We start from the raw sequence: 110,571 nt of genomic DNA on the forward strand, positions 1-110,571 counted from the left end.
AATGATCAGTGCTGGAATTGGCTATGATACAAGGGGCACCAGTTAAAATCTTGCCTAGGGCACCAAATTGGTCAGGGCCCTTCTCAACAGTTCCCTGTAACTTTTTCAATTTCAATTTCAAACATTAAAAGAAGTGAAATGAAACCCAGTTTAGCCTACAAACAGGTGAAAGTTCCTTTAAATCTATCAGGGATGTTTACGATAAGACACCATTATATAGTTAAATAATAATAATAATAATAATCATGTTAAATTTATATAGCGCCTTATCAGAGGTAGCACAGTTTAAAGAAGAAGAAGAGGAATATTCAGAATAGATGAAAACTCTATTATTAACTTTTTTCAGAATAAATTCTTGACCAGATAATTTCCTTAATTGCTGATGTGAATATAAATGTGGTCAACAATAAGAGACCCTTGCCACCAGTTCTGAAATCACAGAAATATTTTTTACATTATTCATTTTAATCCGTTATTCATTTTGAAGTAATTATTTGTGCCTTTCGAATAAGGTGTTTGACTTCAGGCACATCCATAGTATCGGCCTATTGGCCTACCTGCTCTCTGGATATCAGCACCAGCCATTAAAAAAACCCATATCGGCCGATCCCTAATAAACCCCACATAAAACGTGTGCTTTAAAGGAGGATTGATCTTAGTTTTTCTGCAGCGGATTTCACATAATGCTGCCAATCATGAACAATATGCCAATAAATAACTCTCATTTGTGTGTTCCTCATCTCTACATTATTCATTTAGATCAACATCATTGGTGGAAAAAAAAAAACATGGATAAATGAGCATTGTTGAAAGCAACTTTGTAGTAATGGTTGATTAGACTCTCTGACTGGCGGCCTGTTACATAAGGGTTGTTTCGGCTCATGAAACTCACCTGTGATTGGCTGGATGGTCGCTCAGTCGGTCCAAAGTAACAAAACGCAGTTGGAAGAATACATAGAAAAATCCACCATTTGGACTTGGTATGGGTTTAGCTTGGAAAACCTTTTAAAGTGTGTATGTTTTGGGGGGGTTGCCCCTATGTCCCCGTTGGCTGCTACGTCCTTGGCCTAGGGGACCCTCTCATGTAGTAATAAAACAGCTTTTATAAGGTAACTGATATGACTGGAGTACTCATCTCATGACTGTGGTCATTATTTTGTTTCATAATTACTATTAATTTCTTAAGGGGTAAAACTTTTTTAATGTGGAAGAAAGTGAGTGCAACTTTAAGTTAGCATTTCTGTCTGAAAGGCTACCAACAATAATAGTTACTCATGCAAGGCTGTTAATCTTTGCACAAGAATGCTTCTAAATACTTTATTGCACATTGTTGAGGCCTAATAGTATTTATTTTCCCTCACTATATTTTGTATTAATACGTTTACCTATAATTTGAGCATATATATTTACTTCTTAATGCTTCAAATTCCCCTAGTGGATTCATTTCCAAGCAATTTATTTTCCAAATAAAAAACAAAACTGGAATACATAAAATATTAAATTACATTTATTTTTGATGCAATCATTTCTTTGCTGATAAGCAAATTTTCATGTTTTTTTTTTTTTTTTTACTTTACAATATAAAGAAACATACAAAGGACATATTTACCTACACAAGACACCTAAAGCCCTAGGAAAAAGATCCGAGCTACCCTACAATGAAATACAAAGCAAACTCAATGGGACAGACTGCTTCATATTGAATAATGTCATGTAGCAAGAAAGGACAATGAAAATTACTGAATTTCTGCCACACCCTCCCTGCTCCAAAATACACATTTCCCTCTCAAAACGTCTTCCTAATGTTACAATATAATACATAAAAACAGAAGTGCAGAGATGGCCAACAAATGTCAAATAAAGAACTGAAAGAGGATCATTAAGAAACTAAGCAATTCAATTTGAATAGCAAGCAGACACATTCTCCTGAAAATAATTAATTCAGGTCGCTTGATTTTATGTAAAATTAATTTTATGAATTGGGAACCATACTTTTTGATAGCTTCGTTGCTATCCATACTATGGATAGTATGGTTGGTGTGACTGTAAAATGTAACTTGCAAGAAAAAACTCATAAAGCTCTTTAATCACATCTGTTATCTCTTTCTGTACTGTTCAGAAATCACAAAATTATGTGAGTAGCAACTTACAACCACACAAGCCATTTTTTTTTCGAAACAACAAAACTTGAGTAACTTGCATAATTTACACTACAGGTGACCATCCATCTGCATTTCTATAGCAATAGCATCTCTTTAAGATACAAAAACAATCATTCTTTTATAACTTACTTTCAGCTGTACTGATTGGTTGTGACTGACATATCAAAACATGTCAATGATATCAAAATGCTTTTTACAATATTTACAGTAAATCAGAAGGGGTGGAGGGGTGGGGGGGCAGGTCAAAGGGTGGGGTTAGTGGTGGCTTCGTACCAGTCAAACTGAAGATAGCATCTGAATAGGACTCCACAGCCCTCTAAAGCTTGACAGGAAACTGATCCTAGTTCTTTCCTATGGCCAAACTCACAGCATGCTTTTAATACAGTCATTGGACTAAAGTATTTTAGTCCGGTAAATATAGAAACCTTGAAAAGGACTTTGAGTGTTTGATTTAACCACCCAAAAATTAGCAATTTTGAGTGTCTCACGATGACTGATGACCCTGCGATGAAAGTAATTGTACATATGAAATGGCTGTTTTAATGAGGTTACAAATATTTCAATGAGATTTGTACATCTTTGAATTCCAGTCAATATGAATCTTGTGAAACCTGTCAAGGACAAGTCCAGGCCATATTCTACCCCAAAATCAAGAGAGAGCATATGTAGTTATGAGGCCTATTTTAAGACCATTAAGATTTGTTTTGCAATGTGACAGTATTTTCGTGACAATCAGGCACCCAATTATTTTACCATAATGCAAAACAAAAAGATACATTATTTAATTTGTAATGTATTTACACATAATTGTAGTATTTGTTGTACTGCCTTTACATGCATATTTTAATTTAACAAATTGCTTTAAACTATTTCTTTTTACTATGATACAACACTGTAAAACATTACATTATTAGAAGCGTCAACATCTAATAATGTCACAATGCAAAACAGAAGAAAAACTGGTGCTGTAAGGAATATTCAGAGTTCAATACAAGTTTTGTTTAATCAGCAGCATTTTAGGCATAATGTTATTTGCCACAAACATTTATTTTTCGACTCGTCCCTCGTTTCCTTAAAAAAAAAAAAGGGACATTGAGGCACTTACAATGGAAGTGAATAGGGCCAATTTTTCGAGGGTTAAAATGGCAAAAATGTGAAGCTCGTAATTTTATTAGCACTCACATGAATTATTCTGTTTAAACGTGCATATTATTTGAGCAGTAAAGTTGTTTAGGTTTTTACAGACATTTTATGGGTTTCAGGTTTACAGTATTTCATTGTCATGGCAACAAAGTTGTAAAATTGGCTATAACTTTACACAGAAAAGGTTAGTATGTGACTATCACACTTAAATGATGTTAACATTCATATTGTTTGTCTTTTGGCTATAATTTTAAAACAATTAGTATCATAATGGTCAAAGATTGGCCCCCATTCACTTCCATTGTAAGTGTCTCACTGTAACCCAGATTTTTGCTTTTTTTAAAAGAAAAGGAGGGACGAATCAAAATTATTTTTTATGGTAATCAACATTATGCCACAAATGCTGTCGATTGATCTTAACTTTTATTGAACCCAGGCCAGAATCTTCCTTTAATGGTCCAAAAAACAGACTTGAAAATGAAAAATATTTTGAGCTTAAAAGTGATCCAGACATGTTTTCGTATGATTCACCCTCTATCATTTTTTACATGTTATCATGTAAAGAGAGACTGCAATCTCAGCGTTTGGCAGCTGAACGGAACCTCATTTGAAGAAAGACATGGGACCACACATGAGCTTCACAGACAGGTAGTGTATTGAAAATACCAATAAGGTCCATGACCAAAAAGTTATATTTACAGACATGGGACTATAGAGCACAAAGAAACTTGTGCTTGTAAGAGCAGTCTGCTTATTCCAACTACTTTTACAAACACATGGGTAATAATCTAAAAGACTCGCAAATCAACATGGTGGCAAACACGTAGTGGCAAAAATCACAATGGCCACGAATGATATCTTGCAACTATAGGCAGTAAATGATCTAGAATGGATGGTAAAATGTATTTATTATGAATGACCATTTGTGACCAAGGCAAGAACGGATCAATATGCTATTCTGAAATGGATCAATGGCAGTTAATGCAATGTAACCCTTGAACGCTACACGCTAAGGCCCAAATGAGGATGACATATCAAAAGATAACAATCTGCATTATGAGCAGGGCTTCCTAGATTTGGAAAAAATGCATAACTATACTCCAATTATTTAAAGGAATAGTTCACCCCAAAACAGAAATTCTGTCTTTGTCTTTCCAAACCCAATTTACTAGTGTTCCAATGAAGAAATAAATTCATATGGGTTTGGAACAGTAAATGTCATTTTTGGGCGAACTATAACAGTGCCAACTAGCTGTATTATACCAGTGATTGTAATCGTATTAGAAGCCACTTCTTTGACAGACAGAATTGAGATTGTACCTCTCAGTATTGTACTCTGGTAGTGATGACATCAGTTCAATGTAGAACAAAGGAAGAGGTATATGTAAATAGACATTTGACAAAACAAGTAAAACAAAAGAGACAAACAAATACCTAAAATCATGTAAACAGAAGTGTCATTGTGCATTTCTGAATATGTGCTTATTATGTAATCGATGTTGTTGAAATACAAATGTGCCCTTTACAGGAAAATCCATAAAATTATGAGTACATCATCATCATAGCAATATCAATTATGAAAATTATAACAATAATATTATCAATAATATACAAATATATTGTAATGAGACCATTGCTGCCCCCCGCGTATCACCAGTTTAGCTTTTTACGTTTGAAAATGTACACAGCAATCGAACATCGGACTGCCACTAGCCTCAGTCTCTAATTGCCAATAAAAAAAGACGAAGAAAAAAATATAACGATAAAACAGGACTGAAATACAGCCACCAGTCTTAATGCTGATGAGCAGCTTGTAATGAAAAGTCTTCCTGGCACAGTCCCACATACACGAAAACAAACACACACACGCATGGTGGTTCTATCGGGGGCCCTTATTGTCCCGACCCAGTGACGAAGTCCGATAGGCAGGGCGGGTCCGAAGCCTGCATCCGTCCATTCCACATCACTGCACCAGCCTCTGGTAACCGATTCTAGTCCTTCGTTCTGCGGCCATGCCAACCGGCTAGAGGGCGTCACCACACCAGCCCAGAGTGTTGTGGAGGAAAAGGGGTCAAGATTGAGCAAATAAACATGCCGGACGCAGCACAGGGGGGAGGGGGGGTGGTGGGAAGGAGGAGTTTGGGGAGGGGTTAAAAAGAAGAAAAAAAAAGAAGAAAAAATAATAAATCACACACTCATTGTCATGTTGGGTGAATACTGCAACGAGAAAAGAGAAAGGGGCAAGGGGATGGTGGAGGGACAAAGATGAGTCACTGAAAATGCTCCTGAAATATTGAAAATTCCCCACAAATTAAGTGTAATAACAGTTCATGGCAATCCAACAACATCATTACAGAAACTCTGAAAACAAGGGGTAACTGGTGAGAAAGATCTCAAACATCTACAATCGGCTATCATCGTTTGTTAAGCTATAAACATACAATTATGACTATCACCATATAGTCTGCTCTAATTTGCAGATTATTATTCTGACCAAGAACCGCCCACTTAAGACAGGATGTGGCCATCTGGTGTGAAACGGCCAACCACAGCTTGTTTTTTTACGTGATATTAAGTACGTACAAAACTTATAGCAAAAAATTATTGTGTAAAGTCGGATCAGATTAAAGCCAGATATTTTGAGGAAATCTGTGAATGATCAGGGGGCATGATATCTGTAATATTCTATAAATTCTACGCAATTACGTAAAAGCAAACACCTCTAGCTATTCAATCTCAATTCACATGATGTTGCGTTCCGAAATGTGTCAGAACGCAATTCATAATGTAGCGCAAGTATGTGTTGCTTTCTCAGCGTCACCACAAGGGGCACTATAGTGGCCATTACTGAAGAATGTAGAATTTCTCTAGTCTTAGGTTAACTACTGCCATTGAGGAACAACAGCTTGAATATAATCTTGCAGGGAGTTTAAGTTAGCCAATGACATTTGGTTGACGTTCGATCGACTATCGACATTCAGTTCGGAACGCGCGTTATGTGCAACAGGAACATGCGCTTACAATGCGTTGGCCAAGCATTTGCATACTTGCGTAGAGTTTGTATCTGAACTAACTTGAAATGTTCTGACCAGAAACAACAATTTTCTGAACTAAGTGAGGTGGTTTCAGGTGTCGAGAGGCAGGAGAGAAATACAGTGGGTTGGTGTGATGTATACTTACACTTTCACTTTGGAATGGGTTTAAGAAGTTGCCTGCCAACTCCCCGTCATCCCGCGGAGTCCCTGGGGGGTTGTTCATCCCTGCCATGTTGTTCGGAGAGTTCTAGAAGCCCAGAGACAGGAGCAAGCGATGATCATTAGTGATTTCCGCAGGAAATATTTATGAAATAAGTGAATTGCTTTTTTTATTATTATTTTAAATGAAAATGTGAAATTCACGCAAATGCAAGTTGTCACCTTTGGCAACCCGTCCATATCACCCGAGCCTGGAATTACAGCAAACAACAATGATTATTGTTTCCACAGGCACTTAGGACATTTCTGTCATTTCAAACTTGTACAAATTAGCTACTTGTATAATAAAGTCTCACCTAAAGAACCGTTCATATGGTGTGGCTCCATCGATCCCATTCCACCCATTGGACCATCGGGCCCCGGACCCATTGGGAACTACAAATATAGACAACAAATTAGTCTCATCCAGGACAGTGATAATACACCCCAGGGGCAAGATTAATGAAACATCCTTAAGAATAAAACGATTCTTCTACTATAACTTTATAAATATTTTAAATGAATATAAAATCTTTATCAAAAATATTCTATTACAATTTTTAAAATAATATATTTTAATGTTTTTAAGAATATTTTGTATTCCTGAATGACTTAAGAATGTTCTTAACTTATTTGATTTACCGTAATTTCCGGACTATTGAGCGCACCTGAATATAAGCCGCACCCACTGATTTTTAAATAAAATATTATTTTGAACATAAATAATCGGTACATTGAAACAAATGAACTTTACTCAGGCTTTAACGAAACACGGTGTGGCAGCGGGGGCGTGGTCAAGCGCCCGTCCGGGAGAGAAAAGCGGTAAGGGCGCTTACACCTGCGCTAAATTATGTCTAACACCGGTGTCTAATTTCAGTAAGCGTGGGGAGAGCGGCATAAAAGGCAGCAGCCACAGAGCTGAGAAAGTGACACAAGTCAGTCTAGTGTTGGCGCATAGAAGAATTGAGAAAGTTTATAAAATTGATTGTAAACATTGCTGTGGCCATTAAAAGCCTTACCTGGAACGTCAAGTGCCCTGCTGAAAACTGTCACACTGGTGCCCGTGTAACAGTTTTCCCAAGAAGGACACGTGAAGCAGGGCACTTGAAATTAGACACCGGTGTTAGACATAATTTAGCGCAGGTGTAAGCGCCTTACAGCTTTTCTCTCCGGACGGGCACTTGACCACGCCCGCTGCCACACACGGCTTGTAATAAAACATTTGCAGTAAACAGTAGCCTACCAATAAAGTCATTGGTCACTATCTTCCTCGCCCTGTGCACTGAAACCACTGAAGTCATCTCCTTCGGTGTCGGAGTTGAATAGCCTCAGATTTAGTTGTCTTTTGCACTGAGTCAATTCCTCACGCTGCTGTTTCCAACGTCTTATCGTCGACTCATTAAGACCAAGCTCCCTGCAGCAGCCAGATCAATCGCCTTCAACTTGAAAGCTGCATCATATGCGTTTCTCCATGTCTTTGCCATGGTGAGGGTGACAAAATTACTACCGTAATCAGAATGATGGGAAGTTTGAGCCGTCGATTTAATCTAAACAGTAAACAAAAAAGTTGTTTTGACCTTAACCCGCTCGGCAATTTCATTGGTCTAATGAAAGCTTCACGCCGCCAAAAAACTGAGCACGTCACAGAATGTTTTTTTTTAAATTTTTTATAACATTTGAAAGCGGGAAAAATCCATATATTAGCCGCGTCATTGTATAAGCCGCGAGGTTCAAAGCGTGGGAAAAAAGTTGCGGCTTATAGTCCGGAAATTATGGTACTGTCAAATTTATAGCTAGATACCCTCCTACAAATTTCATATAATTTATCCTAAAACCTGAAATTTTATACTTAAGAAAATTTGTGTGAATCAGATACTCATTTTATATGAAAAGTGATGACGGTCAACTTACATTCGGTCTGTTGCCACCAGGGCCAATTGGATTCATCATCGTGTAGATGTTTTCACTAGAATTTGTTGAGTCTACAAGAAAACGGATTACGTTTCAAGAAGAGCAAGAGAAATTTTGCTCAGCAAATTGCACTGACAAGCAAAATTGAGCTGATATATTAACACAGTGTTTTCCAAAACAAAACTTAACATTTGAAAGGGTTAGTCCACACAAAAATAAAAATTTGCTCATTATATACTCACCCTCATGCCATCCCAGATGTGTATGAGTTTCTTTCATCTGCTAAACTAATATGAAGATTTTTAGAAGAATATCTCAGCTCTGTAGGTCCATACAATGCAAGTGAATGGGTGCCAAAAGTGAAGTCATTTTCACTTTCTCCTTCTATTTTGATGAATCACATTCTTTGTGCATATCGCCCCCTACTGGGCAGTTTCTCACTCACATTTAACCACTAGAATCATATGGATTACTTTCATGGTCCCTTTATTTTGGAGCTTTAAAATTTTGGCACCCATTCACTTGCATTGTATGGACCTACAGAGCTAAAAATATTCTTAATAATTAAAAGAATCTTCATTAGTGTTCTGCTGTTCTAATTTTCATATTTGGCTGAACTATCCCTTTAAGCTAATCTTATGTCACTTCTGTAATTTCTCAGCTATGGTTATGAAGTAAAAAAAAGGCTGAAATGAAATTCTGGATATGAATCCAGTAAAGTTCAATGGTTTAAGTGAAACCAAACTGACCTCCTGGGCTTGGCATGATGGGGGTTCCTGGGGGTCCGCCGCCACCTGGAGGCCCCTGCAAGACGCGAATAGCAAATGATTACTCTCATTTTTTAAAATGTTTGGAAGAGCAGAAAGTGTTAGTTGGACAAACTCTTGTGCGTACAACTCACCACATAGTTTCCTGGTGATGAGGATGAGTATGCTATCTGAAGAGAGAGAAAGTAGAAGCTTTTGGACCAATTTCAGATGTTTCTTTGATATGATACAACTGTGGTTTTTGCAATTCTTTAACTATTTTGAAAGGGGCACTAACCGAGTTTGCGTTAGGGTTAGGCCAAGGCCCTCGACCTCCCGGACCCCTGACAAAGAGAGAGAAAGTGTTGAGCATCAATGTATATGTGTGGGATTACTTCACTAAATCTGACAAAACCTACCTTTAGGATGGCCCAAAGGTAAAAATGATTAATAAATAATATCCCCCCCTAAATTACTAAGAATGCAAATGTTAAATTTGAGAGAAATGGTTGGGGATATGATTAGTTAACTATAACCAGCCTTTAATATAAAGTCTACAGTATGTCCTAATTTAGATAGTTAAGTAAACGTGTGAAGTGTGGCATTGACAGTGGGTGTGTTTACGCTGTGGCAGAGACTCACATGTTCATGCCAGGCATTCCAGGTCCGCCGAGAGAGTTCAAAGGGGGCCTCATTCCACCTCCATAGTTCTACAAACACAGAGATATGTTTCGGTTTTAACACTATAACTAATATGTACCTACAAATATAAATGAGCTCATACACATAATAATTCAGCAGCTGCACTCAATCTATAATAAAGCATTTGCACCATTATCTGCATATAATCAACATTGGACTATGTACAGTATCTAAGTATGACTGAGTTTGATTGACAAGAATGCCAGCCAACCTGTGGGCCCATGCCTCCCATTCCTCTGGGGGGGTTCATCCTCATAGGGCCGCCCATGTTTGGATGTCCTGATGTGGTAGAGGAATTATAGTCATTTAAATTGTCCTTTAGCAATACAGAGAGCTCTTTAATAGGAACAGAAAAGTCTCCAGGTTTTAAATGCTATTGCACCTTGCGTTCTGTTTGGGTCCAAACTGTTTGGCAGGAGTGGCTGTGATCCTGGGACTCCAACAGGAGGCTGGGAGAGAGAAAGTGTTATAAAACCAAGGCATAGATCTATGAAAAAAGGAAAAGCAATTCCTAAAACTGAAGAACTGCAAAAAACCATTTGGTTGAGGGGGGCAGGGTCAATACCTGATTTGGCATACGGAGTGAAGGGCGAGGTCCACCTGGGTACCGTGGAGACATGAAAGGCTATGAGGAGAGAACAGAAAAGACAGTGTAAAGCGGCACCACTGTAAACCTTTGCAAAGCATATACAGGCAGTCAAATATATGTTTTTAGTACTACAAAAATTTTAATTTCATTTCTTTTCACTGCATTTTTGTTTTTAAATATTTTCAGCAACATTTATAAAGAGTTAGTTATCCAAAACCTGAATAACTCTAGTGCTTTGCAAAGCATTACGATAAATTTGCTGACCCAACAGACTTTCAGCAAATGGAGATGAACTCTGATATATCTAAAATAAATTGTCTGTTGATGATTGTATGTAACGCTGCAAAAGTGCCTTAAGATGTCTTATGAACAGAAACGTTTTTGTTCGACAGGAAATGCTCTATTGAAGATTGCATTAAAGATTGTTAGAAGACCAGTACTAATTAGTCTAGAGGCAATTTACAAATGTGAACTGGGAGAAAAGGAAGCACAGGATGTGTAGTGTTTATGATGCGTGGCACAAAAGCAACCAGCAGGGGGCGAAATTACACTACAGAAAAGGCCCTCTGCATTTGCTGTCCACATAAATACCATAAGTTGATGGAAATGTGCTGTATTTTAAACAAGAATAAACAGAAAGAGAAACCAGATGGAAAGAGAGGGGTTGTGAAAGAGACAAATTAATAGATGGTAACCCCATTATTTAACCAGGCACAATGTGATGAGCAAAGGAACAGCAAAGGTTCCGGTGACAAGTAATTTGGCAAAAATCTAAATAAAAAATGCCACGCAAAGCCACACATTCACAGCCAATTGTTTAATAGAGTGCAACAGTGCCAGTACACTTTTCAGTCGTTTTGGTTCCGGAAGTATTTTTTCCCCCATTCATTTTTTTCATTGGAATTTCATAAAAATCCTTTATAAAAGGAGTTTTATGCCATGAACCAAACCACAGGCTCCAAAGTGAACCACAACATTACAAACTTTAATTTGTAGTGTAGTTTTTCCATAAGGATTTCCGCTTTTAAACGTAATAAAAATTGAAGATGAGATAACGTGGACTGATTTCTTCATTGCCATCGATTAACAACATCAGTGCTCACGGTAGATCTGTCTTTTAAGGTTAGTGAGTTATTGTTAAAAATTATTTCCACAATGGAAAAAATGTATGTGTATTTTGGAACCCGACTGTTACGCTTAATAACACATAAGTGGTGGCTTTCAGAACTTGTTGCTTTACTGCCTGGTTAGGGCACAGTGTATACACATTGTAAATACTGTAGCTCAACCTTTTGGTTATTAGCCTACATTTTCAACCAGTATACCACACTATCCCTTCGATTCTTAGATTACACGCAAGTGTGAATACAAGGAATGGACCTGTAAAATGCAAGACAACAACAAACATGCTTCAGTACACAATTAGAGCCACTATTTGGAGGATGGGTACAGTAGTTGTAAATGTGGTGGAGAAGTGATTCCACAATAGTCCAATCCAGCTATGTCGGTCTTTGTTCAGTCCAAGTTGCAGCACGTTTGTGTACACGGAAGGGTGTGTTGCTGTTTGCGTATTTGTGTTTGCGTGCTTGCCTGTGTTTATGCCTGGATGTGTACATGCAAGTGTGAGCATGTTTGTGTGTGTTTATCTGTGTGTGCCTATGTTGCATTATTAATAGGATATTGATGGACTATGAAAGACTGAGTGCAGGGAGGGACCGGGTCTGTTGAGTCCAGGAGAGATGAACCTCCACTCCTCACAGGCTGGGCCGCAGCCTGCATTATTTATCCGGGAACATAGTCCCTGTCTGTTAGGAAGGTGTGTGTGTGTTTGTGTGTCTAGAGAGAACAGATGAGGTAATGTACTGTTTTGTGCTCTAGCTAGGAAGGACACTGGAAAAACCATGAAGAAGATCAAGAAGCAAATTAAGAGGATATGTTCAGAATAGAATACCACCATGATAAACTAGCCTTTTGATAAAATGTGCAGTATACAACAGAGCACACTACATGGAATACTGTTTGACCTGAACTGATGATTGAAGCGGATGTAATATCGGCCTAATTATAATTATCTCACTTTTCAATACTCTCTTGACACATTACTTGATATGACTGCCAAAAAATTTGACTAGATTAAAAGTTCAAAGATAACCATTATTGTTTCCAAGATGATAACTGGACACCACTCTGCAATTTAAACATGACAATTTCATGTGACAATTGAAGTGAGGTCATGTGATAACAATGCAAAATCCTACTGTTTGAAAAGGTCATCGTTGCATAATACATTTAAAAAAAATAGTGGGCAGAAAACAGTACAAACAGCAAAGTATTCGATAAGCAGTACAAAATAAGTGCGAAAGAAAGTGCAAGAGTTTGAATGAAAGTGAGAAAGTGAAAAACTCAAAAAGAAAACAAAAGAAAATGCTCAAAGTGTGAAAGGAGGTGCGAAAGAAAGTGCAAAAGTGCGTGGAAGAGCAAACAAAAAGTGAAAGACGTGAAAAAATTGTGAACGAAATGTTAAATAAGGTGTGAAAGAAAACGTGAAGTGTGATAAAGTGTGCATGAAAGCAAACGTGAAAGTGCAAGAGGCAAAGAAAGAATGAAAGTGAAAAAGTGTGTGGAGTGCAAACAAAAAAGTGAAAACGAAATGTAAAATAAGGTGAGAACGTGCGAAGAAAATGTGATGTGTGACTGAAGGTGTGCAAGAAAGAAAACGTGAAAGGCGGTGCAGGAAAGTTTGAAAGAATGTGAATGAGAGTGCGAAAGGAAGAACACAAGAAAGAAAGAAAGAAAGAAAGAATGAGGGATAAGGAGAGAAAGGGTGAGTGAGGTACAGGTTTGCCAGATGTATGCCACAGGTGCTCCTGTGATGTAAACTTTAATATCCTGTCTTATAACCAGCACATGGTGCATAGCCAAAAAAACAACAACATGTGTCTATTCCAAAAGTGTGATGACAAAGAAGATAGAGCAGGAAAACAAGGGGCTGTGGTCTTACCTGGCCATGTGGACCCATCATGGGGTTGTTGGGGTTGTGTGGAGGAGGCTGTGCATGTGGGGATGGTTGTGATCCAGGCGGGCCCTGAAAAAGACCGGACAATGAGACACTACTCTAAAATGTTTTTTACAGAAGCAGGTAAATTAGTCACGCACATCAGGATGCAATGTTCAATGTACATGTACTACATGGACCCTACATTTATTTAGTACTGAACTGTGCAATCACATTACTTCATACTGTTAACCAAGAACAGCTGATAGTCTTTGATAATGTTCATGCCATTTCGACATCTCCCCCCAAAGGCTTCTCATCCTCTGCTAGGCAGCTGCTTCAGCATCTGAATTACTACCCTATAACAAAGCGCCACCATGAGTCCTCCCTCTATTTCTCTCAATGAAACCCATTATGGGTAAGTGGGAGAGGCATATGGCCTTTACAGAGAAGCATGTTCCCGCTCTGCATCCCTTTAGAGGGATGGAGGAAAAACTTGGGGAGGATTGTGTGTGTGTGTGTGTCTTGGGTAAGGGGGGTGTTAAATGAAGCAATTAATTAAATAATTTTCTACCCAGCTAAGGAGATAACAGCTTGGCACAGAACTACAAGCCCATCAAGAGAAGCCCCTCCTACCGAGAAAGGGAACAGAACATAATATTCCTAGCGGGACAGTGGCATGGAGGACAGCAAAATCACGGAGTCCAAGTGTTGCAAGGATGCAATGCTGCTTCCCAACCAAAAGGGGGCAGTGTGTAGCTGCTGCCAACAGACTGCAGGGACACAAAGCACCAAGCAAAACAAAGCATGGAGAATGGAGCAGCAACACAATGCATATTTCATTGTTATGTCTGATTACATTAAACAATTTCGACCACTTCTTTGGCAAATGGCACAGACATTGAGAAATACATTTTATTGAAGGTGAAGGGTGAAGGGATGTTTTTTCTTAGTTTTGGAAGTAATTATTCAGAGTTTTGTGCAAAAGTGCTGTTGTCACAATATTTGTCACTCATAAGGCTAAATCCTACAAGACATACCGAACAGGATCTAGATTTCATCAAAAAATATCTAAATGTGTCATAATTAGATTACTTTTTTTTTTTTATTGCCGAAGAAATCTCAACATACTTGAAGGGATAGCTCACCCAAAAATTTAATGAAAGTGAATGGTGGTTGTCATTCCCCTTTACAGCTTCTTTCGTGTTCCACGTTAGACAGAAAGTCATGTTTGGTGAATTTGCGAATTTTTTGGTGAACTACCCCTTTAATGTACAGCTAAGCTTGTGTGACCGCAAATGGTACTTTTTTACCATTTGTTTCCTTAACGCATTTTTGCGCTAGTGTAGGGCACTTTGGGAAGGGGACGCCCCTTGAAGTGTCATCCCAACGAGAAGTTCGAAAATATTTTTTTTATGAAGGGACCTTTCACAAGTCTGTTAGCGAAGGATACATCCATACTGTAATGCCATGCTTCCTTCAGAGTGCCCACATCAACACCTTTGTCCTTCAGAGTGAGTAGGGCATAGGGATGATCACTTTTTATTGGTATTCGCCCCAAATGATGCAAACAAGGAAGTCACACTAAACCAAATCCTTTCATGTAGCTATTTCCTGTAGAATTGCATGTTGTAATGGAGTGAGTTTTCAAAATACTCCATTTTCGGTGGAGCAAAACACGGTTCCATTGTGGATGACAGATGTAAACGTAGTGAACTTAGTGCATTTTCAAACGAAAAAGTATAAGTGTGGACATGGCCCATAATAACTTTGCAGGAGTTTGGCGCAAGCCTCTGCTGACAGCGCACGCATCAGAGCGCTTGAGTACCATGTCACGCACTTCCATACAGGAGCTGGTTGACATACGTGGTGTGGCTCAGTGATGCTCGGACTCGGAGTTCAACTGAATGACACACAAACGCGCATTTATAAAGTATATTCGCTTAAAATTCCATTATTTGGGCATTAAAATGTGATTGGAATTAGATGGCTAATAATCGTGGTTATCTCAAATATCCAACTGTGATCAGACAGTTATTTAATAATCGCGACAGGCTTAGTTATGAGCGTTTGCCATAGAAACTATAATTTCTCAGTCCGAGGGTGTTAACAGCACATAGTTGTCATCTCGTAAATACAGTAATTTCGAAACAACGTGAATGCAGCATAAAGGAATATAATGATTCAAGTTCAGATTGGAATTCCATTTACCGGTTCCAGTTCTTTAAAAAATTCGACAAACAACTTTTTTTTTTTTAAAAGTACAATAATGTTTTTGGTTAGAAACTTAAATATATTATTTGATTGAAGTATAATTTATTTACTCTAAACTCTGATGTATCTTAACCAATCAGTAAAGTCTCATGAGCCTGAAGTACTCATAACAAAGTAACAGATCTCGGTTTATTTGACCTTGTGAGATCAAGTTTGATTCGCAGGTCTTTTTGATTGACTCGTTACAAAGAACCAGCTAATATGAGTAATTTGTTCACAAATAAGACTTGACCAGTTACATGTTGTATATTTGTGTTAACATGTGCCAACACTAAATAGTGTTGCAACATGCAGCGTCATTAAAATAGATCCAAGAATATTTTCGTATGGCGTTCCATTCGCAGAGGTAGAAGAACGCTAATGTTCAAGAACTGTGAACAAAACTGAACGTCTCACAAATCATACAGATCCGGTATTTTTTTTTAAAATCAAATTCTAAACAAGACCTGGTTAATCCAAACCATGGCTACTGTTACGTTAACATAAAAAACTAAATTGAAATTTACTTGGGTTAAGGCTGTCCATGGAGACATGTCTACATCAACAGGAATACAACACTGTACAGTGTTGGACACCTTTATGTCCCAAGACTCCTGTACCTCACAAGTCCGAACAACATCCTCCAGTTCCTTTAACCTTGATGGAACTCTCACTCTCTGGAGTCTCTGCCAGTGTTTCAGTTCTCTACGAATTCAGTTGGCTTTCAAGAGGTTTTTGAGGAAGAACAGCTGATGAAATTCTCCCACCTTCTTCCCTCAAAACAAACCCATCCATTTCAGATGTTCCCAGCCAAACTTGAAACTTTTTTCTCACTCCTCGACTTTGCTCCCTCACTTTTGTGTCCTCCCAAGAAGAGCTGGTGCGGTGGAGTTTGCGTGAAAATAATTGAACAAGTTGACCCATGCAATGGGAGAATTGAAAATATAATAATACAAATATTTGCAGATCCGGGCCAGACGCCAGCACACAAGCTTTGTGTTTCTCTCCCTAAACTCTCCTCCTCCTCTCTCTGCAGAAGGTGGCTGGGCGTCTGGGCGTCTGGGCCTCTGAGGTACAGCTTAGGAGTGCCTGGAGGGAGGGGGGTGTACGGGAAGGTTTAGCCCTCTTCACCTCTGTCACTCTCTCGCAGGACCGCACCTATCACACGGCAGCTACCAAGTGCTAATTATCACCTGCATCTGTGCACTGGAGACACAAACAGATGCACAAGCAAGCGGGATTGGGTTTCACTACCTTATTTTTATTTTTTTCCTCTCTCAAGTCAACTGCCGCAACAGTGATCGCTGAATAGCTATAATGCACTGCTCACTTTGCTACGCTTTTTTAACCAAGACGTAATCATAGCAAACCACGAAAAAGGAATAAAAACACAAAAGAGAAACAAATGTCAAAAGGAGACATATGGAAAGAACCAAACAATCGCCTATGTACAAATATTCGCTTTCAAAATCTGCACAGATCATAACCTGTTCCAACTGCAATCTCCACTTGTATTAAAAACAGATACAAATAGAGCAGCTCCCAATTATAAGCACAACTGTGTCCAGCAGCCGCGGCCGGCACGAGTAGGAGGGAGCGGTAGTTAGCTCTAGAGGGGTGTGAAAGAGTGATATAGAGGCCACTATGATATATGCCAAGATATAATTGGTGTCACCAGACCAGAGAATCGGGGAGTGTACATGCAAGGGATGTGGGCCTGGAGGAGCCAGTCTTTTTGCAATTGTTGCCTCATTGCCATCCCTCTCTTCCTTCCTCTTCCATTTTTTCATTTTCTTTCCTCATTCTCTCCATGCCTCTCTTCTGCCATGCCCTGGGCTGCTACCATGAAGGAATTACTGCAGTGGAGCACAAAGTCCTCCCTCTTCCTCCCTTTCTTAGTTCTCTCTCTCTTTCTCTCGCTCTTATGCACACAGGAGCTATTTATAGAACGCGATGTCACTCATGCAACAGTCAGATTGCTCCCTGCTCTGAACACAGCTCATGCAACATTAACACTCTCCTCCATGACTCGGAGACCACGTCTCCGTTCTATGTGCCAATCTATGTGACGCTCTACCTGATGCTTATTTCAGAGTCTGCTACTTTATCGGACGCTTAACTGATGCTCTATGTGTCATTTTATCAGATGCTACATCTGATAATCCACTACATTCTGAGTCTATTATTTTTTACTGCTACACTACCTGATCTTTTATCTGATGATCTACAAGATCCACTACTCTGATGCTCTACTAAATGTTCTGATACTCTATCTGATCTGATGCTCTATCTGCTGCTCTACTAAAATATCTATCTGCTCTGTTACACTGCAATCCTATTTGAAATTTTTACAATCTGATGTTTTGTTATATGTTCATTCTACTTTGATGCTCTATGTGCTAATGTTCCATCGACTTTTCTGATGTTATACTACATGTTCATTTAAGTCTGATGTTCTAAGTGCCACTCTATTTGATGTTGTACTAAATGTTCTATTTGCTGTCTGCCACCGTATCTGAAATTTAATAAGATGTTCTGTCTAGTCTGATGCTCTATCGGATCTTGTACTACATGTTCTACCTGCTCTGATGCTCTGCCACCTATTTGAAATTCAACTAATGTTCTATCTACTCTATCTGATGTTTGAGTATATGTTAATTCTAGTCTGATGCTGTATATGCCACTCTATCTAATGTTCTATCTGCTCTATCGGATACTCTGTCTGCCACCCTATCTGCAATCCTACTAAATGTTCAATCTAATATTCTGTCCTAAGCTAGTTTGACAAAAGATGATTATGATTATATATATATATATTCTTTCATTAAAAACAGAAAATCATTGTTTTTATACACTAGTGTAGCAAGTAGCCTATTGAATTTCAACCCAAGGTTATGCAAAAGTAATGTGTGACAATTAAGCTGAATTTGTCTTTCAGTGTTTGTTTGTTTGTTTATTTAGAAAGGTGACTAGCTTTCATCTGCCAGTAATTAGCTCAATAAATATCACTATAGCAGAGGAACTCCCAGTGGCACCTTGACTTTAGGAACTGTGCCCCAAGCATTCCCCCAAATCCCAGCCCTGAATGAAAATTACACAGATATGTTGCTAGATTGTGTTGCCAAAGAACTACCTGATCTGAGATCAGGGACCACAACTCTCCATTTGTGTCAGTGAGCATTGCTACTACACTGAACTACTAATTTAGACACACAACATTGAAATGAATGGAAATACGGAGAGGGAGAGATATCGGGGAAGAAACATCTGGACGGGGATTACAAAAACTAAAGGGGGATAGAGAAATGAGGGGAGGGGTGAGGGACAGAAAATGGTAAAAGCTTAACACACATGGTTTAAGGAGGAGGTTGAACAGGAAGGTGGGGGAGAAAAGAGAGAGCAGCTCATACTTGAAAGAAGCCGGGAGGCATGGGTCCACCTGGCATGCCGTCGTTGGGCGGCATGTTGCCCATCACAGGACTGGGAGCTGCTGCTGCGCTCTAAAAGAGAAACAGACAGAACCTGGTCAAAAACATTCCACATTCAAACAAGAAATTCCACCTTTTTACCATTCTGATATTTCCTTTTGGAAGTTTTTAAGTAAAACATTATATGTTAGGTAATTTCAAACATAATAAAAACATTTTTTTGGTGAATATATTCAAATTTCAAATCATTTAAATTTTAGACATTTTTGTCCAATCTTTGTCCATATATTTGATACATCATTGACCGGTCAAGCAAACAAACACCTTGCATCTTTAGCAAATGCCTTCTGAGCACAAGTCCAAGTGAAGTTCGAAGCAACATTTGAGTTAAAATACACACAGGTAGAATGTCTAGTCATAGATGTGAGCAGTTGTTTAGGTTGAAAGCTGGGGCCCCTTCACCCCAGACAAAGCCAGACTCAGTCGTGTCTTTCCCATGCTAGTAAAGAAGGGGGAGACAGGGATTACACACGACCCAACACCCCTCCCCAGAACTGTAATCAGATCCTACCTTCCATCCCTCACATCTTGGTGGAGGGAAAAAAAAAAAAAAAAAAAAAAAAAAAAAAATCGCCTCAGTGTAGCTGACCTTAACTGCCCAGACACTCTCTATTGACCCAGAGAGGGCAAAGGGCAGTGCCACATACTCCAACATACACACGGACATAGGTACACGAATTCTCTCTATCATTAGCTCACACACAAAGACATATGTAGTAACAATTCAAGAACATAAACCATGTATAAACATGCTAGGATCTGGCACAACTACCCAAGTACTCAGAAGTGATGGCAATGATCATGACAACAAAATAATATGAATGTTGAAGTCCAGAAAACTTCTGAACTATATGGAAAAGTTCCAAAACGGTGCTTAATATTTTACTTTGTGATTTGTTATGATGGAATTTTGAGTGACTTCTTGCTGCCCTGGTTAGAGAGGGATGTCGACTTGTGCATGTGCACGCACACACACACACCGGGGAGAAAGTGTCAGACAAAGACGAAGAGACAAAACTCCCCCCAACATACATGCATTTACATTAACCCGTCTTGTTCAGTTACAATATTTGTGATAACCAATGGCTATTGGCATAAACATTCTTCAAATTAATCTTTTTTTGTGTTTATGATTTTGAAATTAGAGGTAGGCCGATCGGTTTTACCGATTAATTGGTGCCGATAGTTGCTTTTTGGAACTATTGTTATCAGGAAAAATAGTTTTTTCATAATTACGTAATTTCAAAATAAGAGTCCCAAGTGTGTTTTGGGCTTGTTTATACTTTAAAGTTCTGCGTTATAAATCAATCAAATTTGAATATTAAAAAATTCTGCGTAATGCACCAAAACTTTATTTAATTTTTTTCTGGTTATTTCTGGAATTTTGTTTGAACTGAATCTGGGATTTTATTCATTTAGGACTCTTTGTATGTACCCGGCATAGTAAGGAAAGAAAAATAAATGTTTGACATTCTTTAAATCAATTTTAAAAACTATCGGCCACTTAATTAGTTATCTGACTTTCCTACCACCTTAGTTATCAGTATCGGCAAAATCCACTATCGGTTGACATCTATTTGAAATGCCATTAGAGAGTGAGTAAATGATGAGTAAATTTAATTGTGGGTGAACTATTCATTTAACACAATTCCACAAACAAATCACAAGAAAGGAACTCCCATAGATTTAAAAGTAACCTGTATACAAGGACGCACTATCACAGATGAGAAAAACAAGGCCGTATGCTGGGGCTGGGTAGATAACAGGTGAGGTACAGCCAGTCTTGGTGTTTGCATGCAGTGGAACGATTGGAGAGTATGTTTGGTTAAGGGGAGGAAGGGGCTGAGTGACAGATCGGGCCAGTGAGATTTTGTTTACACAGTGGCTGGTGTAGGTTTAACCAGCACAATGGCTCCAGCTCTATTGTCACAGCATATGCGCATGTGGAAATACATAAGGCGGGCAGAGGAGAACTTCCATTAAAACACAGACAAATAACCTATACGAATATCACTGGGCACAATGACCAGTGGCCAATCACTAAGAACGTATTGTTTTAGGAGTTATTGTTAGCAAACACACACAAACAGAGCAAGCCAGCGCAACTCTACTGCACTCAGGTAGAGCGGCAGAGGGCCCAATCGGCTTGTTGCCATGACAACACAGACCTTGGCTCTCCTGCTCTCTGGTGCCCATTAAAACCCTCAGGCTGTCAATCACTCGCCTGTTCGGGAAGCGAAAAAGAGAGAGCGCTAGAGAAACGGAGAGAGGAGAATGAAGACAGTTTAAAGGAGCCTGTGGCTTTTGATAGGCCTGGCTGTTTGCTACCGCTATCTCTTTCTCTCTCTCTCTCAACTGTTTATCCTATATTTCCTCCCTTAAAGCTGCACTACAGAACATTATTGGTGTTAAAAATGGACAAAATTTTTAGCGAGTACAAAAAAGGATTTAGATATATATATTACACACACAGTTAGGGAAAAAAGTATTTGATCCCCTGCTGATTTTGTACGTTTGCCCACTGACAAAGAAATTATCAGTCTATAATTTTAATGGTAGGTTAATTTGAACAGTGAGAGACAGAATAACAACAACAAAAATCCAGAAAAACACATGTCAAAATTTTTATAAATTAAATAGCATTTTAATGAGGGAAATAATTATTCAACCCCCTCTCAATCAGAGATTACTGGCTCCCAGGTGTCTTTTATACAGGTAACGAGCTGAGATTAGGAGCACACTCTTAAAGGGACTGCTCTTAATCTCAGTTTGTTACCTGTATAAAAGACACCTGTTCACAGAAGCAATCAATCAATCAGATTCCAAACTCTCCACCATGGCCAAGACCAAAGAGCTGTCCAAGGATGTCAGGGACAAGATTGTAGATCTACACAAGGCTGGAATGGGCTACAAGACCATCACCAAGCAGCTAGGTGAGAAGGTGACAACAGTTGGTTCAATTATTTGCAAATGGAAGAAACAGAAAAGAACTGTCAATCTCCCTCGGTCTGGGGCTCCATGCAAGATTTCACCACGTGGAGTTGCAATGGTCATGAGAACTGTGAGGAATCAGCCCAGAACTGCACGGGAGGATCTTGTCAATGATCTCAAGGCAGCTGGGACCATAGTCGCCAAGAAAACAATTGGTAACACACTACGCCGTGAAAGACTGAAATCCTGCAGAGCCAGCAAGGTCCCCCTGCTCAAGAAAGCACATGTACAGGCCCGTCTGAAGTTTGCCAATGAACATCTGAATGATTCAGAGGAGAACTGGGTGAAAGTGTTGTGGTCAGATGAAACCAAAATTGAGCTCTTTGGCATGAACTCAACTCACTGTGTTTGGAGGTGAAGGAATGCTGCCTATGACCCCAAGAACACCATCCCCACTGTCAAACATGGAGGTGGAAACATTATGCTTTGGGGGTGTTTTTCCGCTAAGGGGAGAGGACAACTTCATCGCATCAAAGGGACGATGGACGGGGCCATGTACCGTCAAATCTTGGGTGAGAACCTCCTTCCCTCAGCCAGGGCATTGAAAATGGGTCGTGGATGGGTATTCCAGCATGACAATGACCCAAAACACACGGCCAAGGCAACAAAGGAGTGGCTCAAGAAGAAGCACATTAAGGTCCTGGAGTGGCCTAGCCAGTCTCCAGACCTTAATCCCATAAAAAATCTGTGGAGGGAGCTGAAGGTTCAAGATGCCAAACGTCAGCCTCGAAACCTTAATGACTTGGAGAATATCTGCAAAAAGGAGTGGGACATAATCCCTCCTGGGATGTGTGCAAACCTGGTGGCCAACTACAATAAACATCTGATATCTGTGATTGCCAACAAGGGTAAAGTCATATTTTGCAGAGGGGTCGAGTACTTATTTCCCTCATTAAAATGCAATTCAATTTATAACATTTTTGACATGCGTTTTTCTGGATTTTTTTGTTGTTAATTCTGTCGCTCACTGTTCAAATTAACCTACCATTAAAATTATAGACTGCTCATTTCTTTGTCAGTGGGTAAACGTACAATATCAGCAGGGGATCAAAAACTTTTTTCCCTCACAATATATATATATATATATATATATATATATATATATATATATATATATATATATATATATATATATATATATATATATATATCTATATACACACACACACACCCCCAGGTGGGGTCTTCTGCTGTTGTAGCCCATCTGCCTCAAGGTGGCTTCACGTGTTGTGGCTTCACAAATGCTTTGCTGCATACCTCGGTTGTAACGAGTGGTTATTTCAGGCAAAGTGAATTACACCCCTAAATGCATTGAAGCAACTGCCATGTGATTGGTTGATTAGATAATTGCATTAATGAGAAATTGAACAGGGGTTCCTAATAATCCTTTAGGTGAGTGTATATATATACAGGTCTCCCCATTTACAGCTTTTCAACAGAATCATTGGCCCCCACAGCTCATCTCCCTCTCTCTCTCTCCTACTCTGTTCTTCATTTCCCAACATCCCCTGTTTCCAATAACTCTGTCAGTAGAGTTGACTCCATAAAGATTAGCAAGTGAGTCAGCCATAATCAGCAGTGCTGGCTGACAGATGTGCCTTTTAATCAATGGGGCACTGGAACTGCAATCTACACAATGCAACATGGGGAAGCCACTATGACGAGGGGTCACTCTCTCTCTCTGTCTTTGTCTTTCCCATTAGTCTCTTACCCTCCCATGGGGTCAACAGCTGTTGTATCAATCAGGTGAATTAATTAACAGTAAACAAATCTGCTGAGGAAACCCCTCATGTACACACCCCCACCCTACAAATACACAAACTCGCACACACACTGTATTCCCACAACCCTCTAGCTTACATAATCTCATATATAATTTATATAATAAATAATATTATAATTTCTGAAGGGTCTCATCATAAACCATGCATGTGTGTGTGTTGTGTGTGTGCAGGTAGAGAGACATTTCTTCTAAACTGCATAAGCTGTCTAATTGTGAAACAAGAAAAAAAAATGTGTCATTGGATGGACAGTCATAAAGGAAACTCAACATCTAAGATACACATTTAGTCAAAATTGCATTATGAACAAAATCGTCTCTTAGAATATGATCTGTCCTGTGACTGTTTCAGTTTTGCCGTATTTACAGTGTTTTTCATTTGAAGTCAAGTATGTGAAAATAAAATTTTCACCACTGACCCAAAAGTTAGCTCTAATTTAGTAGATGACAGAGCAACTAGGTGCAATTTTTGTAGCCATGCAAAGTCATACTATGAATTCTCTGTGATACTTGAGTTACAGAAATGGAAAATGTAATTCTATTTGTTTCTGATAACTAGATAGGTAAAGTTAGTCTAGATATATTTTGATGCTGGATTGACAAAGCTTTGCCTGAAATTTAAAGTAAAGTCTTGGCCCACTGGAACATTACATCAATATAAGTTTATGGGATTTTTCAGATGTGTTATTGTCTGCTGTACGAAATCCCTAAGTTAGATAAATTCCAGAACAGTCTGAAGGTCTGTGCCAAGTTTAGTGAATGTAGCTTGAAAGCTCTAAGAGTCTGTACTAGAAATTTTGGTGTCGGTTTTTAGGGATTTTGAACAAAACCAAGTTAGTAGAATAAAAGTATGTTGGCATTATAAAGCCAACATCATAACGACTGCCAAACTTGAAAGTAGGACTTTACAAGGTGCACTTCATGGCAGCATTAATCAGTTAGCAATATTTAGCAAAATGCTAATAAAGTTTTAACTACACCAAAGAAGTATACCAATCAATATCAACTTAATAATTCCGAAATATGGCAAAAGTTAACACAAAGAGCACACATTTTAATTAAAATTAATTGAGACGAAACCAGCAGCCCAGCGTTGACAAAAAGTTCCATGCGCTGTTGGGCTAGACCATGCTCACCACCTCATTGGCAGTGTCGGGTGTCTCTCTATTTTTCTCAGAGATACCACACACAAGCACACACACATATACTCGCACTCTGTACCCTATGTGCTATAATTACAGAAGTACGTGCTGTAACATTAATATACCACACAAATCTGATGGGAGTGACTGAAATTTTAAATTCTGAGCTTTGACACAAAGCTTTTATCCATGCATCCACAATGAAAACGAACATAAATCAACATCATGCCTTCTTATAAAATCATGCAAATGTTAAGAGTTGACATCCTAAGACCCTTATAACAAGTTGTATCTGGCATTATGAGGCGAGACGTTTTAGTCAAAGTATACCCAAGGACTGAAGACTTAAAAATGGACCATTGAAGAAAGCAAACAGATTTCCAAGTATTTCAATTAGCTTTTGTGACGAATGTTACATATATTTCATTTTATGCGAAAGACCTCCCATGGGACTTCTTTATAGTAACAAGCTTTAGCCAACACTCTTTCATCTTACTAGATTTAATTTTTTTTAATGGAGATGGAGGGCAAAAGAACTAACCAATAGATAAGTGTATAAGGGAAAAATGGGGTGTACTTCTGTATAGTGTGTATATATATATATATATATATATATATATATATATACACACATACACACACACACACATATACATACACATACACTCACCTAAAGGATTATTAGGAACACCTGTTCAATTTCTCATTAATGCAATTATCTAATCAACCAATCACATGGCAGTTGCTTCAATGCATTTAGGGGTGTGGCCTGGTCAAGACAATCTCCTGAACTCCAAACTGAATGTCAGAATGGGAAAGAAAGGTGATTTAAGCAATTTTGAGCGTGGCATGGTTGTTGGTGCCAGACGGGCCGGTCTGAGTATTTCACAATCTGCTCAGTTACTGGGATTTTCACACACAACCATTTCTAGGGTTTACAAAGAATGGTGTGAAAAGGAAAAACATCCAGTATGCGGCAGTCCTGTGGGCTAAAAATGCCTTGTTGATGCTAGAGGTCAGAGGAGAAAGGGCCGACTGATTCAAGCTGATAGAAGAGCAACTTTGCCTGAAATAACCACTCGTTACAACCGAGGTATGCAGCAAAGCATTTGTGAAGCCACAACACGCACAACCTTGAGGCGGATGGGCTACAACAGCAGAAGACCCCACCGGGTACCACTCATCTCCACTACAAATAGGAAAAAGAGGCTACAATTTGCAAGAGCTCACCAAAATTGGACAGTTGAAGACTGGAAAAATGTTGCCTGGTCTGATGAGTCTCGATTTCTGTTGAGACATTCAGATGGTAGAGTCAGAATTTGGCATAAACAGAATGAGAACATGGATCCATCATGCCTTGTTACCACTGTGCAGGCTGGTGGTGGTGGTGTAATGGTGTGGGGGATGTTTTCTTGGCACACTTTAGGCCCCTTAGTGCCAATTGGGCATCGTTTAAATGCCACGGTCTACCTGAGCATTGTTTCTGACCATGTCCATCCCTTTATGGCCACCATGTACCCATCCTCTGATGGCTACTTCCAGCAGGATAATGCACCATGTCACAAAGCTCGAATCATTTCAAATTGGTTTCTTGAACATGACAATGAGTTCAATGTACTAAAATGGCCCCCACAGTCACCAGAACTCCACCCAATAGAGCATCTTTGGGATGTGGTGGAACGGGAGCTTCGTGCCCTGGATGTGCATCCCACAAATCTCCATCAACTGCAAGATGCTATCCCATCAATATGGGCCAACATTTCTAAACAATGCTTTCAGCACCTTGTTGAATCAATGCCACGTAGAATTAAGGCAGTTCTGAAGGCGAAATGGGGTCAAACACAGTATTAGTATGGTGTTCCTAATAATCCTTTAGGTGAGTGTATATTATATATATATATATATTTTTTTTATTTTTAAATAAATCATCCTCAACTACAAAAATCACATTACGGTTATTTCAAGACTGGGATTAACATCCATCTGAGAACTTGAGACCAATTAGCAGACTAAATGCAGGTCTAAAAAGGTCTAAATGTGAGGGATTCATAGTAAGATGCAAGTAAGATGTGAAGGGTGGGTTAGGATTGACGTAGTGAGGTTTGAAGCCAGTGCAGCCATTCTATTTCCGATGTGAAATGTAATGTGGTCTTATTACAATATAAACATAGCAAGAATGGTTAGAGGGAAGGGAGTTCCCATTGGGGCCATTGATGTTGTCTGCCGAACAGTGGAGTTTCCCTGTCTCACACCCTTTCTCTGCTTTCCTTTCTCTTAAGTACTGTACATCCTCCAAGTATGCAGAAATCATTCCTCTTTGGAAAGGGTCTCTGGAGTTCCCACAACTGGGTTAAGGAGCGTAGCGTACTATAGTTAACATTCACAAAGAATGCTGGAAAAGAGTAAGAAAACCTAGTGGGCTGTCGGTACACAAGAGCGACTGGAAGCACAACGAGAAGAGGGCCTAGTTCCTACCAGAGACAGGGGCTTGGAGAGGGGAAAACATATTCTACATTTCTTAGACAATGAAGGGTCTGTGGCACTGGACCTCTGCACTTGGGGCACCATCATAAAAAGAAAGAAACACAGAAAGTGAAAAAACAATGAGCAGGTTGAACTCCTAGAGGCACTTTGGTATGCAAACTGATAAAAATAAGCAAAAAATAAGTTGTTCCAGTGAAAATAACCTAGTTAAACAAAACACCAAGTCTAGGTGAAGAAAAGCAGGACTGTTTTCAAATTGAGAAAAAGCAGACATCAACAAGAGGTCCCACCCCAAAGAAGTCTCTCAATCGACCTCCGCTTCAAGCTCAGTTTTTCAAATTTCAGCCTAGTAAAAGTGGATTTAGGTTTGCCTCAGATGTCCAAATCCACAATCCCTTCATGTAGATCATGAGTGAAACCACTAAAACGGAGTCAGCCAACTCTTAACCAACTGCGGCTAACAGTGGTCAGCCCACCCAATGGCCAAATCCGTCTCCCATCTACAACGAGTTCACTTCCACAAAAAGTTATTACACTGTCAATATATGCGGTAACATTAATGCGAATCTAGCATCATATTTGTATGAAATTGGTCCTGTTAAGCCAACAATTAACTTAATATATTACAGGCACCAGAAGCCTTACAATCACAGCTGCAGGAGAAGTAGGGGCAGTCAGAGCTTCAGAATGCACTTTACCTGTCTCCTAACAGCAGCATACAGCGGTGTGCATGTCATGCTAACCTGTGCTAGCATTCCCATCAATAAGTAAATAGGCTGACAGAAATATCTCTACCCAGCCAAATGGCCTAGCACACACTAGAAAGTCTTTATCTTTTTTTCCCCCTAGGAGAACCAAACAATGAAGTCATGTTTCTTTAATATGAAATTAAGTGGTCTCATCACTCAGTTTGTACGAGAGGAACTACAATACATGCCCAAAATCAGCAGAATTACCAAATCTTTTTTGTTGGAGGTCATTTTAATTGCATTAGGTGTGTGGGAAGTATGGACGGAATTCAACTACACTTGAGTTTTAATGCGATTAGAGTGACATTAGAAACCAAATATTTGGTGTTCCTCATAGAAAGGTGATAAATGGAGTGGGTTTGATTAGACGTGTGAATCTTCACTGACCTCACAATTTGATTATGATTGAAAGAGTAACAATTCGATTATAAAACAATTCTCAATGAATCACGATGCATCTTGTCCACTAATTTATTTTCTTTTTTCCAGTTTCTTCACAATTTCTATTTTACTCTATTTTTTCCCTTCAGCTTTTTATTTAACAGCTGTTTTAAAAAATCAGAACAAGTCACATTACATAAACTGGCCTTTTACATTCAGAATAAGCTATGAAACAAAAACATGGAATATCCACAAGATTAATAAACGGTTCTATATTTTAATTCTATAATTTTTCAGTTCCTTTCTTTAGAACCTTATAAAAAAATCTCTTAAAATCACAAGAAAAAAATATTGGTTCTCAAGACTGAATACTATTACTTCAACTGATTATATTCTTTTTTTAAAGCATTGTAAATTATTTATTAGTATTTAATTATTATTTATAATGAATCTATGCCATGCCTTTAATTTAATTTTTAACTATAACCACACAACTGGAAGTTGCTGGTCCAGGAAGAATTGCTTCTGTGAGAGTGCAGCTGTCATCTTCTCCTCTCCTCACCTGCACAGGTGATAGTAAAGCGGTTTAAATAGCGCAGTTGATGCTACAAAAATGTATCAAGCATCTCGTATGCACTTTTCATCTGTTTTTTCTGTGAGTAGAAGATCACACAACCCTGTTACAAATGCTACGATGGATTTCAAACCCATATAATCAGGTTTGTGAACTGTTCTGACAAGTGAGTGACCGGCAATAAGCAAAAGCCAATGAAATGGAGAGCGCGCTAGAGTAGAGAAAGGCATCGGGAAAAGAAAAAGAATTAAATGAAAACATCACCCACGTCTCACGAACTGCTGACTCATAATTTTCTTTTGTGTTTACCCCATTCTGTGCAAATCAGTGCAATAATGGTTGCGAGCTTGTGTTTTATGTTGTTTGTTGGCATGTTATCATGAATAAACTCTCCCATTGCTGTGTGTGGGTTTGTGAAAGAATTTCAGGATCACAGTTTCATTTGGGCACAACTGGTCATGTTTTTAATACACCTAATCTGCAAAAAGTCGTGTTTGTGTGCCTGACATTAGTATATGCACTTAAAGTGCGTCTATGTTTCTATATCTGTCTTTGGTGCACACCACTGCACTGCCGCGGTTTAAACTGAACTCAGAATCGATTCTGATTCTTTTGCGAATCGATTCAGAATTGCGATGCATCGCTGAAACTATTTTTCCCCCATCCCTAGGTTTAATGCTGATTTCAAACAGTAAGGGGCATTAAGACATGTGTACAGCTAACTCCCAGCACACATTGTCTTTCTCTCTCTTGATAAAGCATGTTCTCTCTTTTACATTCTGTCTTTATGATAATTCTACATATGAACATGAGCAAACCACAAAGTCCCAGAGGGAAAAATGGGGTTGTCTGCTCCCACACCCTCTCTCTCGGTCTCACTCTCTCTCTCGGTCTCTCCATTTTTTCTCTCTATAGGTCCCCCCCACCCCAATAGAGTCTGAGTGTCAGGGAGCTCACAGAAGCCGTTGTCATGGTGACAGGTCCTGTCTATGTTCCATCCCTCAGGCATCTGGGATCCAAAAACCATTGCATTTTTTTTTAGAAGAACAAGCGATGGAGAGAGAAGAAGAACATACTTACATTTTGGTGAACTGGGTCTATATTGGGGTCTACATATAAGTATTTGGGGAGGTGGCAGGAGGTTGAATGAAGAATGGAGGGGAATGAAGTACAAAGGGGGAGGTGAAAAGCATTACCCTAATTTGGCCCTACATTGTTCATCTGAAATGCGACCAAGAGATCAGGGGTGGCATGGACTGGCTGACTGTATGCCCAGCCCACTGTGTCCATCGCAGAGCCAGCAGACAGAGCAGGCATCTCACACCCCTATTCCTGGCACCCTCTGGCCTACACCTGACTTTTCAGACACTCTTCACCAGTCTTCTCCAATCCATTTTCCCCAGCATCCTGGCCTATCTCAGTCCAGGGCTATGTGCAGATACCCCAATGCATTCGCTCTGTATCATATAACACAGCAAAAAAAAAAAAGAAACCTGGTGCCGGCTAAAATAAGGACTACTGCAGGGGCTATGTCAAGAAGAATCCACTAACCCTTCTAAAATTATGTCCACCAGACTTAAATCATGAAGTAAAACTAATACAATACAAAATCTGGATATTACATCTTGCCCCACTGCAAACAAACAATTTAGACCAGCTTGAATACCCATGCTGGACTGGTTTATGCTGGCATAGCTGGTGGATCAACATAGACATGCTATTCACCGAAAAACTTTTCAACATGCATCGTCTGTCTGGTTTAGCTGGTTGACCTAGGAAGGCTTGCTAAGCTTAAGAGACCTGGTATGTAAACCAGCATCCCACGCAGCCAAAACATAACATGGTGACCTAGTCTTCCGAGTAGTGTGTAACTCACTATGCCTTCTGCAGCACACTTCATCCATAGGTGCATTTGTATTAAGTCTTGTTTCTTACTTATTAGAGCACTTGAGCCCCCTCCAACATGTTAATTGCAAGGCAAACAATCCAAGAGCCCATATTAACCTCCAGAAGTCTCCCATGAGTGGAGGTTAGTTAAGCCCTTTTGAAAAATCTCAACGGCACTGGACGACTACCGGTTTGAAGCTAATCCCATTGGAGAAGGGAGCCCTTCCCTCTAAATTTGCACAGCAGGGGAGGGCTGATGAAAGTACCAGTGATATGAGCCACATCAAAGAAAATGCAGAGTGAAACAAGCGCTACCACTTTGCAGGGGTGTAAAAGACCGAATTTCAAATACCCTCGCTCCTGCAATTAAGTAGTTTATCTCAGGAATTGTACTTTAAGTAGTTTTTTAAAAAATTATACTTTTACTTGAATGCAGTTTCTGTACTTTTACTGGACTATTTTCCCACCGTCTGTGTTCGCAACTTCCCTGTTCTGAATTCATTTTCATCCATCAACGTGATTGGCTAGGGAGAGTCTCGTGACTCCCGTCAAATCAAAACACACATAGAAAATTTGAAGGTAGAGTGGCGCCAACTGCTATCATGAGCCCGTTGTATAAAAGGTACCTCAGTTTGTTCCTGGGAGACAGCAGATGTCCTAACCCCGCCTCCACGCTAATCCTCACCATATGGAGCCTGTAAGGCAGAGTAGCCTGCCGGGAACAACGCATGGCACATTTCACCCATCGCGCTATCATGATGAATGTAGAGGATGCCTCAAGCAACACTTCAACACCTGAACATCTACGGCCAAAACTAAAAGGGCATTTCACAATGAAGAAGGCCAATTGCTTGATCGTGTCATGTGACTTTAGCTTGCCCAAGCTAGTCGAGATATCAGCATTAATACTATGTTTAATTTGAAGAAGCATATTGAGGTAAATTTCATATTTCGGTTTACTAGATTTTCTGTATCTATAATGCCTGTAAATTATCTTGATATTTTTCTGGGAAAAAATCCTTGATATCGATGATACACTTGAGCAATTTTCTATATTTAGCTTACATCTAGACCAGGGGTACTCATTACATCGATCGCGATAGCAAAACAACCATTAGTTGATCTTGATATAATCTAATTGACATTTTATTTCCTCACTTCTGTAGCTGTGTGCCATTTGAATGACAGGCAGCCTGTGTGTGTGTGTGTGTGCAAAAGCTTTACATGCGTGTGTTCAGAGGGCACTAATGCGGCTACGCACCTAAACAGTCAAATACTTTTCATAATTCCACCAACATGCCCGTCTTGGCGAGGTATTAATGTAAACACAGTCAGTTATGTCTAAAGTAAATGTAAACAGAGGGACAAAAAGAGGATTTGTATCAATGTCAGACTTGAAGAGTACATGTAACCGAATAGATTACTGTCTAAGTGTCTTTATAAGGCTATTAATCAAACAACAATAACAAGAAAACCACTCACTGCATTTGACTAAATAAATTGAGTACCTTTAAAAGGTATTAATGTAATATAATAAAACAGGGACATTTTAATAATAACTTTTTTATAATATTGTTTTTTTTTTTTTATAATACCAACCCCAGATGTAGAAAGTGAGTTAATTTGAATAATAAATTACCAGGGAAATAGAGATGGTAAGATAATTTATAGATATGCTCAGCCGTTATCAAGTTTTTCTAATGCCTGATAGAAAAGTATCAACCTTTGTAGAGCAATACTTCAGGCAGAATATTATACAATTAAATACACTTCAGAAAATTGCATGCATTAGAATGAGAACACAACTATTTTTAGTCTTAAAGGCTAAATATACATATAAGTTATTAGTATGTATACATTTAATGAACAATTTAATGAACTGTATTTATACAGTTATTAGTATACATTTAAGTTATTAGTATGTTCACCCAAAAGTGAAAGTTCTCTTATCATGTACTCACCCTCATGTCATCACATATATGTATGACTTCCTTTCAGCAGGAGAACACAACCAAAGATTTTTAGAAGAATTTCTCGGCTCTTTAGGTCAATACAATGCAAGTGAATGGTGATCAGACTTTTGTAGCTCCAAAATTCACAAAGAAACATAGAAGTTATCCATAAATATCTTCAGAAGCTATATAAAAGGTATGGGTGAGAAACGGAACAATATTTAAGTCCATTTTATACTCTAAATCTCCACTTTAACTTTTACTTTCAGATGTGAAAGTTAAGCCAAACATGTGACTTTTAGATGTGAAATCTAAATATTTAAATTTTGATCGGTTTCTCACCCTATTATATCACTTCTGAAGATAAGGCTTTAAACAATGGAGTCTAATGGATTCAATCTCGGTTTCCTTTATATGATTTTTGGAGCTATAAAGATCTGATCACCATTCACTTGCATTGTATGGGCCTACAGAGCTGAGATATTCTTCTAAAAATCTTTAAATTCTGCAGAAGAAATGTAGTCATGCACATCTGGGTTGGCATGAGGATGGTAAATGATGAGTGAACTTTCATTTTTGGGTGAACTATCTTTTTAAAAGATACAACAATGTAATGAATGCAGAATATTGCATCTCCAAACTAGTGATCGACCAATATGGGTTTTTTAATGACCGGTGCAATATACAGAGAGCAGGGTGGCCGATACAATGCCAATATATCACACAATTTAATATAGTAAATAAAATAAGTTGCTAAAAAAATTATATAAACTGTTATTTATCACTATATTTACTCAATTTCACACAACACTTAATTTTAGTAATTTATTTGCACATAAATAAATTGTTAATACACCAACTCACCACAATTGTACAGAGTGGTTATCAAAGTTAACATAGAATTAACCTCTCTATTGTGCGGGATGTGACATTCCAGCTGCCAAGTGACAGTCTTTTTATGTTTTTTTTAGTTGTTTTTGCATTGTTTTGAACATTTTTATGTGCAACAATAACTCTCTCTGTCAGCATTAAGGAAATTTAGACTCTCCACAAGAACTAATTTTAATGTAATCGTTTCATACATTACGATTTAAAAAGGTGATCAGTGTTCTGAAAATAAATTTTTGATCTTTAATCTCTGTAATCATGCCGCCCTTTTATCTTTTGGAATCACATTCACGTAGTGTTTATCAAAGATAAGTGATGCATTTGAAAAGTTAGAAGTCAAAAATGCTTACATTTTTAATTCTTTCTGGCAAACAGCCATAAATTACGGTATGTACGCTACATTTTTAAATGGCTGCATACGGAATTTATTATAAAAGATTTCGCAACCCAATACTCAAAACTCACTACTCATGGATACTTTTAAATTAGCTACTATTTTACACTTACTAAAGTAGTTTTTAGGATTTTTTGAGAACCGTATTTTTACTCGAGTATGAGCACGAGTACCCTTTCCACCCCTGCCGCTTTGTTTGACCACTGTTGGTGACTGTTTGCAAGCTGGATAGATTTGTCAGTGGAACAATATGGATTCACTCATTGTGTTGAAATGGTCCTTGTGTATATTAAATTCCCATGGCATTCTTTGAGTGCTGTAATGCTACAAAACAAGCATTTCATGACAGTTCATGGACACTTTTGAGTAGATTGGAAGGATTCATACCATTGTAAAGGTTGTAAAATCTTGTAATTAGTAGGGTGGGATTGTGCCGCCATTAATCATATTTGCATCATTTGGTAAATTAAAAACTATCAAAGCTGGAACCAATGTATATTAAGTGATAGACTGAGCTGTCCAAAGTCTCAGAATTGAGTAGATTCATTTTCATATTTAATAAACTCACAAGAAATTATGTGTTTCAACCATTTAAAACTTTTCCTCTCCAATCAAGATCCAACAGTTCTTCTTACTGGTACTCTGGGAATACGCAGTCACATATGCAATATTACTTGAAAGATGGAAACAAATTAATGACAAAGTAGCATTAACATCCTTTTGCTTGCTCACCCACAGTCTACTGTCACCCCCACTTACCCACCCTTGATTTCTGGCAAAAGTTTAGGGTTGGTCTGGACTCCTGGGCCAATGATGTCCTCAGAATATAAACTGTTCCGTTCCGAACTCTTCAGTCCCCTTGCCCCCCACCCTTTCAGCCTTACTGTCTCATAAGCTTGTAGAAAAGTGCAGAAAAAAAAAATCCTTTGGTAGGTAGGGAAGATTAAACTGCCACTGTAATCCGCTTGGCCTTCACCTCCTTGTCCTCAACCACGAGAGGGAGAGATGAAGAGAGAGTGAGAGCAACAAGGAAAAGGATTGTTAGGTAATAAAAAAACAAGGTCAAAGAGAGCATTAGAAAATAAACACCATGAGTGAAGTAAAAAAATTAAGCCAATACGCTTGAAAAGAGACACAGAGAGTAACTTATAAAGCTAATGGGAAAATGTACTGAAGGGAATAGGAAAACAAGCTAATGTGAAACTTAGAAATAGGTTTTGCGTGAAGGAAAGAAGGCAGAAAGATAGGAAGGCAAACATGAAGGAAGGAATAATCTATTTTGATGCACCCTTCCAGAGGTATATCACTTCACCAGACCACAAATATCAACCAAGGGTCCACTAAAACACATGTGATAAAGATATCATGGGTAAAGACTTGTGTGGGTTTATGAAAGTGTGTTTGAGTGTTACTGGATAAACAGAGTGCACATGAATCCCAGAATAGGAATACCCATCATTCATAAATTTCGGCACATCCCTCATCCCTTGCATGGTTGCTATTTTTATTTTGGATAATTTGATAATACATTTAGCTACCAATAAGTGTGTAGTGGTCTCAGCTCAGTGTAACACATCTGATCATGCTTAAATCTGAGGAATGCATCAGAATTCCAAAGTTTCCCTAAAATAATCAGTGCAGAAAACGTCTGAAGATTCTGTCAGGTCCTGGTTCACTTAAACTAGGGATGTGCAAAACTATGTTTTTCAAAATATTTCAAGTTTGTTGCCCAGTTAAGAACTAATCATTCTTAAGGAAGCCCTGTATAAACAGCCAAGTTTCAGGTTCACTTTACTCAATTCAGATGTACATGATTAGGGGGCGATTACGTAAGACACATTCTGGCATTCAAAAACAGCTAGAGGGAGTGTAATGCAATGGAACAGAATGTAGGGGTCTCAAGACACCTTTTTAAATGTTGGATTATTCTTATTGGGGATGCAACGATACCACTTTCTCTCTACCGATCCGATTCCAATACCTGAACTCTAGGTATTGGCCGATACCAATCCCGATTCAATCTAATTTTTTTCCCTTTATCAGTTTATATGAATATCTATACCTCATAGTGTGGAACGAATTGGAGTTACTCATATATATGAGTTTCATTATTTCAATATAATAGTGTAGCTTATTATGAAAAACTTGTTAACTAGTCTACTGGATCATGCACCAGCAAAATTAGTACACAGTACACTTCTTGTTCATAATTTGATGAAATGCTCCTCCGGTGCCGTTCTCGATGGATGTTATAGGCAAACTGAACTACTGAGCATCTACATATGAGATGTTGTTCATGTATAGCACATACATATTGTGCGCTGCTCTGAGAGGTGAAAATAGGAGCCCATTGTCATGTGCGCAGCCTCTTGTGATTCACCAAAAACTAAAAACATCCAGTGAGCAGCAGTTCTATGGACAGAAATGCCTTGTTGATGAGAGAGTTCAACAGAGAATGACCAGACTGGTTAGAACTGACAAAGTCTACGGTAAATCGGATAACCGCTCTGTACAATTGTGGTGAGAAGAATAGCACTGTGGGCTTGTTCTGTTTTGGAGGCACGAGGGAGACCTACACAATATTAGGCAGGTGATTTTCATGTTGTGGCTGATCGGTGTATAACGTTCCATACGTTATACATTGTTTTTCACGCCAAGCAGCAGACTATATCAGTCGACATAAGCAAGGAGACTGACAGCTAACATCATTAGCTAACATCAACGTTACCTAACTTAGCTAACGTTAGATTAACGTTATCAATGACAACTTCTGCAGTAATGTTATCTTTTCGTTGATAGTGACAAAATTGTGTTTGGACTAGTGGATAACTGCAGTGGATCCTGTAAAGTTAATGTTTGGGATAGGCATTTTGGTCATTTATTCTACTCGTAGAGTACTCAAGGGGCAATGACATGTACATTACTGTATATATATAATAACATGTCTGACAAACATCTTTGGCTACTGCATTGTGTCGTTGTTCCAGTGTATCGTCTATTCATTAGTATAGGCTGTTATAAAATAATGTTACAAAAGATTGCATAAATCAAAATATAATGCTCAATATTTTGTCGTTATGTGAAGATTCGTTGCCCAACTCTGCCTGTTCTTCCTTCAGGTAATCTGTGGCAGGGCGGAGGGCGGGGCCGGGGTCGTGATTCTACACACATGGTCCCTTATCAGGCTAATCAAGCCTCCGAGAGGGATAAAGGCTGACTGCGGAGGATTGTGCGGAAGAGAGAGATCGTTTACGGACATGTCCGTCATATGCGTGTTTGTGTCTGTTTAAGTTTATTATTAAAATATTATTTGCATCGTCAAGCCGGTTCTCGCCACCTCCTATCCATTGATTGCTTTACATAACCGTAGTAATCTTAGTAAGTGTGCACCAGTTTTTTTTTGTGACTGTCTGAATCTTCTTTTTTCAAATAACAGGAGATGCCATAATCATTGCATTTTAATATGTGTGTTAAGTTGAAGTTCCGTTTTGAAGGCGCTTCATTGTTGCATTTAACAGCGCTCTGTCTAGCTGTTTCAAACACTCGCCTGCTGTGCGCTGCCACACACGCCTGGTGTGTATGTGTAAGTGTGTGTGTGTCCAAATGTTCGCTCTTTTGAGCAATGCTCCGTATGCTGTGATTCATGAAGCGTTCCATTCAACTCGGAGAGTCTGATTTTCCACCTTTCATCTGAGGAGAGTGCAACGGAATGACACTTTACATTGGATATCTAGCTTGGAAACTCAAGCAGAAATCTTCATTCATTTCGTCGAGATGCAGATGTGCGTTGCATCACGCAGGGCAGGGAGGTTCAGTCAGTGAGAACCAATCACTTTTATTAAAACAAAATCCATTAACGAGTCAAAGTTCTTACATTAAATTATAATAAAGCATGTTTAGCAAACGTTTTACAGAGACAGGTATTCTAAATACAGTTAATTACACTCTCTTTGTTTTGATCATTGTACCAATAGCATTGCAGCGTTGTATCAGTTTGTTTGCCATGAGAAGTCTCTGATAATCAATGTACCCCTCAAATTCACAATGTAATCAATCTCAAAATGAAAAATAAGCTCCCTCTTTGACACGTTTTTGATTAGTTGTCAGGTAATTGTCACTGGATTTCGAATTAAGTGAAAAGTCACATCATGCGTGATCACTATCGATCATCGTTTTCAAGATCGATCATTGCTGCCACATGCGAGTACCCAGGTCCTCGTGCCCATCCCTACTCAGAATTGTTTGGCCCAGTGGTGGAAAAACACTTAAAAGTTTGATTGAATGCAAGGCCTTTGACGTCAACTACAAAATATTGGTGTAGTTTTTCCTCCTACCATTCAAAAGTTCATAAGCCTTTTTGCAATCGTAAGTATGCATAATGCATTTTCTTATTTCCAGTTACAATTTCAATGTCCCTGCTGTCTGCGAGCCAATCATAACAGACCTGCAGCTCACCAGTTGTGAGGCAGTGGTTTAGAGCTGTCTGAAAGGAGTTTCTATTGTCTTGTTTCTCAACAGACAGGTCTTCTGAGATCTCAGCATATGGAAGATGGAGAATGCAGACCTTGATTATGGCAGACCAGTAGAGTAGCATGAATCCATCAAAACAATTATGAATCATTTACCGCTGTGAATGCCTGATACTCTTAGCCACTTCATGTCTGTGGTGCTTAGGTTTAGGTGTGTTAGCCTTTTCTCTCTGAAGAAGCCCATTACAGAGAATAATCGCATGCTAAATGAAGACAAATGATGTGACCACACTGTGCATGAAGCAGGAAATCCCTGATCACTGAGGCCCCCTATTCAACAGCATTGATTAGCTTCACAACCAAAGTAGCTAGCCAGAGGAACTAAATGCTTTGAATCGATGCTACTTAGCAGATTATTGACCAATCGCTGCCTCTCCCTCTGACATTAACCATTTTTAACACGGTTTTCAAAAAATCTCAGATGCATGAAACCACTATGGAATGTGCTACTACATGCTTTACACTGCGTTACATAAATCTGTACATTACACCAACTCATTTCAATTCAAAATATTGGTTTTAGCACAAAAACAAGCTAACAAATTGAAGTGGTTAATACCACAGCTAAACAAAAACAACTAGGTAGCGTGTGTATATGAGTGTGGGTTTGTTGGGGGTGGACAGGGGGAGGGTGATTTAACACCCGTTAACGGTCCCAAAGCACTGTAGTATTTTGCATACACTGCACAATGTTACCATGGTGACAAGGCCCAATTCTAGGCTCTGACCCACAAGACACAAGCCGGTATTCATGAATCCTTGTTAATCCAAGCCATGTGTATCTAAAATTCGGTTTACTAGTGCTTCGCACCCAATAAACTGAAAATTAAATTACTAGCTCCCTTTTTCAAAAATTTTGTTTTTCGAATATTGTTGTTTTTTTGTCAAAAATGCACTCAAGGTGCTCAATTCTGGCTGAATTTCCTTTACTATTCAGTAAAACTCATCCATTTGTAAATCAATAAATAATAATAAAAAATAAATAAATAAATAAATAAATAAATATATAAATATATATATATATATATATATATATATATATATATATATATATACACACACACACACACATTTCTTTGTGTGTATGCACAATTAGTCTACAAATCTCATTTCAAGCATTGAAATCAAACTTTTGATTAGTAGTGTACAATGTCAAGAGGTAAAATGGCAAAGGTTCATTGTCATCAACATGGACATTGATTTTCAGTTATAAGTATACAAGAATTTAGCCTTTCTTAAGCTGTCATTATTATCTTTTGCCTAAAACTTAATAAATACATTTAAATCACAGTGGTATATGTACCAATCTGTAAATTGTAATAAGGTTACATGTAACATTATTACAATTGACATTATCCTTAATAGTTTCAATATGTTATTAAACACTAACTAGGGGGCTTGGGTAGCTCAGTGGTAAAGACACTGGCTACCACCCCTGTAGTTCGCTAGTTTGAATCCCAGGGCATGCTGTGTGATTCCAGCCAGGTCTCCTAAGCAACCAAATTGGCCCAGTTGCTAGGGAGGGTAGAGTCACATGGGGTAACCTCCTCGTGATCGCTATAATGCGGTTCGTTCTCAGAGGGGCGCGTGTCGAGTTGGCCGTGGATGCCGCGGTGGGTGGCGTGAAGCCTCCACATATGCTATGTCTCCATGGCAACGTGCTCAACAAGCCACGAGATAAGATGTGTGATGCAGCTGGGATTTGTCTTCCTCCACCCAGATTGAGGTGAATCACTACGCAACTTAAAGCACATTGGGTATTGGGCATTCCAAATTGGGAGAAAAGGGGAGAAACCCCCCCAACCAACATGGTTGTGTTTCGACCATGTTAAACTCTAGACTTTCCATTTTCTTTTTCAATATGAGATAAATGTTTTGAAATTGAACACATTTCTGCAGAAGGTATGCAGTGTTCAAACTGACAAAGTATGCAAGCCTCAGTATGTGAATTTGTACATGGACCTGTGATAGAGAGAAAGACAGATTTAATTTGCTCAGTTCAGCTGAACCTCATTAATTCAGAAATGGAAATCATTTCTGTATGGAGCACAGGAGAGACTGAATGAAAGAAAGCAACAGAAATGGAAAGACTAGGGAAAGAACATACAGAGGAGAAAGGGAGCGAAGAGACATACAGCAAAAGTCTATTTTTTTTCTCTTATCGTGAGTGTCAACCCTTGCAGTTTGCCAAAATTTCTGATATTACAGCTTATTATTGTTATGTTTTTGAACTTTTTTCAATTATTATTACTTTAAACCATGCATCTTAACTCGATTAATTATTTTATGGCTAGCAACTAATGATTTAATAAAAATTAGGGCTGCCAGTCTAAATTATCTAATTTCTAAAATTTCTAATTGAATTACATGGTATGACGATAAATTAATCGAATCGCATTTAATAGCATTTCGAAATATTTGCTAAGAAAGCCCCACAAATAGCAATAATTTAATATACAATAAACAAATAATTATAAATATAACATATTGAAAAAATTATTCAGATAATTAAAATGCATTACACTGTTGTGGCAGATGAATAAAGCATTGATAAGAAAAAAATGTCTTTAAAAAGGCAATATGTATTCCATATTATTGAACATAAGCCAATCATTGGCCTACAGTCGACAGCAAGTAATTTTGCAATTGAATTCATCAATCTGTCAGAGATACAGTATATTTATTATAGGGACTTTACTAAGGATGCACCAATGTACATATGTGTATACACATATACACTCACCTAAAGGATTATTAGGAACACCTGTTCAATTTCTCATTAATGCAATTATCTAATCAACCAATCACATGGCAGTTGCTTCAATGCATTTAGGGGTGGGGTCCTGGTCAAGACAATCTCCTGAACTCCAAACTGAATGTCAGAATGGGAAAGAAAGGTGATTTAAGCAATTTTGAGCGTGGCATGGTTGTTGGTGCCAGACGGGCCGGTCTGAGTATTTCACAATCTGCTCAGTTACTGGGATTTTCACGCACAACCATTTCTAGGGTTTATAAAGAATGGTGTGAAAAGGGAAAAACATCCAGTATGCGGCAGTCCTGTGGGCGAATATGCCTTGTTGATGCTAGAGGTCAGAGGAGAATGGGCCGACTGATTCAAGCTGATAGAAGAGCAACTTTGACTGAAATAACCACTCGTTACAACAGAGGAATGCAGCAAAGCATTTGTGAAGCCACAACACGCACAACCTTGAGGCGGATGGGCTACAACAGCAGAAGACCCCACCGGGTACCACTCATCTCCACTACAAATAGGAAAAAGAGGCTACAATTTGCAAGAGCTCACCAAAATTGGACAGTTGAAGACTGGAAAAATGTTGCCTGGTCTGATGAGTCTCGATTTCTGTTGAGACATTCAGATGGTAGAGTCAGAATTTGGCATAAACAGAATGAGAACATGGATCCATCATGCCTTGTTACCACTGTGCAGGCTGGTGGTGGTGGTGTAATGGTGTGGGGATGTTTTCTTGGCACACTTTAGGCCCCTTAGTGCCAACTGGGCATCGTTTAAATGCCACGGCCTACCTGAGCATTGTTTCTGACCATGTCCATCCCTTTATGGCCACCATGTACCCATCCTCTGATGGCTACTTCCAGCAGGATAATGCACCATGTCACAAAGCTTGAATCATTTAAAATTGGTTTCTTGAACATGACAATGAGTTCACTGTACTAAAATGGCTCCCACAGTCACCAGATCTCAACCCAATAGAGCATCTTTGGGATGTGGTGGAACGGGAGCTTCCTGCCCTGGATGTGCATCCCACAAATCTCCATCAACTGCAAGATGCTATCCTATCAATATGGGCCAACATTTCTAAAAAATGCTTTCAGCACCTTGTTGAATCAATGCCACGTAGAATTAAGGCAGTTCTGAAGGCGAAAGGGGGTCAAACACCGTATTAGTATGGTGTTCCTAATAATCCTTTAGGTGAGTGTATATTGCATATATATATTTCAATGAACAAGTACTTTTAAAAAATTTAAGAAAAAAGGAGTACGGTCATAAAAACGCATTTGTGCATGGAACTACTTTATTACGCGGCGGATCAGAATATGCCGTAGCTGGTTCAAAACAAATGATGCATCCAAGCATTCGTTAGTAATTCAAAATGTTCACTTCAGAAATAGTATCATGGCTTGTGCTGTTTCTAACAAGTCACTGGATAAACAAGGATAGACGGATTCACTTTACGTCACCAACTGGCTCATATTACACACAAAAATGAGCTTTTGCCACCACCTGCTGGCTAACATATGTAATTTCAAAAATAAAGACAGTAACTTCTAACACATATGCACTATGCTTACACTTAAGTTTAGAATGACACGAACACAAGCGGAGTGATACACACACAGTGAAGCGTCTGAGTGCTGATGCTGTAACACCATCAGTGCTCATGGCAACCCACTAAACATCAGTCTGGGATTACATGAAAGAGAGAAGCAATTGAGACTGTCTAAATAGATAGAAGAACTGTGGCAAATTCTCCAAGAAACTTGGAACATCATATCTGCCAACAACCAAGAAAAACTGTGTATAGGTGAAACTAGGAGAATTGGTGCTGTTTTAAAGGCAAAGGTGGTCACACTGAATATTAATTTAGATCTGTTATGTTTTCTGGACTTTGTATGACATTAAGTGATAAATGAAAACTATTTATGTCATTATTTTTTGAAGAAATCCTCACTATGCAACATTTTCAAGAAGTGCCTAAAACCTTTGCACAGTACTGTTTGTATGCATATATATATATATATATAATCCTCCACATGCAGCAATGACAGCTGACAGCTTCACTGAATTCTACCCACTCAACACCAATTTCATGTACAACAGTAAAGAGAAGACTCAGGGGTGCAGGACTTATAGGATGAACTTTAAAGAAAAAGCCTCTTTTGAAACAGAAAAACAAAAAGAAAAAAGTTTAGAGTGGGACATTGGACAACAGATAATCGGAAAAGAGTGTTATGGATCTTAACCCCATTGAGCTTTTGTGGGATCAGATAGACTGTAAGGTACCTGAGAAGTGCCCGACAAGACAGCAAAATCTATGGCAAGTGCTACAGGAAGTGTCCACTCCAGCTTTAATCGATACTGTCATTAAAACAAAATGGTAAAATACCAAATACTAAAAAAAAAAACACTTAATGAAAGTTTTTAGTTACTTTTTTTTTTTTTCTCTTTGTACATTTATTTAGTAAAGTTTCTTGGTAAAAAACAAAAATTCCAAATTAATTTACATTTTTCCCTCAAACTGTTAAGCTGATTATATAATTGTAATGAAAAAAATAGAAGCATTTTTACAAGTCTATATTTAGTGTAATTTATTTTTAGCAATATCACATTGGTCATTGTCATATAGCAGATCTGTTTTGCATATGGCATCACATTTTTAAAACTATAATGTCATCATAAACTGTGAGCAGCAACATATGTCGAAACTATTGATTTGTATCACAACCAAGCCAAGAAATAATTAACTGAACTGGTGTCATATTAGTCAAACCATAATAAATACCACAGCCAAAAAAATATGTTTCTGAATTAAACCGGAAACACAATATTAATATCAGAATCACATGAATATTCTGATGCCGAGCCTAGCATGCATCGTTGTTGAAAAATTAGATTTGGCAGTCACAGGCTCAAATTAATTAGTGCAATTAAACACAATTTGCAACAGTGTCAAACTCTTTATTTTGGGTGGACATTTTCTGAGCATTGGGCTGCTTATAACAACAAACATTTACTTTCCAGCCTTGCACTAATAACCTGTTGTGATAATTTAGCGAACAAATTAAGGGAAAGAGTAGAAATTGTGCTAGAGAAACTGGAAAATGAAGATATGCTAAAACATACATAACCTGAGTTTCAAACAACCTTTTGTCTATCAATAAAAAATAACTTTCACAGCTGTACACATGAAAAACAAAACACAGCCAGTTCAAAAGATCAAAAGTTTGGACCGCTTCTGATTATTATATTTTTCCACATTTAAGAATAACTAGAAAAACTATGATTTAACACAAAAGAAAATCATGGTCTTTATCCATCTAACTGTATATAAGGTAATTATCTTTACAACTTTATAAGGAATACATTAGAAAAAACGTGTGGTACACTGTACTCATGAGCTAGTTTAAAATTTTATTAAAAAACATTATTACAAATATTTTTGAAAATTTGATGTTCGGCGAAGCTGGATGGTCTTTGTCTGTTATTCAAAACTTTTTTATTTTATTTTCTCTGGCCACAAAGCATAAAAAAATAATAATATAGACTTTTTTAATCGATATTATAAATAAATAGCAGGAGAGAGATAATAATAAGTGAAAAGTAATCCTCTCCAGTGGTGGATCTGTCCTGGGACTTTGTGACTTTCCTCGCCCTCCCCTCCAGAAATTCGTAATATGGGGCAGCCTCTAATCTGAGCGCGCATCCCTTGGATTACAACACCACGACCACAGCCACTGCAGCCCCCCAAAAGCAGGTCAACTGCCCCTCCCCCCAAACTCTCCTTCACCCTCCTCTTCCTCACAGGTGCCATTTTTCAAAAGATCAAACAGCATAAAAAGAAAGAATATTGTATGGATATTTCAACTAAACAATATTTTGTTCTTTGACCAAAATGTTATCTAATAAGTATTTGATTCAACAACAGTGAGCGGGATCTTTCTATAATGATTCCACTGCATTGCCTGTGTCCTATGAACCTTACGGGGACAACACAGATGTGTGCAGGGTGTTTATTTGTTTGTTTATTCACTAAAGAATATTAACTGAGAAAATAAATTTGATTATAAATTATTAAAATAGTATCCTAAGAATTAGACTTTGAAAACCAAGGTGTGTACACATAGGTAAACAACGCAAAGTCAGATGTGATTTAACATTTCAGACAGCAGCAGACTGAGATTTCCGATTGGCAGCTGAAACGCCTGTGACCTTTCTTCGACCCCTTAGCCTTTATAAACTGCAGCAGTTATTAAACACTCAATCCTGCACGAAGAGACAGAAATTACAGAGAGGGAGTACAGATACAGGCCACAAAAGAAAACCATGAGATTACGAGACATAAATGAAACAAACAGAAGAGACAGCAGTGGGCAAAATATGAAACATACCAGAAGTGTGATGCTTCAGGTCAGGATTGTGTTCTGAAAATATGATTACAGACCACCGGAATAAACAGCTTGATAAGGGAGGACCTGTGTGAGTCACCCATGTCCTTTTGCGTTAGGTCTACTTGAAACAAGACTAAAACAGGATCAACATGAGGTTTCCTGTCTAGACATGTGTGTGGCATAAAGATGGAAAAATATATGCTACCAATATATGCATTCTAACTAACAATATCACAATCAAAATGATATGCAAGCCAAAAAAGATGTATTGACTGTTTAAGACGTCAACGTGATCTCATGTTTGACATGAGATGACGTTGGCAGAGAAGCACAGAGGAGAGCATATGGACTCAATGCAGCAGAGGCTTACACACACACACACACACACACACACACACACACACACAAGTAAAAGTGAGCGAATGAAAAAACAGAGCTAGTGACAGAAACAGCTAAAGAAATAAAAAGAAAAGAAAGAGCCAAAAAGAAAGAAAGATAATGTTAAAACAGGAGTGTCAATTCAGACATGTAAAGAAGCATCCCAGCCCCTTGACTGTTAAGGCCAGTCATTCTATGGTTTGGGCAGTCAGGTACAGCTCTGTCAAGGTAAGACTGGAGGCAGGTGCAGGCACGGCCTCAGGAGGTAATCAGCCGGTCAACTGGGAGCCATTTTGACTTCTAGTGAAAGCCTTTGGAAGCACACAGTATAAAAATAATAATTACTCTACATTAAACTCAATATCTGTTAGTGGACCCATGGCAGCCGTTAAAGCAACAAAAGGAAAGAGAGAGACAAAGATGTGGACAGTAGTGTCTTCCACCACAAACTCCCTTATACAAGTGCAAACACACACTCATGTGAGCAGCTTTATGTGTGTGCAGAAGTGAAAGGTGGAAAAACAAACACTCCACCCAAATCAAATAACGTAATCTCCCATTATAAATGGTGTCTGTGCGAATAGACTGAGCTTGTTTTGAGGGATTGGTGCAAGTTTTGTGGGTTTCTCTGCTATTCAATACATAGAAGCCTGTTGAATCATGATGCCAACAAGTCTAGCCAAAAGCACACTTTAGAGTTGATATGTTCAATTAATTTCCATAACCTTTTCCTTCTTAGTTTTAATTGAATTAATTTATTTTATGAAAAATATATGAAGGTAAATATAGCTGTTTATACTACTGTATTATTATTATATTGATGCAGTATATAAATTAAAATTATTAATAATATTTTATCTTAATATGTTTATTAAGTGAAAAACTGTGTAGGAAAACATGCCTTGAGCAAATAAATAACATCTCGGTTACGTATGTAACCCCAGTTCCATGAGATGAAGGGAACGATACATTGCGTCACTAAGCTTACGCTATAGGGAGTGTCCTTTTACACAACCTACTTGAAACCCTTCTACAATAACTGCAATTCTAAGATTGGCTTAGTGTTTAAGTCACACCCTTTAAAACTCAGAATGGATATATGAACTATAGTCAAATAGGATGAATAAACCCCTTCACAAACCCAGTTGGGAAGGAAGTTTTATTTCTAACGAAGTGCTTATGACTAATGGGAAATTACAACGGCCTGAATGCAGGCGGTTGAGTAAAATGGTGAGGAGCCCATACTTAAAAAGAGGGGCATAAGTATATGTTTGACCAATAAAATGGCAAGCGCTCTAGACAGAGAGGACTTGAGATGAAAGAGATGTTATGTCTAGGTTGTAAAACCTTGCAAATATGTTTTGAGAAGACCATCCTACTGCAAAACATATGTCTTGCAAGGACACACCATTCGTCCATGCCCATTAAGAGGACATGCATCTTGAGGTTGCTTTAACACCAATTGGGCAATTCGACCCCTGCAACCTGCCAGGGCGTTCGCATCAACGATCCAGTGAGAAAGTCTCTGCTTTGCATTTCTCAGGCACACACACAAAAATCAACAATAGCTTACAAGGATTCAAAAGCTGTGGGTAATCAGGATGCTGAAGCGACCCGTTCACCAACGAAGCGTCAAGCGGAGAGACGGAGTAAATGTTTGAAAATCCCATACGCTGGCTCGTGTATGTCGATGTCGAAGTTATAGTGGGCTTCTAGACGAGAGAGATCCTCACAGGCTTGAAGGAACAAAATTCTGAGGAATGAGTTTGCGTGCCTGCTTTTATACCGGACAGCTTTGTGCTTAAATGGGCGGGGCTTAAATACCATAGCCAGTCTTAGAACTGTAGAAGTTATTGTAGAAGGGTTTCATCTCGGTCATGAAGATGGGCCCTCCCTATAGTGTCAGCTTAGAGATGGAATGTCAAGTGAACTGAATCGATTTTTTTTTGGTATTTACATTAAACATTTTTAATCTACAGATAATGGATGTTTGGTCGAATTTAGTCATTTTCTGATATGCAAAGAAGCAATTTCTAGGCCAGGGGTGCCAAATACATCGATCGCGATCTACCAGTCGATCGCAAAAGGCAATGCTGGTAGATCGCACAAAATTTAAATGTACTTTCGTTAAATTTTAATAAAAATAAATATAATGTCTTTCCCTTCTTTTAGTTTCTGTCTGACTTGCACTTGACGAGTAAATATTGACCAGGCGATGTTTTGTTTATTCAGTTGCCATGACAACTAGGTTTGCGCATACACGCCTTCCAAGGACTTCTGAGAACAATTATGCAAAATTGCCTGATTCCATTCAGTGCAAGTCATCAGAATAAGGTAAATGCCCTGGCTATTGTAATCTATTGTGCTTTGTGTTTTGCGTTTAGTTTTATGATGTTGATATCCGAATGATATCAACATTGAACATTGTTATATAGTTTTTTTATTAATTAGAAGATGAATTCCATGTAGGGATAGATGCAGTAATCCCAACAAGCATTTTCTTATTTTAAAGGGGTCATGACATGGTTTTTTTTATTGTATTATTATGTTCCCTTAGGTGCAATTATAGTATTAATATATTTTTTTTTAAGAAAAACTTTTAAAATCTAGTGATTTATGACCTTTTCCCACCCTGTTTCTCATCCTCTGATTCAAACAGTCTGTTTTGGGGCGTTTCCATTTAAGACTTCAGTGTTAACGCTCACTGTTATGATTGGCTAACGTCAGTGCCTATGTATCAATTATTGACGCCCCAGCCAGAACAATATGCAAGTAAACTAAGTAAAAACACTGTGATTATTCATAATGAATGAAATTGCGCTTTAAAAAGTAGTTTAAAGTTTAAAATAGATTACTTACAGTTTAGCGTCGTCGTTGTTCCCAGAATAGTCGGCACGGACTTATCTTTGAGCAACAGTTTTCTGGCAAAGCCAGCATCATATTGAGATTTGTTCTCAAAACAGTCATCCTTAAAATGTACAGAACAAACGCTTAAGTTAACACTGCCGTGACTGGGACGTCCTCAAAAAATAAACTGCATCCATTTTTCCCTGACGTCTGGATCTTTCGGCAGCTTATTCAGAGGTTTTGTTTGACCACAGCCAGGAACAGCACATCTGTGTGGCATCGTAATTTTCCTGTGCACAAGTAGTCTCTGTCAGAGCACGCTGTCCATCGACTGAACACTTGTGAGGTGCATGGCGATACGAAATGAGCGTAGTTGTCTTGCGCTTAAATCGTAGTTATCTTGTGCTGGAGGCGGTCATATGCAAACGCTGTTACGTCACTTCTAACCGACACGTCACTTCTAACCATGAATCCAGAACGACCTGTATTTTGAGCTTGATTAAATAAATGATTCGTTTAGAATGGGGAGGACGTCTTAAAATATTAAACTTGCAGGACGTTTTAATGATACAAAGACCTCTTATATACCAAAAGATCAAGGCAAATTTGGTTTCTCATGTCATGACCCCTTTAAATAAAACAGTGTTTTTTTAGTTGGTAGATCTTATTGAGTTGGTCATTTAAAAGTAGATCATCACACAAAAAAGTGTGGGCACCCCTGTTCTAGGCCAATACTAATGTAGACATATATTGTATATACATTGAATACTGAGATATACTTTGTCACCCTGCCCTAACTGAGCCTGGTACTTGAGCACAAAAAGGTAGCATGGCCCGCTATGTCAACTGTGCCAGATGTAGTAAATACCAGCTGTGGAACCTGCTAACTTAACCTCACCACCACCAAAGCTGGCCACTACTAGCACAACAAAGAGAAACAAAATGAAATAGAGAGACTTGGAATAACTGCGGTATCCCTTGATTCACACCCCCTTTCAAGGTTATGAGAAAAACACAACCATGCGGTCCCCATATTGACACTTGTAGAAGAACCAGATGGTTTATTAGGACAAAATCCACAGAACTGCAAACAGGAATCTGTGGTGATATCTAGACAGCAGTGTGGGCAATGGCAAATATAGTGCTGATAGATATTACAAAATTGCTGAATTGAAAAAACACTTATTTTACACAATATTAACCCAAAAACACCCCCCAAAAAATGAATGAAAACCAAAATATTAATTGATATATAAAAGATGTTGGCAAAGCTTGGAACTTACACAAGAGGGAACTAAGACTGATAATTCTGTTAAAATGGAGATGTTATTGGCGGATGCTGGTAATCTCAAATTAGACAAATATTGGCCGATTAATCACTAGTCCGTTCAACCAGATTTGTAATCTGCATTATTATTGCATTATTTGTCTAATGGCTGTAATTTTTTCCAATTTCTGTGGGAAGAGGGTACTTTTGGAACTAAATCAGGGTTGGCCAGCCATCTTAAAGGTAACTATGTAGTTTAGAGCTAAACAGTGCAAAAGGAGGGAGAATTCTGATCACAGATCACACCTCCTCCAGACAGATGACTTAAATTCTATAAATTTTCTTGGCACACGCTGTCTGACCAGAGCAACTTACAAGAAAGATCATGGACCGTATCGTGATGATTACTTTCACAAGCAGTAAAGAAAGGATACAATCAGTAACAATAAAAAAAAGTCAAGGGCCAATTAGAACAGAGTGCTAAGTAAGACCCTAAATATGAAAGTTAATTATGTGCTCCGTCACCTTCAGCTGTGGTGCTCTTAAGGGCATCATGAGTTCGAATCCATCCCTCTCCATTTCCAGACACTCTCTTAAATGTAAACAGCAAATTAAGAGTCAGAGCGACTCCTATTGTCTCTTACTGCTAGACAAAAACAAACACATGGAAGACCATGTACCTTAAAGGTGAAATGTGTAATTTTCCTGCTTCTAGTGACACCAAATGGAACTGCAAAAATTATTGTTTTCAAACTGCCTTGCCAAACACTTCCCCTGTCTAACACTGGTTGAGAAACAAGAGAGTCCCACCTCAAACTCATGCCATTGGTTAAGCCAATTTTTCTATTTCCGGCTGGTCTGGATTAGATGTCTGCACTGGCCTTAATTTGAAACCCGAACCAGAGACCACCCTACCCGGCCCGAACGATACTGTCAGATTTTAAGCCCGAACCCGATAACTATCTAATTTCTTCTCCTAGCAAGTACTCTTGCAATAGGCTATATTTTATGTAAGCATACCGGCAACATTTGTAAAAGTACTGAAACAGTAAACATACACAGTTTTAACAAGGTACGGCAGCACATTAGTACACTAGAGTAGAATGAAGAAAAAAAGCATTGAGTTACCGTTTAATTGCTGAAACTTCACTTGGTGCAGAACCATCTGGAATAATATGAACAATGCAACAGTCTCCTCTTTACAGCCCGAACTTGTTTAGAATGATGAATCTTTCTGATAACTGCACTAAAAACAATCTAGATTCAGCACAAAGAATGAAACATAGCACAGGTGTCTCAAGTTCTCAACACGAGTTTTTGAAAAATTATTTTTAACTTGACATGGTGTTTAAAATGTGCCGGTCCTGCTCGAGACACTGAAGAAAAAGCATGATGTGGTACTAATGTCAAAGACATTCATCCAGCATGGGTTTAAACAATGGGGAAACAGCACGCAAAAACACAATTTGTGTTAGCGGCCCCCAACTTGTCTGTTCGCACGTGTCTGTGAGTGAGTGCGTGAGTGCGAAGTTCTGTAAGCCTCTTTATTTATTCAATAATTACAAACCTGACCCATACCTGAAGTCCTACTTGAAAAACTGACCTGAGACCAGCCTAAAACCCCTCGAGTTCTTGGGTCCCGTTGAGCCCGGGTCAGGTTGCAGACCTCTAGTACAGATGCTAAAACTCAATTATATACATTACCCTTAAGAACAGATGAGATTGACAAACCCAAAACAAGCACCAAATCTCCTTATTAATGCATACTTTGTAAAGTACATTTGTTAATATTAGTTCTACAGAGCAAGATAAAGGTTAAGGGAGAACGTGAACACGAATCATTGTTCAGTCTTTTAACATTTATTTGCGTTTATCTTTCACAAAGCCACTAAATCTCTTTCAGAGAAAGAGAATAAGAGGCAAACAATGTTGAGAGCTTTAAAATAAAGGGCAAGAGGGCAGGAACTGAATGCACATGAAAGAAATAAAGACAGGTGAATGCTATTGCAGATGATGCAGTGAGAACAGCTCACATTGAAAAGAGATAGATGGCATGTAGCTCTCATTCAAAATCTGTCACCTGGACTACCGCACGGATGAGAAAGATGAAGACAATGACCAAATGCTTATTCACTTTCTACTTTTGAAACACTCTATTTTACCCTCCTGTTCCTTGATGACTACCCGCTCTTGTCTCTTCAATGACGCAGAGCACTGCCAACAGACACGGTGACGAAAAACATGCTTGTCTGTCACCCTCTCATCCTCTCTAAATTTCTGTCTGCAGTGTAGGCATATGTGACGGCTGAAATTGGCATTCATTATGTTTAAATTTAAACGCTGCAACAGAGCTACTCTATAGAGTGTTGCGGGTCAAGAAGGTGGCCCCCATTATGTACAGACAAAGTTTCTGTCAGTACTTGATGGGACAGGACACGCAATCTTTCACAACATGCCTCTTGACATAGCAGAGAGACTAGCTGACTTACAGTCTTCATGTATTTATAAGCCAGTCATGTCTATGAATCATGTAAAACATCATTCTGAAAAACTCTTGCGAGATTTGCATTTGCTCCTACCAAGTTGGGGTTATCGATAGGGTTACGGTTCAGCCGGGAGCACACTGTACTTATACGATTTGTCAGACTGTTCAAGATGATCCCAGTGAGACCTTACTTAAAAGTCAAGGTACACTGTACATATTCAGACTGTATGATGCACATCATCACCAAGATTTTGGTCCTAATCATCCTGATCAACAGTGCTGACTGGGCGTTTCATCATATCTGGCCATTATAAAAGTATTCAATGCATGACTGTGATGTACTGTAACATTTCTGATACTGCCAAAACTTCGTTTCAGGCCAAGATTCATCACAAAAGCAATTAATCAGCCATCTGTAAACATGTCACACTATTAGGGATGCTGTGATTATATGGTTTCACTATTAACCGCAATTCAAAATGTCAGAGTTTATTTAACTGCAAGAATTTAGAATCCATGGTTAAATGCTTTATTCAGATGTGGCAAAACTAATATACATAATGTTTAAATATATATTATTAAAGAGTTAATGTAAGCCTAAATGTGAAAACTCTTGTGCCTGTGTGGGTACTGGAGCCGTTGCTATGGTTACAGACCATACAGGTGCTTAGCCAGGTGCCACGGGCTGAACGTGAACGTTCAATTCACGTGAAACTGGGGCTTACACACAAACTACAAAATATAATTTGATCTACCAGACTCATATCCACCAAAAAAAAAAAGTTACTTAAATCGGCAGTTAGAGAGCATTTAAATGACTGACTGAATACGACTGATGTATATTGTGCAGACAGAAGTCATAGAAAGAAACACATCTTACAATTTGGACAAGATGCTCCACTAGTCATCCAACAACAAACTAGTAAGTTTAACATTTTTAGCGTTGGTGATTTCAAAGTGATAAATAAAAAAAATGCTACTTTTTGTAATGTTTAAGCATGCTGACAGCACGTGACATCAACGACTGAACTTTGAAAGGTTGTGCGTTTTCTTCCTCATTATTATGCATAGTCCAAGATGATCCAAGATGTAGTCTACAAGATCCAAGATGGCGGTGTGCGCTGCTGAGGACCCGAGACTCCGTCTTCAGAGCAGGTGACAAGGCAGCCCTAAGAACATTGAGGGCCAAACTGTCCCAGGCCATCAGTGAGGCAAAGCACGCACACGCACCGAGAATCCATAGTCACTTCCAGGAAAGCAGCGACATGCGGCGCATGTGTCAGGGCATCCAGGCTATCACAAACTACAGGACAACATCAATTGCCCGTGACAAAGATGCCTCCCTTCCAGATGCGCTGAACGACTTCTACGCTCGGTTTGAGGCGCAGAACAACGTGGTGGCGAGGATGATCATCCCTCCTCCCAACGACCAGGTGCTCTGTCTTACCACGGCTGATGTGAGCAAAACGCTACACAGAGTCAACCCACAGAAGGCTGCTGGACCAGACATCATTCCTGGCAGAGTGCTTAGAGGATGTGCAGACCAGCTGGCAGATGATCTTACCGACATCTTTAACATCTCTCTGAGCAGTGCCGTCGTTCCAACGTGCTTCAAGGCCACCACCATCGTCCCCATGCCAAAGAAGTCTTCAGTGTCCTGCCTCAACGACTACCGTCCCGTCGCACTCACACCCATCATCATGAAGTGCTTCGAGAGGCTCGTCATGAGGCACATTAAGACCCAGCTGCCCCCCTCACTAGACCCACTGCAGTTCGCATATCCTCACAACCGTTAAACAGACGACGGCATCGCCACCACCCTCCATCTGGCCCTCACCCACCTAGATATAAAGGCCTTCTGGTTGGAGCGTGTGGTGATGGTCTTGTAGAAAGTGACATCATAAATTTTGAAGCACTTTGAATTTTACATTGGAGTGTCTCTTATTATATAATTCCTATTTATTGTTTGTGTATTTATCAGTTTTCTTATTGTAGGACTGCTCTTAGCTTCCACATATCCCCCAGAAATACATCCACAAAGATGTTCAGTTGTTACATTTTATGCATTTTTTGCATCAGTGCTATTGTACAATAGGAAGAATTGCAAATAATTGCAAATAATTTTTTCTCAGATGGTAATCTCACCGTCAAAAACTCTGACGCACTGCGGCATCCCTACACACTATGCGATCAAAGATTTCGCCCTATGACAAGACAAATCCTTTGCAATTCCTGAAAACAGTCTCAGATGGCAAAAGACCTACGACTAGGATAGTTGCAGCACTCCAAATAATACAGCGTATAAATGTTACACTCCCAAGAGTGTGCAGCATCGAACAAAGATTACCATCTTGACCAGAAAATGCATAATCTACTCAAACATGCTTTTGCTTGCATGAGCACCATGGCTCAATGTGTTGTGGCACATTCACTAACAGCTATACTTGAACTCAGATGACAAAAAGACACAATAAGAAATTATACATCAAATAACTCACCAATACAACTTTTTCAACTCCGTTTGCAAGTGACTCCGTTTCAAGCCAAACATGAAAGCATAATGTAAACACACAAATATTTCTGCTGGTATAACTTAATACACACAGTAGAAAAAAAGCTTCTTTGGGAGTTTTAGGAAGTTCGCAGCAACAAGGTATACAGTAGGTGTCATACTGACAAAATCTGCATTCCTCTATATCCTACTTTAAACTGCTTTCCCCTTCTCTTGCTCATTTGTCTTTTTATTCTTTAAATGATCCTCATATTGCATTAAATGAGAATCTCAGATCCTAAATAAGACAAACTTGGCAGTGAGTATTAATGCATAGGCTCTTGCCTGTAAGAATGCGAAAGTAGTTCCAGATGACGCTGCCTGTTTAAAAGGGGGTGGGGTGGGTGATAGTATTGATGGTTTCTTGGTGCCACTAGAGCTGCCACATAGGGCTTCCTGGTTCTGGTATAGTGGCTCTCTGATTCTGGGAGCAGAGCCAGAGTCACAATCCTACAGAAATCCTCGGATTAATTATGAACCAGATTCTACAGATCTCAAGATTGGCATATTATATCCCATTATCTTTCCTCACAACTGGAGGACTTACTTGCAGAACCTCCTTCAACTAGCCACATGGGAAAAAGTGCGAGTTGGGGGCAGAAAAAGAAAACTTCATATCTAAAAGGAAGAGTCTAAGTTCCTCCAAATCCCAGCAAAAAAAAAAAAAAAAACAATATGCTTAATTCGGCAACTGCAAAAATCTAGTGACTTTGAGAAGAAGCCAATATAGCTGCAGCACAGACAGTGTAGAGGATTTTACTCATGGGAGCATGCTTGTTATTCTGCCCCTGGTCCACTGACACAATGGGGAATGGGCACTGTTATCAGCCCTGCCTGAGATAGCAGGCTTGATGGGGTGGCCAGTCCACAGGGATCCCAGAGCTGAAGTTAATCAGGCAGAGACAGGTCTGGAGCAACCCTTGGGACTGACGCCGCTGCCTCCTCCTTCTCATCGTCCTCCATCTCCACCAGCCCCCGCCACCACCAAAGCTCGTCACAACCTCCACCGTAAGACTCTTCAGACAACATTTGCCCGGGTGTCGACAAAGGTCTCAAAAATAGACAGAAATTAGCTTCAGGTTTTTGAGTAACCAGCCAGCCATTGATCAAGGGTTGATGGCCAGGTGAATCGCTCTGCAAATTGAGAGCATAAAACATGTTGGAAGTTCAATGCAATTCTCAAGTTTTTGAATAGCCCGTAAAGCCCACTAGTGTCACCAAAATATAATAGCAAAATGAATGACTGCTTTCTCGAACATGCACTGTTAGTCACACAAACAGATAGTTACTCCCCAAACTCATGCCATAGGTTGAACAATGAGCTCGCTTACATGCTTAATAAGCCAACATGTAAAGTGTAATGGCTTAAACATTTTCTTTTATACAAAGCAAACATATTTTTCCCCATGCATGCAAACACTTTTACCGGTGTTCTTACTGGCTTATCCATGTGCAGAAGTGCTGTATGCATCCCTGTTTACATTTAATGATAAAAGCAGAGAATAATCTGATGATTTCAACTGTCATGTAAATGTTGTCAGGTTTTTTTGTTTGTTTTTGTTTTTTGTGTATTTCAGTGCATGTAAACAAGCTCATTTTTGCTTTGACACGCTTCACCTTTATGGAGTGAACTTGAAGTGTTAACCCAGTTAATAAAAACCCTAAACCCAAAATTTGCTTGCTGGATGCAACAATCTCAGGCCAAATTTTGATTAATTGCATGATGAAAAGATTACTTCACAAAACATTTACAATGGGACAAAACACAGGCCGGATACGATCTGACCTCCTGAACTTTGCATAGGGTCAAAGGTCAGGGGAAACCGGTCATTAATCCTCAAGACTAGAACTCAGGGGCAGGACATCAGAGCCTTTCAACCTTGCCCCAAGTCCCAAAGGTCCAGTAGCAAATCCATGAGACTGAGCCAGAGTTTACTCAGAAATGGCCACAAAGCATTTCAAACAGTCAATCCGTACAGCTGGTCAACCGTACAGAGTGGGTGTTGTCAGAACATTCATTTCAAGAATCCCAGGTGTCCATTGGGTGTTAGAAATGATTAGGCATACAGATTAATTGAACACACGACAGACTTAATTAAGCATACCCTTTAATTAACCATGTAATTAATCTTTTAGAAGCCGTACACACATGCGCCAAGCGAACACCTGGATTCCAATTGGTCAAAACTTTGCCAGGCGGCTGACAGGTACTTGTAGCAGTTCTCCACTAACAAGTCCAGCAAATTAAATGTCTGAGGCAATAATAGAAGTATAATCCCTTTCATGACTCAAGGCCCAAGATTTGGCACAGGTAAGAATCCGGTGCAAGCAGTTAGCAGTAAATCACGGTTCCTTTAATATAATGTTTGACACATTATCCTCCTCTAGAGTGCATTCAAAAGGTTTTAACACTGGTAATGTGGCGGGTAAAATATATATTTATATTTGACGCTAACATATTGCCAAAGAAAACAGGCAGAGTGGAAAAGAGGTTCTCAGCATGCTCTGCAAACTGTAGATACCCAGGCACTAACACTGAAAATCTTCAAGACCGAGCCCAAGGTTTGAGCAAGGGTCAGTGTTTGTGGTCACATTAACATGGTTGTTTGCTGTTAGAAAGCTACATCAACAATGATCTACCCTTCTGGGAGGAGTTCAGAGGCTGTCCACACATGCTACTCCAGTTCTTCATTAGAAACACTGCCGGACATAAGGTCCAACACCGATGAAGGGGTCAAAAATGTCAGGGTGCAGCCCTTTAAGGCTGACCCTAGTTGGCCTGGTCTACTCTAAATCCTGCACAGCACACTCAAACAGCTGGGTTATGAAAGCCTAAACTTTATTAGAACCATAAGAAAATGGACAAAGGAGTAAACCAGTACACTGGCAATAAAGTCAATACAAAATTCTGAAAAATTTGTAGATCACAATATTTTCTGTTTTTACATTTTCCAAAAATAGATCCTTAGCCCTGCAGCTTAACTTGGTGCTGCAATTCAAACATTGTTGAAAACATTTATAGCACATGAGGTAAAAAAGACAGACCACTAGTGATCTTTTTTTCTATTTGTATTTTCTGATTTTAAACTAAAATAATTTGTTCCAAATTATAGTATCAGCATATCTATTGAAAGAAAAGTTTAAACAAAAAAATGCCGTGTCTTACAGAATTTAATAGTATTTGGTACATCTCCTTTCAGCTTTAAAGATAGCATGCACACAAGCTGGCATGGACTTCACAAGTTTGTACAAAACCTGATGATACGTGTTATTCAGCATGATCTGGGAAAGTTTCAAAGGGCATCTTGTGAAGAAATCTGACCTTTAAAAGTTAACATGATAATTTTCATAAATTTGCTTACATTATATTAGTGAGTTAGAAATAGTGCAGCATCTTAAATATTTATTCTATACATCATGTAATAATGTTCCACTGTTGTAATTTTTTTTACAATAAAATATTAGTTCCAGGCTTAAATTATATATTTATAAATGGTAAATGGTCTGCACTTATATAGCGCCCTTTTTAACCTTAGAGGTTACCAAAGCGCTTTACACCGTGTCCCATTCACACACACAATCACACTCACACAACAATGGCGGCAGAGCCAGCCATTGGGAGCAACTTGGGGTTCAGTGTCTTGCCCAAGGACACTTCGGCATGTGGAGTCATGTTGGCCGGGAATCGAACCGCCAACCTTGCGATTAGCGGCCGACCTGCTCTACCACCTGAGCCACAGCCGCATTTCCTGACATTTAATCGTAGAAAACTAGGCTGCCCCCTAATAGTCGACCAAACGTTAGTCAATGAGAAGAGGCTTATTTGACCAAATTGTAATAAGTCGGTTGGTCGTAGAAAAAAGAAACTCAACAGGAAGTGGCGATGTCATGCTGTCCGTGACGGAAAGATAGTTAACACGGCTGGTCCATGTGGTAATTATGTTGGGCAGGAAATCCAAACATTCGCCTATCATTCATCGACCTCAAACGTGGCTTATCATTTGAAACATGCAAGTAGTAGCCACTTTACATGGCCCCATGCTCTAACGTTAACCTAAATATATGTGCGCTATTATTAGGCGTTATATAAGTGTTTGTGTGGAGTGTGGAAGCTAAATTAGTACCGTGCTTACTGCATGACATTTTTAACTTATCTTGCATTACTCTCTATAGGCGCATGCACTATACTGCGGAGATCACGAGTCAGCGTCATCAATTTCATCTTTGCAGCTGACACGGACTCAGAAAATTTATTTTGATTTTGAAAAGGGGGATTTCTTTTGATTTTTCTGTGATGTCAAGCAAAGAGTCACTAAGTTTGAAGGTAGGCCTTAAAATACTTCCACAGATACACCTCCAATTAGACTATCAGCTAAAGGCTTGACATTATTTCCTGGAATTTTTCAAGCTGCTTAAAGGCACAGTTAACTAGTGAATGTAAACTTCTGACCCACTGGAATTGTGGTATATTCAATTAAGTGAAACAATCTGTCTGTAAAGGGTTGTGGGAAAAATTACTCATGTCATGCACAAAGTAGGTGTCCTAAACAACTTACCAAAACTACATTTTGGTAATATGAAATCTGAGGAGTGGATATAAAATTAGTTTTTTAGTATTTAAACTTCTGACTTCAACTGTGTTTTTGTGTGTGTGTGTGTGTGTATGTGTATGTGTATGTGTATGTATATATATATATCACACATTTTCAAAAAGACAAAAGGCAAGGGCATATTTCAGAACTAAAAGACGGAATGATGACCCAAAGCATAAGCTAAACAGCACTGCTAACTGCAATCTCATAGTAAAGTTGCTCATTTTGGTGTAACCCCACACCAAGACAAGAACCTCAAGTTATATCTAACACCACAGGCTTCAACTCCATTGCTTCAACAGTGAAGATAAAAAAGGAACTTACATAGTCGTGGAAAGCCTTGGCCTCGCTGGAATGTTCACATGTCTCCCGTCGATCTGGAGCTGCACAGTACAGATCCCAGAATACACTGCAAAATAAGGCAGAATAAACAAAGCTGAGTATCAAATACATGGATGAACTTTACAGAACTAGACAGCTGTCTTGTCAACGCACAAACAGGCTGTGGTCCACTTTACAACAAGGCCATGTGAAAACGGTATGGTCATGAAGTACAAGTATTTCAAAATATTGTGATATTGTACCTCATGATTCTGTATAATCTTCCAAGAATCTATTTGCTTAGTATAATTAATTAACTATAACTAAGGATTTTTCACATTCATATTTTGGGGGAAAAAGAGATTAAGCACCACTCAGAGCAAGAATGGTGAAAACCCATTAGGTCAATGAACACGGAGTTCTATTAGACCAAAACGCAGAACAAGCAAAGTATATAAGTGTATACCCAGTTTAGTTTGGAAGAATGTCTGTACAGATCCTCTGCTAGAATGCAAGTTTTTACTTAATGATGATAAACATGGTGGAAACAAGGTACTTATTCCCTCGTGTCTTTTTATTTTTTACTGACACTAACATCACTATGCGCTACGATTCTATGTTCTACAATGAAATTAAGCAGGACAGTCATAAAGTACTTAAGTCAAATGAAGATGAGTGAGAAACAAGCAAGTCAAATATCGCAATACGTCACAGTTTTGAATCAAAATAAAGAAATCGCAACATCATTGAATCGCAACCAGTTATCAATATAATATCGTAAGTTCCTGATGATTCCAAACTCTAGTTCGAGGCCCAGTTTTCCTTCGTCCAACTATCCTGAACTAAAATCAGCTTCTATTCTCAAATTATAATCTTTACCACTTTGAGTAACAATGTAAAACAGATTTTCTATCAGTATCACCCATTAGAACTTGTCAGATTCTTTCAAAGCTAGGTCACTGCATCATAACCCATGGATAGCTTCCCACTTTATGAGGTGCGACCTGTGTGGCCAATCAATTAGGCTTGATATTTGTTAATTATGGAAATACAGTCCTTAAGGGCTGCTAGGGGGAGTAGGTTTCACTCCAAATGGTCCCTTAATTACTTAATTGATAATAAGTCCCTGTTAAACAGGTCGGGATTAAACCGCTCTCACTCTTAAGATATTGATTTAATGGATGCTTCATAAAAGCTGCTGAAACAGGACTTAACAAAACTAATGCAAGATGTTCTATCTTCCGAGGCAGCACTTTCTTCTGCTGTGCATTATTTTTGCTGATGCAACAAAATTAGACTTCTATTCTGAATGTGGTAAAAAGCTTACGCTTGATGTGACAGATTGCAAAAAGGACAAAATAGGCCACTCACGGCAAAGCGACAGGTCAATGGGGCTAATCAGCTTCCTCCCATTTCAAATATTGTGCAGTGCAAACTATTGTGTTCATGAGCATAACGTAAAGGATAGCTTATGACAGGTTTTATAAATCACTCAGTGTTTATGGGTGAAATACGAGTGCAAGTTAAACAAAGCCTAGCTCATCAACCAACAGAGAAAATCAAACGCAAGAATTTGAAGATTCAGACACTTAAAGTCACACTTAAAAAAAATCTTCAAGTCACTGTTTAACATTCAAGATATATAAACCAAGTGGCATCTGCGAACAAATGATGCTAGAGCTTATCTCAGAACAAACTTCACTTTTCTGAGCCATTTAAGCCACTTTATCCAACTGGTTTAAAGGTGTTTTTTAGTGTATGTATGACGTCATATCCACTCAAGTGCACATGCATCCTAGCAGAATATCCAGAGGTATAGTTCATCATGACATTAACTACACTGTCAAATCTAATTCGTTGACCTTACTTTGATTTCTCAATTAAATCGGTTTGCATACTAAGTAAACATACTTATTTGGCTCAAGTAAACTGAACTTAATTTTTGTAATGTTAACTAGTTACAAGTAAGCTCAACTCATCTATGATTAAATTATTGTTGTTTTGATTGATTTAAATTGAGTTATAACATGTCTTATACAGTATAAGGGAAATTGTGACTAGACACTAGGTTAGCCATATGGCACACTGGACTCTACTTCTTAGTGCACATAAATCTGCACTTATGTAAATCTCAATTATCAACCAGCTACAAGACAAAAACAATAGTCATAAGAATTCAAACTAAATACATTTTTTAAATAAAACAATTTTTACTACATAAGCTCCCATGTTTCGACCAAACAAACATAATTTATTCAAGCGCAAGGGTTTATGGGTATTCCACACAGCCGTCATTTTGTACTTGGTAATTTTGAGTTCGTAGTACTTGAAGAAGTTTAAAGAACTGTATTTGAGTTATGAGTCCAAAATGTGACATTTTAAGTAATATTTAATTAGGAACACTTAAATGTTTTTATTAATGACAATTTTAAGACGTAGAGAGTAACAGTAACTTAATTAAAACAAGTAAGAATAGTACAAACTTATGAGTAAGTTGAGTAAACCTTTTTTTTTATATATATAATTTGAGACTACTACTATTAGTATTTACCGAGGACATGCTCCTTCACAACCAGAAAGTGTCCAAAAAACATTTGTCTTATTTTGAAGATATATTATTTTATCATTTGAAAGTAGATGAAAGTAAGTTTCTACTATATTTCTTTAAATAAAAAGCCACTTGGTTTGCTATACAGTTATATAATGAGAAGACATTCGTACACTTAAGTATCCTTTAATTTTTGGGGCCATTGTACATGCAGATTAGACTCAAAAGCATATCTCTAATAATGGTTAAAATGATCTACTCTGCATTATAGTTGAGGGAAAAGATGGAAGGAGATAGCCAAGACACAAAAGATGTAGATGTAGTATAAAAGAAGTAGAATCCAAAGACAACGTGACGACAAGGACCGTAGGTGAATTAGTGACTGAGACTGAATGAGGAGGTACAATACATTAACACCACAAATCCTATAGAAGCCATAAACCAGGAGACAAATAAAACGTGAAAGGAAAGAGAGAAAAAAAAACAAGAAAGGCACTTTGACAGGAGGACGTCATGCCTGTTCAGCAGCCCTCAGTCATTCCACAATAAAGCCGGTCTGCATTATCATATCTATCAGCTGCCGTTAAAGAGACTGCTGCTTTGTCAGAGAGCTGCTGGAGGGAGACAGCAAGACCATCTCAAATCCAATCAGGGTGCAGGGGAAATGAAATAAGACGCCAGTTACACTTTGTTACTGAAAATCATCAACTAGGAAAACATCAAGGTGGGAGGAATGGCAACTGCGGGCTGCATTTTTGAAAAAAGTGACTTTGATTATATTGATTGAACCAGGGAAACTATTTAATGCTTTTGAACATTTGCATGGGATCAATACCCAACAGGAGTTGTAGGAAATAGAGTTGGGTCTTCAACCCAACCCAGTTGGGGGGGGGGGGGTTCATACGAAATCGAAGAACGAACAGCTGTGGGGGCCTGGGTAGCTCAGCGACGCTGACTGCCACACCTGGAGTCACAAGTTTGAAACAATGGTGTGCCGAGTGACTCCAGCCAGGTCACCAAATTGGCCCTGTTGCTAGAGAGGGTAGAGTCAAATGGAGTAACCTCCTCACGGTCATGATTAAGTGGTTCTTGCTCTCAATGGAGCACGTAGTAAGTTGTGCATGGATCGCAGAGAGTAGAATAAGCCTCCACGTGGAGTCTCTACAATGTCACAACGAGCCATGTGATAAGATGCGTGGATTGGAGGTCTTAGAAGCGGAGGCAACTGAGACTTGTCCTCCACCACCAGGATTGAGGTGAGATACCGTGCCACCACAAGGACCTACTAAGTAGTGGGAATTGGGCATTCTAAATTGTGAGAAAAGGGGATAACATTTTAAAAAAGGTGAAAAAGAAGAACGAACAGGTGTGACATCATTTAGAACAACATCTGTCCAAAAAGGTGTTTTTTAGTTTGTTTTGGTGGTTCGTATCAGCGCGCAGGGGCAAACTTTTAGGCTGCTTACATTCTTCAGTTAGTCAAAATCAATCAACACGAACACGGCGTGTAGAGTTACTAGTGAGCTGGTGCAAATTCACATAGAAAGATTTTGCAAGAGCATGTCATGTGATTTGTTTTTTTGTTTATTTAGTCTACAAAAGGAATCAAATATACTCAAATACTCTCAAGTGCTCATTCACTCATGTGCCATCTGCAGCAAGAAAGCCATTCACACATCTGCCCAAAGACATGCCTCTCTTATCATAATTCTTTTGTCTGTTTTTTCCACATTAACAATCTTTTATACACCCATTTTGCAGTAGAATCATCATAAATTACAATAACGTTTGAGTGTAATCGGCTTATATTATGGCCGCAAATAGCATGTTGTTAGCTCAATAGCTCCGTGAATTCAGAATCTAAACAATACAAATAAACATAACTACTGCATGTATAACTTTAAATCATCATTGTGGTTAAAACGGTTTATTTTACTGACCTTATGTGAATTCTACTCATAAAATGATTGATCATTGAGAACACATTTTATTGTCACATTAGTTAAGGCTTTAAATGTCTTGTGTCCTCATATTTATAATGTACCTCTAAATGCCACCCCACAGCGTTGTGGCCAGTGTCTGAATGTTCGCAAACATCATACCGTTGCTTGGCTGTTTCGAACTTCTTTTTACCCCTGATCGAAGAACGAATAAGAACTTGTATGGAAGTATATTGAGGCCTTTAATTGCCCGTGCAAAAAAATCCCCACCCCCAAATATTTATGATTTTATGGTCCCTAGATGCAACTTAGATGCCTTCTTCAATTTAAATCTACGGGAGTATGCAAATACAGATGCGAACACTTGGCCAACACATTGCCAGACAGCGTCCAGTTGAATATGCTTAATTATGTGCGTTCTTGTGTTACTGTGGTGGTATCAAACTTCAGTACTCAAGGGGGCAATGGAGTTTCCTTTACAATTCTGTGCCATAAAACAAGATACGTTATTACACTGGTAAATTGCGATACATATATTGACTAACTTACTTACTCAGCAATATTCTCTTCAAACTGTTGGCTAGTAGTAGTTGACTTGACAGACCAACCTCAGTGTAGAAGCAGCAGTTCACAATAATGGTGGATACAGAGATGAAAACGCATACTTGCATTGTGTTATGAATTGCAGTATGACATATTTTGGAACAACAATGCACATAGCATCTGCGTTCACGTACTTGCATATAGTATGTTTGCATAGAGCAGAGCGCACGTGACGCAAATTTTGTCATCATAACATTACATACAGACTGTCCATGTGCTGCTTAGCTGACTCTGCTAAAAGAGTATCACAAATCAGAAGTAGTGTGCATGTGTCTAACATGTCCGGTCAAAAGAGCATTCTTTGCAAGGCTGAGAACTAAATCATGCGTGAGATGGAATGACGCACAGAAAACCAAAGTATGCAGAAGAGAGAAATGTAGGAAGACAATAAATAAAAGTAATAATGGCTTCAGGTCTATTTATTACCTCACTAAGTTTTCATTTGCTCTCACCATCAATGATCTATTGTATAACACAACTTGACAAAAGAGTATATCAGCATATAATGTAAATCAGCTGCTTTGTAATTTCCAGGAAGTCTCCCTATACTCGGATCTAACAGATGTAAACTTCTAAAGTCAAATAAAATGATAGTAAAAAAAATATGTAGTATGATTTTTCTTGATAATTCAATGTTTTCTGTATCTTACATTTACATCCAAGGCACCAATAATGTCCACAACACCCAGTCACTTTTTGTTTTAATCAACTATCGGTTTCCTGCGTTTTGTGGTTGAGCTCAAATTAAAGTGTTTTGGAAGTAAACGCTTTTGTTTGGTTTTTCTGTCGTCTCTACTGATCACAATGAGTAATGTCAGCCTGGGGCCATCTGAATGTAAATCCATGCTGCAAAAAATTTTTGTTGCTTGACTTTCTCTCTTCTGTGGCCAAACATAGACATTGATTAAATAAATCTATGCACAAGATTAATCGCAAACGGTCGCACTTTTTTGCGATCCACACCTGCACCCTGCCTAAACCAACACCCCCCAATGCACCCCTTGCTCGCCTTACAACAGATGTAGATGACTGCCCCTCACACCAAACATTGTCAACCCCCCCCCCCCTTTCTGCCCCACCCCCGAGCCTGGTGCTACCATTCAAACCCCCTTACAACAGGAAACTGCCTTAGACAGAAGAAAAAAAATTAAGTAAGGGGGCAGGGGAGGAGATTTGGCTGTTTAACACAAAGAAGACGGGAATGCAAGGAGTTAATCCTTTTGAGGGCTCTTCCGCAAACAAAGCAAAGGCCTCCAGACAAAGGTTGTTGGGGGGGGGTATGCATAGGGGGGAGGGGTTGGTTTTTGCTTTACCATCTGGCCCTTTTGTTTGGGGGAGGGGGTTGGTGAAGGAGGCGTTACCAATCGGCCCCTCTGAGTCCCTGAAACCCTGTCACGACCCCCACCTCCATGTGCTATGGGCCCAGACGGATGCCCCTCCGATGGGGTCAACACCACAGAGGGACCCTTCAAACCCTACTAGACACCAAATAATCTCTCAGAGGGGAGCCGATAATCTAAGACTGAGAATAAATTGTGCAAAATGAGCATGGTGCTCTGTGTGAACGTGGTCTATAATACATTGATCTCATTCTTAAGGAACAAGCCAAGAACATAACAGGAAAATGACCCTGGCATTTACAGTTGAAGTCATCACATTACCAGTGGATCAGAAGTTTATATACAATTTGTTAGTATTTGGTGGCATTGCCTTCAAATTGTTTAACTTGGGTCAAACCTTTTGGGTAGCCTTCCACAAGCTTCTCACAATAAGTTGCTGGAATTTTGGCCCAATCCTCCTGACAGAACTGGTGTAACAGAGTCAGTTTTGTAGGACTCCTTGCTCGCACATGCTTTTTCAGTTCTGCCCATATATTTTCTATCAAATTGAGGTCAGGCTTTTGTGATGGCCACTCCAGTACCTTGAATTTTTGTTGTCCTGAATTTGTTGTTGTAAGCCATTTTGCCACAACTTTGGAGGTATGCTTGGGGTTATTGTCCATTTGGAAGACCCATTTGCTACCAAGCTTTAACTTACTGGCTGAAGTCTTGAGATGTTGCTTCAATATATCCACATAATTTTACTTCCTCATGAGGCCATCAATTTTGTGAAGTGCACCAGTCCCTCCTGCAGCAAAGCACCTCCACAACACGCTGCTGCCACCCCCATGCTTCATGGTTGGGATGGTGTTCTTTGGCTTGCAAGCCTTACCTTTTTTTCTCTAAACATAACGATGGTCATTATGGCCAAATAGTTACATTTTTGTTTCATCAGATCAGAGGAAATTAAGTAAGATCTTTGTCCCCATGTGCACTTTAAAACTGTAGTCTGACTTTTTTATGGCAGTTTTGGAGTATTGGCTTCTTCCTTACTGAGCAGCCTTTCAGGTTCTGTCGATATAGAACTCGTTTAAACTGTGTATATAGATATTGTATACCTGTTTCCTCCAGCATCTTCACAAGATCCTTTGCTATTGTCCTGGGATTGATTCACTTAAATCTGTGTAGTGGTACATTTTTGTTTTTAATTAATTCAACCCAAGTGTATGTAAACTTCTGACTTCAACTGTACATGAAGTCCAGTCCAACTCACGCTTCCATTTGTCAACTAGAGATGTTTATGAAATGGTTAAAGAATCCTCAAAAAACAACTTTGTGTTGAAGGGGTGTCTTGTTCTTCATGTTCTTCTCTTAGAGATGGACAAAGGACCTTAGTCAGGGTAGATGCCATATTTCATTTGACATGGATAAAAATAAGCCTTTGGCAAATCGTCCAACTGTTGTGTACCTTCGTGTCGAACGATCAGCAGACAAAACATTAAAAAAAGTATTTTTAGTGGACAAAAATTATGGAAAAAACATGGGTTGTTAATATTGGACATGACCTAGGATTTTAAAGGAAGGTGGTTAACGGGACACTTTTATGCCGTTGCCAAGTGGTGGTTAGAACATTGCTATGAAGTTGCTAGGGTATTCTGGGAGCTTGCTAGGTAGTTACTTCCTGGCCCAAGTGAAAAGAGCCCACATGATATTCTGTCCCTAGATATGGCTTAGGTCCCTTCCTCTATGCAAGTCTATGGGATTTTTGTTCAAAATAGTAAATAACAGTAAATCTGATCTCTTAATAAAGTAAAACCTTACTTAATAAATCACACAATTTGAGGTATAAACATGTCAGTAGCAAAAATAGTGTGGGACGAGTGTGTGTAGAAGTTAAATATGTGGGGTTAGGGGTTAGTTCAGGTCCCTAACCCAAAGTATTAGCAACAGTAATAGTGATGCTAGCCTTAGCAATAAGGAGACACCTGCTTCCAAGAGTAATGGACCCACTTTCATGCAACGGCTCTCCCTTTGCTGAAGGCTAGCACGGGAGTACCATCAGAGAACGTTAGGGGTTTTGAATTACAAAATCAATACATACCACCACCATGAGTGCAGAAATCCAGGAGGCTCTCCTAATGTGATATTCTTCTCCCATCGGATCTAAAAGGGAGGGGAAAAAAAAAAAAGAACGAAAGTGGTCATCTGACAATCATGCATGCACTATGGTTAAAAGCGCCATTACCATGGAAAAACAATGAGAAACAAATTCAACATTTAGTTTCTCTTGGTTCAGCAACTGGCAAGGTGTAGTAACTTTTGCCCATGGAAGACAAATACTGTACCAGACATCCAAACGTAAATATAATCCACCTATCTCTTATACACTATTTAAAGAACAAGACTACCAGTACTTCAGTATCAAGTTGATATTAAAATATTTCACTTTAATGATATGCGTTAAATATTAGTTTTTGCTGTGGTATCAATTTTATTACAGATATTGACTACTGACATTTTTATGTTCTGACAACTCTATTTTCAAGTATTAACTAATAGTCTAACTAATTAACTCAAGCCTCACAGATTGCATCTACTGTGCCTTCCATTTTAATAGATGCTACTTCTCCAAGCAGACTTATTGATCTTATAACATGCCCTGTCCATAACTATGTACCCAAAAAGCTGACATGCATTATTCTGGGTCTCCCTAATGAAAAGGACTGATTAACAACATTTTAGACTATGTTTGTGTGTGTGTGTTTGTGCTGATCAGTGCAGAGCTGCATAGCCCCTTGAGGTGCAAGGTGTAAGTAGAGGGAGTTTCAGCAGTAATTGTGAGATGGCAAAGGGAACAAGCAGGTGACTGTTCCCTCATTAAGCTCCAATGCACAGGTGCATCCCTCCTGCTGTGTACCTGCCTGGGCCTAAAAACATCCCCTGTGGTGCACGAGTGTGCCTGCACTATGGTCTAGAGATCTGGCGAGTGCTCGCCTAATTGAATAGCAACGGCAGTAATGACGACTGTCGGCGACACAAATGTTGACGCCCTGCCTCAGTTATAAAAATATCGAAACATTGGTAAACACAGCCATCTGATTAGTTGTTGACATTTGTTAACTATTTATTAAGGAAACACAGTATAATTTTGCACACACAGATGGCAGGAAAAGTTGCAGGATTTGGGTTGCTTTTTTATATTAACATTTTATTGATTTAAAGAAAACAGGATTGAAGAAACAGAACATACATACACACCGAATCAAATTATAACAAATTATATGTCCCTCCCCCTGAACACTACAAACATCTAGTGGTCCAACACAAAATGAAACCATAACCCACAAATATTTTTAAAAACAGACAAGAGGAAACACTTAAGAATATATACATATATACATATATACATATATATATACACTCACCTAAAGGATTATTAGGAACACCTGTTCAATTTCTCATTAATGCAATTATCTAATCAACCAATCACATGGCAGTTGCTTCAATGCATTTAGGGGTGTGGTCCTGGTCAAGACAATCTCCTGAACTCCAAACTGAATGTCAGAATGGGAAAGGAACGTGATTTAAGCAATTTTGAGCGTGGCATGGTTGTTGGTGCCAGATGGGCCGGTCTGAGTATTTCACAATCTGCTCAGTTACTGGGATTTTCACGCACAACCATTTCTAGGGTTTACAAAGAATGGTGTGAAAAGGGAAAACATCCAGTATGCGGCAGTCCTGTGGGCGAAAATGCCTTGTTGATGCTAGAGGTCAGAGGAGAATGGGCCGACTGATTCAAGCTGATAGAAGAGCAACTTTGACTGAAATAACCACTCGTTACAACCGAGGTATGCAGCAAAGCATTCGTGAAGCCACAACACGCACAACCTTGAGGCGGATGGGCTACAACAGCAGAAGACCCCACCGGGTACCACTCATCCCCACTACAATTAGGAAAAAGAGGCTACAATTTGCAAGAGCTCACCAAAATTGGACAGTTGAAGACTGGAAAAATGTTGCCTGGTCTGATGAGTCTCGATTTCTGTTGAGACATTCAGATGGTCGAGTCAGAATTTGGCATAAACAGAATGAGAACATGGATCCATCATGCCTTGTTACCACTGTGCAGGCTGGTGGTGGTGGTGTAATGGTGTGGGGGATGTTTTCTTGGCACACTTTAGGCCCCTTAGTGCCAATTGGGCATCGTTTAAATGCCACGGCCTACCTGAGCATTGTTTCTGACCATGTCCATCCCTTTATGGCCACCATGTACCCATCCTCTGATGGCTACTTCCAGCAGGATAATGCACCATGTCACAAAGCTTGAATCATTTCAAATTGGTTTCTTGAACATGACAATGAGTTCACTGTACTAAAATGGCCCCCAGAGTCACCAGATCTCAACCCAATAGAGCATCTTTGGGATGTGGTGGAACGGGAGCTTCGTGCCCTGGATGTGCATCCCACAAATCTCCATCAACTGCAAGATGCTATCCTATCAATATGGGCCAACATTTCTAAAGAATGCTTTCAGCATCTTGTTGAATCAATGCCACGTAGAATTAAGGCAGTTCTAAAGGCGAAAGGGGGTCAAACACAGTATTAGTATGTGTTCCTAATAATCCTTTAGGTGAGTGTATATATAGCATGCGTTTAAAACTACAAATCTCTCTCCATTGTCCCTCCCCTAGAACCATCTAATGACACTTTTCCACTGCACGTAACGGTTCGACTCATCTCAACTCTACTCGCTTTACTTTTCTGAGCTTGCATTTCCTCTGCAGTTTAGTGCCCCTCAACGTAGGTGGGATTATAGATTGATCGTCATAGTTGCGCGTCATCTTAAACACGACACAAACTTACCAAAACAATAACACAACCACTAGCTGTTAGCTACTAGCTCATTGTGCTGCATAAAGCAGTTGTTGCATGGTGATTCTACACAAGTCTAACAGTTAAATTGTCCTGGTTGTTTTAGAAGCAAGCTTCTAGTAGCTGGTCAACTAAATAAAGGGAAGCTTTCAAGCAGAGCATAGAGTTAACATAAATCAAAATGCACCATCATCCATCATGGCAGAGTCCAGGGCACTCTCCCTCCAATTGCTTGCTGGTTTAGATAGCGTCCATTTGGTCGAACCACTTCCACTTTTCCTTAATGGTTCTGCAGTCACTTAAGATTTTTGATTGGCATCGCCAGCAGGTGGATGTGTCTTTAAGACCAAACCTATATAATCTAGAGGGGGTCCGATATAATCTATGTAAAATCAAGGCAAATCCTTGCATCTCTAAATGTAGACTTGACGTTTTATAGAATCCTAAACCACACTCCCTCCTCCAACACCAAGTTTAAATCTTTCTCCCATAATCTCTTGATTGAGAGGCTCCGTCCCCTAGCCTCTGAATTAGCAATGAGTAATACACTGATGCCTCATGACCCTTTACAAAGGTAGTAATCACCATTCCCAGAGTGCCTCCCACTTTAGAGGGGTGTATGCTACTCCCAAAAATAGTACAGAGCAGGTGGCGCAACTGTAAATACCTACAAAATCGAGACCTGGGATCTCAATTTCAAATGTTGAACCATATTTTCAAAGGATCTCAACACTCCAATCTCATAGGTCACAGAGTGTATTAACCCCCCTCACAATCCAATCTGACCAGCAGAAAGGGGACTTATTAAAACATAATTTTGGGTTCAGCCATAAGCTCAAAGCAACATTTAAATAGACTTGACAATACCGCATGCAAATACAAGGTAACTTGACTTTTCCAGTTAGTTTGATAGAAAGGCTTTGCAATGGAACTTCCTGTTCAATACAAAACCAGGGCGGGGCTCTCTCTCAAGTGGAAATGACCAATGGGCCAAATGTCTAAGACTGAATGCGTAATAATAAAACAAAATCTAGGGAAGGCCTAGCCCACCTTTGTCAATCAGCCTATGTAATTTACTGAAATGTAATCTGGGATGCTTACAATTTCAAATGAATGACTTCGCTATGCTATCAAATTGATTGAAATAAGAGAGGGGGACATCTACAGGTAGAGATTGTAGCAGATAGTTGAATTTTGGAATACAATTCATTTTAATATCATTAACCTTCCCAATCATAGATAAATGTAATGAAGCTCACCTGCCCACATTGCTTGAAAACCTTTTTATTAAATGGTCAAAGTTTGCATTTCTAAAACCATGCCACCAGATAAAATTCTGCAATAATATTTCACCTGTCGGACCAAGGTCTAAGGACTAGAAATAGACCAAAATACCAGCCAGACCGATATATCTGAAAGACAGATTAATAGGATTATTTTTATCCATTTTGAGATTATCGGCATTGTAACCATGCCTGATCAACAAATGTAAAATCTACCGATGGCCTTGTTATAGAACAGTGCACATTTGTTCTATTGATTTTATTTATTCTAATGCTTGTAATTTGTTTCACTGTTGTTCATTTTATTACTATTAACTTGAATAATTACTTGAAAAACATGAAGCAATGTTTATATAGTTAGAAATACTTGAAGGCTAAATGCCATTGTTAATCTCTTAATAATTGTATTAAATATTTAACAAACAAAAAAGTGTGTTAAATCGCATACTTGGATTTTTTTTCCTTGTATTGAAACTTGTAACATTTCACTGGTATTGGTATCGACAATTGACATTTGGGCTTGCAACATCTCTGCGCTCCAAAAAATATTCTAGCCTATTTTTAAGATTTACATATTTCAATTTCAGAACAAAATCCCATCAAACTAAATGGTGTAATTTTTTACATTTAAATTTCTGAAACAAAATATATATATTTTTTGTAAGGTTTACTCAATTCAATTTGATGGAATTTTGTTATGAAATTGAAATGTGTAAATCTTAAAATGACGGAGTATATTTTCAAGTAACTAATTGGGGCTGGATTTCCTACGATTGGCATTCTAACTTGTGCCCAATTGACCAACAAATAGATGTGCTCATTTCGCCTAGAATTCAAAATCTATCAAAAGCCATAAGGAATAGTTCACATTTACTGTTTTCAATCATTTGTGTAAATTTTAATCAAATAATATCAAAAATATTTGTTAATTTCTATGCAATCATCTAATTATCATGAAATATAAATAAGTGCTTGCTAGATATCAGTATCTACAATATATATATATATATATATATATATATATATATATATATATATATATATATATATATATATATATATATATATATATATATATATATATATATATATGGTTTAACCACCTCCCAGGACACAGGAGGTTGTTGCGATCACAAGGCCTCATTTGGCACTATGTTCAACCTCTTTCAAACTCTGGTGCTCTGAGCAAAACATTTAACAGGGAGCTTTTGGAAGTTGAAGTTAAAGCAGAGCTTAAATGGTACACACAAACAAATGCAGCAGGTACCAGAGGGCCGTGACAAATCTAATAAGATAGATGATAACATTTTAAAAGTTCACAATCTGTAAAGCTCCTGAAGCACTAAAGAAGTGTTACACAGTCTAATATAATGTCTTATAATGTCAAACAATTAACATTTATGCATAACACAGCTTTATAACCACAAGAACATCTTTCTCATTTAAAGTGGTTTATTTTTTTGTGTCAAATTCATTTAAACAAGCAACTGAAGCCTGTGACAATTTCTTTCACTGAAGATAGTTTGTGACTGTGAAACATGGAATCTGACTTCCAAAGCCAACACATTTTGGTACTTATTTCAAGACTGCAGATCTGCAACATCAAAAATGTGAGGGAAAATAAAACAAGGATTTTCTTGGTACCGCCTGTTCAATAAATTAACGGAAAGGTTAACAAAGCCCATATCTTAATAACAAGAATACAAACCAATACAAGCATTAAAATGTCATGTCTTTTATGTCATATAATAATAAAGTCTTACAGTGTTTAACAATTAACATTTGCAAAAGCAGTTTTATTAGTGGTTGACCGATAGCCTAGATCGCAAAGGCCGATAAATCAGCCGATATTCAGACTTTTTTTAATTATCACATCAGCCGATACATTTTTCCTTTTGGCCGTTTTCTTAAGGCCTAAACGCTATTTTAGATAATGCTATATAAAATAGTGTTATTTTTTACCAAGTTAAAGTTTGTGTGAAACTTTGAGTAAATATAGTGCTAAATAAGCGTTTATTCCTTTAAGCAATTTTATGTATATATTATTTACCATTTTAAATTGTGTCATATTTCAGCCTCCCTGCTAGTTGGATATCAGCATTGGCCAATATAAAACCCATATCGGTCGACCATTATTTATTAGACCAAAAACTTGAAAGTGAAAAGGGCACTTGAAAAAAGCAATTATTCTCAAATTGTACTATAAACATACTAAACAAAGCTAACAAGTTTTGCGACATCTTCAAAATTGAACGTTGTCTTGTTTACATACTAACCTTCCTTCATTAAATTAACCGAGAGGCAAACACAGCTCATAACTTCTTAATCAATAAAAAACAATTAAAGTCTTTCATTAGCCTTGCAGGGGAGCATTACAGCAAATCAAGTGTATATTACAAACCAATTGCACCCATTCACACAGATGTCAAGATTAAATCTAACTTTTAACATGCAGTAGAGTTTAAGAGCAGTTTTAGAACAAGTGGTGGCATCAAGTCCACTCCAGACATGTAGTGTTCTCATGTTCAATATAGGCCTAATGCTCATATTGTGAGGATAGTACTAACACTAAGTACATTAGAAGCTCTACTATTCCATAAAAACCTTTGCTGTTAAGGGCTGCCGGCCCTAAAATCCACTTTGCATGATGCCAGCAGTTGCCACCGCACAATGCTCTGATTGCACGCCCTCAGAGCAGCTTTAACTGAGGAACTGTGTAATAGAGGTTTGAAACAACATGACGGTGAGTACATGAAGACAGAATTTTTATTTTTAGGTGAACTATCCCTTCAATTTATGTTCCATTTCACAAATTCCCATGCAAAAGTTAACTTGTGGTAGCCCTTGCACAACCACTTACCTCTGACAGGAAGGTCTGTGCTGATTTCTGTGCGCCAACGTGTAGCAAGTACTCATAAACATATAAAGCTAACCTGCAAGACAAAGAGAGAAAAAAGCCATTGTAAATATCAACAGACTTGAAGGTTGTTTCTCCTTTAAATCTTTATATTTCAGGTTGTTCCCAACTTTAAGAGAGAAAAATGCAGTTCTACTAGATCTCCCATTCTAGATGGACAAGCAAATACATTAACAAGATAAGCTCTGTGCACCTGCAAGGTCTCAACATGCATCAGTCAAAGAAGTTTCTTGGAAAAGCAGATCAGAAAATGAAATCTATGCAGTCGAAGGATATTATTATCGAAGACAAGCGCATTCCAACATATAAGTCTCTGTTTAATTTCTGTGCCACTACCATCAACAAAAACAATAATAAATGGAATAACGATAGTTGCTGAACAGGTTTCCCTAAATTTTCCCTCCATCTTTCATTGGTCGAGCAAACAGCTAGTCCCGCCCCAAACTCACACCATTGGTTCAGCCACTGTTGCTATATCAGGCTGGACATGATTCTCAAACAACTGTTTTGATAGTGCCACGGTTTACACTTTTCAAGGGAATCAACCTAAAATGCTAACAAATAATTGACTGTAAATTAAGATGAAATAGGAGAAAGTATTTCAACATCGAAAAAATTACAGTTCAGCCTTAACAAAAACAAAACAATCAATAGGCATCAGAACTTACAAAGAAGTTTGTCCTTATGACAAAGGGATTATTGGGCTGATCTGTTCTTGCATAATATTAGTACCAAACAGCACAGGTCATTTCGTCACTACCAGCATCATATCTACATTATTTTCAGCTAATCCACTGTATTTGGACAGGTGGGCAGAATTTCTGGTTGGTTAGCAGAAGTGCAGTTTGTTGGCGTTTCGTGTGTTGACGGTAACGGTTATCTAGTGTGTCATTCAGTTAGATTCTCTTCTCCCAGATGCTTCTCCGCCCATCGTCTGCTTTCAGAAGGATCATCTGTTTGAAAAAGCCTCTGAATAATTTGCTTGTGTGCTCTTTTCACTTTATGGAGAAGAAGTCAACAGCAGAGAATACTTATATTATCCACAGTTATGGCTTGGCTACGACAGACGTCCAGAAACGGAGCGCCATGAACGCCACAGAAACAACTGCATCATTGGAAGCTCATTAGAAACTTTTGGTGTATGTTCATTTCTATATACATCGTCTGCCTTTGAGAATGTTTCACATGTTTTGGAGGGACATTATTGTATGGTAAAATATGAACAGAGTCATTCCTTCCAGACGAGTGCATGCCGTTTCATGCCGTGACGCACAATGGATGAATGCTACAATGGAAGATCATAATTATTTATGTGACATGTACAGTAGTGAGATGTTTGCAATGAATTGTCGTTTGATTTTCTTCTGCCCTGCATTTTTTCTGTCTGCAATCCACTTTCTTTTGATTGTTTATGCAGGATGCCCTTGTCAGGGAAAAAGTGATTAGTAAAATAATAATGGTAATTAAAAAGGTGCACTCGGTAATTTTTAAGTATGCTGAATTTGATTAAATTGGCATACACTGACACCTAGTGGCCTAGATGCTGCATCATTTAAACACAGTAGTTTTCAGTTACGTATGCAATTATAGAAATTCAGCCAGGATTAATTTAATCCACAATGAAAGTGTCCAATTAGAGGGCAGTTACTGAGATAAAGCGAGTAGTATTCAGCTGGTCATGTGATGCCCCCATAATGGCGCCCATGCCCCATGTAGAATAAAAGAGCTTTTATAAGGTTACTGATATGACTGAACTCTTCATATCACATGAGTGGTCTTGATTTTATACATATGTTTCAAAGTTGATATTCATTTCTTTAGAAGTAAAACTTTTTAAATGAGAAAAAAACCTTTAACTCATCATCAAATAGTTTCATATGTATAGAGCATATCATAAAACATATTGTTTCAAAATTACTTTACAGAGAATGTAAAATATACTATCTTACACAAGAAAGATAGTCAGTCTATCAACAAGATCAGTCGTTCTGTCAACACCAAAACATTTAAATGTAGGTTAGGCTAGTATTAAGATACAGAGATTATGTACATAAACGTATCATTATTAAGATAGAATAAGCCTTCCATACAGTCATCTCCTGCAAAAAATGTGTTTTTCTAAACAATAACAGCAGCAGGACCGTGTCCTACAATGCATGAGCATCCTGCTGTCTGGACCTCCACTGTCTTTGCAGTATGGACACTAGCTCGGAAGAACGGACTCTTCAGATTCTGACTAGATTCAATATCCGATTTAAAATAAACATCATTATTTACAGTTCTCAAAACATGTCCATCCTTATAGCTGTAAAGGCAGTGGTTGGCTTCGGTAGTTTTCAAGATACTCATAGGTTCTCAATTGAAGAGTTCTCAAGTCTCAAAAGAACTAAATTGGTTCTTTGTGTGACATTTGGGTACCATCCTCTGACCCATCATTAATAACAGATGGGCAGGGAAGAAAAACATAGAAACATAATTACAGTGAAACTATCATTTTTAATGCTGTGTTAGGACAAACTATTGTTTACGCTTAACCGGAAGTTATGCTCACGTTGCCTGCAAGGCATCAAGGGACTCCGGAGTATTATAGATAGCCTACCTAATTCAACTCTCTAAAAAAACTGCACTTATCCAAAAAATTAAGACGCATAATTTTGTTCAAAATAGCTTATTTCTTCATTTTGGTGGCTGAATGCGAAGCGTATTCCACAGTGTATCGCTACATGGAGGTTTAAAATAAAAAGACTAGGCATCCAAGAAAAACTTGATACGGAGGAAAAAGTCATGCAAAAGATGTAAGTCAGATGTTTTCTTTAGCGGACTGCCTTTTGCTTCTCTTACGTCAGTGAGGGTCAAACTATCCTTCTTAAAGTTCAATTTGAACCATTTTTTGCAGTTCCTTTTGAAGTTACTTGTGAGGCTGGAAAAAAAAAAAAAAACATTTTCAGATTAATTGTGATCTTCATGTGAACAATCCCAGTATCGATTCTTAAAATCCCAAGATCGATCTTTCACTTTAAAAAGTTTACATCCATTTTGGTAGTGCTGATTATTATATTTGTTAAATAAAAAGAAATTGATCTGCATAGTTTGGGGCCCGTTCTTAATTTTATTATTTACATTTTTCGCAGTTTACCTAGTTAAGTGGCCATATCGGTATAGATATAAGATATAAGTTATCAAGTTATCAATCCGATAAGAAAATTAGGCAGATATATTAAAAGTCCATTTTACTTATCCATGCCACACATGCATTTTCTTTCTTTATTCTTTGTGTGTTAAAGCATATTGCATACCTGCCAACACTACCGATTTTACTGGGATTCTCCCATTTTTCCACCCCTCACAGCTTTACTCTCGATTTACAATTTGTCACAATTAACTCATGATTTTCTGCATCCACACTTTGCTCATGAGAAAGTATTAGACCTCCAGGTAGGGTTGCCACCCATCCTGTAAAATACGGGATCGTCCCATATTGAAATATGAAATGATGTGTCCCGTATCTAATCAATACTTAACTCTATTTGTCCCGTAAGGTGGTCAAATGGAATCACGACAAAATCGTTCCAGATTGTTAATTTTACATTGATACAAGTTGGAGATATTTCATAGGGTAGGTAAGGGGTAGTCTGTAAAGTCCACACATTGTGCTGAAACTGTGGATTTTTTTTATTGAAAAACAGAAGGTTCAATAGAAATGTTCAATAAGACTTACAAAATTACAAAGATCCAATAATGTAGGAATATACAATCACTGAGTCATAAAATCAAGAAGTACAGGTGGAAAAATAATTATTAAAATAAATACAAAAAACCATGTAAACAAACAGATGTAAACATAAAAAATAGAAATAATCAAATAAATAAAAATAATGATATTTTTTATTAGTCATGGGTCTGGAAAGTTCTCAGCATAGAGGAAAAGGTTTCACACATTTTTTATTAATAACTCAAAAGCATTTATTGCTAAAACTGTGTAGGGTGTGAAAAGGGGCCATCTGCAAAAAGGTGCAAAAAGGATAAACATTTAAGTAAATTTTATAACTCAGAATAATGCTTCTGGTCAGCAGTGGTATGCGCTTGTGACGTAATCGCATTGGCACTTGAAATATGTGAGCACGAGTGTCACACTCAGATGAGCAGCGCTGTTTTCAAGTGAGAAGGAGGGGGAACGCTGTACAGTGGCTTGGTTGGTTTTGGTTTAGATCTGTATTTATCGGTTCCTTTACGTACAATGGTGCTTGTTCACTTATCCTGGATGTCTCAACCGAGAGGAGAACATGAGATTACGTCTGTATCATGTCAATGCAAATATGTCACACGAGAGACCGACTGGACTCCAACCGCTCGTGAAGCTTACCCGAAGTGTTGGATTATAGTTTAAAAAGTACTCAATTATTTATCTTTTTCAAACCAAAAGTGATTGTATCGCCTTAGAAGACATTAATTTAACCGCTGTAGTCATAACAATGACATTTATGCAGACTGTCCGTGATTTTTGGAGCTTCAAAAGGGCAGTGGTGGCTCAGTGGTTGAGGCTCAGGGTTACTGACCAGAAGGTTGGGGGTTCAAGCCCCAGCACCACCAAGATGCCACTGTTGGGCCCTTGAGCAAGGCACTTAACTCCAGGTTGCTCTGGGGGGATTGTCCCTGTAATAAGTGCACTGTAAGTCGCTTTGGATAAAAGCGTCTGTCAAATGCATAAATGTAAATGTTCAAAAGGGAAATCACAATCCACTTGCATTTTAAGGACCTACTGAACTAAGATATTTTTCTATTTTCCTTCAAATGTGTTCTGGTGAAGAAAGAAAGTCATACACACCCGGGATATTATGAGGGTGAGTAAATAATGAGAGAATTTTAGTTTTTGGGTGAACTATCCCTTTAAGTGCAATGCAATATATTTATACATACATTAAGTATAAGTAGCTCACTCAACAAATTAATTATGAATTGCAGAGTCAATAAATTTTTTTTTTATAAATGTAGTCCATGTGTAAAAATTAAAAAGTAATTAACTGTTAAAAATGGCAAATTATAAAAAATAAAGCAACTATCCACTTTACATGTTTGATTTCATTTGAAGTGCTCTGGATTTGGCTTTATAAGCATTTCGATTTTATAATCAGGCACACAGAATGTTGATTTATATCAGATATAGATTTATCAGCAAATATATCAGCTATCGGCCTCCAAATATAATTCATTAGGGCTGTTATGATTACTCGATTTAAATAATTAATCGATAACAAAATTGTCGAAACGACAAATCGAAAATAAGGCGCAAGTGCCACATACCATGGATGAGCATGCAAACAAATGACAAGAGGTGTTAACTGTGTGGCAGCGCTTCCCTTTAGATTTGAAAAATAATACAGGACCTAAAAAAAACATCATTTCAGCAATGCAGCAACACTTGAAAAGATGACATCCAGTTTTTACAAAACTGCCGGAAACATGCGGTAAGATCATCTGCATGCGATTGCGGTGCCGCATATCCAGGTGCAGGAGTGAAGTTGATACTTTCACTGCCACGTGAGGCACGGTGAACTCTGCAAAAAACATATTGTAATGCACTCTAAACTAGTGTTCTCACGGTACCAAAATTTCAGTATTCGGTACCAATACCAGTGAAATTTCACGGTACTCTATACCATTTTCCATACCAAAGCAAAAACAGGTTACTAAACAACACTCTTTTATTAACAATATTAACAAAGTCTACAAAACATTAGCAGCAGAACTAAGAACAAAAACATAATAAAGCAAAGATGTTATGCCGGGATGTTTCCTTTAAAGAGCTCCGCCTCCGCTTACATGCTTCTGAATGTACTTTTTTTTATAATTCCATAATACTTTGGGACTGATCTGTGTAATTCTTCCTCCATTAGGCGTGAATTGCTGCTCTCACGCGATATCGTTACAGTTTAATGTGATTTCATGTTACGTTAAATGAGATCAAACGACTATTCAACAATGAACATTTTTCTCATCAATTTTGTATTTTCGACGATGTCGATAATGTCGACTAAACGTTTCAGCCCTAATGCAAAAGATAATATGCTTTTAAACTCGCTTGCTTTATTTGCTTGAATAAATCCGGATGTCTGTCTTTATTAAGTTTGACGTGTTTCCTCCTTTCGTCAGAAAATTGCGAAAGCAGCGTTTACAAACAGGTTTTTGCTGATCTATGATGTTTCCCTTTTCATCAGCCTCAAATGCAAATAATTTCCAATCCTGGCTTTTTCCACTTTTCATTTCGACATGATTCAGTTGAGACTCCGCAGCAGCTTTTCTTGTCGTCATCTTTTGCTTGTTGTGAGCGTTCGAAAGTTCCCGCCTCTGCATGGGTACCGGGTAGACCCGGTCCTCCGTACCTTCAGAAATTCTGGTATCGTAAATAATTTCTTGTTTGAGTACCGACTTGGTACCGGGGTACCGGTATTTTTGACAACACTACTCTACTACTCTAAACCTATTAATCTACAAAATCGTTTTGCAATATAGGCTTTTAAGAAGCAACATAAAATAATGTTACAAGAAAGATGTTAAGTCGCAGTTATGGATGTACAAACACATTCTGTTCAATAAATCGGACTGGATCCAGATGATCTCTGGTTATTTTCAGCAAATTATCATTTGAGTTCTGTGTAAATTAATTACAATTTGAATATAATGCGATCTTTCTCATCAAGTAAATTATATGTCATAATGATAGATCGCCGTGCCCCATTTCCGATAAATATTTGACAGTTTATGGCCATTATTAAAGGTAAAACTCAATGTTGGAATACAGAGAACTTTATTTCCTGAATCAAACCCAAACGATACAGTCTGATTTTAAATCCGAACCCAAAATTGCTTACCATCTCATTTCTTCTCCTAGCAAGCACTGTTGCAATAGGTTGTATATTATGTAAGCATATAGGCAGCATTCGTAACATATACTGTTTTAACAAGGCACGTCGGGCCCTTAGTACACTAGAGCAGAAGGAGAAAAATCTGGAATAATATGAACAATGCAACAGTCCCCTCTACACAGCCTGAACTTGTTCAGAAGGTTGAATCTTTGTGATAAATGCACTAAAAACAATCTATACGCAGCACAAAGAATGAAACGGAGCGCAGGTGTCTCAACAACCGTTTTTGACAATTTGAAAAGTTATTTTTAACTTGACATGTTTAAAATATGCCGACCCTTCGTGAGACGATGAAGAAAAAGCAAGACACGGTGCGGTGCAAATGTCAAAGACATTCGTCAAACATGTTTAAATAATGGGAAAACAGAACAGATGCGCGCAAAAATACATTCGGCGTCAACGGCCGCCCAACTCGTCCATTCGCGCATGTCTATGAGTGAGAGCACGTGTGCAAAACAAGTTCAGTAAGCCGGTTTATTTTTTCATTAATTACAAACCCAAAGTCTTACTTGAAAAAACGGACCCAAACCCGGCCTGAAACCCGTTGGGTTCTAGGGTCCCATCGGGCCCGGGTCGTGTTGCAGACCTCTAACGTGAGTCTCCCGTTAAAAACACAGCTGCGCATCTCGTGCCTCGCAGACGCAATATAACACTTTGGCTTACCTGAGGGAGTAACAGCTATCTCCATCACATTCCCAGTGGGTCAGAAGTTTACATACACTTTGTTATTATTATATTTTACTTCTCACAATAAGCTGGTGGAATTTTGGCCCATTCCTCCAGACAGAACTGGTGTCACTGAGTCAGGTTTGTAGGCCTACTTGCTCGCACACGATTTCTGCCCACAAATTTTCTGTCAGATTAAGGTCAGGGCTTTGTGATGGCCACTCCAATACACTGACTTTGTTGTCCTTAAGCCATTTTGACACAAATTTGGAGGTATGCTTGGGGACATTGTCCATTTGGAAGACCCATTTTTGACCGAACTTTAACTTCTTGAAATGTTGCTTCAATGTTTCCACATAATTTTCCTTCCTCATGAGGCCATCTATTTTGTGAAGTGCACCAGTCCCTCCTGCAGCAAAGCACCCCCACAACATGATGCTGGCACACCCATGCTTCACGGTTGGGATGGTGTTTTTCGGCTTGCGAGCCTCACCATTTTTCCTCCAAACATAACGATAGTTACAAGTAGTAACAATTTTGTTTCATCAGGTCCTTTGCTGTTGTTCTGGGATTGATTTGCACTTTTCACACCAAACTACTTTAATCTCTAGGGACAGAATGTGTCTCCTTCCTGAGTGGTATGATGGCTGTGTGGTCCAATGCTATTTATACTTGTACTATTGTTTGTACAGACAAACGTGGTACCTTCAGGCATTTGGAAATTACTCCCAAGGATGAACCAGTCTTTTCCCTGAGGTCTTGGCTGATTTCTTTTGATTTTCCCATGATGTCAAGCAAAGAGGCACAGAGTTTGAAGAAAGGCCTTAAAATACAACCACAGGTACACCTTGAATTAACCTTTCAGAATCTATTGGCATCATTTTCTGGAATTTTCCAAGCTACAAAGATACAGTTAATTTAGTGAATGTTCTGACCAACTGAAATTGTGATATAGTCAATTAAAAGGTGAAACAATCTCTCTGTAAACAATTGTTGGAGAAATTACTTGTGTCACGCACAAAGTTGATGTCCTAAATGATTTGCCAAAATTAGAGTTTGCTAAGTGTATGTTAATTCTGACTTCAACTGTTACTTATCCTCAGTAATCAAGATTGGTGGGCAGACATTGTTTCTGAAAAGATAACATTTTATTTCCAAGGCCTGTTTTCCCATTTGAGATCTAAACTAAAATGGTTTGATCATGTTGAACTAGATAAAGAAAAAAGTAGATCTTGCATTTAAAAAGTTGGGCACACCTGGAGAAGCCAATCTCTGTCAGCTTGATTATACATCTTTTTATTTTATAGATCTGCAAAAATTAATTAGCTCAAGTATTATGATGTCATGCTTAATTTTCTCAAAAATGTACAACATCCGCACAGGTTCTTCCAACCCAATGATGGAAACACAAGAATCAAACAAGAAATCACACCACTTTGATACGAGCATGAACACCCATGTGGTTCAACATCACATTCGACACACTGCGGCTGACTCAAAAGACCATTAACGCCCACTCTTCAAGTCATTCACCAAGGGTTGGGCCTCTACATCTTCTCACTACAGCCAAAGGGTCGTTGGTATGTTGAGAATAGCTGACCTCTTGACTGAATGATTTTCCCGGCGGCACAAGTCCACTCATATGAGCCCGGCTGGTGTTGATGTGGATCAAACGGAGATTCCCATGAGTGGCAGGATCAAATTTTCATCATAAGCTCTGGATGATCTGAGGAGGTCCTGCAAGTTGATGATTGGTGCCTGCTTATGCCCTGATGCATTACTGAGAAGGACTTAATCTACTGAGTCCGAGAACCACACTACACTGCTCGTGCAATGAGTTTCACGCTATAGATCCAGGAAATCTGAACAGTGCAACCGGAATCATTTCCAGAGTATTTTAGCACGGGGTTCTATCTGCATCAGTGAAAAAAAATGCATGTACAAGAACCTTCAATGGAACCAAAAGTCCTGAAAAATGTACGGTTCAAAAATAATGAACTAGTTAAGAACAAGAAGCGATTCTCTGTTCCCAACACGTCTTTGTCGACTAAGGGGTCTCGAGATGCGTTTTTTTTTAATGTTTGGATAATTTAGCCTGACTCAGCATCTTAAAAAGCAATACTGTTGAAATAACACAAGATATGACACCATGGCCAATTATGTTTCTATAAATGTGTATGACTGTAGGTAGTGGTGCTTTAAAGTGGATGAATTTAAAGATGCAACTTTCCGAAAAGGGTTTCATCACATAAAACTGCAACAGCTGAAGCTCAGCACACTGTTAGCAATCTAATAAAAGCACTGTCACTGAAAACATGAAAATTAAAAAAGGAAAACAAGCAACAATCCCTCAGAACAACATATATTTGACAAATGGCGAGACTGCAGGTGTGCGAGTAGGCGAGCAACAAGCTAAAGCGTTCAGTGAGTTTTTGTCTAGTCCTTATGCATTACAACAGCTCAGAGTGCAAAAAGGAAGGCAGACCTATTGACTTAACATCAGCACCTACTGTACTTCTGAGAGCCGTGCAGCAGGGATAATTTAGACCTTGACAGCGGCGTATGGAAGGCTGTGCAGATGTCAATACGCCAGTGATGGACAGGAATATCTGACGAGGTTCTGCTTTTGCTCTGCCATTCAACCATGGCGGCTCGCTGCGTGTCCGATCTCATCATGATGAGCTCTCCTGACTTAACCTGAGAACACATCTTGACATCCCACCCGAGGTGCCAAGTCAAGACTCCATTTATACATAAAAGAGGCTCAGCCAAGTTTAGCTGGCTCAAGCGCAGACAGTTAACAAATGAACTTTGCTGTCTCGATTTCAATAATTTAGCTGCAAGAGTCGGGTGTGAAGACACGGGAAGGGAAGCAAAAAAGGTGGCTGAAGTTTCTATGTGCCTGATCTACAGCAGTTGTAACATTTCTGGCATGAGAATAATTTCAATAATTACATTACATTGTGGTTTAACTCTTCTGCACATACGATCAAACCATTGTGATTACACTAGGCTGAGCTCAGACTAGTGTTGACAAAAGTACCAGTACAAGTCAATACTAATAAAATAGATATAACGATACCAGTGTTTCTGCAGTACCGATAGAACCGAGCACCAACTCAATCCGGTACCAGCGTGCAGTATGACAGACACATTCTTTAAAATGCTCACAGGCTTATTTTGAACGTGTGCTCTGTTACTACCCCTTACACTGAAAAAGACAATTAACCAAATTAAAATCGTGGCATGTCCTAGTGTGATTTATTAAACTGCTAAAAGCTACAATCTTAATGTGGATGAGCTGCATACTTTGTATATATCCTACCGCTCAAACACTGGAAACGTATCCGACATTGAGAATCATTTGTATTGTATCAGATAACAGAGCAGAGCACTGGTATAGCACAAGTTTTGGTATGGCAGAGGCCTCCTCTTTTGCACACTCCCAGCAGGTGGCACCCTAGGCCACAGACTAGTTCGCCTATGCCTAGAAATGGCCCTGCTGGGCCGAATCGTGAACTGTCCGGTAAAGTCTAAATAAATGCTAGATGCCTGAAATTGAAGAAATTATGACAGAAATATATATTTTTTAAAAACTGTATAGTAAAATGTAATATTAACTGTAGTAACAATAATAATAATAATAATAGGGCTGCAACTAATGATTATTTTGATAATCGATTAATCTAATGATTATTAGAACGATTATTCGACTACTGTCGAGTTATCCAGGGAATTTTACGCATCAGCATCTGCCTCTAACTCGAAAATGAGCATCAGTCATTCAAAAGGACACACGGAACAACTCCAAATGGATTTTCCACGACTTGTATTCATTTTTCAAAAGATTCCATAACAGATTGAACAGTAGTCAGATTCAAAGTTCAGATAGTCCAATTAAACTTTGTTTCAATTCAATTCAGTGGTACACAAATCCAGACAATCACATCAGTTTGTTCTTTTAGCTTCTTTCTTGAATTTGCTTGTTAAGTTGCTTTTTTAACCACTTAGATGAATCTTTCTTACTTGTTAACTCTTCTTAGCTTTTGTTGGATTTTATTAGCTTTTGTTAGATTTTGTTAAATTTTGATACATTTTGATAGGTTGTTAACCTTAAAGAAACAAAAAATAAACACTAGCATTACTATTAACATTTACTTAAATATAGACAAAATACTATGTGAATAAAATATTCTTATGCACAACTGTCTCAACATTCACTTATTTCTAAGTCTAAACATAATAAGCATAATATGTTTAAGCATAATAAGCCTAATAAACATTAAGTTAACAAACTGAAACAATGTGCTCACAGTTCACTGTTACTTAGTGTAAACACACACGAACAATATGTACATTGCCTCCAAACGCTAATGTTTCATATTATGATCAATTCATTTCTAAATAGTCCATGATTGTCTTCAAATAGCACAGATTAGAGAGATAATCAACCCTTTCCCGACTAGAGAGTGTTTGATCCTACCATCAGCGTCCCTGGGATGACCGTTCGCTGGTTGCGCTTTCCCTTTCTTTCCGCATTTCACTCACAGTCTTTAAGCCCGAATGCTTCTCAGGGGTAGGGCCCATTCCCTCGCAGGTTTGTCCTTGGGTTTCTGTCCTCCCACTTTGCTCAGACCTGACCCATGGTTTAAGCATAAATCCACCTGCCTTCAGGATCTCTTCGAGTCCACTAATTATCCTGGTCAGTTTCTCCTGGTCATTATGTGACGTGAGGATGTCATCTACATAGCTATCTTCTTCCAGGACTCTACGCTCCTCTTTTAGATGAGTAAACGCTAATAATCCAGCCGTTTCTCGCATGGCCAGCTGTGCGATACACCCAGCAGGGCGATCCCCAATGTTTACCCTGGTGATAGCATACTCTCCTATTTCCTCCGTTTGTGCATCTCTCCAGAGGAATCTATGGAGGTGTACTTCTTGTTCCTCCAACCACACCGAATTATACATCTTCCTAATGTCTCCCAAGGCTCAAACACTCCTTTTCTAAACCTAAGCAAAACAGCTCTTATAGGGTTCAGCACGCCAGGTCCCTTCAATAGGAGGTCGTTCATGCTCAGTCCTTTGAACTTCTGGCTACTGTTCCATACGAGACGTACCGGAGTGGTGACTGAATGTGGGTTTGGTGCTACCAGATGACTTACGTACCAGACTGGGCCGTTCCACCTGTCAATGGCTTCTTTGGTGAGCTTTATTGCGGCACCCCTCTTCACCATATCATGGACTTGAGCTGCATAGACACTTTGCCACTCAGGCACTCTTCTGAGTTGCTTCTCTGTTCTTAGGAAGGTTGCCTCCACTCCACTCCTATTATATGGGAGAGAAGCAGGGTCTTGGATCCAGGGATACTTTGCATCCCAATGGGGAGACTTGCTGTGAGAATCCGCCTGTACATAGGTGAGACCCCTTCTTATGATCTCGAGTTCTTTCTCCTCTGCTAGGGTCATCTCCTTTCCTCCAGGCTGACAGTTTCCACAGCGACAACCTCCACATTTCGGCTCACAGGCAGCTCCAATACTATCCCAGCTCCACCACTTAAGGAATTCTCGTTCGCCTGCAAGTGAGTTTTTCGTTTCAGCGCTGACTAATTTGCTTCTCTGGGGTCCCTCAGAGGTACTCAGAGATTCAACCTTCCCGAGGACTTCCTCATACTTGACTGCAGCTGTTCTCATGGACCGGGCTAAGTGTGTCTTTGACTCGTACGCAGTCATATCCACAGCTTCAAACAGATCTGGATGAGCTCCACCCACCATCTTTCCCAATGGGCTGTCCCACAAGACAAGATCTCCGACAATCCTTACTCTTTATGGAGCAAGCCTTCCTTCCCGGTGACTGAGGAGAAGTTCAATTTTTTCAGGTCTCTTCAGTTCTGCTAGGTCTACCTCTGGGAAGAATTCCTTCAGTTGCTCTGGGCTCACACCTTTGTGCACTTTAGCGATCTCCTCTAGTCCATAACAGACCAATTGGTGGGCCTTTTCCATACCCTTGGGGGTCTTAACTCTGATTCTGAGAAGGTATCTCTTGGTGCTAACTCGAATGGCCATCTTTCCAACTCCGTGAACTACTAGAGTGATCTCCTCACCTCTCAGCTTGAGCCTGTCAGCAGCTTCATGGGTAATGTAGTTTGTGTCCGATGCCAAATCGACCAGAGTCCCAATCTTCTGCCCTGCATTTGCCGTTACCTCTACTAGCATCATGATGACAGGTAGTTCTCGTAATCCACCTTCCTCCAACAGTCCCAGCTGGTTCTTACCGGATCTTCCTATTTTGGCTCTGTTGGTAAATGCTTTTCTGCATTTTTCCGCTAAATTTGGAGAAAGCTCAGATAGGAATTCCTCTTGCTCTACAGTTAATCTACCACTTTTCTTACCTTCTCTGGTGGTAATCTTGCTCTCATGCTCAGGCTTGAGCTCTACCTTTGGGCAGAGAAGGTAGTGGTGGTCTGCTGAGACTCCTCCTCTGCAATCGTTGTTCCTGCAGAGATATGTGTCCCTGCACCTGCTACTGTCCACATGGTATCCCAGGCACCTTATGCATACTCCCAGCTTTCTCACGACTGCCTTTTTCTCAATCAGTTTCAGCTCTTTGAACTTTTTGCAGAAGAAAATCTTGCCTTCGTGCTTCTCAGCCCTGCACACAATGCATAGCCCTCAGATGAGACTCCCTTTGTTGCCTTGGTAAAAGCATGACTTCTTTCGAACTTCCTCTCTGGTCTTTCCACTTTCTCGGTGACTTTGAGCTGCTCAAGTTTTTCTAGTATCTCTTCCTCTCTTTTCAGGAATTTTAGGAGTGCGTCGAAGTGGTTCTCTGATGTGATGCCACTTCTTGGGTCTGTTATCAGGACTAGCCAATCCCCCTTTATGAACTCAGGTAACTTACTCTCTATGGACTTAACTACAAGTGGGTTCTTTATCGCTCCAGTGTCCCCAAGGTCAGCGAGATCTGTAAGGGCTTTCTCCACCATCTGGATCAACTCGATCACCTTTCGTGGCTGGTTCCCCCTTACAGCAGGAAATCTTTCCAGTTCCTCGACGATTTCCAAGGCGATTGTGGTTTTATTGCCATATCGATTCGTAAACACTCTAAATATGTCTTCAGCAGTATTGTATGAGGACAGTCTGAGATCTCTTGTAATTTTGTCATCTACACTATCCAGTAGCTGGATTTTTTAACTTCAGCCGACCCAGTTGGCTCTCCTTGTTTCTGAAGGCTCTCCCAATCACTTTTCCAACGATAGAAGTCTCTTTTGTTCCCACTGAACTTTGGTAAACTTGTTGGTTTAATCCTCACTATAGGCCTGGTCTGAACAGCGGGTGCTACTGCATCTAATGATGCCCTCACGACTGTACCTCGTGGCCAGCTGTCCTCCACAACTCTCCGCGCCCTGGCAAACTCACCTTTTCTTGCTTCAAGTTCATTAATAGTCACTTTCAGCTTCCTTACACGGCTTTCCAAGTCTTTCCTCTCAATCTCAGGGGTCCATTTCTCCCAATTTGATAAAGCTCCTCCTGCTTCCTGGATAAGCCTTATGAGAAAGTTTATTTGTACTTCATAGTTCTCATACCCGTCACTTTCGATGAGTATGTTTGCTACGCTGATTGCAGGCTTCCTCCGCCATGAAGACTGCGGCTGACACCTCATTGTGACCATATCTTGACCAGAGATTATCCTGAACAATCTCCTTGACTTCCTCGAATTTCAAGTCACAATACTCTGCTGTCCTCCTAAAGTCAGCTTCCTGCTGCACTAAAAGTGCTGCCTCTTTGCCAACATCTTGACCATCTTCCGCCTCAGCCAGCAGCCCAAATTTATAGTCATCGTTGGTCTCAAAGACTTTCCTTGCAATGGATGAGAGCTTCTCAAATTCTTCCTTGAGCTCTACCTCCACCAACCTGTGCACTTCTCTGCAGAGGAAGTTAGCTTGTCTGGTAAAACTGATCTTTGCAGAAGTTCTTTCTTTCTTGAGCTGCCCGATCGGCTTTCCAACCGCATCCTCAGCCATTTTTGGATGATCCACTTAACACTTTCTTCGTGTTAACAGTCTTTCCGTGAACTTCACCAAACTCGATCCTCTCATACACTGTATGAGTCCAGCTACTATGCGCTGCCACGAGTGTAAATGTCCACTGCTGCTATGCTGACTGTCAGAATTGGTTATCAACTGTCGAAGTTATCCAGGGAATTTTACGCATCAGCATCTGCCTCTAACTTCGAAAATGAGCATCAGTCATTCAAAAGGACACACGGAACAACTCCAAATGGATTTTCCACGACTTGTATTCATTTTTCAAAAGATTCCATAACAGATTGAACAGTAGTCAGATTCAAAGTTCAGATAGTCCAATTAAACTCTGTTTCAATTCAATTCAGTGGTACACAAATCCAGACAATCACATCAGTTTGTTCTTTTAGCTTCTTTCTTGAATTTGCTTGTTAAGTTGCTTTTTTAACCACTTAGATGAATCTTTCTTACTTGTTAACTCTTCTTAGCTTTTGTTGGATTTTATTAGCTTTTGTTAGATTTTGTTAAATTTTGATACATTTTGATACATTTTGATACATTTTGATAGGTTGATAACCTTAAAGAAACAAAAAATAAACACTAGCATTACTATTAACATTTACTTAAATATAGACAAAATACTATGTGAATAAAATATTCTTATGCACAACTGTCTCAACATTCACTTATTTCTAAGTCTAAACATAATAAGCATAATATGTTTAAGCATAATAAGCCTAATAAACATTAAGTTAACAAACTGAAACAATGTGCTCACAGTTCACTGTTACTTAGTGTAAACACACACTAACAATATGTACATTGCCTCCAAACGCTAATGTTTCATATTATGATCAATTCATTTCTAAATAGTCCATGATTGTCTTCAAATAGCACAGATTAGAGAGATAATCAACCCTTTCCCGACTAGAGAGTGTTTGATCCTACCATCAGCGTCCCTGGGATGACCGTTCAGCTGGTTGCGCTTTCCCTTTCTTTCCGCGATTTCACTCACAGTCTTTAAGCCCGAATGCTTCTCCACATAGAAGACACTTGTGCCACTGGATAATGATATCTTATCCTTCTTTCTGCACTCAGTTTTCTCTGCTCGCATCCACTAACAGCTTTTACTTCCGTAAACTCTCCGCTGTTTCCGTTGCTTTCCGTCGCTTCTCTCTACGTCACATTAAGTGCAATTTTTATTTTATTTTTTATTTTTTTTTTTTTTAAACAGTATCTTTTCCTTAAAACTGCGTTTAGCTTCACAACTACATTTCATGCTGCACTAAGAGTGTGAGCTCGAGGGACGAGTGTACCGTCACAAAGTGTGCATCAACCGGGTGCAGTATCCTTAGATCAGTACATTCACGCACGCAACTCATAAAAGAGGTCCTGACCGCACAGAGAAATGTCAGTTTCGGAGTTTGTAGTTAATTGCATGATCTGCTTCTGTATTATTTGAATTTCAATAAAGCTTTAACGCATTAAATATAACTGCACTTAAGATGTAACGCCTGGGTGTTTCGTTTAAAGAGCTCCAGCTCCACTTATACCACAACGAGAGTGCTTACGAATTTACTTGTTTTTTTTATGTATAATTCCTTCCTACTTTGCGATCTACATCACCTGAAGCCATTTGGAAAGTTTAAAGTGCTTCTGGACTGTGATCTGTGTAACTCTTACTCTCCTCAGTCAGACGTGAGCAGCAGTGCTGCTCTCGCGCGCCATCGTTACATTTTAATGTGATCCAGTGTTACATTAAATGAGATCAAACGAATATTCGACAATGAAACTTGTCGATAATGTGGACTAATCGTTTCAGCCCAAAATAACAAAAATAATCAAGCAATATATTACAAGCAAGACTGCTGTTAAATAAAAGTTTGACAAAAAATAAATAAATACAATACCATGTTGAAAATTTCCATTTTCTCTTGTTAAAGGTTAAGATTAAATTGGTTAGATGCCATTTTGATTATTAAATTAAATGTAACTTTAAAACACGGAGTTCTGGAAAATTATAATAATTAAACTATAATTATTAAATTAACGTTCAGTTAATGTTAATAAAGTTGATGTTCAGTAGCACATTATCATATTTGTGGTATCGAAATTGGTATCGAGAACTGTGCAATTTCACTGATATCGACTACTGAAATTTTGGCACTGTGACAACACTAGCTCAGATATGTACGATTAAACCGGTTTGATCTGCATTCATGCTGCTGTTTAGAAGCAAAAGTCGAACTAAAGTGGAATTCATAATGAACCAGCTGCTCAAATAGTCTTTTCAACATCACAATATCTTTCATTTATATGTTACAAACATTAATCAAATATAAAGCCGTTACCGTCAGAGAGTACGGTTTTGATGCAGCACTGTGGCCATGTTTTCTGACATCAAACAAAGAATATACAAACTAGTCACTCTACTTGAGCCTTCTCCCATTCCGTCCGTCACTCATTCTAGCTACTTCCAGGGCTGGAAATGCAGAAGGGCTAGGTTTTAAAAACCTTCTATGCTCCTCCTTTTGTATGCTTATGTGACGAGAAAAACACAGAATCCCATCATGCATTGCAAAGAAAATATGGCGCCGTGCATAGCAGGCAAGCAAGATCACAATTGCAACTTATCTATTATAATCAATCATTATAAATATCTAAAACCCACATTATATATTTGATAATATATAGTCTTACATTCAGTGCACCTGCTGTGATGTACTCTGTCCTCCAATGCATCTGCAGTGAAGTGTAAGTTAAGGTTGTTTTTTAATTACAGTGCGCATTAAAGAACTCACGCTGGGGGTGTCCGTCAGTACAGGAGAAACTCACATGCGAAAGGGTTAACACTACCGAAACTGAAGTGCTTTTTATCCCATTTGTAGCAGGACTACCTGTTTGGCTAACGAATTGAAGATAGGGGAGAGTTCAAGAAACGTGTTTGAAACCATCTTTATTTTTGCCATACCATTTTGTGCCACTAGTGGTGCAAAACTAACAATTAAATTATAATTTTTACATTTAGATTTAGCATGTTATAGTAAACTTAAACTGGCACTGCATAGATCTGAACCAGTAAACAAAATTATCGTGGGCCAAGACAACTTATCATGGTGATCACACAGAAACACGTTACCTCAGATGTAACTTGGGTATGAAACGGCAAATTGAGTGTAAGAAGCGTAAAAGTGTAGTCTACAAGCTCTGTTTAAATGGTTTGCAAACTCAGCACATTTGATTTTATCATTCCAATATTATGATGTGCAGTCATAATATAGTTGGTCTAGTATTTTACATTGTTCCAAATTCTTGTACGTTGACAACTTTTAAAAGAGCACACTGATAATCTTTCATTCATAACAGAGAGGCAAATAGTCCTAAATAATAAATGTTGATAAACTTTCATGAGTCAATCCTCAATAATCTCAATTATTCTCATGAAAGCAGAGCAAGTACAACACGCACAAAAACAGACATTTCCGCATTACAACTGAGAGCAATCATTAAATATGCCCCTAAATAATTACAGAGAACATCTCTCTTCAAAGTAAACTTAAAAACCCCATACATCCAGCTATCAAAGATGCCAAATTAATTGATTTCCATGAGTATCTGAGAGCGAAGTTTATCCAAAACAGAGCAAATCAAACGCTCTTCATGAGAACAACGGTTTCTATGCAAATGCTTGATTCCCTTTATATGAAGCTGAAAACACCACTATGGAGGAGGCAGAACCATCTGGATGAAATCAAATCCATGCATTCAGACCTTCTTTGCCTCTTAGACACACCAATAAACTTGGGGAATCCAGAGAAGTGCTCAAGATGTTGAGGCAAAACAGGAGATGAAGATTAGATAAGAATCTGTTTTGATTAATTTCTACTCCAAACACCACAGCACACAATGCCTTCTAATTGTTTGTGGAATTCCACAAAATTTGTAAAATTATATTTAACGTACTCCAACCTGTGGATCTTCCATTATCAAGATGAACGGTGATGAACCAGAGCTTGAGATTTGTTTTGAAATCTGTTCACTTAAAAACTAATCAAAGTCAACGATGCTGCAATGACTTGACATAACTGTAATTCCTAGATTGTTCAGAGTTCACCTTGTCAGACTTAGAGATAGTTTAGTCAAAAATGTTACTTAATTCTGTAATTATATATTAGTGATGTGGAACACAAAAAGGGAAATGTAGTGAGAATGTGCAGGCCAATCTTTTCGATTTCGATTTCGATATCTGCACTGTCAAGCCCCGTTCACACCGCAAGCGGCATCGTGCGACGAAGCAAAATGATCCATTCATTTTCAATGAGAGTGCAGCGACTTCTGGCAATACAAGTTGTCGCGACTGTTGGCGACAGAGATCGCCATGGGGAGCGACAAGTTGAGAAAATGTCAACTTTATGCAAATGATGAGTGACATTCGCGAGCAACTACCAATGAGAGTGAAGACAGAGGAGCTAAAATCATCCGTCTCCAGGCAGGATGAGTGTGAGATACTGGAGACGACTTGAGTGCAGGCAAGACTGAGGAGAAGTTAAAAGTTTCTGTGAGTGATTTCACTGTTATATATCATTCTTCTGTAACCGCATACATATATAAGGCCTAATAAAATGATGCGTGGAAAACTGTGTCGGCATTCTGAGCGAGTCTGATTCTTATGTTGGTATACAGTTCATCTTGTTTAATGTTATGATGCATTAAACACTGCTGCATGTTATATAAAAAGCTCTCCCCTGAAGAATGTGCATTGTTATGCTACGTTCACACCGGACGCGAATAGCGCGTCAAATTCGCGCCTACCGCGTCTATTTATACGCTTGACCACTTTGAATCCTTGCGAATGGATTCAAAGTGGTCAAGCTGTATAACTAGACGCGTAGCGCTGAATTTGACGCTTATTCAGGTCCGTGTAACGTAGCATAACAATGCACATTCTTCAGGGAGAGCTTTTATATAAAAACAAAAGTTTGAAGCGAAATTTACGCGACGACGCGCCGGAGGCTGAAACTCGTTGACGGCCATCTTTTTACAAGATGGCTGATGTTGATCGAGCATTCGTGGAGAGAGTCACCGCTCTGTATTTGCTCTGGAGAGCAGAACAGCGGCGTATGGGTCATCGTCGCCGTGCTTGGGTCCACCAGCGGGGCGGGACATGCTGGAGAGGAGCCACTGCCAGGTCTGGGTCGGGTTGCGGCCAACAACTCCTCCAGAGAGGCACTCGGGTGAGGGATGTCTTCATGGCACACTTCTCGTGGAGGGAGCAGTACCATGGCAGCCGACGGAGTAGCGTTTGAAGTCCTCCTCATGACTTCCCCACAACGGCTCTTTTAAGAGCCACCCACAAACCTATAAAGAGCTAAACTATCTAAAAATAGTCCATTATTATTATATTTTGTATTTTTTTTCCCAGGTTGTCAGCCCCAGTTCGGATGTCAGGTCCACAACATGCACATTTATTAAGTTGAGACTTTTTAAAAATGTCAGGTTTTCCATGGTAGTATATCAGGTTAAATTATTTATTTATTTTTGTTTTGATGATAAATGGAGCCAGCCTCCAAAAGTAATTAACCTGTCCTGTGTTTTTTCCTTATTCAACACTGTCCAGACACTAATGTTGGTTGTCTTTACATTACAATAATAATGAAAGTTTACGTCACTTTACCTCCTGAGTGACAGCAGGCAGCTAGGCTCCTGATTGGTTAACGCGCAATTGACGCCAAAGTTCAGATTTTTCAACTCGGCGGCAGACGCGAATTAGCGTCAAGCGCGAATGCACAAAATGCACCATTCAGCGTAGCACGCCAGACGCTCAATTCGCGGCATTAGCGTGAACTTGACGCTGAATGAGGCGTATTCGCGTCTACCGCGCCGCACTCTACGCCTCATTCGCGCCGCAGGAATTTTTTACGCGCGTAACGCGTCTTTGCATTGACTTACCATTGAAATCGCTCGCGCCTGACGCGCTATTCGTGTCCGGTGTGAACGCAGCATTAGAGGCAAAATAACAGATTCCTTGTCAAATTAGTATGATGTCTTAGTTTTATCGGCAGTCTCATCTGTAAACATTATTTCACAATTGTATTATAAAATTGTATTATAGTCCACCAATAATGTTGAAGCGGCGGCAGCAGTAGGAACGCCCACCAGCGACACAGGTCGCAAAGTCTAGCGACATGCCGCCCGCGTTGTGAATGGAGCTTCAAACTCCAAAATGATAACGCTAATGTTTTTTCAATACCGTACTAAAATAACTCTGGCAGTGTTTCTTCAGTTTTCTTCCAGGATAACCTTGTACGTGGCTTGATTCATGTGTCCTTCACAAAGACGAATCTACCCAATTCCAGCCTTGATGAAGCACCCCCAGATCATCACAATCCTCAACCAAATTTTACAGTGGGTGTGAGACACTGTGGCTTCAGGTCTCCATCTAACCATTAGACGATTAGGTGGATGATCGGTGATGATCTGGGGGTGCTTTGGTCAGGCTGGAATTGGGCAGATTCATCTTTATGAGGGATGTGTTAATCAAGCCACGTACAAGGAAAACTGGCTTCCTTCTGCTCTGACAATGTTCCCAAACTCTGAGGATTGGTTTTTCGAGCACGACAATGCTCAATGCCACACAGCCACGTCAATCAAGGTGTGGATAGATTAAGACCCTGTCATGGCCAGCCCATTCTCCAGACCTGAACCCCACAGAAAACCTCTGAAACAGGGGTCGGCAACCTTTTTGACATGGAGTGCCATTTCTTTCTTATTAAATAAACAATTTTTCATTACAAATGCTTTTATCAGCATAACAGTTTGAGTGAAATATTTGTGTAAAACCCAATGATTATGACACAATCATGATCCTGCATGTGAATTTTTCACAGAGCATCTTGTGAAAGTGCTTAAATGAAAGAAAACCTGTTATTTTGTACAAAATGAGTTAACACAGTTAATGTTACAAATTTGCTTATTTGATTACCGATCGCAAATTTGTGAGGACTCTATATTTCTTATATTCATACTTTATATTAAATCACGCAAAGGGGCATGCAAAATATAGCGAGAGAGGAGCAGGCCATTTTTCACCCCAGTATTACAATTTACATCTTGATGTAATCCTCCTCATGATCACGAAGCGTGTTTTCATTAGGGATGTACGATCCGGTACCTGGATCAGTATCAACTCAGATACTGAAGCTTTTAGATGGATCGGGTGTCGGACCAACGAGCCCGATCCAACTCAGTTATTGTTTTCGTCATGTTCGTTACTGTCAAGCTCCAGAAATTACATAAAAGAACCATAAAAACACCATTAAAGCAGTTCATATGACTCAATGCATTTTATTCAAAGCCACTTGAAGACATGTGATAGCTCTGTGAATCACAAAAGGCTGTGTTTAATAAGTAAATATATAGTATGCGCAGCACCAGCGCGTTAGTGAATGGTGCTGCTTAGGGCTGCACAATTAATCGAAATAAAATCGAAACCGCGATATGACCTTGTGCGATTATTAAATTGCAAAGGTCTCCGATTTAATTAAATAAATATTCTGCTCTCTTCAAAGTTTATTTGTGCGGCAGTCTATATTAAGTCAAAGAATTGTTAGTGTTTTCAGAGCGGTTCTGTGCTCCACAACTCCCTAATGTTCCCTCATGCTTAGAGTAACAGAAGTGCTCAGAGTTTGGTTCCGTTTGCTTACGTGCACTAAATGCTTTATTTACACTAAACTGGCACATCCTGCGTGAAGCGTTTTTTATTATTATGTGTCCGCAAGGCACATGTATCATAATAAAAATGCAGAATACAAGATGGGGAATAATTCAAACATCTTTATTAAATGATTGCTGAGCAAACAGCATTAACAGTAACAGTTGTAGAGTCCAGAAACATGCGCTCTTCATTCTCCTGTCATTTGTTTCCCTCACGAGAGAGTGTGTCGCCCTTATTACACTCCCAGCAGAAACAAGTGAATTTATATTTGAAATAGGGGTGTACCGATCGATCGGCCACTGAATAAAATCGGCCGATATTAGTCTTAAATCCATGATCGTCGATCGTCCGATTGTGCCTAGAATCAGGGCTGATCTATTTTGTAGCACAGAGGGAATCACACATACACTGCTCTGATTAATGAGCGCTTGCTCAGCCCTTGAAGCATGACAGAGTGGCCTCTGAAGGGCGAGTTGATGGCAATTCAAGCATTCATGAATTTAAACTTTCAGACATGTAATTAAAAAAAATGCGTAAGAATTACACATGTATGAAGTTGCCCATTTTCTAGAGTCATTACTATAGTCATTCTGACTCATTACACAGAAAGCAGGAAGAGGATAAAGAGGCTGCTAATGGGTATAAAAACTAATTAAACAACAAATAAACATGCAAATACAAATCGGAGTACATGTGATGTAAAGTGAGTCATGACAATCAGACGTTGTGTGGAGCGATAGAGACTGTTTGAGCAATCATGAACGCTTTTAGCTTTTCTCTCTTTAACATGAGCGATCTCTGTGCCAATCATACATCTCTCCAGGTGCTCTCAATATCTCATAAGTCATTCATCTCAGTGCTATTCTGTGAGGATCCCAATTTAAATCGGATTAATGTTGGTCACAATACCACTAATAACAAATATAACGGTTTAATCTTCAATAACGGCACTGCGTCTTCACGCATTTGCTTAGTTAGTGATGTGTGTTACAACAAGATGCCAAAGACAAAGATTTTAATGATTTCTCACTGTAGCATTTTTAGAGCTGTTTTCAATACAAATCAATGTTAGCAATTCACAATTAATGTAATTTGAATGTAATTTTGGTCAAACTTAATAAAAAGGTTTCATTTCTTTAACATTAGTAGATGCATTAGGTATCATGAACAAACAATGAACATTATATTTTTACAGCATTTATTAATCATAAATGTTAGTTAATAAAAATACAATTGTTCATGGAACCTTTTTGTATAGAGTTAAAGAAATCGGGGATTGGGGGGCCTGGGTAGCTCAGTGGTAAAGACACTGGCTACCACCCCTGGAGTTCGCTAGTTCGATTCCCAGGGTATGCTGAGTGACTCCAGCCAGGTCTCCTAAGAAAACAAATTGGCCTGGTTACTAGGGAGGTTAGAGTAACATGAGGTAACCTCCTTGTGGTCACTATAATATGGGTCGTTATCAGTGGGGCAGGTGGTGAGTTGAGAGTGGATGAAGCGGTGGATGGCATGAAGCCTCCACACGCGCTATGTCTCCGTGGCAACGTGCTCAACAAGCCACATGATAAGATGCATGGGTTGACGGTCTCAGACGCAGAGGCAGTTGGGATTCGTACTTTGCCACCCAGATTGAGGCGAATCAATACGCTACCACGAGGACTTAAAAGCACATTGGAATTGGGCATGCCAAATTGGGATAAAAAGGGGAGATAAATAAATAACCAGGGATTGGTATCAGCCTCAAATTTCCTGATCGGTGCACCACTAATTTTAGACAAACTATAAAATACAGCCCTTTACAGCAACAAAAAACAGCAACTTTAAAAATGAGCCCTTCTTGGACTTTCTAGCTAACATTATCTTAGAGATGGAATCCAGCAAACGTCTGGCTCCTATCACAACATTGACTCCGTGCAAGCCAAAAAAACATTAATCTGCTGAATCCAGTCTGACCACGTGATCATGGTCGAGCGAAAACTAGATTGAACATTGGCAGGGCATTTGATTTCTTCGTTCAGTTTTCTGGATCAAAACTGACCCTAAATTGGCGTTCTTCTTATTGGACAGGTAAACTTGCATAAATGCAAAGCATGTGAAATACAGTGCCATAAGGATTGATCTGTGTAACTTTAACTAAACTACAATAACACATGAAATGAATGCTAGGCAATGGTCAAGATAATGCAAAAAGACCCATTCATTAGTTTAACGTTACTTGGTTATACAGAAAATATTTACGTTGTATTATTCTAAAACAATAGCACATCGATATATCAAAATGACAGTTTTGATGGAAATCACATCAATACTGAATTGTGTCAACATATTTATAACACAGTCAATTTATAAACAGTTCCTGTCATCATCCACCAAATTTAGCTAACAGCTATTGATAAAGTTGGCTAGTTAGCTAACGCCGACATAGGCTATCGTATAAACGCAGTCAATGTATCATGGTAAGAAAAGTGATTACTTCAAACTATTGTCTTGCATAGTCAGACCTATATCCACACTTTAAGCCCTGTTCCTGCACTGAAGAGTCAAATATAATATACAGTTGCAAAGTTTGTAGTAAAATAATCATAACTGTGTAATTTTAATTATGATACCTCATCTGTCAGCATGATGATGGTGAATCACGTTCAGTCTCTTTGTACGTTACGTCATTGTTTTGGTTGATGCTCTCTCGCGTCTCTATGGAGTGTGAGCACAAGCACGAGCAACAGGTAGCTGGCTGCAGTTCAATTAATGGCCACAGGTGTCATTAATAACAAGGGTTTCTGAATACTGCACTTTTAAGGAGGGTGCACCTGTATGATGGGTTGGAAATCTCAAGGATTCATAGTGGTGTTTTCCTTATTACATCATGTGTTGTTCTGAAAGCAAAAAGAAACAACTGAAATACGGAATGTAGGCTGTCATCCACACAGCCTGACCGAAGCAACGCGGGTGCGTTTACTCGCACAATTAACCAAAAACCTTTTGTTTAGCCTCCCATTCAGCTCATGAAAACACGCTGTGTGATCATGAGGAAGGATTGTAGATGTAGATTGGAATGCATGTGCGGAATTTATATAAATAAAATAGTCTATTCCTATTGCTGGTGTGCCAGTGATTACCCCTCTCCGTGCCAATGCTGGCATGCAGGCCATAGGCTGCCGACTCTGAAATGGGATCAAGAGGAAGATGGATGGCCACAAGCCATCAAACAAAGCAGAGCTGCTTGAATTTTTGCGCCAGAAGTGGCATAAAGTCACCCAACAGCAATGTGAAAGACTGGTAGAGAGCATGGCAAGACGTATGAAAGCTGTGATTGGATATCAGTGTTATTCCACCAAATCCTGATTTCTGAACTTATCCCAAGTTAAAACATTAGTATTGTGTTGTTTATAAATGAATATGAACTTGTTTTCTTTGTACTATTCGAGGTCTGAAAACACTGCATCTTTTTAGTTATTTTGACCAGTTGTCATTTTCTGCAAATAAATGCTCTAAATGAAAATATTTTTATTTGGAATTTGGAAGAAATGCTGCCAGTATTAAAACAAAACTGTTCATTTTACTCAAATACATACCTATAAATAGTAAATCCAGAGAAACTGATAATTTTGCAGTCATCTCTTAATTTTTTCCAAGGCTGAATATCACGAAACATACATTGCAATCAGTGTAATCAGATTCCTGAACGAATGACACTTTTAAGCCGGTTCGCAGATTTTTTATTTAGAACTATTATACATTTTGTTCTTAAAGTAAGAGTCATTAATGGATCCGTTAAGGAATCAGAATCAAGAGGAATCAGAATAGTTTAATTCTGATTCCCATTCCTAGTCGCCATTCAGTTTGACTGCATGGAAAAGAGTGGCCAGTACATACTTCAACATTTCTACTTTTGCATTCCACGCAATAAATTCAAATGGGTTTGACATGAGAGGGAGTAAAAGTAACAGAATTTTCATTTCTGAGGCAACTATCCCATTAAAGACAATTTCTCCCATCAGAATATTATCAGAAGCCAGCATTAACGAACAAAAGCCAACATTTCCATGTTGTTGGCTGGCCAAGGACAGAAATGAATGATGTCTCATCCTGATTAGTGCATTCTAAATCGACTGTAAAATCTGTTCCTTAATGTTAATAACACCTTTGCTTAACTGGTGCCGAAGAATTTGAATATCCTCCCGAAGCAACAACATCACAAAGCCTGTGTGGTCACAACACATCACCCTTAAATACAACATGTGAAACGGTAACCTGCAGCGTTAATGCGGTGCCCGTGGCACCTACACAAGAAGAGCGGTCTACATCCTTGCACATTCGTACACACAACCTGCATGATGGACACACAACACTTTGTATTCATTCAAGCCAGTGATTAAATGAAAATGTCCACAGGGTATGAAATATATTAAAGTGAAGGACTTTCTTGGAAATATAACAAATTGAGATTGGGACTGTAAGAGGTAAAACCTTAAACTTTGGGAAGCTTTTCACACAATACCTACAAATGCTTTTGTGAGGACTTGATAACTTCTCTTGCACTGACAAAAGGATGCTGATCTCCCATGCACCAAATTCTCACACCGATCATGCACACTGATCTAAAATCATTTACATCCATAGAAGTCATATTTGTTCATTGTTTTTCTTCCAAGTTGTTTATATCTCCACAACAGCTGAAGATAATCACATACTCACATACTAAAGTTCTTGGCATAGTCTGAGACTCTGACACAGTAGCATATGACCCCCCATATGACAGAGATAAGACTCCAGATTTATCAAGAACATGTCATTTTAGGAGAGGCTACGTTACATTATAGGATTGTGCTATTTGTGTAATTATGACAACAGATTGTACACAACACTGTATACATATCACATGGTGATCTACTATAAAAACAATACTCAAGTAAACAGTGCATGATAAATGTTCAATTTGGAAAAAGTCACTAAACTTTCAGCAACTTTTGGCACATGAGCAGCCGGTATTCTCATGCATATGTGAAACGTTAACGACATTATCACAAAACGACCTATAAGTAGATATGGATGCACCATTGTCACCTGTACGAATGAAGCAATACATATTTTAATATACGTTTATCCATGTAAACAGACATACATTTGTAGCCAAAACAAGCACAAATCCACACAATTAAACCATGCATTTAGGGGATCAACCAGTAAGGATACCATAAACCAAACATGATCAGCTACTAAAACATCACCATAACTTTGATGCATGTTTAATCCAGCGCTGAATGAGCCTGGTGCACATATCTATCAGAGCAACTTTTAAACAACAAGTAATAATATATCAGCAAAACTATCCTCTGCTATTAAAAGACTTTCCCTGATGCGCGAGCTTTATCAGTTCAAAACAAAACAGATGAGAGCGTACAAACATCCATCAGATCGCACGCAAGTCGCGCGCGCGCCATTAGAACTTCGATAAAAGCATAATGCATGGGGAAAATAAAAGAATTAAAGTGTAAACCAGCGATAAAGTTAGGAATATGCACCATCGTACCGGCGAACTTCACTCCAGTGTGCAAGTGCGCACAGAATACACCTTAAAACAATAGTGCTCACAGTTTTAGAAAGTTACAAGTCGGAAATAAGTTAAAGCACGCGCGATTCACTTACTTTTCTCTCGCTTGACTATCGGAAGGGACGACAGCTCCTTTACCTTTGGCGTACATGCTGGATTCTGTTTTAAGACTTTTACCCCACTCAACACCTGTCAAAGAAAGCAGCCAGGAAAACGTTCTATCTCCATAGCTACCCCCCTTTAGTGTTTTCCCTCCACCCCCCTCCTCTCTCTCCTTTTTTTTACATCTCCAACATTGGCCACAAATCAGGCACAGTTTCTATTGGGGGGGACTTGAAACAGGTCGCTGGTGATTTTTTTCCCTCTCTTGCGCTGTTCCAGGAATGCGTTCGCACTCCCTCCGCGCTAGGAAAGGTGGGGGCCTCTTAAAGGGGAACGCACACCCTCTCGTCGTGTTTACTAGACTAAGGGACGAATATGATAAAGACCGTAACATTGCCTCGGGCCTTCGTGTTGGACTTTGAGGTTTTTGAAAGAACGAATTTAGGCTTGTGTTCCAAGGTTGAGAATCTGAGAATACAATTTTTTCCATGCTGCAATAGATTTGTGCCAAATGATTTACATTTTGGCTATGTAAGAAATATGCCAAAATTCATGAGAAAGAAGTAAAATACTTCACAAAAACAAATATCCATTTGTGGTAGTTAATGTTGGATTGTGTATGTATTGTGGCTTCAAGGTCACCTTGGAGTCTCCAACGACCTAAAAAAGCACAAAAGTCAGGTTCCTGAAGTAAAAATGCCATTATTTTGTCAAATATGTCAAGTCTTTTTTAGCAAGTTAGGTCACACAGCAGCCATCTTTTGAACCGGGGCGGGGTTTACAATTTCTGAGGCCCCAAGCCACTGACCAAGTTGGGGCCCCATTTTTGAAGTTTTTGCTTTAAAATGTACATAACATGTATTTGAAATCATAATTTTAAATTCATCCAATCAACCATTGTTGCCAAGTACATTCAAAATGTTTAATTAAATAAAAATCTAGTTAAAGATTATCACATACTCGATGTTTTACTCCAGTTTTTCCTTAATACAGTTATAAAAAGCAATATTTACCTACATACATTTATAAAAAAAAAAAAAAAAAAATTGGAACAGGGTGTGCAAAACCTACTACTTCATCCAGTAACATTTTGGAATTCAGTTGTTATTTATTCATTTTATAACCCAACAATTATTTATTTTCCAGTTTGCCATTATATGATACAGTATTTTTATTACTTTGAGGATTTGTTGTATACAGTAGTAATATATTTCTGACTTATTTACTGGAGCTCATATTCTGACGCTGAGGCTGTATTTTATGTAAGAATTGTAGGCAACATTCTTAACTAACAATTAACATGCAAAGCACGGCGGCCCCTCAGCATGCTAGAGCAGAAGGAAAACAAACATTATTGTTTATCAAGCATGGAGTAATTGTAACAGTCCCCTCTTTGCAACCTGAAATTGTTCAGAACTTTAAATCTTTGTGACACCTGTGCTAAACAAAAAAAAATTCCTGGTTACTTTCGTAACCTCCATTCCCTGATGGAGAGAACGAGATGTTGTGTCGATGTAGTGACACTAGGGGTCGCTCTTGGGAGCCCCAAACACCTCTGATCTTTGAGAAAAGGCAAGTGGGAATTGGCGAGTGGAATTTGCATGCCACTCCCCTGGACATACAGGTATAAAAGGAGCTGCATCGCAACCATTTGTTCAGGAGCCGAGACAGGTTCCCGGTCATTTCAGCAGGTAGTTCAGTGTTGTGGCAGGAGGGACACAAAGTCTCGTACCCTCCATCAGGGAACGGAGGTTAAGAAAGTAACCAGGTTATGTGGAGCACCTGCCCCAGAACAGGGCTTAATAGCACATGCACTGTGCCGGCATCGAGTTTCTCTTGAACTTGTCTGCCACAGGGCTAAGGAGGAAGGACATCCAGGGTCCACGGCTTTGTGAACACAACTAAAAAAAAGCACACGTCTGGCATGTCCTGGGCATGGTATGCCAAAGCGATGGCATCAATGATCCTGTGGGCGATCCTCTGTTTGGAGACAGCACTCCCATTCCACTGTCCTCCGAAGCAACTACTCAGAGCGGCTAGAGCTCTGTGTGCGATCCAAGTAGATGTGCAAAGCATGCACCGGACAAAGCATCGAGAAGGCTGAGTCTGCCTACTCCTGGGGCAGCTTCGCTTGCGGCTTCACCACCTGATCTTAAGGATTCTCCTCCCGGCCCTCCACCGGGGGATGGACAAGGTGGACATGCCTGCCCAAGAGTCCGAGTCTTAATGCATACTGTGGTTATATGTGGCATTCACTGTGTGTATAGTTGCATGACAGAGAACATTTACATTTTGTGTACAATGTTTATAATGTATGTCCAAATAAATATGTTTGTATGTATTGCATGTTGTTCTTTCTGTATGGTACAGTTTATGTGGCTGTTCCTACACAAGAACAATAAATTCAATAAATCAACAGGATCAGTTGTTCAGTCAACATTTCATGTAGGTTATAGCATTTAGTTACAAATATTATGTAAACTAACAATTATAAAGCTAGATTGAACTTGTTACTACACAGACATCCCCCACAAAATAACTGTATTTAATCCAAATAACATGACAGTATCATTGCCTGAGTCCTGTGATACACAAGCATCCTGATATCTGGACCACTCCTGTATCTGCTTTATGCTTTAAAATAACCATAATCATCTACAGTCCTCAAAACATATCCAACTTTACAGCTGTGAAGGCACTAACATGCTACATAGCTTTTCAGGTTAGTCTGCTCAGGTTCTTCCATCGATGGATAAAGACTAAACAAAATAATTAAAATGCTTTTATATTTGCAATATTTGTCCATTATCATCAAACCCATAATCATTAACAGATAGGTGGGGAAGAACAATATAGCCTTGTTATAATTCTGTAATCATTTGTTCTCAGGTTTCCTTCATTTTTAATGCTGCTTTAGTACATGACATCATGATTGTTTATGCTGAACCGCAAGTTCTGCCCACATTGCCTGCGAAGCATCATGGGACTCAGGTATATTGTGAATATATAGACCATTACAAGGACTGTTCGTTGGTGACGTCAAGTTATATCACTGTTCCGTGAACATTTCCTGCTTGTCAAAAGAGAGACCATTTAGCTGAGATGGGCCGCTTCTATTAAAATGAATGGAAGAAATTGGAACAACCAATGGCAGCCAACGGTCAATGAAAAAATACAGACTCATCACTGCTGCCTTTTGGTCATTCATGTGTTCGGAACTCGTAATTACGATATGTCTGACTCCATTTTAAGGCTGCATATGTTCAAACACTTTTAAAATAGATTAAATTTGAACCCTTTCTGCACGGACATTGTGTTTTGTATTCGCTATACGCAATGCATAATTTCAATTAATTTAAACTGACTTATCTCAGTTTAGAAGACTGTCACGATTACCTGTTGTCTGTTGATTACCTCCTGAGCCTCCCACGGCCCTGCCTCCTGAGCCTCCCATGGCTCTGCCTCCTGAGCCTCTCACTGCTCTGCCTCCTGAGCCCCCAGAGCCTCCATCAGCTTCATCTCCAGAGCCCCTCGCCAGGGTCTCCTGCGGCCTTGCCTGCGCCTCCTTCGGTGCCATCACCCAAGTCTTCGACTGCGCCATCTCAGAAGTCCTCCTTGGCTCCGCCAGCTCCCCTAGTGGCCACTCTTCCTCCCAGGCCTCTTGAACCTGTCCCTGTCCGATGGCCACCTCCCAGGCCCCCTAGACCTGTCCCTGTCTTGTGGCCGCCTCCCAGGCCTCCTCGAACTGTCCCGGTCCTGTGGCCACCTCCCGGGTCCCCTGAACCGGCCCCTGTTCTGCGGCCATCTCCCAGACCTCCTAGACCTGTCCCTGTCCTGAGGCCGCCTCCCAGGCCTCCTGGACCTGTCCCTGTCCGATGGCCACCTCCCAGGCCCCCTAGACCTGTCCCTGTCTTGTGGCCGCCTCCCAGGCCTCCTCGAACTGTCCCGGTCCTGTGGCCACCTCCCGGGTCCCCTGAACCGGCCCTTGCCCAGTGGCCAGCTCCCAGGCCCTCTAAACCTGTCCCTACCCGGGGGACGTTCCCCAGGCCACCCGACCTGGTTCCCTGCACACCCCCCCAGAGACTGCTCACCTGCCCTCTCGGCCTCCCTGGTCTGCCCTTTGTGCCTCCTTGGACTGCCTAATTTCCCCTTGTGCCCCCGTAGTCTGTCTCCATGTCCCTGGTGCCCCCTTCGTCTGTGTCCCTTGTGCCCCCTTTGGTCCGTCTGTTTTTCCCCTTGTCTAGCCCCTCTCACCTTGAACATCTGTTTATCCCTGCTATTGTTTCCTGTCTGTGTCTTAAGTCCGTCTGGAATCCGGTCCTTTTGAGGGGGGATTCTGTCACGATTACCTGTTGTCTGCCCTGTGTTCTCTGTCGCACTATCACGTTTATGTCATGTTTCCTTGTCTGCTCCGTGTTTTCCACTTCACCCGTCACCGTTCGCGCTCCATGTCGTGTTTTCCTTGTTGGTCACCCCGTGTTTCACTGTCATTGTCAAAACTACAATTCCCACAATTCCTGGCCTCTCTCACTGCCTGCACTCTTCATGGTTCTCACCTGTGTCTCGTTTAGTCTTCATTGTGTTTGTGTATTTAACCTGGTCTGTTTCTCCTTTCCCCTGTCGGTCTTTGTTGTAAGTAGATGCCTGTTTCCCATGCTTCCATCATCGTTTTCACCATAGTTGTCCCCGTGTATGCCTTCCATGTTATGTTAGCCCTTTGTTTACCTTTCGTGTTTTGTTTACCTTTTCCCATCGTGGATGTTTCTTTTGTTGGTGTTCTTCTGTTTGCCATTTGTTTTCAATAAACCCTGCTGCGTTTAGATCCTCGTCCCGAGTCTGCCTTCACCGTCATTCGTGACAAAGACTCTGGGCTGTCAGTTAAGTATTAAACTCTCAATGTATGGAGTCATGTTTCAAAACAACATGGCGCCGATCACAGGGGAGTTTGTCTTTGGGAGATATGCCAACAAAACTAAATCTGGTAAGAAACCTGATTAAGTTTTTTCAGTTGAAACCTATTTGAGTCAAAATATTAGAGTCTCTAGTTTCATCCGATATGTCATTTTTAACATTTGAGTGAATTATCGCAAAACGGTACACTGTTAAACACAATGACCACTATAGTGGACAATACCAGTTTTTCATTAGAAATCCTATATTTACTGTGCATTTTCACACTGAGAACAAAAAGTTGCTTTCAGAGGATTTATATGAGGTTAGGGTGAAAATAAGGTGCATTTCAAACTGTTCTGAGACCAGTGCAGACAGACAGCATACTGGATGTTTAGTCATTCACTAAATATGGAGCAATGGAGAATACTGAATTGAAGTCAATTCACTTCTAACATCTAACCAAAAGTTAACTTTCAAGCTGAAGATGATGTTTGCACCACTCAACATGTTTGGCAGATATGGGAAAATTGTAATCAGTATTTATATTTAGAATATATAATGTCTAATTTTATTTTAATATGGTTGGCAGTGATTGGACAATAAATTGTATCAGAATTAATTATGCTAATTTCTGATTGGTAGAATGCTTCAGCATTG

General features: G+C 39.1%; 1 protein-coding gene across 2 annotated transcripts; it reads right to left on the reverse strand.

The window, feature by feature from the left end:
• Nucleotides 1–3,937: 3,937 nt before the first annotated feature.
• Nucleotides 3,938–105,235, reverse strand: LOC127639683 (single-stranded DNA-binding protein 3-like). 2 transcript variants are annotated; one of them, XM_052121830.1, is made up of 18 exons: nt 105,015–105,235; nt 75,986–76,058; nt 69,072–69,133; nt 60,564–60,648; nt 19,145–19,234; nt 13,488–13,571; nt 10,463–10,522; nt 10,280–10,346; nt 10,109–10,176; nt 9,838–9,905; nt 9,494–9,539; nt 9,351–9,386; nt 9,199–9,253; nt 8,450–8,520; nt 6,856–6,934; nt 6,722–6,750; nt 6,486–6,587; nt 3,938–5,328 (listed from the first exon to the last, which is right to left on the reverse strand). In XM_052121830.1, exons 1-18 carry the CDS (start codon nt 105,068–105,070, stop codon nt 5,269–5,271), a joined length of 1,191 nt encoding a protein of 396 aa, XP_051977790.1. In that variant the 5' UTR covers nt 105,071–105,235; the 3' UTR covers nt 3,938–5,268. The 2 variants fall into 2 exon arrangements, with proteins under 2 accessions (XP_051977790.1, XP_051977791.1); XM_052121831.1 differs by having other exon boundaries at nt 3,938–5,522.
• Between the last annotated feature and the right edge of the window lie 5,336 nt (nt 105,236–110,571).

This window comes from Xyrauchen texanus, chromosome 48 (assembly GCF_025860055.1).
Source record: "Xyrauchen texanus isolate HMW12.3.18 chromosome 48, RBS_HiC_50CHRs, whole genome shotgun sequence".
NCBI lineage: Eukaryota > Metazoa > Chordata > Actinopteri > Cypriniformes > Catostomidae > Xyrauchen > Xyrauchen texanus.

What these genes read in the sequence shown, in the direction of transcription:
- LOC127639683 (XM_052121830.1), bottom strand. Translation starts at nt 105,070, where the DNA reads ATGTACGCCAAAGGTAAAGGAGCTGTCGTCCCTTCCGATAGTCAAGCG. An exon ending in TGATGGGTCCACATGGCCAG is followed by an intron (nt 10,523 to 13,487) that starts GTAAGACCACAG and finishes CTCTCCTCATAG; the next exon opens with CCTTTCATGTCTCCACGGTA. An exon ending in CTAACCCTAACGCAAACTCG is followed by an intron (nt 9,387 to 9,493) that starts GTTAGTGCCCCT and finishes CTCTCTCTTCAG; the next exon opens with ATAGCATACTCATCCTCATC.